Source organism: Copadichromis virginalis, linkage group LG2, assembly GCF_057382275.1.
Source record: "Copadichromis virginalis isolate Kocher_CV1m ecotype Utaka linkage group LG2, C_Virginalis_male_GT1.1, whole genome shotgun sequence".
NCBI lineage: Eukaryota > Metazoa > Chordata > Actinopteri > Cichliformes > Cichlidae > Copadichromis > Copadichromis virginalis.
This window is the reverse complement of record NC_140619.1, coordinates 9,066,477-9,210,655: the sequence shown is the minus strand read 5'-3', so window position 1 is coordinate 9,210,655 and position 144,179 is coordinate 9,066,477. Positions and strand designations below refer to the sequence as shown.

General features: G+C 40.5%; 1 protein-coding gene and 2 long non-coding RNA genes across 4 annotated transcripts; all 3 read left to right on the top strand.

The window, feature by feature from the left end:
• Positions 1-50,894: 50,894 nt before the first annotated feature.
• On the top strand, positions 50,895-121,569 carry cplx1 (complexin 1). Of its 2 annotated transcripts, none has more exons than XM_085470063.1 (4): positions 50,895-51,293; positions 52,044-52,162; positions 111,927-112,102; positions 117,872-121,569. In XM_085470063.1, the coding sequence occupies exons 2-4, from the start codon at positions 52,132-52,134 to the stop codon at positions 118,064-118,066; spliced, it is 402 nt and encodes a 133-aa protein (XP_085326189.1). In that variant the 5' UTR covers positions 50,895-51,293; positions 52,044-52,131; the 3' UTR covers positions 118,067-121,569. The 2 variants fall into 2 exon arrangements, with proteins under 2 accessions (XP_085326189.1, XP_085326198.1); XM_085470072.1 differs by lacking the exon at positions 50,895-51,293 and adding an exon at positions 51,638-51,834.
• On the top strand, positions 65,156-66,707 carry LOC146716940 (uncharacterized). Its single transcript, XR_014915801.1, has 2 exons — positions 65,156-65,439; positions 65,810-66,707. It is a non-coding gene; the product is annotated as an uncharacterized LOC146716940 (long non-coding RNA).
• A 15,429-nt stretch (positions 121,570-136,998) lies between the features above and the next one.
• LOC146716938 (uncharacterized) lies at positions 136,999-139,108 on the top strand. Its single transcript, XR_014915800.1, has 3 exons — positions 136,999-137,288; positions 138,512-138,582; positions 139,029-139,108. It is a non-coding gene; the product is annotated as an uncharacterized LOC146716938 (long non-coding RNA).
• Positions 139,109-144,179: the final 5,071 nt, after the last annotated feature.

Below are 144,179 nucleotides of genomic sequence, written 5' to 3'. Positions count from 1 at the left end.
GCCAACTAAATCGGTCTAGCTCCCTGTTCATGGTCTGGGAACAGTTTTAAAAAAAACTCACACCCACTGGGCCAGCCCCCTCCTAGTGGAGGTTGAGGTAACATACACACAATAAAATAAGGCAGTGTTCCTAATGAAAACCGCCACACTAATGAGAGCATACATGTCCTTCATCCTTCTTCCTTTCCAGAGTTAGATGGTACTTTAGCTGTCAAGATCTTCTGTGTGGAAAGTGGTTGCGTTCGCAGACCCCACAGAAGTACGCAGGACATCAAGGTTAATGTAGGGTGAGGATTTAATAAAGAAGCGACAAGAGGGAAACAGTCTAAAAAGAAAACCAGGAATCATGAAGAATAACTACAACACTGGGGAGAACACGGAAAGCACAGCAATGTGAGGTGACTTGACAAAGGGCAAGTGACTGAGATAATAATAACAAGAGGTATCAATATGTCTGTGAAGGTTCTCAGTCATCCAGGTCATCGTAGTCAAAGAAGCTTGCAAAGAAAAGCGTCTGGACTTCTTTAAGTTGCTTGAAGACGTTTCACCTCTCATAAGATAAGATAAGATAACCTTTATTAGTCCCACACGTGGGAAATTTGTTTTGTCTTTTATCTTATCTTATCTTATATTAAAGTTACCACAGCCTATACCCCGGGAAGAAGTGAAGCACTTCTGAAGCACCCTGAATTACCAAGATAAAATTAAATCCTGCTTCATATTACAGGCCTGTGGTCACATATGCATACAAGCACACATGCACCGATTAAAAAGCAAAAGTTTAAACAACAGAGAGTCAGTCTTTAAAATAATAACCAAAAGACATGCACAGAAACTAGAATACTCACAGTCTGATTCAGAAAGATAAAGGGAGGGACCAAGAGGGGAACATTGAGGGAACTACAACTATTGCTATTAAAACAAGAGAAAAGACATGAACAAAGCACAGCAAAAGCAGAACCAAAGTGAAAACAGTTTACAAAGACTTAATATCGCCAAAAATAAAACTCACAATTATTTACTAAAGTAATAAATTAAAACAGGAATCCAGGAATTCAGAAACAAAAATAAGGACCAAACTCAAAGATTAGATTATTTATTGAAACCAGCAATGTCGGACTTCAGTGTCTGCTCAGCTACAAACAGTGCAAAATAAATGATGACTTCAAATCTTCATGAGATTTAAAACTCATGGTTGCCCAAACATTCAGATCAGAGGAGACACTGGTGAGTGTGCAACAGAAGATGGCAGACACTAAAAAGCTTCTAGTTTAAGACACATCAATACTGTATTGACTCTTTCCAGCATTTTTCTTTCCAGCAAAATTGAATTTGACATCTTTCGAGCTGGTTACAGTGAATCATTTGATATTACACCAATACCAAACACCAATGTTTCAGAAATTCCTAACAGATTGGAGCACATAAAAAAGCACGACTTTGCTGTACGATAGAAGGGTAATGACACTTTTTATTGTTGAGATTTATTGCGCTGGGGTAATATTCCTCAAAATGATTTGTTGTGATATAAACCAGCCCAGCACTCCAGAAAAGGAAGTGGTCCAATCGCCAAAGAAATGCCCGTCAATAAATATGTCCACAGCTTCTCATGTTTCATCTCATATGCAAACTATCTCATACGCAAAGAAAGCAACTTCATGAGGAAGAGAGATGGGTGTTACTCATTCCTCTGTCTTTGCAGTATCTCCAATGTCATAATGTGAACCTTTTAAAATGGATTTTCTTATCTCTTTAGGTGAGGTAATATGATATGTAATCATCCGAGTGTGGCTGGTGCCACATGGGGCACAGGGCTGATGGAGTTGTTGCTCATGTGCAAACATGATTCAACCTGCAGTTATCACAATGCTCCAGTCCTTCCTGTTCCTTGTTTCATTCAGAGCACATTCAGTCAACCAAAAATATATTCTGACTCTGTGTTATGTCTTTGCAGAGGCTATTTTCTATTCTTAGTTGCATAAATACAGTATCACTTTGCATAAATACACACGAATCTGAGTATTTCAGTCCAAGGATTCCAAAATATTAAAGGTGTATCTGTATTTTAACCTCCTAGGACCTGGCATCCACATACACTCAACAAAAATATAAACGCAACACCTTTGTTACTGCTCCCATTCCCCATGGGATGGACGTAGAGACCTAAAATTCATTCCAGATACACAATATAACCATCCCTCCCAAACAGTGGTCACAAATCAGTCCAAATGTGTGGTAGTGGGCACATCTGCTATATTGAGATAATCCATCCCACCTCACAGGTGTGCCACATCAGGATGCTGATCTGACATCATGAGTAGTGCACAGGTGTACCTCAGACTGCCCACAACAAAAGGCCACCCTGGAATGTGCAGTTTTTTGCGCTATTGGGGGTCTGGGGACCCAGAACCCGTCAGTATCTGGTGTGACCACCATTTGCCTCATGCAGTGCAACACATCGTCGCATGGAGTCTATCAGATTGTCAATTGTGGCCTGTGGAATGTTGGTCCACTCCACTTCAATGGCTGTGCGAGGTTGTTGGATATTCGTGGGAACTGGTACACGGTGTCGTATACGCCGGTCAAGCACATCCCGAACATGCTCAATGGGTGACATGTCCGGTGAGTATGCTGGCCATGCAAGAACTGGGACATTCTCAACTGCCATCTGCCCTGAACAATGTGAACCATGATTCATCCGTGAAGCGCACACCTCTCCAATGTGCCAGATGCCATCGAATGTGAGCATTTGCCCACACAAGTCTGTTACGGCGACGAGCTGGAGTCAGGTCAAGACCCCGATGAGGACGACGGGCATGCAGTTGAGCGTCCCTGAGACGGTTTCTGACAGTTTGTGCAGAAATTGTTTGGTTGTGCAAACCAATTGTTCCAGCAGCTGTCTGGGTGGCACCTGTGCACTACTCATGATGTCAGATCAGCATCCTGATGTGGCACACCTGTGAGGTGGGATGGATTATCTCAATATAGCAGATGTGCCCACTACCACACATTTGGACTGATTTGTGACCACTGTTTGGGATGGATGGTTATATTGTGTATCTGGAATGAATTTTAGGTCTCTACGTCCATCCCATGGGGAATGGGAGCAGTAACAAAGGTGTTGCGTTTATATTTTTGTTGAGTGTATGTGGACATCACATTTTGGGTTATTTAGACCAAAATACTGAATTTTGCCCTACAAGGGCCTGCTATCCACTTACGAGGACATTACACTGCTACTGTTCTATCGAAATTTTAAATGAATATCCTCATATGTGGCTCTCATTTTTCTTAGAAACAAAAATAAGGGGAAAAAAATCTGGTAATTCTTTGTTTTTACATTCATCAGGTCCCAATCAGCTCAAATATCAAAGAGAAATTAAAAATGCATGATGTGGAAGAGTTCAGGTCTTAGGACGTTAATGTTCTTTGAAAAAGGGGTAAATGGAATGGCACTCATATTCCACTGTTTGGTGTTATCTGTCACATCTGCCATAGCAGACTTGTGGACTGGAGAGACCCGAATGAAGACACAGACGATGATGGACTTAAAGCAAAAGTGATCCTTTATTTCGGCAGAGCAAAATGCAAAATGCATCGCGACCGTCTTCATGCATGCACCATCACCAAATCCCAAAAGATTGATTCTGAAAATGCTACGTCCAAATTAACAGAATCAACTTTTTGGTGCCAAAGGCGACCATCACTAAAGTAGCAAAACCTAAACTGGGAAAAACCTAAAAATAAACAAAAGACCTGAGAACCCGAGATGTGGAACATGGGAAATGCAGTGGGTGATACACAGATGACCAGCAGCAAACAGAGGAGGACAAAGGGCTTAAATACACAGAGGGATAACGAGGGAATGACACACATTCCCTCATAATCACACACAACGAGACCAGGAGGAAGCAAAACTGCCAACACTAACCTAGACTGTCAAAGTAAAACAGGAAAGAAGAGACATTCACAAAGACACAGACACTGAGACCTGCAGACATGACATGAAATGTGGAACACAGGAAACTATAATAACAGAAACCTAAAGAATCCTAACATACTGAGAACAATAAGAAGAACCAAACCTATGAATAACACTAATAATCAACAAACACACCAAACCCAAAACACTGGGTCACGGACCCAGTACCGTGACATTATTGATCACTCAGACAGTCGTTTTCAATAATGATGACATCACAGTGGTTTAAAATGACAATGCACAAATCTGTGATACATAAATTTTTTCACACCTGAATTTGTTCATACTTTATGTACTGCTGCTATTACTAAAACTAGGTAATATGACTACTACTGCTCATCATACCATTATTGCAATTTTTAATATTATTTCCTTTAGTTGAGTATTTAAAGTATACAAAGACAAATGCTGAGTTAAAAGAAATAACAAAGAACTGCATGAACATTTGTAAGCTTTAATCTTCTGTTTTAAATATTTTCACATCACATCACGTCATCACTAACTGTCTAATTTCCTGGTTTTCTATTAGATGTGGGAGAATCTTGATGTTTTTTATCGCAGTGAGTGAACTGAACTTGGGCTTGAGACCGAGATGAGCACAGAAGCTCTCTGTGCTTCTTTTAAAGTTTGTAGTCTATTTAAAATGATTTTCCAAACCTCTGTTAATTCAGTCTCCCGTGGAAACAGTTTGGAAAGGTTCCACTTTTTTGAATCCCTCCTCTTACCCTGTTGTTCGAGTTTCTTTCTTTCTCACAACATTGCCTCGAGGTAAAAAGCGTTTCCATATTTTATAGATTTGGAATGATTCTGACTCACTAACATATGGTCAGGTGCTCCCGTTTCATAAACCCAATGGTAAGTTTGCATTTCTATCCACATAATGAACCTTAGTGAGGTGAGCACTTTATTGACATTAATTCTATCCAAGAGAAACACTATAAGATGTGGTAAAACAGGAGACTGACTAATCTGCAGAAATCATGAGATGCAATCATATTGCCAGGGTTCAGAATTGCAAATGAATGTTTTCATTATCTCAATGAATCCAAACACCATTTTCAGCTAATTGGAGAGCAAAGGCTGAACATTCAAAGTTTTATATGGTGCTCCTAATAAAGCGCCTACCAAGTTTATAACATTTAATGAAGTTAAACACCATCCAAATATCATTACATTAGCATGAAATTAAAACTGACCACTATTAACTTCTCTTATTTCATCACTTGGCTGCTGGCTTGTACTAATTTCCCATCTCTGCCTGTATTACTGCGGCTGACCTGAGTGGATCTAATCTCTTTGACGGCTGCATTCTGCGACTTCAGTGTCGATTTTTTGGGGAGGAGAAAGAAGCTTGGGGGCCAGAGGAGATAAGGGGAATACATTCTGATTCATTTCTTCTGATGGAAGCATAATTGAGTCCATTCGAGGCTTTTAGGGGCTCAGATATAACCACAAAGCCTGCAGATGTCTATGTAATATTACATTAGCCCGAAAGAGGCACCACTGCTGCTCTTTTCTCAGACAGGGAAAGTGAATTAGCATTTGCATAATAACAATATTCACTTTTTTGACTTGCTCTGACAACTAAATGTTTCAGGTTTACCACATTAGCAAAAGCACTTTTGTTGTGCAAATTTTGAGTTGTGTTCCCAAGTGTGTTTCCAGTGGTAGGGAAAAAACTACTGTGGAAAACATTTTAATCCAACGAAAGCTGGATATTTGTCTTTGGTTTATTTTGCAGGAACATAATCAGGGATATAAATATGCAAACATAAATATTATATTTAAAATCTACCCACTCCAAAAATGTTTAAATCTTTGTGTAATCATCCACACAGTCACATAGTACCTGCAGATACCCTGCATAAAGAAAATAAATGCTCTTACCTAGATGATTTAAAACCTAACGATTGTCATTTACCAATCAAAAAACAGAATAAATAACTTTCCAGAGAGGTTTAGTTAAAAGGAAAAGAGTATAACAGGAGCATGTTAACACAAACTGAGAAGGGTGAACTCTAAAGCAGAGAATTTCAGGTCAAAGCCAGCTGGCAGATTTCTACCCGGTCACTGGCTGTCTGCCCAAAACATGTAAACCCTTTCTATGGGGATATGCTGAGGTCTAGGAACAAGCTAAGGTCAAAAAATAGACAGCCAGGTTGTTAAGCATGCGGAGGGGAAAAAAAAGGCTGGGTCACTTGAGACAAGGCAACAAACACAAACTGACATGAGACTGGAGTAACCAGGTGGTAAACCTGCAGAGCTGGATAATGAGGGACTGGTCTGCATGGAAGAGAAGGGTCTACTGACTGGAAAAAAGTGTGAGGATGTTGAAGGACAAGGGGTGTGTGGGTGGGTGTTAAGATGGCTGTTTAACAAGCCTGTACTGCTCTGATAACACAGAAGTAACTTATATTCAAATTATATTCTGTTAAAGTCCAGGTATGATGCATGCATAGTCCATAGGTGCTACGCAGATTTGCATTTCATATTATATATCGTCTGCTGTCACCTGAGGTCAGTGTCAAAAATATGTCAAGCGTTTGATAATGTGGGCTACTCTTATTCTTTTGGCATGTATCCTCCACACAAGAGAAGACAAGAAACGCATAAAAAGAGCTTTTCAGTGCATGCACATCTTGAAAAACAGTGTTTCCATATAAGCAAAGGGGATTTTGCAGTAGAAGCTGAATGTGTGTGCACCCAGTCTTTTTGTTTACACTTCTGAAATTTCTTTTCACTGAAGAAAAATCTGCTTTTGATGTGGAAATGAAAGAAGTGGTGAAATCCGAATTGGTAGCACAGCTGAATTTCCATCTTGTTAGGATGCCTATCTCATTTATAACTCTACCGCTCTCAGAGAGATCGCTGAGTAGTGTCTGCACAACCATAATTTAACATTTTCAGTCTGAGAAATATTACGTTTATTCTCTCTATAGAAAATAACCAATTCATCACTCAGAGGTTTACAAGATGATACCCACCCAAATGGTAACTCAGAATAACAAGTTTGCAAATCAGTGTCGAGGATCCAACAGGCTAAAAGATGGCAGGAACAGAAGGATGCATGTTATCATGTGTGCAAGTGTATATATACCTACAAACATTGCACAAAATATACTGGCATCAAAACTTTGTAAAGTAAAGCTGCATCTCAGTCTGGATGTTGAATGTCGCTCCCACAGGATGTGCAAGGTTTTAAGCAGGCATACAAAGCTTTTTATTACATTTTCTGAGGTTATATCAGGTATGTGGTTGTTATGTGTTGGGAAAGCAGGGAAAATGATTCCTGACAAACCAGGTAGTCAAGAAGATATTTAGATGGGTTAATAACAAATGCAAAAACAGCCTTACAGGCTTGATAAAGTGGAAATTTATTATTATAAAGAAAAACTTGGGAACTTACTGAAACCTGAACAACTTAAATAAACACAGTGTTGAACAAAATAGCTCAGACAGATAAAATAGAGAAGTAAACTAAGGAATGGACTTAAAGAAAAAAATATAAAAAGTGAGCGAGGTCATTCCATAAATCAAAACTTAAAAATAATAAAATAATACAAAGGTGAATGCTTGTATTCTGGTATGGATTGGTAAATGTTTTTGTTTTTTTAATATCTGAGCTTTCTTTAGTGAATCGGATACAGATGTTTGAGAAAGTGTTTAGCTGGTAGAAAGTAAGTAAGCAACACAGAGGTTAGTCAGGATTCATTAATTATTCATAGCCATTCGCCACAGCCACCGATGACTCCGATGACCTCTGATGGAGGAAGCCAAACTGAATGTTGGATTCAAACAGCAACAGCAATGATGAATTCCCCGAGGAAGTAACATGGATGCATTCCAGCATCCAGTGGCTCAATATTCAGGCTACAAAAACTCGTTCAGTCCATCTCTACCATTGCCCAACACCTCACATTCCGCATGATGATTGCTGGAACAGCACAAAGCTCTGAAAACAAGTTGTTACCTCCTCAGATCCTCTGGGATTACAGGCTTCTGCCCAGGCAGCAGAGCTGACAGTGTAATGAGCTGGTGAAGAGTGTAATGCAAAGAAAAACCACTAACAAACTTATTAAACTTGACTTTAAGAGATGAGACTTTAGAAACAAAAAGTAACCATTACAACTTCACTCATCTTCCAATCAGAATGAGCAACAAAAATAAACTTGATCATCAGGTTATTATTAAACCACAAGTTAAACTCAACACTGAATCAGGAAAGAAAGATACATGAAAAAAAGGGCTGCACTGTGACAGTCAGAAGGAAGTGTAAAAACATGACCTCCTTATCTCTTCCTTCTAAATCATAAAATTAAAGATATGCACTTTTGTTTAGCTGCATCTGTTTCTTGAACCGTTTTAAGCCTAAACCCTGGAATAATATCCAGAAAATGTTTGGTTTTTTTGGGAATTTTTTGTTTGTTTAATTTACCCTTTAAATACAGTTTCTGACTAATTTAAAAAATAAGTGTAAATTTGCATATGAGTTTAAATTTGTATCATACCATATTTGCTACACGTGACATTTTTTTGGAATGTAACGCTTAAAATATATTGTGCAATTTATTTATTATTTAGTACAATTAGAATTAATTAATTAAGGAGTTCTGTAGTGCAGAGGAATCAAATCCAATCCTTAGGAGGACCAAGTTGGTTTTCATTCGATTCATTGACAATGAATGGACTTACCAGCATTTTTTTTTACCTTGTTTATGACTTTAAGGTATCAAAAAACATAACATGAGCAGGATCACGGGATCACTTCTTTTTTTTTAAACAATGCAATTTGGATATATTTGGTTAGATGAGAAGGTGAAGTTAAAAAGCAACTGCGTGAAAGCTAAGCTCATTATAATTCAGCAGGTTAACTAATTAATCCCCTGTATCAAATGACACATCCAATGCACAGTGTCTTAAAAAGCTTCAGTATTTGCAGCCTTTTTATGTGGCTTTGTGTGCTTTCGGGTTTGTTGTTTTATTTCATCTGGTCTCCTGCTTTTCATTTCACTGCTAATGGCATACATTAGTCGGTCTGACAAAGCAAGCTTTTCAGTTCTTTCATACTGTAAAGAACATTAAAATGCACCACAGAATGCCCTGTCACCACTCAGCACAGGTACGATTACCTTTTATCTGCTAAAAAATAATATATGAAAAACACTTCAACCAATACACTGTAAAATGAAAGAGCCTGGACAGCTCCTAACACCGATTCTGTATTAATCATGGTGAAGCAAAAGCAGATTTTCGTATCTGTCCTTGAAAGTGGTGTGACAATTAATCACTTTTCCTCAACCCGCATCTCTCTCACTTATTTCAGTGTACGCTCTGGTAATGACAGCGACCTTCGCAATGAGCCGGGAGTCACAGTGAGTGAGCTTTGCCCTCATTAGCAGCCTGTACTCGCTGTCAGTTGGCTGACTCACTGGGAAAAAACGAGCAGAGGAAGGAGGTGGCTCGGGTGAGAGTGTCCCTGTACACTTTCGCTGTCCCCAACCTTGTCCTTACTTCTGAAGCCTGAGCAGGGACAAGAATGTCACCAAAACAAGGTGCCAGACTGGCCCTCAACATCGTCATGTGTTGTGGTGCTGTTGGTGCTATTCTCTGCTCATTAGGAGATATAACAAGATTTCACCCTTCTGCCCAAATCACCTAAAGCCTGCGTGATGATGGCCTCTGTGACCTTTAGACTCCTAATAAATTTAATGAGGAAGAATATTTGCCTCCGCCCATTGCAGTGCGTGCGTCAGACACTATTTGTATTGTCTCAGAATAGAGAAACATTGAAAAATACTGTGTAGTTGGGATCTTAAAGTACCAATGATTCAGACTACAAGCTCATGAAAGACAACTGCAAATCATGCAAAACAGTGAGCTGGGACACAGTTAAAGTTTTTTACTGCTTGCTAAATGTAGGTTCACAGTCAGCTGGAGTGTATCTAACATCATAGTACAGAAGGGTGCAGGCTAACACACAGGAAAAGACCATCACACACTCGCACGTCTATACTTCAAGCCAGTTCAAATCAGCAGCCAAACTAACAATTTGGACTGTGGTAGAAAACTCGAGTAAAGGCCAACCAAGGTATCTTTCCATGTTTTTATTACCGTCTAGCTTCCATGATTGTATTCTTTGTGTTTTATTTTCATTTTTTATTTTCCTAGTTTGCATGTCTTCCTTGTGAACTGTTTTCTAACCTTTTGCCTGCTCCTCACCTGATAAGTGTGCTTACTCCACCTGACAATTTAAGATTAGGATTTTGAATTTTACTCTGGCTCCAGGCATCTTCTTAGGTCATCTTTTTAGCATTTTCGAACAGAGACATCAATACAGCTGTTTAACTAACTCTTGTTCCATTTCATTGTCTTCACCGGGTAGTCTTTGGCTTTATCTAATGTTTGGAATGTTTGAAAGTTGATAACAACCATCGTGACTCTTTTTATCTCTGACTTGGGCTTTAGGTTTCGTCAAACCAGCTAAACAAAGAAAGCCTGGTTATGTTGAACCTCCTCCATATTATACTCCTCAGAAAGCTGCCACCTAAAAATGATAATTTGCTCATTTAGCTTTTGGCTTTTTTCATTGTAATTAATTATTTGGTTATAGAAAAATGAATAAATTATAATTAATCTGTGAAGTGGAAGTGGTAACCGGTGTTAAGGGCTTAAAGAACATTTTTCTTTCATATAGATGGATTTGCTTTCACTCATGTCTGAGTTAAGCTGTTTAATTTAATCACATTTTAATTTATTTGACAGTCAAATAACTGATAGTGAATATCAAATGTAACATTACATTTTGTCAAGTATACAAAACCACCTTAAAAAATACCCCAATAATGAAGGATGTGAAATTTGTCTTGGTGAAAGCCATTTCTAAGAAAGTATTTCTAAGGAAATGCTCTTTGCTGATCCTTGTCCAGTATTTTTCATATCCCCGCTTACTTTCAGCCTTGACATAAAATGATGTGCCCATTTACTGTCTGCACATTGTGTTTCTGTAACAGTCTTCCATTTTGTCCACCTGGATGTTTTGCTCGGTGAGGTGGATCTGACAAGTGCAACAAAGAAGAATTGAAAGTCAAAGTGTACGAAATTATCACCATCCGCAAGGTGTCAAGCTTACAGGTGTTAATGCATTTGAACACCTTTGGAACATGATGCAGTGTTCGCTTCTAGTCAGTAATAATTGCATATTTCATATTTTGGGCCCGAAAAAATGATGTTGTGCATTTTGGCCTCAGATTCTTCTGACTTCAGTTTGATCGAATTAAGATTCTCATCTAACTGTTTTGGACATTTTCCTTTTAATCAAGTGGTAAATTGGACTGTGTCCTAAAACAGCAGCTTAAGGCTGTGGTTTAAATAGAACAAACAACATTTTCAACAGCATTTGATGATCTTTGAGAACTTTTCCCTCCTTCGTGATGTATTAAAATAATAAATACAGCACTTATAACTTTCCCTTGCACACCTGTGCCTCACACAAGTTCCCTGAAAACCCACACAGACCTTCATTAAATATTGATCATTTCTATTAATACCAAATGAGAGCATAGCGGGGAAAGGCAAACCTGCCATGTGTTCCACATTGATCACTTTTATTTTTGCTTGGGGGGAAAAAGTCATCATGGTGTAACTCTGTGGTAAACAGTCTTGGCTACTCTCTGTGTTGATCTTAAGCTTTTATCACAAGGCTTTTACTCCTTTATACCACACACTGGTAACTAAAATTATATATTCAAAATTAAATAATAAATAAGTTATACATTTTTACATTTTAAGTCCTCTGAAAATATGTTAAATGCTTAAAATTCTGCCATGTTATTTTCTCATTTACCCTTTTTCTTGTGCACCAGGTCTAGTTCTGTTGTCTTCTGGGAATCAGCCAGAATGAGTCAGCTCTGGTCAAACATTTTATTTTTACCACCATTGGTATGGCGTTATTTTTGTGCCACTATTCTGAGCGCACGTAAAAAAGGTTTGCAGGTGCAAGTGTTGCATTTTGAGGAGAAATTTATTTTGAGCGAAGAAAAGCTGAATTTGAGTGAACAAAATTCATTGCTGCATGCAAAAAATGTATATCCGTGTTTGCTATTATCCATATACACACGCACAATAGCAGCCCCTCTCGCTCAGTTTTTGCACTTGCGCTCGCTCGCAACGTGTCGCTCACGCTCTCAACATTTCTGCCCGTGCACGCTCAACTCTTTCTGTACACCGTTATATTTGTGCCACAAAACCAGCCAATCACAGACTTGGATGCAAAAAAAATCTGATTGGCTGTTTTTGTCTCCAATCAGCTCGAAAGGACGAAATGCAATATCCCAGAATCCATTTCGTCCAAAGCTCAAACGAGGCAGTGGCGGAGGAACACAGAGTGGCGGAGTTTGAAATATTACTCTTTCTGGGACACAAAATAAACTTTTAAGATATTTTCATGTTAGAATGTAGCTGTGTGAACTTCAAATATCTGCTCGATTTATCAAGACATCACATATTTGCATAAGTGCTCCAACGTTTTCGGAGATGCCTGTTACCCACCAGCTGACCGGGTGGGAACTCGGGTTAAACATAATATATAAGGCTGAACTGACAAAAAAATCACCGACTACACCACCAGGTATTATTGGAAAAACCATAAAGCCTTTGAACGAAAACAAACGCTGTTGTGACAGTGATGTACACTGTTTTGTTGGTATATATGTATGATTTGTATCACCTTCATGTTTCCAGCTTTACAGCTGTGGCTCCAGCAAACATCAGCTGATACTAGAAATTAATTTTAAATAAATTCTAACAACAGCTGATCAATTTTGAACGTGCTGCTGTTGTTGTTTAGCGCAACATCCGCTGGTTTCCTGTTTCTGGTGCAAAGTGGGAGATAAACAAACAAGAGAGACGATCAGCTGATCATTGATCAGTTTCATGATTGAAGTAGCAACAGGAGAGGGAGGGAGAATGAGGAGAGAAGAGGCAGCTAAGACACAGAATAACTCCAGCTTTGTGTCTTTTTTATTCTCGCTGAAGTCTTTTCCCCTCAATACGGATGTATTGTAATTGGTCCAGCCCAGAGTTGATTATTACCAGCTGGCTAATCCACCACCTTTCATTGTTTATACCATTACAAAAACAAACAAACTAACATAAAAATGAAAAATCACCATTGGCCCACCGGGCAAATGCCGGGTAAATGCCCAATGGCCAGTCCAGGTATTCGGTCAGCTGGTGGGTAACAGGCATCTCCAAAAACGTTAGAGCACTTATGCAAATATGTGATGTCTTGATAAATCTAGCAGATATTAGAAGTTTACACAGCACCATTCTCGCATGAAAATATCTTAAAAGTTTATTTTGTGACCCACAAAGAGTAATATTTCAAACTCTGCCACTCTGTGTTCCTCCGCCACTGCCTCGTTTGAGTTTTGGACGAAATGGATTCTGGGATATTGCATTTCGTCATTTCGAGCTGGTTGGAGACGAAAACAGCCAATCAGATTTTTTTTGCATCCAAGTCTGTGATTGGCTGGTTTTGTGGCACAAATATAACGGTGTACAGAACGAGTTGAGCGCGCACGGGCTGAAATGTTGAGAGCGCGAGCGACACGTTGCGAGCGAGCGCAAGTGCAAAAACTGAGCGAGAGGGGCTGCTATTGTGTGTGTGGATAATAGCAAACACTGAAATACATTTTTTGCACGCAGCAATGAATTTTGTTCACTCAAATTCAGCTTTTCTTCGCTCAAAATAAATTTCTCCTCAAAATGCAACACTTGCACCTGCAAATTTTTTTTACGTGCGCTCAGAATAGTGGCACAAAAATAACGCCATACATTGGCCCCCTATCCCACTGAGACTGACTGCAGTGCAGCAACAGCCTCTTTGCTTTCACACTGGCATGCAAGGGGAGTCGTGGAAGGTTTCCTATAATCAAGAAGTTTAAAAAAAGAAAGAAAGAGAAACTGTAGCCTCCTCGGAGCTCTGATCCAGGGTCTGGATTACATTTGAGCACTTTTATTCAGCTGATAAAATCTACAGTCTGCTATTAGGACTCAGTTGGTAACTCATTTTCTTCTTCAGCTTCTCAGACATGTACAAACCAACACAGGATCTGTGGAAGATAATGTGGATTCATGATTGCACAGTATTGCATCTGAAACTGTGATGCCATCCTTTCGTTATATCCAGTCTGTGCTGTAAGTATTGTTTATTAGTTTGAGATCGTCTGGGAGTAAAAAAGTTAAAGATGTATGTATAGATGTATAGAGTGTGCTCATGCACATACGTTTAAATTTGGAAATCTTCCCTACAAGGTCATCTTCTTGTGCACCTCTGGACTGCTTTCATCACAGGTGCCTGTGATTCCTGTTATTCCAGCACATTAATTATTCTAACTCGTGCAATAGTAAGCACTAACAGTGCTGTCAGTTGCCTAGCAATTGGTTCAACAGATATAGTAAGACAGAAAAAAGTCAAATAGTAAGTTAAGTTAAGGTAAGTTAAATGTTAGAAGGTAAATTTTAAACTCAAGCTGCTGTGAAGTGAAAGGATCCATCAAGAGCTACATTTTTATTTTCATCTGTGATGAAACATTTGTATAGTAATGGTACCATAACTCTTCCACAGACAAATCACAGTGAATGGATGATGGAAATAAAACACTGAAGTAAGGTAGGTCGTAACAAGATATTATGTTCCCTTTAGCACACACGCAAAAACAGCTGTGGCAACCAGGGATACACAGTTCTTATTATATTATTTTCTAGTGTAGAGTTTGCTTATGCTACAGTCAGCAGGGAAAACAGTGGTTTGAAGAAGACTACGTGCAATGAACTTATAATGTAAGTCCTTTGAAATGATTGCTTCAACGATGTGTACCAGTTCTGTGACCGCTCATAGTGAGATGCTATCTTCAAAGTGACTTTGACACATTACAACAGCAAGAAGAGAGAGTCAGTCTCAGTATGTGATTGAATCGGCTCAAGTTGGTAATTACCTGCATACTCTTTGTATTTATACAATGAACACTAACGCTAGCGATTGATTGACATAAATCTTTGAAATCACAAATCTGTTGCCATTTACACACATAGAACTGAGTCTGACCAGAACCTCAACGAAATTAAGAAATTCCTCTACAAATAGTTTCGTGATTGCTGCTGGATGGCAATTGAAATTGAAAATTATATAGGTGCTCAGCAATCTTGCCTTTAATAATGAACATAACCAATACACTAGTCAACGACCTGCTGACTAAAGTCCCCTATTGCAAAGAGAGTTGTTCTCATTGGTGCAGACTGACTGCAGTGTTTTGACAATTTGTTTGCAATTATAAATTAGACAGCGATTATTTGCCAGCCTTCAACAATCAGTCTGAGAGTGACTGCAGTCAGTCTCAGTCAGACTGAGATTATTTGGTGGTTGATGGCCTCCTACCAGCCAACCTGTGCAACTGCCTTAGAATCAAAAGTGGTCATAAGTATGTTGCCGTCTCATTTTTACTCTGGTGACTGAATCATTAGCGTGCCCGTATAGTAACAAACTGCAGTACACAAAGCTTCAGAAAGCAGAACAGTTCCCATTACGGAGCACTCTCACCACAATTATCAAGACATCTTTTTAAAAACTTGATGTCCACACTGAAGACACAGTAAAGGTGCTCTAGCAGCCAGCGATAGCAACCCTGAATACAACACTTCATGTTGATTCCTCCCTTTATTGTATTATACTTATGGAGGAAGCTACATATAACGGTTATTGCCATGAATAAGTTTCTTCTTCAAAAAATCTTAGAATGAAACAAATGTTTGCAGAACCTTTAATAAAACTTGGTAAAGCAAACATTTCATTTCAAGCTAGTCTGAGAAATCAGACTCTTTATTTTCTTCTCTTCTGTCTGAGTGTCACTGTCACTGTAGTTCGTGCCCAGCAGAAGACGAGGTATCTGATCTATCATGATGCAGCAGCAGTGTCTTTGTGAACTTAGTCTGAACCTGTAGCTGGAAATCTTCAGCTTCATCTCAAATATGAAAAGGAGCTGGAAAGAAAGTTGAAAAATGTTCTTTTGTCTGCAATAGCAGAGACATAATCAAGTTAAAATCTGAAAAACAAGCAGATTTCAGAGGTCAGAGACAGGCCAAAGTAAACTGTGGGTCATTAAAGTTATATAACTGCTTTAGTAAAGATTTATATTACAATCAACCAGTAATAATGAGTGCAAATGCCAAAGCTGAAGTGCCAGTTTATTGGCCTTTTCATGCAATGGCAATGGAAAATTCTCCTTCCTTCTGGTAGGCAGACAAAAGATTTTAACCCAAAAACATTTGCAAAAATGTAAAAAATAACATGAAGAATCTTGATCTCTTTGGATATGAGACACTTAAATACTGATGCTCACGTCAGCTTAATCTAGACTTTGATCAAAGCTTATTTTAGGGAATAAATAATAACAGATTTTGATCATAAGCCATCACACATTATTTTTAATGAAACACTTCCTTCTAAATCTTCAACTGCAGTTACAACAAATGTAATGCTACACAAATCATGCCACATCCCTTTTAGTTTTAGTATGGCTTGATGCCCTCTTTGGTAAATGTAAGATGTATGAAACAGGTTAAATGCTGTTAAAATATGTTTTTAATGTACATTTATTGATTTTCAACCTTTCATTTCTAGAAAAAATCCCAGTGATTGCAGTGTAGTGATTAAACGAGTTCCCGGTGTCTTTATAGTTATCAGCCATTCAGGTCTTCAAAAAACTTACAGAAGTTCAGTTGCTTTCTTTCCAAGCTCCTTGGAGTTCAAGATGAAAGCTAGAAGAGATGTTTATCTTCTTCTTTAGCTCCTCTTTAGAGGTCACCACAGTGGGTTTACCTGCTCCCACCTCACCCTATTCCTAACATCATCTTCTGTCACACCAACCCTCTGCATGTCCTTCTTCACTACATGCATGAATCTTCTCTGAGGTCTTCCTCTTTTCCTCCTGCCTGATAGTTACATCTTCAATATCCCTTGTCCAATATATCCACTATGCCTCCTCTGCACATGTCCAAACCAAACCATTGCGGCTCTCCTTCTGTCACAAATCACCGCTGACCTTTGTCTCTACCCTGCCTGCACTCTTTTCTTCACCTCTTTTTGTGCACTGTCCATTGCTTTGGATGGTTAACCTCAGGTATTTAAACTCATCTCAAACTTCACCTTCTCTACTTCTTGCATGTTCACCTTCCTGCCTGTTTTTCTCTCATTCACACACATTATTCTGTCTTGCTTCTACTGACCTTAATTCCTCTTCTCTTCAATGGATTTCTGCACCTTTCCAGGCTCTCGTCCATCTGCTTTTCCACTCTTGACTGATTCATTAACTTTCCTCCATCTTTCCTCTTCTCTCTATCTCATTTTCTGCATTCAAAGTCAACTGGGAAAAATAAAATAAAATAAAAATCGAGAGGAAATATAATTAGTTTTAGTGTTGGTTAGTCTGGTAAATAATTTTATCAAAACATGCCTTGTGAACCTTTGACACATGAATTAATTGAAACATTGGATGTCTACAAGACAACTGCTGAGTCAACTGCTTTTTAAACGCTCTGTTTTTTTGTTGTAATACCTGTACTGATTTTTTCTAAATCTTGCCTCTGATATATGCCGCCCATACAATAATAATTATTAAAGACCAAAACTAACAAAAAATAAATGAAAAAAACATTTTCAAAAAACTAAAAACTGAAATGAACAGTTTAGTTTTAGTAACTGAATTAAAACTAAAAAGTCAAAATAAAATAAAATTAAAAACCAATTAGAAATACAAAAGTGCAATAGCTCCGATCCTTAAGTTTCTTTCACTATTTCACTATTTAGCTAACTGTTAGCTAGTCCTTCTTTTTTGTTCAGCCTGTCAACTCACTATAAGCCTTTTCCTTTGCTTCCTCTCTCCTTCTGTATGCTGTTAGTCACCCAGTATTCCTGTACACATTCATCATTTTTCATCACCATCTTGAATACTTTCCTGTACTTCCTCATTCTACCACTAAGACTCCTTGTCTTCTTACCTCTGTCGAGCAGTTGTCATTTCTGAATGACTGGATCCTACCACCCAGAGCCTGTTTCAGCCTCCTTGCTGAACTCTGTGTGACATTCTTCTTTCTTTCACTTCAACAATTTAATCTTTGGCTTGGTCATTAATTTCTGTTCTTGATTTCCAAAGTCATCCTACAGAATATCATCTGATGCTTGCTAGCTACTATCTCCCCTGACACCACCTTGCAGTGTTCTGTCTCCTTTAGATTGGACCTTCTGCTTAAGATGTAGTCCACCTGTGTGCACTTTCCTCCACTTTTCTGTGTCACTCTTTGCTCCACCCTCTTCTTGAAGTACACCACAGCCATTTCAATGCTCTTTGCAGAGCCCACTGCGACCCATCCTTTTCCATTTCTTTGCCTACACAACACCTCATCGTCATCTCTGGAATGGACCGGTACTTATATAGTGCCTTTCATAATTAGTTAATTTAAGCTCTCAAAGCACTTTCTACTAAGTTACACACATTCAGACAGTGCTTTTATGTATGCTTAAGTGCTTTTTTAGCTAACACACACACAGACACAGACACACACACACACAAACCCATGCATAGATGCTTCAGGGACAACACTGGAGTTCAGTATCTGGCCCAAAGATATTCTGACACATGGACTGGAGGAGCCAGGGATCGACCAGCCTTCTGATTGGTAGACAACCTGCTCTAACACCTGAGCCACATCCTCTCCATAGAGCCACTGAAGTCTGCTCCAATCACTACTCTCTCCCCTCTGGGAACGCTCTCCATTATTTCAGCCAGCTCACTGCAGAGCTGGTCTTTCTCTTCTGACATCCAACCTGTGGGGTATGCAGACTGACAACATTCAACATCACATTTCATGATCCTGTCTGTCACTCTGTACACATCCACAACACTGTTCACATCCTCTTCCTTCAAGATTACCCCAACACACCTCCACAGTCTTGCCTTTGTTCTCTCCCCATTTATTTGGGGAGGGTTGGACCGGCATTAGGACACGCTGGCTTGTATTCATAGTGCTGGTTTTCTCCATTCTTTTGCTCCTGTTGAATTTCCTGAGGGGAAAAAAAAGTAAGAAAGTAACATTTAACCACAAATCATGTTGGAGAAATTAACTTTGATTTGGTATTTTGTTCATTACTGCCTTTCAAACCTTGCTTGCATGCTTAGTCTATATACTCTAATAGTCTATAATACTTTGGTATGGTATTTAAATAAAACCCATGGCCTTTTTAATTTTATATATAGCTTTGCCTTCTAGTATACATGTGTGAAAATGAGAAATTAACTTAATGCTTCTTTGCTCTATAAAGTCTAACAGTTCCAAAGGAGCAGACTTTGGGCCCAGGCCCCTTTTGGCAAACTAACAGAATGAGATTTATTTTCTATTTTAATCAGCTTGTGCCATTTTCTGTCATAATACAAACAAAGCTCCTATATATATATATATATATATTGCAGCTGGATAGCGTAGTGGTTAGACTACACGCCTTTGCAGTGTTTTGACAATTTGTTTGCAATTATAAATTAGACAGCGATTATTTGCCAGCCTTCAACAATCAGTCTGAGAGTGACTGCAGTCAGTCTCAGTCAGACTGAGATTATTTGGTGGTTGATGGCCTCCTACCAGCCAACCTGTGCAACTGCCTTAGAATCAAAAGTGGTCATAAGTATGTTGCCGTCTCATTTTTACTCTGGTGACTGAATCATTAGCGTGCCCATATAGTAACAAACTGCAGTACACAAAGCTTCAGAAAGCAGAACAGTTCCCATTACGGAGCACTCTCACCACAATTATCAAGACATCTTTTTAAAAACTTGATGTCCACACTGAAGACACAGTAAAGGTGCTCTAGCAGCCAGCGATAGCAACCCTGAATACAACACTTCATGTTGATTCCTCCCTTTATTGTATTATACTTATGGAGGAAGCTACATATAACGGTTATTGCCATGAATAAGTTTCTTCTTCAAAAAATCTTAGAATGAAACAAATGTTTGCAGAACCTTTAATAAAACTTGGTAAAGCAAACATTTCATTTCAAGCTAGTCTGAGAAATCAGACTCTTTATTTTCTTCTCTTCTGTCTGAGTGTCACTGTCACTGTAGTTCGTGCCCAGCAGAAGACGAGGTATCTGATCTATCATGATGCAGCAGCAGTGTCTTTGTGAACTTAGTCTGAACCTGTAGCTGGAAATCTTCAGCTTCATCTCAAATATGAAAAGGAGCTGGAAAGAAAGTTGAAAAATGTTCTTTTGTCTGCAATAGCAGAGACATAATCAAGTTAAAATCTGAAAAGCAAGCAGATTTCAGAGGTCAGAGACAGGCCAAAGTAAACTGTGGGTCATTAAAGTTATATAACTGCTTTAGTAAAGATTTATATTACAATCAACCAGTAATAATGAGTGCAAATGCCAAAGCTGAAGTGCCAGTTTATTGGCCTTTTCATGCAATGGCAATGGAAAATTCTCCTTCCTTCTGGTAGGCAGACAAAAGATTTTAACCCAAAAACATTTGCAAAAATGTAAAAAATAACATGAAGAATCTTGATCTCTTTGGATATGAGACACTTAAATACTAATGCTCACGTCAGCTTAATCTAGACTTTGATCAAAGCTTATTTTAGGGAATAAATAATAACAGATTTTGATCATAAGCCATCACACATTATTTTTAATGAAACACTTCCTTCTAAATCTTCAACTGCAGTTACAACAAATGTAATGCTACACAAATCATGCCACATCCCTTTTAGTTTTAGTATGGCTTGATGCCCTCTTTGGTAAATGTAAGATGTATGAAACAGGTTAAATGCTGTTAAAATATGTTTTTAATGTACATTTATTGATTTTCAACCTTTCATTTCTAGAAAAAATCCCAGTGATTGCAGTGTAGTGATTAAACGAGTTCCCGGTGTCTTTATAGTTATCAGCCATTCAGGTCTTCAAAAAACTTACAGAAGTTCAGTTGCTTTCTTTCCAAGCTCCTTGGAGTTCAAGATGAAAGCTAGAAGAGATGTTTATCTTCTTCTTTAGCTCCTCTTTAGAGGTCACCACAGTGGGTTTACCTGCTCCCACCTCACCCTATTCCTAACATCATCTTCTGTCACACCAACCCTCTGCATGTCCTTCTTCACTACATGCATGAATCTTCTCTGAGGTCTTCCTCTTTTCCTCCTGCCTGATAGTTACATCTTCAATATCCCTTGTCCAGTATATCCACTATGCCTCCTCTGCACATGTCCAAACCAAACCATTGCGGCTCTCCTTCTGTCACAAATCACCGCTGACCTTTGTCTCTACCCTGCCTGCACTCTTTTCTTCACCTCTTTTTGTGCACTGTCCATTGCTTTGGATGGTTAACCTCAGGTATTTAAACTCATCTCAAACTTCACCTTCTCTACTTCTTGCATGTTCACCTTCCTGCCTGTTTTTCTCTCATTCACACACATTATTCTGTCTTGCTTCTACTGACCTTAATTCCTCTTCTCTTCAATGGATTTCTGCACCTTTCCAGGCTCTCGTCCATCTGCTTTTCCACTCTTGACTGATTCATTAACTTTCCTCCATCTTTCCTCTTCTCTCTATCTCATTTTCTGCATTCAAAGTCAACTGGGAAAAATAAAATAAAATAAAAATCGAGAGGAAATATAATTAGTTTTAGTGTTGGTTAGTCTGGTAAATAATTTTATCAAAACATGCCTTGTGAACCTTTGACACATGAATTAATTGAAACATTGGATGTCTACAAGACAACTGCTGAGTCAACTGCTTTTTAAACGCTCTGTTTTTTTGTTGTAATACCTGTACTGATTTTTTCTAAATCTTGCCTCTGATATATGCCGCCCATACAATAATAATTACTAAAGACCAAAACTAACAAAAAATAAATGAAAAAAACATTTTCAAAAAACTAAAAACTGAAATGAACAGTTTAGTTTTAGTAACTGAATTAAAACTAAAAAGTCAAAATAAAATAAAATTAAAAACCAATTAGAAATACAAAAGTGCAATAGCTCCGATCCTTAAGTTTCTTTCACTATTTCACTATTTAGCTAACTGTTAGCTAGTCCTTCTTTTTTGTTCAGCCTGTCAACTCACTATAAGCCTTTTCCTTTGCTTCCTCTCTCCTTCTGTATGCTGTTAGTCACCCAGTATTCCTGTACACATTCATCATTTTTCATCACCATCTTGAATACTTTCCTGTACTTCCTCATTCTACCACTAAGACTCCTTGTCTTCTTACCTCTGTCGAGCAGTTGTCATTTCTGAATGACTGGATCCTACCACCCAGAGCCTGTTTCAGCCTCCTTGCTGAACTCTGTGTGACATTCTTCTTTCTTTCACTTCAACAATTTAATCTTTGGCTTGGTCATTAATTTCTGTTCTTGATTTCCAAAGTCATCCTACAGAATATCATCTGATGCTTGCTAGCTACTATCTCCCCTGACACCACCTTGCAGTGTTCTGTCTCCTTTAGATTGGACCTTCTGCTTAAGATGTAGTCCACCTGTGTGCACTTTCCTCCACTTTTCTGTGTCACTCTTTGCTCCACCCTCTTCTTGAAGTACACCACAGCCATTTCAATGCTCTTTGCAGAGCCCACTGCGACCCATCCTTTTCCATTTCTTTGCCTACACAACACCTCATCGTCATCTCTGGAATGGACCGGTACTTATATAGTGCCTTTCATAATTAGTTAATTTAAGCTCTCAAAGCACTTTCTACTAAGTTACACACATTCAGACAGTGCTTTTATGTATGCTTAAGTGCTTTTTTAGCTAACACACACACAGACACAGACACACACACACACACAAACCCATGCATAGATGCTTCAGGGACAACACTAGAGTTCAGTATCTGGCCCAAAGATATTCTGACACATGGACTGGAGGAGCCAGGGATCGACCAGCCTTCTGATTGGTAGACAACCTGCTCTAACACCTGAGCCACATCCTCTCCATAGAGCCACTGAAGTCTGCTCCAATCACTACTCTCTCCCCTCTGGGAACGCTCTCCATTATTTCAGCCAGCTCACTGCAGAGCTGGTCTTTCTCTTCTGACATCCAACCTGTGGGGTATGCAGACTGACAACATTCAACATCACATTTCATGATCCTGTCTGTCACTCTGTACACATCCACAACACTGTTCACATCCTCTTCCTTCAAGATTACCCCAACACACCTCCACAGTCTTGCCTTTGTTCTCTCCCCATTTATTTGGGGAGGGTTGGACCGGCATTAGGACACGCTGGCTTGTATTCATAGTGCTGGTTTTCTCCATTCTTTTGCTCCTGTTGAATTTCCCGAGGGGAAAAAAAAGTAAGAAAGTAACATTTAACCACAAATCATGTTGGAGAAATTAACTTTGATTTGGTATTTTGTTCATTACTGCCTTTCAAACCTTGCTTGCATGCTTAGTCTATATACTCTAATAGTCTATAATACTTTGGTATGGTATTTAAATAAAACCCATGGCCTTTTTAATTTTATATATAGCTTTGCCTTCTAGTATACATGTGTGAAAATGAGAAATTAACTTAATGCTTCTTTGCTCTATAAAGTCTAACAGTTCCAAAGGAGCAGACTTTGGGCCCAGGCCCCTTTTGGCAAACTAACAGAATGAGATTTATTTTCTATTTTAATCAGCTTGTGCCATTTTCTGTCATAATACAAACAAAGCTCCTATATATATATATATATATATATTGCAGCTGGATAGCGTAGTGGTTAGACTACACGCCTTTGGAACAGAGGATCGCAAGTTCGATTCCTGCCTGGGGCGTCTGTATCCAGTAAGGGTCCTAAGGCTAGACCCCCTATGCTAAGCAAGCCTACCGCAGACATGAGCGAGACAGATAAATATGAAGGCATGCCGGCTCGGACGTCGCCCGGATCAACAAGGTCCGCGTCAGGTGTTGAGGAACCAGGGCACCCTGACGAAAAGTGGGCTACTGGAACAAGAAGGCATCGGTGGGCAAGGGACGAAAACAGGGCGTTGTTGGAATGCTACTACGCAAGTAACCCCGGCGGAAGGGGCTACATGAATAGGATGAGGGACCTATGGATTCTTCGATACCCAACATCCACAATGACGGCGAAACAACTAGTAGCTCAGTGTTCCAACATTCGAAAGAAGGGACTGCTCTCACAGCTAGAGATTGACGAGGTACAACACAAATGCTACGGCAAGGAGGAGTCAGGACGCCAGGTCAGGGGGGAGATATCATCACCCCCACCCGAGATTGGGTACATAGCCCCAAGTGTGATAGGAGAAGGATCGTTGAGTGCGAGAGGAACTGACCTGAAAAATAGGATCATGGCCAAGCTTGAAACCTGGATCCCCCGTAGCCGGTTACCAAGATTACGTGAAGTACCCTCAGAAGGTCTGCTAGATGATGTTAATGCAGCACTACGGGCAATACCTACAACCACGATTACCGACACTAACAAGCTGATCTACAATACGGCAGCAGTGATCAGTGAGATGCTTGGCTACAAGTTGAACAGCCACAAGGGGCAGTACCCTCCATGGAGAAGGAGGCTAGAGGGCAAGATCAAAGTAGCACGGAGAGAGGTTAGCCAACTAACGGAGTTGCAGAAAGGTGCGACGAATAAGGTGCCTAAGAAATACAGAAATAATACTGTCCATACCTGAGGCCTTGGAAACTGCCAAGCAAAGACTCACAGCCTTGGCCAGCCGCTTGAGGAGGTACACCAGAGAGATAGAAGGCAGGAGAATAAACCAGCTGTTCTCCACAGAACCAGCAAAGGTGTACTCTCAGTGGCAAGGGAACAATAAGAGAACAGCACCACCAAGGCTGGAGACGGAGCAATACTGGAAGAGCATATGGGAGAAGGATGCAACCCATAACGGCAATGCTCAGTGGCTAGAGGATCTGAGGGCAGACCACAGCGACCTCCCTGAACAGGGTCCAGTAACCATCACAGTGGCAGATATCCAAGAAAGGGTCTCCAGTATGAAGAGTTGGACAGCACCATGGCCCGACATGGGTCACGCCTACTGGCTGAAGAAGCTGACTGCACTCCACGAGCGTCTGGCAGCACAAATGAACCAGCTGCTAGTTAACGAGAGACACCCGGAATGGCTAACTGAAGGCCGGACGGTCCTGATCCCCAAGGACCCCAAGAAGGGACCGGTCCCCTCCAACTACCGACCAATAACCTGCCTCAGTACTACATGGAAGCTCCTGTCAGGCATCATATCGGCTAAGATGAACAGGCACATGGGTCAATACATGAGCGGGACACAGAAAGGGATTGGCAAGAATACCAGAGGCGCAAAACACCAGCTACTGGTAGACAGAACAGTCAGCCGAGACTGCAAGACCAGACTGACCAACCTGTGCACGGCCTGGATTGATTACAAGAAGGCCTATGACTCAATGCCCCACAGCTGGATACTGGAATGCCTAGAATTGTACAAGATCATTGGGACCCTAAGAGCCTTCATCAGGAACTCAATGGGGATGTGGCGTACAACACTAGAGGCCAACTCCAAGCCCATAGCACAAGTCACCATCAAGTGCGGGATCTACCAAGGAGATGCTCTGTCCCCACTGCTGTTCTGCATAGGCCTGAACCCCCTCAGTGAGATCATTAACAAGACTGGCTACGGATACCGACTACGGAACGAAGCAGTTGTCAGCCACCTCCTGTACATGGATGACATCAAGCTGTATGCCAAGAGTGAACGAGACATCGATTCACTGATCCACACTACCAGGCTATACAGCAATGACATTGGAATGTCGTTCGGACTGGAGAAGTGTAGTCGGATGGTATCAAAGAGAGGGAAGGTAGTCAGAACTGAGGGGATTGAACTACCAGAAGGCAACATTGCAGACATAGAGGACAGTTACAAGTACCTGGGGATCCCGCAGGCGAATGGGAACCATGAAGAGGCCGCTAGAAAAGCTGCAACCACCAAGTACCTGCAGAGGGTCAGGCAAGTCCTGAGGAGTCAGCTGAATGGTAAGAACAAGATCCGGGCCATCAACACGTACGCCCTGCCCGTGATCAGGTACCCTGCTGGGATAATAGGCTGGCCAAAGGAGGAGATAGAAGCCACTGACATAAAGACAAGAAAGCTCCTTACCATGCATGGAGGGTTTCACCCCAAGTCCAGCACCCTGAGGCTGTACGCTAAGCGGAAGGAAGGGGGCCGGGGACTGGTGAGTGTCAGCACCACAGTCCAGGATGAGACAACGAACATCCAAGAATACATTGGGAAGATGGCCCCAACTGACCGAGTGCTCAGTGAATACCTCAGGCAGCAGAAACCCAAGAAAGAGGAGGGAGACGAGGAACCATCATGCAAGGACAGGCCCCTGCACGGTATGTACCACCGGCAGATAGAGGAGGTGGCTGATATCCAGAAATCCTACCAGTGGCTGGACAAAGCTGGACTGAAAGACAGCACAGAGGCACTAATCATGGCAGCACAAGAACAAGCTCTGAGCACAAGATCCATAGAGGCTGGGGTCTATCACACCAGGCAAGCCCCAGGTGCAGGCTGTGTAAACATGCCCCAGAGACAATCCAGCACATAACAGCAGGGTGCAAGATGCTAGCAGGCAAGGCATACATGGAACGCCATAACCAAGTGGCCGGCATAGTGTACAGGAACATCTGTGCCGAGTATAATCTGGAAGTCCCGAGGTCAAAATGGGAGATGCCCCCAAAGGTGGTGGAGAATGACCGAGCTAAGATCCTGTGGGACTTCCAGATACAGACGGACAAAATGGTGGTGGCTAACCAACCGGACATAGTGGTGGTAGACAAACAGAAGAAGACGGCCGTAGTGATCGATGTAGCGGTTCCGAATGACAGCAATATCAGGAAGAAGGAACACGAGAAGCTGGAGAAATACCAAGGGCTCAGAGAAGAGCTCGAGAGGATATGGAGGGTGAAGGTAACGGTGGTCCCCGTGGTAATCGGAGCACTAGGTGCGGTGACTCCCAAGCTAGGCGAGTGGCTCCAGCAGATCCCGGGAATAACATCGGAGATCTCTGTCCAGAAGAGCGCAGTCCTGGGAACAGCTAAGATACTGCGCAGGACCCTCAAGCTCCCAGGCCTCTGGTAGAGGACCCGAGCTTGAAGGATAAACCGCCCGCAGGGGCGTGCTGGGTGTTTTTTTTTTTATATGTATATGTAAGATTATTTGCCCTGAAGACCTCTGAGCCCTTACCTGGGACCAGTCTACCTCGAGAGAAAGATTGCAGACTGAAAATACAAAAGAGGCAATGCACATCTCGTTAGGCCTGGTAATGACTCTGGATCCACTTCAGAATGTGCAGGGCATGGTTAAGCTGAATAATATTTGCACTTTCTGGCTAAACCTTCTTCCATCATGACTCAGACCTGCATGGTGGGGTGCATTATTAACACTGAGAATTGATACTAAAGAGACTCAGTTTACCCCTCCTCTTCAGCCTTTAAGCAAACAGGGTGTGGAAACTCCCTGCAGAAATGAATCTTTTGCGGCCTACGATGACTAGTCATTGTTCTAACAAAAGAACCTATTCACAGACTCCCACAAGAGAATTAGATTTTAACCAAACTGTTGCACTTCAAGACAAAAAGCCAATTATGCATGCTTCATACACTTTGAAAAAACATTCCCCTTTTGCCACACTTCAAGGTAAAATAAATGGCTATCACATTGCTCTCATATCTGTGGATGTTTGAAGGTAAAAGGATATAGAGGGAAATGAGGAAGAAGAGGGGAGTAAGTGTATTTTTCCCAGTGGTCCAGAGAAAGATCAATATAATCATGCAACTATGATTGTGTTACCACACTTTTCTTCTTGCAGACCTGGTATCAAAATCATTTGTGAAATATGCTCAACAGAAATGAAAAAAATACTTGTTTACTTCTAATAAAGAAGTTGGAGAAGAAGAACCAGAGAGTAGTTTGAAAAACCAGAGCTGTAGAAAACATATTTCTCTCTAAAAGCTGAGGAACATGATCACAGTGGTGTGCACAGAGTTTTGGTGGGGGTGGACTACCCATGATGCTTCTCCCACTGGGTCTCCAAGTGCCCTTTTCTAACCTCTGAAACCACACAAACAGACCAGTGGAGTTTCCATCACTCCAAAGGCATGCTGTGCAGCCAAAATTGTTTAAAATCAGCAGAAGCCCAAAACTTTTCAAAAGAAAGTAGAAAATAGTTTTTCACTGGAACTTGGAAAAAATAGTATATTGAGTCTAGACATTTAATAGTCTCATGTTAAATATACTGTTACAGCTGTGGAAGAAGATTATTTCTCTTTCTTTAACAAAGGAGGAAAAAATGCTAACTAACTATTCTGTCAAGTTTTAACTGAAGTCCATTGAAAAAAATTTGAACTGACCCCTAATGTGACCACATGACTAATCGACATAAACCAAACTTCACATTCCTTTTTAAAAGTTTCATAGGTCCATTGTGTGTCCATTAAATCATACAATGGCTCAAGAGCAGGACCAAAAAAATCCCCCAAATACAGGTTTTCAGTCTTTATTCTGAACAGGGAAGTGGCAGCAGTGGGAGCATGGATCGGAACACAGTTGTTATTTTCCAGGTCTGAGGAGTTTCACTGGAAGAGAGAGGAGACAGAGGTTAATCCACATGGTCCAGATTTTTCCACAAAGGTATTTATGAGATAAATTGAGAGAAGGGAATGAGCGCACTGGTTTGTTCTTGGGGGGATGGCTGTCGCTGGAGGGTGAGCAGTCAGGTGAGAGGAGAGTATCCACAGGTGGCCTTGAGAAAACAGTCAGTTTACAGGAAAGAGTAGGTAATGGAGATGAGGCCTGGGTTCTTCAGCAAATGAGGGCTACCCATTTAGGAGGCAGACAATCTGGCGGAGACTGGATGCAAAAGATGGCCCTTACATACTGTGGCGGATGAGGATGATGATGAACAGATAGTCTGGCTGTCGAGTGGGAAACTTCAGAACTCCACTCCAAAGGGAGTTCAGGCTTAGAGGACAGAAATTCAAAACAAACCAGTGCTGACTGTGACACTTGTAGCTCTTTGCGTGGAACAGGAAGGTGTTCCCAAGGCAGCCAAGAGATATAATCTCTCAAGCATATTCTGAGTATCACCCAGCGTCTCTTCTTAGTTAGGACATGTCCAGAACACCTCACTTAGGAGGGGAGGCTGATTCCCAAACCACCTCAACTTGCTCTCTTCAGTGTGGAGGAGTAACACACACCTGGTAGCCAGCCCTCTGCCCATCCAGGCTCAGGTTGTAGATGTAGTGCTGTGGAGAACCTGGCTGACTGACCCCCAGTTGCCAAATCTGGTTACAGACACTGAGAATACACTGAGAACTAAATGAATAATCAGGTGCAACCAAAATCTGAAAGGTCAGCAAACATATAAATATAGGGAGTGCAGAATTATTAGGCAAGTTGTATTTTTGAGGAATAATTTTATTATTGAACAACAACCATGTTCTCAATGAACCCAAAAAACTCATTAATATCAAAGCTGAATGTTTTTGGAAGTAGTTTTTAGTTTTAGCTATTTTAGGGGGATATCTGTGTGTGCAGGTGACTATTACTGTGCATAATTATTAGGCAACTTAACAAAAAACAAATATATACCCATTTCAATTATTTATTTTTACCAGTGACACCAATATAACATCTCCCCATTCACAAATATACATTTCTGACATTCAAAAACAAAACAAATCAGCCACCAATATAGCCACCTTTCTTTGCAAGGACACTCAAAAGCCTGCCATCCATGGATTCTGTCAGTGTTTTGATCTGTTCACCATCAACATTGCGTGCAGCAGCAATCACAGCCTCCCAGACACTGTTCAGAGAGGTGTACTCTTTTCCTCCTTGTAAATCTCACATTTGATGATGGACCACAGGTTCTCAATGGGGTTCAGATCAGGTGAACAAGGTGGCCATGTCATTAGTTTTTCTTCTTTTATACCCTTTCTTGCCAGCCACGCTGTGGAGTACTTGGACGCGTGTGATGGAGCATTGTCCTGCATGAAAATCATGTTTTTCTTGAAGGATGCAGACTTCTTCCTGTACCACTGCTTGAAGAAGGTGTCTTCCAGAAACTGGCAGTAGGACTGGGAGTTGAGCTTGACTCCATCCTCAACCCGAAAAGGCCCCACAAGCTCATCTTTGATGATACCAGCCCAAACCAGTACTCCACCTCCACCTTGCTGGCGTCTGAGTCGGACTGGAGTTCTCTGCCCTTTACCAATCCAGCCACGGGCCCATCCATCTGGCCCATCAAGACTCACTCTCATTTCATCAGTCCATAAAACCTTAGAAAAATCAGTCTTGAGATATTTCTTGGCCCAGTCTTGACATTTCAGCTTGTGTGTCTTGTTCAGTGGTGGTCGTCTTTCAGCCTTTCTTACTTTGGCCATGTCTCTGAGTATTGCACACCTTGTGCTTTTGGGCACTCCAGTGATGTTGCAGCTCTGAAATATGGCCAAACTGGTGGCAAGTGGCATCTTGGCAGCTGCACGCTTGACTTTTCTCAGTTCATGGGCAGTTATTTTGCGCCTTGGTTTTTCCACACGCTTCTTGCGACCCTGTTGACTATTTTGAATGAAACGCTTGATTGTTCGATGATCACGCTTCAGAAGCTTTGCAATTTTGAGACTGCTGCATCCCTCTGCAAGATATCTCACTATTTTTGACTTTTCTGAGCCTGTCAAGTCCTTCTTTTGACCCATTTTGCCAAAGGAAAGGACGTTGCCTAATAATTATGCACACCTGATATAGGGTGTTGATGTCATTAGACCACACCCCTTCTCATTACAGAGATGCACATCACCTAATATGCTTAATTGGTAGTAGGCTTTTGAGCCTATACAGCTTGGAGTAAGACAACATGCATGAAGAGGATGATGTGGACAAAATACTCATTTGCCTAATAATTCTGCACTCCCTGTAGGTAAGTAGCTAGTGAGGAAAAGAAGTAAAAAGAAAGAGAGAGAGAGAGAGGTAGGAAAGAATAGATGACAGGGGAAAGGACAGCACTTAGAAACACAGGGGATAAACAAAAGGAAAACTATGGGAACAGCCTGTACCAAGACAGTATTAGAGTGCTTAATTAACTTCATTGCTACATCCTCTTACCAAAACGATGCTTAATTAGAGTTTGGGAAGTACTGCTAAATCTCTGAAACAGTTATTTATTATGGCCATAAGTGATTTATAAGTGGGAAAATACTCAATCTTCCATAGTCACTGCTCAAAATGGAGCAAATTGTACTAGCAGAACCCTGAAAGCCTGGACTCGTACATAAGTGCATTCTGAGGCTGTACCCTCTGATTTTAGCTGTCAGTTTTCCTCTCTTTAGAAATACATCACATCTGCTGTCCTTTCACATGTGAATTATAGACACCATCCAGTCGCTGAACCAATTTAGGAGCATAACCACAATTCATTTCAGCAGCTCATTTTCTTTCACAGAACATTGTTACCCGTGATCCATTTCCTAATCATCAAGAGCTGAAATGCTGGGACCAAACAGGAAAAAAGATAATGATAGGAAAAAATGAGTAAATACATAAGTAGGCACACATCTGTCTGCAAATGATTGTCTGATACTTTAATATCCCCCGTAAAATCTGAATCAGTCTAAAAATATAATATAGATATATAATAAAAAAATATATATATATGCAAGCGTAAAGAATTTGATTGATGTAAAAATAATAAAGTAGACATGAGGAGAGATGGATGTGGGTGAAAAAAGAATGTAGCAGATGATGTTGAGTAATAGGAAATTTCAGTATCACTCTGCTCCTTTGCTCAAGATGATGACCTCCTCTAACAAGGTTCAGAGGAAGATAAATTTGTTAATAAAGTATAAAAATATGCCAATTTGCACCCAAAGACTAAAGCAAAACCCTGGAAAACACTGCAGGAATATATTCCAAGATATATAATAGTCTGGGGGTTGCTGCGGTTCTGACTGAAGCATGAGTGACACACAATCCAGCCCTCTGGGTGTTTTCAATTATGTCCTTATCAGTGCATGTGGCATCTCCATAGGAATAAATGCTGAGGATTTCCTGCTTGACACCAGAGCTGAGAGGAGAGAGAGAGAGAGATTTACTGATTAATCATCTGCACTCTGTGGTAGCTGTTAAAATATTCAGCTTTTCACTTTTTGTCAGAAAGTGAGTCTGTAGCTGGTACATGGACTTTGAAATCTAATGAAATTTCAAACATAGCTTCTTTTACCAAAACAGAGTTTGGCGTTTGAAGCATATCAAATTGTATACTTGTATGCTACTTTATTACATGTCTTCAACTGCTTCTTAATTCAAAAGTGTAATTAGCCAATCCCATGTTAGCGGTTCAATGCATGTAGGCATTTAGACCTAGTGAAGACAGCCTTCTCAAGCTCAAGCAGAGCAGCAGAATGGTGACGGATGGTTGTTGGTGATGGGCTGGTCTTACAAGTTCAGAACCAGCTGGGATTTTCCAACACAACCAACTCTAGGCTTTACAAAGAATATTCAGAGAAAGAGAAAATATCCAGTAAGGAGCAGTTGAAAATGCTCTGTTTATGCTGGACATCAAAGGAGAATGGCCCAGCTGCTCTGAGTTAATTGGAAATCAAAGGTAACTCAAATAATCACTTGTTACAACAAAGGTAACAATTGCCAAAGAATTCAATTCAATTCAATTTTACTGACATGGCAAAACAACACATCAAAACAACAGTTGCCTCAAGTCACTTTATATTGTAAGGCAAAGACCCTACAATAGCTAATTATGATTATGCCTTCCAACACTGAACCTTGAAGCAGCACACCAGGTGCCACTACTGTCAACTAACAACAGGCTACAATCTGCAAAATTGGACAACAGAAGACTGGAAAAATGTTTTCCGGTCTGACAAGCCTTTGGGCATAAACAGCATGAAAGCATGTATCCATCCTGGCTTGTATCAATGATTCAGGCTGCTGTTGGTGGTGTAATGGTGGTAGCTATTTATTTTGATACACTTTCAGTTCTTTAACACCAACCAACCATCATTTCCATGCCACAGCCTACCTGAGCATCGTTGCTAACCATGCCCATTCCTTTATAACCACAGTGTACCCATCGTCTGGGGGTGGATTGCCCTGTTTGTTGAACATGACAGTCAGTTTACTGCACTCAGATGGCCTCCACAGTAATGAGATCCCAAACCCTTTGGGATTTGGAGAGCTGAGGCAACTGTGTGACTCTACCATGTCAATATGGACCAAAATCCACGAGGAATGTTTCCAGCAACTTGCTGAATCCATGTTACAAAAACCAAAGACAATTATGAAGGCAAAAAAAATAATAATAACGTAAATATGAGTGTATAGTTTAGTTAAAAACTGAAAACACTTGTTGGTGGATAGCATACGTACCTATATGAATGTGGTACATTTTTTTTACAGCTTTTACAGACACTCAACTACAAAAGAAAGAAGAAGAAAAATTACATGTGACTGCAGAAACTCTTCCTTCTTCAGAGAGCTTCCTTCATCAACGGGCTGAAGCAGAAAAATCAGGAATTTAACAGCCCATGACAAAATGCCAAGAAATCTTGATTGAAACCACTGGAAAGACAACCCTTTTATGTGCAATTGCCGCTCTGCACGATTATCCAAAATCTATGTTTCTTCTTGCACAACAACATTTTGACTAATGTTCTGTATGATATATGGATGCAATACATGCTCAGTATTGCAGGCATCTGCTATAAAGCTTTTCAGTTAACTGGATCTAATAAAACCTCAGGAAGTCATACCTCAGTCCAGGGGCTCAAGGAGGATTTGGACAGTGGAGGAACCCAAAGATCTGATGTAGCAGTGCAATGGGGACCAGAAATTACCCTCAAAACACACATTAAGGAGTTCCTTTGATATTGAGACATATAGTTCACACAGCAAGTCGAACATTTGCATTTGCATTTGCAACATTTGAAGATAAGCACTTTATTTTGATTGACATCCGCAAGCATGAATGTGTTACAGGAATGAAAATGTGTTGAATATAGGAAGCAGGATCATTACGTAACTTTAGTTTCTGATTCTTTTAAGCGAACATTTGAGTGCTTTAACCTGTATGAGACCTCGGAAAGCACCACACAAAATATGAATCACTATGCATGAAACTGGAAGTCATATTTATTTATATTTGCAATTTTCAGTTTTTAAGATCTCATGATGGAGTTTCCACTCTGTTGCCACAATTGTTCTCAAAACAATCCCACAAAAAAGTCATTTGATCCCAGTGAAATGACTGGGTGTGTATCAACTCAATGCAAAAGAGCTGTGAGTGTATTTGTCTCTGTGTCTGTGTACCTCCCTCTGGCTGTAGTGAGCTGTCAGAGGAAAGGTGATGGAGTACAAACTTCTACAGCGTAGATTCTAACTCAGATTTCAGTTGCTGTGCTTGCTGCAGTTGACTTATACACTCCCGTGTCAGGCTGGTTTACTGCTGCAGTCCTCTTGTGCATGAGCAACAAAAACGTACTCGGTGGTAAAGAAAACCAAATAATGCTGTCAGAGCAACAATAGTTTTGAAGTTTTCCATCCCCGTCTCTTTCATTTACATTCGATCAGGATATCAAAGGACCACTCGGTCGCCTAGACTGTAAATCCATTTTTTGACACTTTTTGATTTACAAGGTTTAAACCTTCATCTGCTTTTTCCTCCCCAGTCAATATCAGACTTTCATGCTACTCAAGTAAAGAGCAGAATTAATAACATCGTCCTGGATTAGTCCACTAGAATAAGGCCTTTGGGTGGTATTCAGAGGCACAGCTCAAGCATTTATTTTAGTATGAGTAAAGTGCAAAACTCCACAGTAGTACTTAATTGTGAGCAATTTAATCATGCAAGTGCAGCCACTGTGAATGCATATTAATAAAACATTAATTTCTCCAGGTCTATCAACAATAAAAAGAAACAACACCAAAGGGGAAAGACAGAGCAGGGAGTCTGCAAACTGAATATTGGCTTCGCTGACAGATTCCAACTTGCAGATATATGTAATTGAAAAGTTTTGACTTTTTGATATTTAGAAGTAGAGAAATTGAAAGAAAATTTAAAAACGGAAAATTATTCAAACTATTTGACTGAAATCTCTTCCCACACTTGCATTGTGGGGAAGCCTTGAGGGAAATTAGTGTTCTTTATTAATTTCAGGGCTAATGGATCTTTGATGCACTGCCCTGATGATTCATCCATCCATCCATCCATGTCAAACCAGAAAAGACTATAAAATAACCACCTTAATGTAACTACAGTCCTACAGTCCTACAGTCCCTGTAGAAGATATAATTTCTGCATAACCACTCTACTGTGAGTAAGACTGGATGCCATTGTGGGATTATGTACAATAACAAATAGACTGTTCTCACTGTGAATTTTTTTTTATTGTATTTATACAAATACTTTTATTTTTAATGTCACAAGTTGTAAAACACTAACAGTAAATACTGGCTGGATTTCTGCCATGATAACTGGAAAAACAACTAATTTTAAATCATTGCTGAAAATTAAGAAATCATAACTTTGTGTAACACCCACTCAAAAGTAAGCTGGTAATTCATAAACTAGCTAATTATACTGTACAACACTGATTTGTTAATTCTGACAGAGTGATAATGTGATCCCTTACTCATCACTCCAACTGATACCTGAAACAACTCACAAATAATCAAGTGTGTGCAATTTACCATAAAACACACTGATCAGCTGTATTTGGGAATTTTTTTAAAATGTGATTGTTCGAGCATGCGCAGTCACACTGTGCAGCTCGTGCTACAATAATATATAACTGCTTCATCACTCCTTTAAAGATGTAAAGATTCTTCCTTTAGTGTCAGTTATGATCTCAGCGTCAAAGGTTCCTCTAACCTTAGCAAAGTAAACATTTTAAGCCAAATCTGACGTTTCGCTAATGAGCTATCAGGCGCCATCTTATCTTATAGTACAGAATGACCCTATTAGAGCTCTTTGCTCTCAGAGTGCAGGCTTACTCGTTGCTCCTAGTGTATTTAAAAGTAGAATGGGAGGGAGAGCCTTCAGCTTTCAGGCCCCTCTTCTGTGGAACCAGCTTCCAGTTTGGATTCAGGAGACAGACACTATCTCTACTTTTATTAAAACTTCTTTTTGATAAAGCATATAGTTAGGGTTGGATCAGGTGAGCCTGAATCCTCCCTTAGCTTTGTTGCAAATGGTCTAGGCTGCTGGGGGATTCCCATAATGTACTGAGTATTTCTGAGGGTTTATACACCTCTTTGAGTTTGATCATAGTTATTATTCATCTCTGTCTCTCTTCCACAGCATGTTTGTTGTCCTTCTTTCTCCTCTCAACCCCAACCGATGGCTGAGCCCTTCTTCTGAGGGTTCTTCCTGCTAAAAGGGAGGATTTTTTGCCACTGTCACCAAAAGCTTGCTCAGAGGGAGTCGTCTGATTGTTTGGGTTTTCTTTGTATTATTGTAGGATTTTTACCTTACAGCATAAAATGTCTTGAGGCACCTGTTGTTGTGATTTAGTGCCATGTAAATAAAATCAAACAGAATCGAATTGAACTGAACTAACCTAATTAAATAACTTATAAAGCAGGTTTATTTTTCAACAGTAATTTGAAAACAGATAAATAATGTTGTTTTCCAATAAACTGTATTATTTACAGAGTATTTTGTTGTTTGATATGATATGATATAGACATAGAAAGTTTGTGTAATATATATTTTTGGTGCCAATCACTGTATTTGATGAGGCTTCTCTGTTCTGGGGAGACTTGAAAGGTCACGCCCAGTGGAGTCTGTTGGATAATGGTGACCAGTGTTTCATTTGCCTCTCAGCAGAGACATACTTATGTTGAAAGTAGCTGTAGAAGGGAGTAAATGAAACTCTGTGTGAGATTAGCACTTGGAACATGTTCATCTCTCTTGTCCTTGATATGAAGCACCTTCCATTATAAAAATGATAAAAGTTTATATTACTCACCGGCATCTCCCGAACAAGGCAAACCTGGTTTCATCATAATTTCCATAACAAGCCATGATGAATAGAACGACATGTCGACCTAAGATGATTTACACATTATAAAGCCGTTTTCAAATCAAACATGGTCTACTGTATGTTATCTTTATGAAGGATAATACTATATATGCAAGATTACATAAAACAACTAATAATCCTCATTTCAAAGCAGATTGCCTGATTTCTCTGCTTGTGAGTACATTTAATGAGGACAAACAAGAAGCAAGCCGACATTACAAGTAACAAGCGTTTGCCCTCATACTCCAGTCTACAGGTCACACAACTCGTCCTCTGGGGAAATTTGTGAGCTGAGCACATATCAGCAGCCACACAGGGGAAATAATACAACGCGTCAGTGGTGTCTTGCTGGCTTCCCATGTTGATCTGCAGGCCACCTTCTTGCTTAAATGCATAAAGTTTGGCAGGTCAGTGGGTATCCTCTGATTTCAGCCACACTTTCTGTGTGTGTGCATGTACGTGTGAGTGTGTCACTAGTAGATATACAGTGAGAGGGGAAAAGAAAGGAGGATCTAGTGTCTAAGAGTGGGCCTGAGCTGCATTAACAAGACGTCAGGGGAGTACAGCATGTGTGCAAGAGAGGAGAGTGTACATGTGAGTGTGTGTTGTGCCTTTTTGTACTCCTTGTGCACCGAGGAAAAGTGAACTTATCATGTTGTTGCTCCTTTGACAGAGTTCCCAAGGTTATTACATCAGGTTAGGTTTAAAGCACAGAGTAGAACTCGGGTCTGGAATAACAGCTAGATTTGGACTATCCGTCACTTTAATCTAATCAAACGCTCTGCAGATTTGGAAGGTATCAATGGTAAAACTCTTCTTCTCCATGGATGAAGACAGAATATTTAGTATATACTGCACAATACCTCTGACATTGAAGGGATGTCCACACAGGAAGTTGCTCATAACTGGTGATGGCTGGCTGCTAGTGGACATTCAAGGCTCTGGTTGTCTAGGTAACCTTTTAATGCATTTTCCACCCTGTCACATGTCAGTCAAAGCAATCCCTTGTTTCAGTTTCTCACTTTGAAGTTGAGAAAGGTTTAATCTCAGGACCTGCTCTTTTTAAGATAAGATAACATAAGATAACTCTTTATTGTCATTGCACGTCATACATAGTACAATAGTACAATGAAATTGGAAAACTGTCCTACGTCGGCACTACATATAACACAACACGACCCGATACGACACATCACAACGCAACGCAAACAACACAACACAGTATATTAACTTAGTAATAAAAAAGAAGAATAAGTGTATTTGTATTGCACACTGTTATTATTGCACATTAATTGTTATTGCACCTTGTTATAAATATAAATATTATTATTGTTACTGCTTTTACCCCAAAAAGTCCAGGGAGGTATCCAGTCAGGTCAGCTATTTACATTGATCAGGGCTATTGCCCTGTTGTAAAAGCTGTCCTTGAGTCTATTTGTTCGGGACCTCAGCAGCCTGAACCTCCTGCCAGATGGCAGCAGCTTAAACACCCGGTGTCCTGGGTGAGTACAGTCCCGTAGGATGCTGCGTGCCCTCTTGAGACAGCGAGTGCTGTACAGGTCCTTCAGGGAGGGAAGAGGATGTCCAATGATTTTTTGGGCCATATTGATGACCCTCTGGAGTGCCTTTCTGTGTACTGTGGTGCAGCTGGAGAACCACACACCGATGCAATATGTCAGCACACTTTCAATGGAGCAGCAGTAGAAGACGGTCAGCAGCTCCTTCTTCAGGTCCATTTTTCTGAGGATTCTCAGAAAGTGGAGACGCTGTTGGGCCTTCTTTAAAACTCCAGAGGTGTTAGAGCTCCATTGGAGGTCTGTGTCTGTGTGCACATGTTACAGGCCTTCGATGGGGTCTGTTTTTAAACTGTTTTTTTAACAGAAAAGCAGAGACAGGAGACATCAGTTGCGTTCGGTCTGCAGGCTCTTCCTCGTCTGATTTATTAACAGAGTTTAACAACGTCCTTTTCTTTTCATTTAGACACACACATTTCGCTTTTAACAACACAAACATTCAATTAGGTCCATTGCTCAAACCCTTTTGGTTACCTTGCACTCTCACAAGAATAAACTTACAAAATAATCATTGTATATGAACATCCTTATTTACAATAAATCTGTAACCAATTTTACTGCATTTCAGCATCAAAACATTTCTGTGCAGCACCACTAACACTGCAATTAACCCGCTTATGTCACCTTTATACTTTTCTTATACTTTAACAGATTCAAACAATATATTACATTTGTAACCAATAAACAAAAATATTCTTCCCTTGCTCACAAACAGTTCACAATCATCCACAAACAGTATACATCAGACTATTTACATTTGACACATAAGAACTGGGTAGGTCCTAATCAACTGTAACTTCCAATAATGCCAGGATAAAAGAAGTGTCTAAGAGCTCCATTTGTCACAAAATAAAACAGGTAATAAGACCAGCTGCCTATTTAGACTACGAGTGAAATGGCGGCTGCCATTACAAATGGCGGTATAGTTAGCTTTCTCTCAATCAGTGAAAACACACTCTCTCACAACATTTGCGGTCTTTAAACTAAGACAGAAAAAGGTTTCTTGCCTTTATATGTACATTGTGGTGAGCAAACTTGAACTACTGACCTGTTTTTTTAACAGAAAAGCAGAGACAGGAGACATCAGTTGCGTTCGGTCTGCAGGCTCTTCCTCGTCTGAGGCAGAGACGCGTTGCAACGGCCTATCGCACTCACCACTATCTCCCCCTTGTGGCAATGCCACGCAATTACATTGTCCATAACGCTAAATGAAAAGTGCAATACCACCATAAAATCAGGTCTTTTACATCAAAAACAATTCACAACAAAATTACAATTGTGACCATACACTTGTGGGCGTCACACACACCCAGAAACTTGAAACTGGAGACCCTTTCCACGCACTCCCCGTTGATGCTGACAGGCTGCAGCTCAGACTTCCTCCTTCTGAAGTCAACTACCAGTTCTTTTGTCTTGGTGGTATTGAGGTCCAGCTCTGTACGCCGTCTCATCTCCCCCTGAGATAAGCCCCACCACGGTGGTATCATCTGCAAACTTGATGACTGTGTTGTCTGGGTGGGTACTAACACAGTCATGTGTGTACAGAGTGTACAGTACACAGCCTTGTGGAGAGCCGGTGTTAAGGCTGAGGGCTGGGGAAAGATGAGGCCCCACTCTAACTCTCTGTACACGGTCTGAGAGGAAGTCTCTGATCCAGTGGCAGGTGGTAGAAGGAAGTCCGATTTCCAGCAGTTTAACTATTAGTCTGTCCGGGAGTATCGTATTGAAAGCAGAGCTAAAGTCAACAAAGAGCAGCCTGGCGTAACGGCCCTGCACTTCCAGGTGAGAGATGGCGGTGTGGAGCGTTGTAGCAATGGCATCTTCAGGTGATCTGTTAGCTCTGTATGCGAACTGGAGCGGGTCGAGTGTGGGTGGCAGGCAGGACATGATATGACGTTGGACCAGTTTCTCGAAGCACTTCATTATAACTAGAGATGGCACGATACCACTTTTTTATGTCCGATACCGATACCGATATCATAAATTTGGATATCTGCCGATACCGATATGAATCCGATATAGTGTTTTTTAATCAACAAAACTGCTTTTTAAATATCTTGCTGCATTTTGTATAAGTTCATACTCAAGTTTAAAACAACAACTACACTAAAGCTATTCTGTTATACCTGTATGCAAAAAAAATTATTTCATAGTTCAGCAATACTGATCAATCTAATAAACTTAAACCTACACCATCCTCCCTATTCTGGTATTTTAAAGAGTACTTAGCATAAATATTAAGCAACCTAACTAATAGGGTTCCAACTCCCAGCAACAACAAAAATAAATAAATAAAAAATAGGGAACCACCCCTCACGCTCCACCTCATGATGCTTAATCGACGTAATCAACCTTAATTTGATGCAGTGTGAAAAAAAATGCACAAAAATCAATTATTTTTCAAGAAATATTAAATAGATTCAACATCTTTCTTCAACAAAATTGCAGACTGCACAGATGGTACCTTCCCAAAGGAAAAAGTACTATAGCTTACTAGGGTATATATATTAGACTTAATAGTTACTATATACAGTAATTGACTTCTATTCATTTTACATCAAATTAAAACTTTGGGTGTCAGATAATTATTTATTGAAAGCTAGACATTTTAAATGAGAATAAGAAAGAAAAGTATGTCTTTGTGCCCCCTTTTCCCTGTTCATGCCCTATCGGCCCCCCTGGCTAAACTTTGCTAGATCCGCCCCTGCACAGTTACCAGCGTCAGCTACGTAGAAAAAGATCCTCGAGTAGAAAGTAATATTAAATACATTCTAACAACAGCTGATCAAGCTTAAACGTGCTGCTGTTGTTCAGCCGCTGGTTTCCTCTTTCTGGTGCAAAGTGGGCCAAAAGCAAACTAGAGACACGGACTCGCGACAGAAAAGCCGATCAGCTGATCATTAAGCAGTTTCATGATTGAAGTAGCAGCAGGAGAGGCAGTCGTTTGTTAAGCTTCAGGCAGGAATGCTTTACAAACATTCAGAGATGGACTTACACACTTGCTTTACTTCTCTCGGGATAACTTTGTCGGAGATGAAATGCCAGGTTGCTAGCGAAGCTCCAAATGCTATCCAGACCACCGACAGGTCCCGCATGCCACAGCCGCTCTATCACGTGATGCATACTGCTCCGACGTGCTAACGTTCTGAGGCGAGTTACGGCGTGTTGCAAGTTTTGTGAGGTGCTTTCGTGATATTTAATGGATCGGATTACATTTTTTATGTTTTTCTCCGATATCCAATCCAGTAATTTAGGTCAGTATCGGACCGATACCAATACGTAATATCGGATCGGTCCATCTCTAATTATAACAGGTGTTAGAGCAACTGGTCGGTAGTCGTTGAGGCTGCTAATGTTAGTACGCTTTGGCAGTGGGACAATTGTGGCTGACTTTAGGCACGGCGGGATGCAGGACTGGGACAGTGAAGTGTTGAAGATCTTAGTCAAGACCCCAGCCAGCTGGTCTGCACACTCTTTTAGGACCCTTGCGGTTACCCCATCTGGTCTGGCGGCCTTCCTGGGGTTCACTGCCCTCAGTGTGCGCCTCACCTCATATTCCTGCACTATGAGGCTTGGGCTGCTGCTGCTGTCCGATGTTTTTGCTGCTGCTGCCTCTGGTCCCTTCACCTCAAAGCGTGCGAAGAAGTGGTTCAGCTCCTCCGCAAGCACCGTGTTACCCTCAGTCAATGTGGTATTTTGTGTCATCATGTCCTTGAGTTTCTACAGTTTCTAACTGTTCTGTGTGGACAGATGTGAACAGTCTATTTAACTCTGCAATTTTTAAAGGTACTCATTACTTATCTTCGTTTTCCTCCCGTCCATCATCTTTTTTTTTTTTGGCTGATCCTTTTAAGGATTGCCACACTGCATCATCCGCCTCCAGCACACCCTATCCCTAACATCCCCCTCTATCACACAAACCCTCTGCATGTCCTCCTTCACTACATCCATGAATCTTCTCACTGAGCTGTACCCGGCAGCTCATATTCCACATCTTTTGTGAAATATATCCACTATCCCTCCTTTGTCCAAATCCCCTCAGCCTTGCCTCTCTTTGTCTCCAAACTGCTCAGCCTGAGCTGTCCCTCTGAGGTACTTGTTTCTTATTCTGTCCATTCTGGTCACTCCCAATGAAAATCTTAAAATCCTCAGCTCGCCCTCCTGTCTTTTTGGCAGCACCAGTGGCTCCAAATATAAGAACACTGGTATCATCAAATGAAAAGGGTTTTAGTCAGGGTGTAAAACTTCCAAATACTTGGACTTTGAAAAATAATAAACCAAAAGGTACATACGCCCTAATAATCTGATTAATTACTTCAAGTAAAAAAAAAAAAGTTAAAATACATATGCTGCAAAAAACAGCATTCTAGCAGTGACCATTTCAACGATTTATTAAAGTAGCTGTTTTCTAAAACACACATTATGCTTTTTCAGTTATCTTACTGTAAACAGGATAATAATTATTTGCAAAATGGACATAATGTCATAATGGCCTGTAAATGGTAAATGGCCTGTATTTATATTAGGGCTGCCACGATTTGTCGACTAGTCACGATTACGTCGACTATCAAAATCGTCGACGACTGATTTAATAGTCGACGTGTCGTTTGAAGCTTTGTAAGATCGCAAAAGACGCAGGAATAATAGCAGGATTTAAGAGTGTAATAACGGACTGAAACAGAAGATGGCAGCACAGCATGTACAAGGATGCCAGCTGCCGTTAAACCCCGAAGAAGAAGAAGCAGCTGTGTCCCAGAATTCATAGCGCGGCCCAGCTTAGTTTCCAACAATGGCGGTAGCTAGTTAGTTTTAATATTACTCTTATTATTCTTTCTGGGTCACAAAATAAACGTTTAACATATTTTCAGGCGAGAATGTAGCTGTGTAAACCTCAAATATCTGCTCAGTTTATCAGGACACCACATATTTTCAAAAGCGCTCCGACGTTTTCGGAGACGTCTGTTACCCACTAGCTCGATAGCTAGCCGGGGGCTAGGTCACTAGCGCCGTGAGAACACCGGACTCCCGGCAAATTGTTTTCAAACCCACCGCCGTCTTTCGCGACTCAGGTTAAATATATATGAGTCACTTAGATAAATTAAAAATGTTATTGTTTGGCTTTTTTTTAGTATTTTATTTGTTCCTGAGTAAATCGGTTTGGCTGAGATTAAAGTTATAGTTTTTACACAGCTGAATAAACGTCAAGCAGACAGCTGATTATCAGAAGTGTGAGATGCTGGAGAATATACTCCGGTGTCCTGTTATATTTTAGATAGCAAGGAGTTTATTAAACTTTACCGAAACAATCTGCAAATTTCATTAAAATTGAATAAACTATCATCTTGTCTTTATTTTTAGTTAGCACCTTAAAAGCTTAAAGCTGTAAGCTAATGATAGTTATATAAGAGCAGATGCTGCTGGTGCAATAAGCTGTAGTTTTACGTCCAGTGGATGATGATCTGATTAGTCGACTAATCGCATAAATAATCGGTGACTAGTCGACTATCAAAATAATCGTTTGTGGCAGCCCTAATTTATATAGCGCTTTACTAGTCCCTAAGGACCCCAAAGCGCTTTACATGTCCAGTCATCCACCCATTCACACACACATTCACACACTGGTGATGGCAAGCTACATTGTAGCCACAGCCACCCTGGGGCGCACTGACAGAAGCGAGGCTGCCGGACACTGGCGCCACCACGCCCTCTGACCACCACCAGTAGGCAACAGGTGAAGTGTCTTGCCCAAGTACACAACGACCGAGACTGTCCAAGCTGGGGCTCAAACCGGCAACCTTCCAATTACAAGGCGAACTCCCAACTCTTGAGCCACGATAATAAATAATGTTTTAATAAAAAGGACTTAAAAATTGTGACTCAACCCCAAAACAGCATTCACTGGGGTCATAAATCCAATCAGCTATGAGGGCATTGTTTTTGTGCACTTATATATAATCTGACTTCTTTTTGCAACGAGAGGAGTCGCCCCCTGCTGATCTATAGAAAGAATGCAGGATTTTGGCCCGACGGCTACATCCATTTATCCATCTGTTATAGCCAACCAAAACACATTATCTACTCTCACTGGATACATTACTACTAGGTTAGAGCCACAGAAGTGAAAACAAATGTCGGAATACCTTTAAAAATGTAAAAATATTAAATATTAAGTTTCACATTAAAAATATAAAACTTCACATGCCTTTTGATTTGACCTTAATTTTTGTTTAATAGATTGCTCAAGGATTCGGGGTCGTGTTTAGTGCCCAGATACAACAAGTGCTATGAATATCTACAGCTCTATAATTGATCAGTACAGTTGATCGAGTGGCTGAATAATGATCAAACAAATCCCCATCAGCTCTCTGTTAACAAATCCCGTCACGTGAATTATGACTGCACTGGATGGAAGGCACAGATGGAGGTTTATAGGTGGACTCATGCTTTGACCCGAAGGCATCCTAGAGGGCAGCCTGTGTCAAGTGCAGAACTCGAATTTGATAGTTACTGTATATTTTTGGTGTCTGGGTGTATTTATTTTATTTGTATCTCTTATTCACTTTATTTGTGCAACATATTTACTCTTCCAAAGATCTGTATGCCATTTTATGCCTTACAAATTCATTTTTACATCTCTTTCACTATAAATATAAATCCAAGCTTTAGTATTGCTGTGCTATGGTGGAAAGACATGTTCCCTAAAAACATATACAGAGAAACTGGATAAAAAAGAAAAAAAAACAGTAAATAGAAAATAGAGAGTCTGCATGAAAATAGCACTCATTGCAAAATGAAAAGGAGAGTTCACTTTGAAGTTTAAGGACTTCCAGAAATCCTGTAAGGTGACGTTAGCAATACATGCAGAATCTAGCCTTGCTATTCTCCCAGTGGCTCTTTGATGGCGTATGTCAAGAAGGAGCCAAAGGGATTAGGAAAGGTTCAGCAGTGGTGAATTATGCTCTTCCTGCAAGGAATCATTTTTTAGAAACTCTACACCTCACATTTAAGTTTAAGTTCACCTCCTGACCAAATGAGTTCAAAACTACAAAAATGTATTCATAATTTCTCTGTATATACAACACCTGTTATAAAACTAAAAGACAAGGTTTACATACTCTCTCCTTTATGCTGAAGCCTCTCCAAGGACAGCCAAATGCATCCTATGTGATGCTTTAACCCAAGGAAAAGCTTTGGACACAATATTCCTTCCAGTTTGCTGTTATATCTTTTCACTGGCAGTGACTTCTGTGAAAATCAAGCTTCATGTATATGCAGTTAAACACATAACCTAGAAAATTGGTAGAATTTTCACCCATCTGAGTACAGTATTCGTGAAAACTGAGAAAGCCTAATTACCTGAGTTTGGCAGACTGCTCAACCTTTTGTTACTGAGAATCCTCAAATAGGTGAGCAAGTAAGATAAAACGAAAACAGGGATTAAAATTCTCTACATGAAGCCTAATTCCAGGAAACATGTCAAGTCCCTGCAATACAGCTGAATGGTGAAGGGCCTCATATTGGCATGATTTTACATACAAATCATGCAAACCAAAGAGCAAGTTTGAATGCTGAATGGGATGCTAAATGAGGAACATCTGAAAGCATGTAAGACGTGGAAGTTTTAGTGTCAGAGCTTTGCATAAATTTGCAGAGCACATCATCTATCAAGATAAAATTTAATACTGTATTATGTTGGGAGATACGCCTAGCAGGTTAAACCTCCCTGAAAGCAAGATCCTGATAAGAAAAAATGTTATGAACTGGGAACAAAAAGGGCTCAAGTGGCATTATGGACTGAAGCAGGCTCAATATAAATCATATAACGTCTGCCAGGCTTCAAGCTCGCTCGGTAGACAGAGGTAGGGTTACATCTAACGTGTACTGAACACAATGTTAAAATTTCATATACAAATGTTCTAAATGTATAAAATGATACATGTGACTTCTTATTACAAGTTGGGGAAACAGGTGGATACAGATGGGCGACGAATTAAAGCGAATTGCACACATGCCGAAGACCTTCATTGAGAGAATCTGTTGGGTTTTTGTATTGATATGGGGGTATGTTGCCAGCACAGTTTTGGTACAGTCACTGCCATTACATTTCTCTAAGAGAGAAATCGTGGTCACAAATAAAATACAAGAACATAATCAGGACATAATAAAGAATAATGTGCATCTCAGGATGTCTTAAAATTATTTAAACAAAACCTCAGATGAACTACAAAATACATCATATGCGCCATGTAATTATGTTTTTGTAAAAAAATACGACAAAATGCAGAAACATTGTTTGAAAAAATCAAATACATCCTTACTGCTTCAAAACGAAAAGCATAAATAGTAGCCAGGTGCTGTTAATCAAATACACTTGATTAACTGATCATCAGTGAGTGTGAGCACCGCTATGAAAGCAGACGTTTTGCAGTTTTCTTATCTGGAGCATTCAGGTGTGTGTTAACATGATGACAGGGAGGAAAGACATCTGCAACGGGCTTAAAGAAACAATTGCTGCCGCTTGTCAGTATGAGAAGTGTTGTAAGGCCATTTCCAAATAATCTGCAGTTCATTCTTCAGCATGAAGGATCACTGACAAGTGAGAAACATTCAAGACGGCTGCCAGTCTTCTAAGGAATAGATGTCCCTGCGAATCTATCCTAAGGTCAGACTGTGCAATGCTCAGAGAAACTGCAAAAAAACAAGAGCTACATCTCAGTTCTACAGGCCTCGGTCAGCATGTCAAATGCTAAAGACACAGCAATCAATAAAAAAAATAGCTGAAGGTAGATTTCTCTCTTTAAACAGAGCTTAAACTAATTTTATGGGTGAAATTTAGGGTCTGACATGAGTTAAGAGAAGAAAAGGGAAAAAAAATTAATTGATTTGAAGAGAAAGAAAATATATGCTTGTGTCATCAGTGACTGACATTCATATTGTGAACAAAATGATGTGCAAATCAGTGGAGGCTCATTATTTTCCCATCAAACAGAGCAATAAGAAAAGCTGAATATAATTCAGTAGAATGAAGCTGAATGAAAGAGTCCCATTCACTACACAGGTGGATATATAGTTATAAAATCAAAACAACAAAAACAATACAACAATGATCATTTAATCATCTTTATTCGCAAGACAAATACACCAGGCTTTATTAACTGGTGTATGTTTGCCTTCACACTAGAGTAGACCTTAAATCCGGTGAAGATCTGATTTTAGTTGCATCTATTTTTAAAAAAGCTTTGAGAGGTCAGAGCGGTGTGGTTGTGACTTTCTTCACATTAACACGATCCTTTTTTGAACCCCTGGTTTTATGTTGCAGGGTTCTTTCCAAAATCTTCCTGAAATGCACAACGAAACAGGCTGTAAAATACCAAAATTACTAATCAACTGATGGATGCTGAAAAACAGCTAAAGGAGAAAACAAGATAAGTCCAAGTAAAGTTCAAGCAAGGCACCCAAAATATTAGAAAACAAGGAGGTTTCAAATGAAAGAGCGGGTAAAATGCTGACCTGAAAACACACAAGAGAAACACAAACATTCAAGACACACAAAATAAAGTTTCTGGATATAAATCAGGCAAAAAATATGCAGAGCACTTCATGCAAATTAACACAGGGAAAAAGTAAACGCTAATGAACACAAGACAGGTGATTTAAAAAAATAAAAAGAGAAATACCCAGCATTTTGAGTTTGTTTTGTATTTTTGATTCTTTCTTTGTATTATAATGATTATTTAAGCTCTATACAGCTTAGTCTTCAGTTTAGTTCTTTAGTTCAGTTCTTCTACTGTCCCTGAGTTTGGGGGTTTTTTTTGGGTCATATTGGGTTCCTTTTGTATCTTTGTCTCGTCCCTGTGTCTCCAGTGAGAATCTGTCATGTCCTCTGTTTTTATGTGTCTTTCCCCAGTCATGTCTCTGTTTGCCCACTCTCTCTCTCGCTGTTTATATCGCTCACCTTTCCTGTGTCTAAGTCATGCCTTTGTGTTTCGTCTCCTGACCTGTTTCCTAGTGTTTCCTCCTTGTCTCCTCAGCCTGTCATGTCTTCCACTGTTTGCTGTCCCCATCCTAGTGTCAGCTCACATATACGTGTCACTTCCTGTTTTATTTTGACAGTACCTCATCTCATATGTGTTATATTCAGTTTTGCTCTCCCTATTTGTGTCTAATTTGTTCCAGCTTCGTTTCCCTGCTGTCTCCACTCTCCTAAACACCTGCATTGTTTGTCCCAGTCTCCCCTTGCTTTTTGTCAGATCGTCAGTTCTCCCTCCATGTTTCCCTGCCACGATCCAAGTTCTTAGTGTTAGTTTACTGTTAGTAAGGGTCTTATTCTTGCCTTCGTTTTGTATTTTTGTGCAGCCTTAATAAACGGCTAGCTTCTGCTAACTTGAGTCCAAGCATCTGCATTTGGGTCCCCGCTTCAAATACATGATCTGCATCTGCAGATCGTGACATAAAAGCTATGAAAATACCTAAAATCAGTGCACCTATCCAATAAAGCAGCACTCTCAGGGTAGAAAATAAAAATGGTCCGATTCCTTTCCTGGGTGCTCCTGGAATTTAAACCATTGGTAAATAGCAAGAGATGACTTTACAAAAAAATGTCGAAATCAAGGCTCCTGAGGCCAAGAGAGCTTGTCTATCATTTCTATGTGTAAAATTCTAATAGAACTTGGATTATTTTTCAGAAGATGAATTGCTCTCAAGCTAGAATAGGCTCCACACCCCTGTGACCTGGATAAGAAGAAGAGAATGGATGGATGGAACTGCTATCAAAGTCCTTAAATTCCTTACAGCATTATAAAATCTGTAAACTATGCCTCCACATATTCTCAAAGGTCCCCCAGACCTGCAGGAGACATGCATTTACTTTTCACTTGCTGTGAAAAGTAAACATCATCAAATCAGCATAGTCTTCTTCTTCCTTCTCCTCCTCCTCCGTGTAGTGGTCTCCACAACAGATGATCAGTCTCAAGGTCGCCCTGGTCATGCCATCCTCCTCTGCTGCACCAACCCTTCATCACTACATCCATAAATCTTTAAACTAATCCTATATGATTAAAGTTTCAATCAGCATTTGATTTCCAATAAAGATGAAATACAAACTTTTGTTTCCATGCAGATGAAAAAAAAAGCAAAAAAGCATCAATCTTTCTATTTAGTAGACCAGATGTTGGTGAAAGTCTTTCCTGAATGACAAATTCAATATAAAACAAACTCTACAACACTGTCATGGTCTTTGTAATTATCCCTGGTAATTTTTGCTTACCTCATTCTTTGCTGAGTGTTTTCCTTTTTCGTGTTGCGTCCCCCGTGTCTGTGTGTCTCTGCTCTTTTCATGACTTGGTCTTTCTTTCATTTTACTTCCCGCTTTACTTCAAAGCCTAATTCTTTGTGAGGCACTCCCTTTCTTTCCCGCCTGCACACTTATGCCTCATGTTGTTTATGTTCATTTAGTTTGTGTGTCCTCTCTGAGTCTCTTTCACGTCAGTTTTTACTCTTTTTGTTATCAATTTTATTGACGCTGTGCAACCAACACCTTCCTTTTTCATGCATGTCTGCGATTTATTTTCCTGCCAAGTACATCCCACACTTACACAAGCAAGTCAAATTAAAGGTAAGAGAAGAAAATCTCTTTGTGTGCAGGGTAGTATTACAGTGACACACACCACTCTCTTGGACATAAAGGACCTGTTTCTGTTTTGTCTTTTGTTTTTTTTTTTGCATATCCTTAAATACTGGAGCACCCCCCCCCCCACCCGCCGCGATCCACAACATGAATGAATGTAAAACAGCAGAGGTGCCTTCTTCCCCCTTAGGTCCGTGTCCCTTACAGAGTCTGTGCACGACACTGACGCTGTTTAAAGAGAGAAGTGGATATAATTTAAAAGGAAGGAACGAACAGTTGGATACAGAGAATTCCAGAAATCTGGAACATGATGTGACCCCCCCCCCCCCCCCCACACACACACACACACACACACATGGGGACACCTGAATGCAAACCAAATGTGGGTCACCTAAAAGAAAACGACACCTCCAAGCCAAGAAGCGAGAAATGTTGTGTCTCCTAACACCCCCAGCCTATAGCTGATATTCTGCACCACCGTTTTAAGCACACACCGAGTCCCCCTTCTCGTTTCAGAGATGGGAGGGCGGGCTGTAGGACCGAGCAGCCAGCCAGCGTCAGGGCTGAATAATTGATCTCTCTCTATCGGTCAGGGGGACGTTAGTGGGACGTTTCTCTCTCCATCCCTCCATGTGATTCATTCGCTGCTTCCCATCACAGTGTTAACGGCAGCTGCTTCACCCTCCGCAAACCGCCACCCCCTCCACTCCTCCTCCTTGTCTCTACGTGTGAGTGTGAGTGAGTGAGTGAGTGAGTGAGTGCAGGAAGACGAAGCGGCAAGCAGGAGGAAGCACCAAGGACGTCCTTTTTCCAGCCCCGGGAGACGGAGATGCAAGGAACGAGCAGTTAGATTAGCCCGTGCTGCTGTTGCCTGCTGCAGGATAAGTTCGTTCCGGAGGGTACTGCAGCTGAAGCTCTGCTCCTCGATCCGTGCTCGGTGTGTGAGTGTGCCAGGAGAATTTCATTCAGGCGCCGGACGGAGGTAAATCGACGCTTGATGCAGCTGCTTCAACACAAGCCAACGGTTTAGGGAGCTATCCACTCGCCGTGGTGCTGAAACCAGGCTCGCAGCTACTAGGAAGTGCATGTGTGCCTCTCCTTTCACACAATCCCAGCACATGCATGCATAAAAGGGGGGTCATTTTGAACATATGTTCCAACTGCAATTTCAGCTGTAGACATGCGTGCATAGCTCGATATTTCTGCTTCATTAACGTGCGAGTAGCTTTTTCTTTTTTCTAATGTTGAAGCGGGATGGCTGAGTCCACGTCCCTCCAATGGAGGATGGAAAGTTTTACCACATGATCAGGAAAAATACACAGGAGTGGTTTAGTCCGGGATTCACATGCGTGACAGCAGACCGTCCTGCCAGACTGAGGGTCTTTCACGGTGCACTTTCTCAGAAGTGCTCTGACTGCAGGCAAAGCTTAGCCGTACACGGTTTGAACGATCGTCAGCTGTCCTGGAAAATATTTTAAAGCAAAACGTTCGCAGATAAACCGCGAGCAGTAGTTTCTGAGCTGGTCAGTAGTTGTGACATGTTTGGCGCTTTTGTGTTCGAACCATTGACCTCGGTGCCCTTCAGTTGGCGCATCGAAGAAATGTGTTTTACACGCAAAAGCACCTCTTGCAAACATTTCAGAAATCACCGTTTCATATTTCAGCTTAACAAATGTAGTATAAAGAGCGTCGACTGTAGCGTGCTTAACGTGCTTGTCGTTTTAATTTGCAGATCTGGCAACAAAGGACTTCTCATCTTCCGCAACTATTGAATGTAACATCGCTCGGATAAGGAAGGCAGGGAATTAAAAGCCATCATCATGAATTTCGTTATGAAACAAGCGCTGGGAGGTAAGTTCTTCCCTTTTTATCCGCTGTAACGACGGATGTGATGAGTGTGAGTCCGCCGATGTTTCTGCTTCTTGTAGAGGTTTAATTACTCTCCAAAGTGATTACTTTTGTATCCAACACCCTCCTTTTCCACACAAACATTATTGGATTGTCACATCTCAAGAATTTCTCTCTTTTTCTTTCATGTTTTGCGCTTTGGTGCTTTTTTGCGCATTTCTTCCACATCTGCTGCTTGGTCTTTGCGCGCGTGGCGCAGTTGGCCTCTGTGGCGCATACTTCAGTGAGCTCATGATTTCTAACGCGATTAAACCAGTGCAGTCAAAGGGGCATTTTATGTTCGAAGAAGTTCAAATTTTTCACCAAGACGAGTTAAAAACGTTTTTATCGTTTTTCAGTCTTACCCATCAAAAACACAGAGATGCCTTTTGACCGGGACTCTGCAGCGACTCCTTATCACGAGATGCTGAACGCACATTTTCCACCTGAGGAAGAAAAGATAATCAAGGCACAATCTAATCTTAAATAATTTCATTCCCGCGTGCAGGCACGGGGGTGATTTTCTAATGGCTTGTGCTGCAGTGAATCCCTGAACATGTGAATACCAAAACAGAGTAATGAATTTTGAAGGGGTATGAACTTGTTATGAATATGCAGACAGTGCAGTGGAAGGTGAAATGACGGAGATGGTTTTCACAAAGCAGCGGATGGTTCGTGATGATTCGTGGGACAGTTCAAAGAATGAAAGTGGTTTACCTTCCCCCTGAACAGCAAAGGTAACAAAAGGCTGTTTGACTTTTCAAGCACATGTAAGCTGCGTTTGCGGAGGTCGCTTTGTGATCAGAGCAGTTAATCTCTCCAACTGCGTGTCTGTTTTCGACGTTACGCAAAATAAATTAAAAAAAAAAAAATTGTAAAACTCGATGACGATGTGAATTATTTTATCGAGGGAGGATCCAACATATTTTAATATGAATCACAGTAAAAATTTTTGAAACGTAATGTAGTACATAATGTATGGCGGGGAATGTTCTTCTGATTGTCTTTATTCATGAATATATAACAGAATGGCAACATTTTCGCTGAATGCTGGATTTAAAATGATGCTTCTGGTATCTGGTGTCATTTTGTGAACTTGTCATTTTGCCAGTTGGACATTTTTTTTAATTTAATTTAATTTTTTGTCAGTGGCTTATTAATATGATGACTATGCTACAATGGCTTCTTCTTCTTCCATGCACTCTTTAGCCTTTACATTCCTATAGGAGACAAAAACCTGCCTACTCCACTTTTCTACAAGGAGGTCTCTTCAAATATGTGCATTCATTATATAGAACATTAAAAACATTTGGATGGAAACTGCTAATTAATCATTTACAGAGTAATCAAGTGAAACGCACAAATCAAGCTTTAGTTATTTATTTTAAACATCACAATTCTTTGATGAGCAGGTATTTGTTATTAAAATGTTAAATTTGGGGATTGAATTTCATTTCTTGCAAAATGTCTTTTTAAGGCCATACAGTTTTACAGCTGGATACCCCCACATGTTTGAATTGTGATTCATTTTTACACCACTGTAAGACTCAGAAATCCCACCCTGGCAACCCTCCACTGCCCACCATATGGACAGCTACACATGCATGTTTTTAACAAGTTAAAAGATTTGGAGAGCTAGTCGCTGGTCAAATGCAGTGAAACTGTGAAATGCAATGCTAGTGTATTACAGTAAGACAAAGCAAGCATGCTAATATTACTTTTCCCACAGCAAGAAGATCAGCTCATTGTCTGTCTCACAGACTTTTGTTTCATGAAGCTCTAAAAAAACAAACTAAAAGCCAGTTTGAAATTACTGTTACTGGATGTCCTGCTTGCCACCTTTTCCCCGATTCTTCTTCCGCCATGATCTCCAGATCCTTAGCTAACATCTTCTTAGAGGTAGCTGAAGATCACAGTTGGGTTGCAGTTTGACGTAGTGCCCTAAAGGCTGTTGTAACCAATCATCCCAAGTTACATCATGCAAAAACAGGAGCAGCATAATGCTCCCTGTTACTAGTCAGGGTAGCATCAAAGCAATCTGGAGGCATTTACTGAATAATCAAGTGAAATGCAAGGTGAAATGGGTGCGTAATCTTCTTTTAAACCTTGAGTGCACAGCTTTTGTCTCCCACTTCTGGCAATGATCATCATCAGAGGCACAATGACAAGTGCAGATGACAAGGACTTTTTAAAAAATATACCTTCATCGCTCCTCTGAACAGCAAATTTCTTTTAATCTCAAATACCTGAAACTTTTTTGGGGATCTTCCTACTTGCTGTTGCTTCTCTCTTCAGTGATGTAAAAGCAACCATCACTGATGTAAAACACACAGCTACCTGTGTTCCAGTCTATACGATCCTAGACAAATTCGTTAAGAAATTGTTATGATTCAGGCAAAGAAAAACCCATAGAATACTTATAATTCAATGGCACTGATGATTAATATTGCATCGAAAAGTCTACACATGTAAAATATTTATTATATGTACTTACGAAGCTTCCTGTTTTGTGTTTTTGACAGGTTCCGTAGCAATGTGTTCATCTTTAATCTTTGTACCACTGCCAGGCTGGTACAAAGCTCCCCGTCAATAAAAACGAGTCAAATCTGCTGAACCGCACATAAAAGAAACTGCACACATGAGGAAAATCAGGCAGGCTGTGCCAAGGTCTTCACCTTGAGCAGAGTATTTCTTTCCATCTCGGGGAGCAAGTTTTTTGTTTCCTTCTTAAGAAGTAATGAGTTTTTAGTGTGCAGTGGATTAGCTGTGAGCTATTATCTCACTTCTCGTTCTCTCTGCGCGCTCTTAGGAGAAACTCACACTCCATCTGCTCCCATCTAGGCACCGATCTGTGCTCTGTCTGTTTCATACGCTGAAGAGAAAGGTCGCCTTGCAAGGTGTACTCATCTGCCATCCGCGAACCTTTCGTCCTTTGAAATGCAAGTCATAGATCAGGAGGTCTCAAAAATGTTTTCATGTCAAGGATCCATGCAGAGAAGACTTTGAAAAAGATGTTAGAACAAATACGCTGGTTTGTGTTTGTGTGTTTACTCTGTCAATCAAAGTTTGTGAGTACTGATAGAGTAATGATGCTAACCAGTGGTAACTACATACTCCATCCTCAACCCCTCATCCTCCATTTTGGTGTATTTTGACATATAACTCTGTACAACACTGAGCTGTGAGGCAGGAGACACCCAGAGAGGCAAAAACAGAAGTTGTCACAAAACATCCTCACTGTTGCACCTATATCCACTTCTACCCAAGTCCCCTGCTATCATAGAGAGTATAAAAGATGTGATGTCACTCACTGGCAGTGTTGGTCAAGTTACTTGAAAAAAGTAATCAGTAACTAATTACTGATTACTTCCCCAAAAAAGTAATCCCGTTACTTTACTGATTACTTATTTTCAAAAGTACTTAATTACTTACTTAGTTACTTAGTTACTTTTTAAAAACACGATTTACAACCTGAATAGGTGATAAAGCGATAGATCTTTCAGCCCAATTCTACTTTTTCTGCATCATCCATCATACAAAATGTAATCAAATGGAAAAGTCTCTTTTTTAAACTTGTTTTATCAGTTTTAATCTTTTAACTTTATGCATCAAGCAAAAATTTAATTATATGCACCATTCTCTGACTTGAAGAAATTAGTTTAACATGTAAACCTATTTTCTGCACATCCCAGCACATAAAATAAAATATTTTTTGTGTTTACACTCACTCTTTCAAATAGATGCAAGTAAAACACAGCAGAAAATAAATAAAGTCAAAGACTCAGCGGTCCTGTTGCTCTATTTTCACCTGTAAAGCAGGAGTGGGGCAGGCGGAGGTTTACCCTGGTGCAGGTGTGCCGCGGTCAGCAGAAGAATCCGCGAGTTTCTCTGTGAGTTTCCCATTACGTCGTTTCGCACTCGGTGCTTGCTCGGAAGTTTAGGGGGGTTTTTTGCTGTAAAAAGAAGTTTTCTTCCCACGCACAACGGACACTAATGTTTTTGTCACTTTTTATGAAATCAAACTCAAAATAAGGTCAGTACTTCCACGCTTTAAACGCTGCATGCTCATACTCTCTCCTGCACTCGATATATGATCCATTGTTGATCTGCACACAGCTGTTGTCACGAACGGCGCACTCGCTTACATCACTGTCATGAGACATTCTCGCAAAAAATCACAGTTTTAGTAACGCAGTAACGCAGCGTTACTACGGGAAAGTAACGGTAATCTAATTACTGTTTTTGCAATAGTAATCCCTTACTTTACTCGTTACTTGAAAGAAGTAATGAGATTACAGTAACGCGTTACTTGTAACACGTCACTGTAACACGTTACTGCCCATCTCTGCTCACTGGCGAGTAAAGTCCTGTTATGAAGCCTTAAGCTGTGTTTTTTCACCTTCACCATCTTGGTTGCTTGAAACTGGACACGGCAAGGGAGTGGTGGATCTGTGTCACGCACTATTGTCGGGCACAGTGCCGGTGTGTTTGTTAAAGCGGACCCAAAAGCAGACACTGGAGGCAAGGAGCTGGTTTGCAAACAGAAGGCGAGCCTTTATTTCGGCTGAAAACGTGAAACTATGAAACACCAAGCATAACTATGAAAAACTATGACAAACCTATGACTGACCATGATAACAAAAGGTTATCATGATCAGACGCCCTGACAATGAACAGTAAGAGACAAAGGACTTAAATACACACATGAGGTGATCAGGGGAAGTGGAGACACATGAGGAAACAGTTGACTAGGATGAACATAATGATGCACAGGAAATGTAAACTAAAACACAACGACATGAAAACTGGACTTTCAAAATAAACAGGAAAACATGACTAGACACAGGCATGACAGCATTAACCAGGCAGACCAGAAACATGACACATAAGACACAATAAACAACAATGGGAAATTTAATACATGGGAAGACGACCCAAAGGAGATCTACTAAACAATGAATAATAACTACAACTAAGGAACCTAGGACCTAATGCCAAAAGGACTAACTATAAACAATGAATATCAAAATACGACCCAGGACTGTAACAATCTGACTGTGAATTTAAGAACACTGCACCCTGATTGGTTAAAGACTTGTGATTCAGAAGTTGCCGACTACCCTGGATGATCCTCCATTCTGACTGTTATACTGACTAAAACTTACAAAATGAACTTCACACTTTAATCAAAATAACCTGAAACTAACATCAGAGTCCTTAAAATCATCCGGAAAATATTTACTGAGGTCAGAGAGTGAGGGAGGTGCTCCACAACACCCTAAACCAGCGGTCCCCAAACTCCGGGCCTCGGACCGGTACCGGTCCGTGAGTCATTTGGTACCGGGCCACGAGAGTGAGACTCGGGTGTGAAATGTATGGTTTTCAGGGTTTTTATCGTTTTTTAGCGTTATTTTGTTATAGTTTTTTTTTCGTTAACTCTGTTTTCCTGGGTCTTTTCACGTGTGTTATGAATAAATCTTATTTTTTTCGGTTCCGTTACTAGTTTTATTTTGTTGTATTTATCCGCGACACCTTAAAGGCCGGTCCGTGAAAATATTGTCGGGCACAAACCGGTCCGTGGCACAAAAAAGGTTGGGGACCGCTGCCCTAAACTATTCAACTCAGTTTCCCAAATGTGAATTTAATCATTTATTATTCATTTATTTCTTGATTATTAACTGGATGGTGAAACTTAGTATGTCAGCTAGCTCGGAGAACATGACTAAATAATCCTGCCATGCCCAGTGGCTGGGTGTTAGCTTTCTGTGGTAGCGTAACAGTTCATTCCTCTGACTAGTCAATATGCCACCTAAGTGCACCATAGTGCTGCAGTGGCTCTTTCTGGTGTGGTCTATATTGAACAGATCAAGGTAGCATAATTAACTGCCTTCTGCTGTTTCTAGTCACTTTTCACAAAAATATAATTTTAAACTCACCTAAGACAGCTAATCCAGCTATGAAATGATTAATAGTCATTCATGTGCTTTCTTTCATTTGGCCTCCTTAGGCTAGTTTCAAGATTATGCATATCAGTTTTTAAGTGTCAAAAATAATTGCTTTTGTTAATTTTGCAGGATTTGTTTTAAGTGTTGTTTTAAGTGTTTATATGAGGGATTTTACGCTTGTTAAAATATTTTAAACTAATGCTGAGAGTAACCACAATCAGATGTGTATAGCAGAACAAACAGTGTTTGCAATAACCAAAATAAATCTGCTAAAAGAGATTCTTAATTTGTGCTTCACAGACAATCTGGCAACTCACGTGATTTGTGACAAACACACTAAACATATGGATTTGTATTTTCACAGTGAAGGTCCAGTGTCATGCTAATTACAGAGAAACAGTAAAAAGGGTGAGGGCACAATGAGTGTGACGAAGAGTTTGACTGTGTGAGTGTGTACAGTCTGTGTTTGATTGACATCACATCACCCTATCATTAGCCGTCATGTACCAGTGTGGGTGAAGCAAATTCATCATTATTATTATTAAAACATGTAATCCTGAACAAAGCTGAACCCAGATTCAAACTTTTATCGAGCCAGAATAAAAATGGCGTGAGGAAGAAGTGAAAAAGAGAAAGAAGGTTATGAAAGTGAGACCTTCTTCCTAAGCATGCAATCCTTCTGTGTGTTTGGCTTTGTTTACATCAGGTTTAGCTCTCTAACCTTCACTTCTCCAAGGACATATTTCAAAACGGTTCCTGCTTCAAACAGTTATGTGTGGTGGAAATATGACACAAAATAAAAGGTTTCTTATGCACATATTACAATGTACAACTTGTATGCAGACTAAACATTTTATTGGGATAAATCCCACCCTGAACTTCCTGGATCTGTGTTTTAGAACTGCTTGATACAGCTCATTAGTGTCACATAGGGAGAAAAAAAATCAGGACAAATGAGGAATTGATTTGATGTCCATTGCTGTTAAAGCAATGTGTGCATGTTTGTGTGTGCATGTTTGTGTGTGCATGAAGAGCTCTTATTTCAAAAACGGGAATCCATGCCAGGGGGCAGAGGGAAGGATTTATTCCAAATGACATCATCAAAAGTGCTCGTAAAGAGAAGTCAGCTCTCTCACTCTCACCTCTTTCTCGCAATAAGGCTGCAGTTCCATCTCCTTCCTCCTCCCCCCTTCTCTTCTGGCCTCCTCCTGCCCTCAGCCTTGGAAGTAAATGAGGTGTAGGAGGAGATGAAAAGTGACAAATTGATCTTTAAAACTTGGTGTTTTATCATCAGCCGCTGACGGCAGATGTTGTAAAGTCACGCTGCACTGTGGACCGGCAGAAGCTGTAATCTCTCTTTAATTGGAGTTGTTTTCTGTCCTCAGCAGCCTCTGAGTCTCTCTCTCGCCTTCCAGCCTGACCTCAACACAGAAATGACAATAGCAGCTGATTTCTTTTTTTTTGAAGGAAGTTAAAATGACTGGTGCACATGCATGTGTACATAAGTGCATGAAAAATGTCTGACCTTTGTAGAAAGGCGACAGAAGTGGTGGAGAAACTCATTGCAGGAGAAAGTTTGGACCAGTCAGCCTCATATGAGAAACTATAAGCCACTGAGTTTGCAGCTATGGATGCTGTTCAAATGTGATGAGATGGATGGTTCCCCCAATCCTTTTTTATTTAAGGTGACTTTTTTCAGTTTTTCATTCACTAGCGGCTTGCTAGCTTTCAAAGCTCATCATTCTCCGATTTCTGTTTTTTTTTCCTCCTTTGCCATCGCATCATCTGATTAGCTGAAGTTGTGGTAAAAGGTCATAGAAAAATGATTTATACAATTTTATGATTTCTAAAATTTGTATTTATTGGAAGTTTCAAATCATACTTAAAGGTACATTTCGTAATTACCCTTTCACCACCAGGGGGCAGCGCTTTACCTCTGAGTGTGTTGATGTTGTTTGATGTGTGCTGCTGTTTCACTTTTGATATTTTTTGTTTTTGCCCGGCTGCCACTGAAAGTTATTCATGTGCCTGGTTAAATTAAAGTTACACCAACTCAGTGTACCATCTTGTGGTGCAGGGTGGTATTACGCCATCACTGACACAAACTGGAACAGAACGTTCACCTCCAAAGTAAAGGTTGTGGCTTATTTCTCCAACCAACATGCTTCAAAATGTGCAACTTTTACTTTGAAGGTAAACAGTCTCTGTTTTCTGTACTCTGTACTCAATTTCACCACTGCTAGCAACCAACCAAGGTTTTGGTTGCATCACTGTATCCCTCTTTGAGACCAAACCTTTACTCCACCTCGTGTCACTACCTCTCTCACTTCCACATCACCCCCTCCACCCACCCTCCCAGATCAGCTCCCTAAGCCTCTCTTATTTTACTGGATCACTAATTTTATCCCTTCTTTGCTCTCCCATCCTTCAATTTAACTTTCCATCTATTTCTTTCCTGCCGTCCTCCTTCACCGATTACAGTAAATCTGAAGGGCGAGGCAAAGAAACCTCAATCAGGCAGCCACAGGGGAAAGAAGGATATGTTTGTCTGAATATGTGTGTAGGTGTGTGTGCATGTGTGTGTTTCTTAGTGTGTTTTTTGTGCGTAGTGACAGCGGGATAGAGAGGGAGTGAGCTAGAGGGAGAGAGTGACAAAGTCTGTGACAAACAGAGAGACTAGGGTGGACCTTAGTAGTTGGCTTTAGCTGGCATTAGATGATAAGGTAGGTGTGTGTGTGTGTGTGTGTGTGTGTGTGTGTGTGTGTGTGTGTGTGTGTTTCTGGGTTTTTCTTTTGGCTTTCCAAGTAAGACTGCAACAGAAATGACAAACACACAAACAAGCACAAACAACATGAAACAGGCAAACAATAGATGCATGAACACGGACACACACAACCAAGAGAAAAACATCACATTCAAAGTTAGTGACATGATAAACAAACCGAGGATCATACAGACACACACACACACACACACACACACACACACACACACACACACACACACACACACACACACACGCACTCTGGGGCCATAATCAGTGGGATGCGACGGGCCTCGTGCCCCCAGCTGTAAACCACAGGAGGGCAAACTGCACCACAACAATGCAGATACAGCAGCCTGCAGCTTCACATATCAAATCAAATCAAATCAAATCACTTTTTATTGTCACATCACATGTGCAGGCACACTGGCACAGCACATGCGAGTGAAATTCTTGTGTGCGAGCCCCACAAGCAACAGAGATGTGCAAACACAACAACACAAACGAGCAAAATACAAGAATGGCCAACCTGAAACTAATAAATATATGTACAATATATAATAGTGTATGCATTTCTGGATGTGTATACTAAATATTTTCCTACGTGTGTGTGTGTGTGTGTGTGTGTGTGTGTGTGTGTGTGTGTGTGTGTGTGTGTGTGTACACATTTTTACAAATTAAATAGTAAAAAAATAAAATAAAATAATAATAATAATAATAATAATAATAAAATATATAAAATATACAGAGTTGAATATGTGCAAAACAAGTGGCATTTATATACAGTATGGAGTGCATAATGTTAAAGTTCCAGTAGTGGAGGTGAGGTGTCTATGACGTGTTCAGCAGTCTGATGGCCTGATGGAAAAAGCTGTCTCTCAGTCTGCTGGTACGGGACCGGATGCTGCAGAACCTCCTTCCTGATGGAAGCAGTCTGAACAGTTTATGGCTGGGGTGACTGGAGTCCTTGATGATCCTCCCCGCTTTCCTCAGGCACCGCTTCCTGTAGATGTCTTGGAGGGAGGGAAGCTCACCTCCAATTATCCGTTCAGAGCACCGCACTACTCGCTGGAGAGCTTTGCAGTTGTAGGCGGTGCTGTTGCCATACCAGGTGGTGATGCATCCAGTGAGGATGCTCTCAATGGCACAGTGATAGAAGGTCCTGAGGATGCGGGGGCTCATGCCGAATCTTTTCAGTCTCCTGAGAAAGAAGAGGCGCTGCTGCGCCTTCTTCACTGTTTTGTTTGTGTGTACTGACCACGTAAGATCCTCAGCCAGGTGTACGCCAAGGAACCGGAAGCTGCTCACTCTCTCCACAGCAGCGCCGTTGATGGTGATGGGGGTGTGTACTTCTCTGCACCTCCGGAAGTCCACTATCAACTCCTTTGTCTTATCCACTTGGCAAACATGTAAACATTCTCTAGACAAACTTCTGTGTCAACAGATAATAACACTAGGGAATGCCAATACCAATATACACATTCGAGGGACGTAAAAGAACGCCCACAATACTGTCAGTTTTCAGCTCCAGCTCTTCTTTGTGACACGTTTCTTATCTCATAGGTTACTTGTGATTTACCAGCAGTATGTGATTTAAAAGAGAAAATTAATTTTACGTGTACATTTTGTGTACAATTGCTGTCAAACATAGCGACTACCTCTGAAGTGCGTATGGACTGAAGGTAGTCCTCAAGAGTAGTTCAGCTTTTTGTTAACAAAGGTCAGAGACGTGAACCAAGAGCGCACAGTATCAGGTACGGACAGGAAGAATATTCTAACATTCAGGCATCCAGTGATTTCCAAATGGGTTTCCATAAAAACTGGAAGACAAACAGCCCTATCCTAATTTTTTATCTGCTGTTAAGATCTGAGTCTCAGTGTTTATCAGAATTTCCAACTGATCATAGTTATGTCATATCTCATTGCATCCCTCTGATTCTCAGCGGTTTACCTAAAAATAATGTTTGGTACTCATAAACACATCTGTATATTTGTACTGATTACTTCACTAGGCCTACTGAGAAAAAGAGAAAAATGTGCAAATTATTCTATGGCCAAGCTAAACTTTTATGACTATGTGCAATATTACAGTCAGTATAAGCACTAAACATCTGACGAGTGGAGGGACACATAAGCCAATCTGACGGTTCCGTCATAAGCTCATCTGTAGTCGTCACACATAAAAAGCTTTGAACCACTGCTGAAAATAACAGCATCGCTACATTTAGCCGCACAAATACTCACATAAAGTGCGTATGTTAAGCTAACGTGGGTGCCATGTTTGTGTGAAAATACAGTCCACATAGAGTTGTGCAAAAAAAAAAAATGCATTAATTTGAAGTGTCATGACTAATAGTGACAGTGTTACTGTGGCTGTGCAATTACATAGGTGATAAAACATAATTATCCTAAAGGATTAATTAGGATTAGCTGGAGAACCCTGGAGCATATATGTCTGTATGAAGATATATAACTCCCACATGACCTTACTCACCCGCTGATGTTGTTTGCTAGTTCAGACAGCGCCATGAGTTTCTGTATTGCACATAATTACTTTTGTGCTTTCAAATCACACTTTTCTTAGCACTAATGTGGATTTCCTTTCCCTCAAAGAATCCTCAAACAAACCTACATTTGTAAATTAATGGCTTTTCCGTGCCCTCTAATCCATGCTTTTACTCTTTGCTTGTCCTCATAGAGTTCTGCCTTTCGTCTTCCACCCCACTCATCCTCACGCTCTGTCCACTCTCACTAATGAGCCTTAGAGCTACAGGCATGACCGCCATCCTCTTACTGTCCTTAAACAGAGGAGCCTTTGCACTGATAATAGAGAGTCAGTTTTAAAACTGTAAAGGCACAATTTTCTTTTTTTTAGTTATTCTTTCATTTAAACTATTGAAAAACAGGAAACTGAAGTGCGATCGTAAAGCAGCTGAAGTCCTGCCGGCATGCTTGTGTTATTGCAACAAGCTATTTTGGTCCCTCAGGCCTGTAATGAAAAAAAAAATCATCCGTTTTAAAACATAACTTATTTTATTTAGAAGAGTTGACTATTAAACCACAAGCTTAGATAACACAACATGTAATTTCAACATGACACACTTCCTGCTGGATTTCATGTAAAACCTCCGTGCCCGAGTGTGCAATCTCTGTGAACAATTCAGATGAGTTTCTTCACACTTAAATGGCTTTCAGCTGACTTGGCATATAAAGAATAATGTTTTATGGTGGATATTAACCAATTTTAAGTGAATTCAAAGAAATGAGGCAAGAAGGAAGGCAATGTAATGCTGATAAATTGAGCTGCGGTAATGATATCTGCCATTTTTAGACACCTCCGCTGCAGCAGTTTTTATCATGCGTGGTGCAGAGACGTTTTTTTTAAGAGTGCACATTTCTGAATACACAATTCAGCTCCTTTGAACCACAATGTGACCAACTGCTGTATTCTGGCAGGCTTTATAAATGCATGTTTCAATTATTTATTGTTGTACATATCCCCTTGAAGATGAATTGAATAACTGGAAGAAAATGCATGGATCAGTGGATCAATCTTTACATGAGAAAAATAAATCCCAAATTGCTCACTGTGTCTGGAAACATTTTAAACTGAGTAATTCTGATATATCTTAATCAGATTCCATCAAAATTCGCTAACTTAAAAACATCAACAGTAACGTGGTTCTGAACTACATTATTGTGTAATGGGATTTAAATGTAATATACTAGAAGGCGAAAAGGATACATTACCACCTTCAAATGAAATGTAATATATTTCTATCAGGAGCTGACAGATGTTAGACAAAGGCTAGATGCTAACTGCTTATTTGTGTACTCGGCTCTAAAGTTATACTTAAGAAACACTTTCAAAATCACCATGAAAAAGGAAGAATTTCCACACAAAAGATGATTTTTTTTTCCCCTCCACCTGGCTGAACTGAAAGGGCCAATTTAAAAAAATGCCTGCCTGAAGATGATTGATGTATGGATGGTCCAGCAAGTCACCCTGAAGGCCTTCATGTCAGACTGTGTTTTTGTCTGGGCGATGATCACAGAGCAAGTGACAGGGACTAACCTGGGGGAATTTTCTGAAACTCAAGTTACAGCCCAGTGGTTTCAAAATGGTGTGCAGAGCGACACTGGTGTTCCGTGATACAAGTCCAGGTGTGGCATGGGATTTAATGACATCAGATACACAAAAAGTGAATTTGTGTCAGCTTTGTGTGCACTTATGTCCCCTTCTGTCCAATGGCGTGTCCAGCGGGGTGGCCTGGGGGGGCACAGGCCACCCCCCAAACCAGACTGGCCACCCCAGGTGCCACCCCAAAGGCAAAACAATAAAATTCAATCAAATATCAAATGTCCGATTATGTTTTCACGGTGACGCTCAGATATCCGAGTGTAAGTGAATGCAGCATCGCTTCTGCGCTATGCGCATCACGTTAGCAAAGGTAGGAGAGCCAAGCGCGAAAGATGGCACTGCAGGAAACAATTTTTCGGTGAAAGAAAATGAGGACAGAATAAATGTCCCGGTAAGTAATATCAAGTTTGTTGAGTTTAGTAAACTTCGGTGAAATTAGAATACCAAGGAAAAAAATAACACTTAAAGAATTATTGCAGCTGTGGAATATTTCAGACAGTATGCTACTGAGGGCAGCTAACATAAGAGTTATGAGTTATAAGATATAATCTAAGTCGTAACATTGCTGTATGGAGCTGCAGATTTGGTTGCAGGTTAACATAGCTGGACTGGCCATCGGGCATACCGGGCATATCCCCAGTGACTTATTTTTTATTTTTTTTGTAATGGCATGAACAATGAGGTGGTGGATTGGCCAGATGCAGGTCGATGTGTAGAAATAACTCCGTTGTTTGGTGGTGGCTATGATGGGGCTTCCACAGAGGCAACAGGTGGATGAGGGAAGGGGAGGCAGGAGGAGAGACCCGAAGCAGCCGCCAGTCCGAGTGTCAGGTGAACTGAACTTCAGGTAAGAAGTTATGACCTGCAGTCTATCTGGGTCAGATATAAACCAAGTTTAGGTGGAGTTTATTTTCATGTTGCTGACTTTTTACTGTCAGTTGCAATAACTCATACTGCGTTCTAGCCAGTTTGACGGAGTTTTTATACAGCTGGGTGGGTGCTATGATGTTACTGATAGTGAACTTTATTTTATTCATAAGGTTAGTAGAGTTGCCAACGGCTCCTTAAAAAAATGGGATGGTCCCTCATTCAGAGAAAATATTACGCGTTTCGTATTGAGCTGAGAAGAGACGCAGTTTGTCCCGGACTTTAGCTAGAATGGAAAAAAGACACAAAGCTGGATTTATTCTGTCTTTATGCTGCACAGCTGCCTCTTCTTCTCTCATTCTCTCCCCCTCCCTCTCCTGTTGCTACTTCAATCATGAAACTGATCAATGATCAGCTGATCGGCTTTTCTCTCTTGTTTGTTTATCACTCACTTTGCGCCAGAAAGAGGAAACCAGCGGATATTGCGCTAAACAACAGCAGCACGTTTAAGCTTGATCAGCTGTTGTTAGAATGTATTTAATATTAATTTCTAGTATCAGCTGATGTTTGCTGGAGCCACAGCTGTAAAGCTGCTGGTCATGATGTCTGTTTAGATATGTGGTGAGAGGGAAACATGAAGATGAAACCAGGAGATGTCCTTACTGAACCATCAGAGCTGAACAGGTGATGGAGAAACAGGTTTACCTTTTAGGTGACATGAATGAGTTGAAGTTATCAACTGTTTCTGAGAGATAAATAACACCAGGATCCTTTTTTATGTAGCTGACAGCTGGTAACTGTGCAGGGGCGGGTCTAGCAAAGTTTTGCCAGGGGGGCCAGGTAGGGCATTAACAGGGAAAGGTGGGCACAAAGAAATACTTTTCTTTCTTATTCTCATTTAAAATACCTAGTTTTTATTAAATAATTATCTAAATCTTACAACGTCTTATCTGACGTAAAATGTATAGAAATCATACATATACCAACAAGACTGTACATCACTGTCACAACAGCATTTGTTTTCATTCAAAGGCTTTATGGCTTTAATACCTGGTGGGTCGGTCTGTAGTAAAAATGCCCAATTTTTTTGTCCCAGTCCAGCCCTGCAGGTTAATACTGGCAGTGTCACCATGCCAGCTGACTGTATTTCATCATCAGCCAGTGTTGTTCTTTATCAATATTACCAAAGTTTACCATAAGGCAGCATAGAAAGTATTTACTTGCTTTCAGGTTTTATTCAAATGTTAGTCTTTTCAGTTGTTTCCCCACTTTTTTCCTGTTTCAAAATCAAACACCAGTTTGTGAGAAGATTATCTTCTTTTTTTAACAGGCAGATAAAGTTTTGCATTGGCATTGGCTAATTTGTCAATTGTTTGTTACAAATGTTCGTATTTTAATTTTCAAAAATGTTTTTGCCCAAAACATATGTGCACTATATGTCAGTAAAAATACTATGCAAATATTGATGTCCTTGAATGCTGAGTAAGCACTGACAAAGCACTGATTGTATCTCTTGTACTTTATCAACGCAGTATCTAAAAACTTTGCACCGTAGTGGTTAAAATCTCATTCTAATAAGAGTTAAAAGTGCATTTGGTTATTAGGTTTATAGGATTATTGAATTATGGTTAAGGGTTGGTAGAATTTTTTTTTTTAAACATTATCTGCCAATTAAATCTGCCACCCTTCTCCAAATCTGTGCCCCTACCTGGCCCCCCCAACAAAAATTTTCTAGACACGCCACTGCTTCTGTCGGTTGTGATGAGTCACTATCTCACAAGTTATGTGAGTGAAGAAGAACAATAATCGCATTCTTCTGTAGGCAAAACCACAACTAACTAACAATTCAGATGACCACTTAAAAAACATCACAAAGGCTACCAGCCAGTGTTACAGCTGCAGCTGGACCAGAAATGTAAGCAGCCCTTTCCTGTCATCTGTCAGGGGAAGTTGGCCAAAGCACTTACTCATATGGTATGATTGTTGGCGTTTTCTCTGTTTTCTTTTTATTATTGTAGGGTCTACCTTACAATATAAAGTCCTTGAATTGAATTGAACTGAATTAAATTCTGATTTGGGCACTGGCCATTCTTTTTAACAAATCATCCATCATAGGTTTTGAAGCAAATTGAGGTGTATACACACAAGGATACTGTTATCATTTAAAAAGGAAAATTATCTTCCCTTAACCTTGAATAATTCTGAGTCTAACTGGGGCACACAAATAGTCGCGAATCAGAGAAAATGCCATATTCTCACACTGTATTACTATCTTTAAGTGAACAAAAAACAAACATCTGAGCCAAAGCAGCTTATCGTGATACATAATAAAATCTCCACTTATTGGCAAAAAGTGTTAAAAGAGAAAAGTAGCAGTTGACTTGGTGTTTAAGTCAATACAAGTTTGTGAAAATCTGACATCAGAGGCTTTCAGTGATGCAAAGACAAAAACAAGGTTTTAGTGTGAATCAAAGCACAAGTTTCTCAGGTTACGGGAGCTACAACCTACCAGATGCTCTTTGCAAAGTGTTATATAGTTATATTCCTTATATAGTAACAACAATAGACTGACATTCAGAAGTCTGTGGGGGTTTTCTGCCCTGCAACAACTTGCCGTGAGTGGGCAGCCCATCAACTGCAAAGGGAGTCCCCATGTGACCAACACATCTGTCAATCTAAACTTTTCACTTTCAGCAGGGAAATTCCCTCAGGCTTCTATTGTGAGTGAAGTCATGAAAGAAATAAGCAGAATACAGGCATAAACGCACACCTATTCTGGACACCAAAACAAACATTCTTGTTTAAATGTGGTTAAATGAGGTGAAAATGATCTACAGATCAGGAATATCAATCACATAAGAAAAGTGTTTTTGTGCTGGTTTTCTTTAGATTTTTAGACTCATTTCCCCCACATTAATACTGTAGCAGTGTATAAGCAACTTACTGTGTGTATCTGCATGTAGATCAGTGATGTTATCACACACGTAATTAGTGAAAATCTTTCTGCTCTCTTTCTAACATGTCTCATCAGCCTCAGAAACAAAGTTCACTGATAGATGAATCATTTAGTCTTTGTGCTCAGCTGAATATACATTTATCCTTGGTTTGATTATTGCCCTTCACCTTCTTGTTTGAAGAGGTGAGCAAATCCATGTCTCTCGCTAATTAACTGAGTGAATCCATATTTACTAAATAATGCAAATGGCATTACTAGGACTGCCATCGGCATGACAAATAAGCAAAAACACGCGCAGTTTCACCACGTGGCAGTTCCGCTCAGTGAGCCGTGCAGACAAATGAGCCTTTCTGAACCTAAACATACAAACACCACAGTTCTCTTGCTTCTCGGTGCTAATTACAACTCCAAATGGATATTTTTTTGTGCGTGTGTGTGTGATCTTGGCGAGGAGTTCAGGGAATCAAAACACTCCTACCTGCCTCGCCAGAGAGCTGAGAGACACTGTTCTGTGTGAGAGCCACTGATGCTTATTACTGATTCACGCTTTGACCTAGAAAGCAGTTAATAGTGTACGCCGAGCCGGCATGGCACTTAACTATACGCTAGTGAGAGGGATGATTGGATAGCACGCATTAATGTTATGGAGCTCCTACGTGATTGAGTTTGTGCGTGCAGTGTTATACAGTATATCAGCATTATCTGGTAGGAATGGTGCCAACATCTGCAGTTGACTCACCTCTTATTTTTTATGGACAGGTTTGTGGCTCTCGAGTGCTTTCAAATGTAATGTAAAATATAACTGTATAGAAATATTAATGTTGTACTTTTGACAGCTTCTGTACATGTACACAACGACTTCACTGCTTAATGTAGAATATGATATCGTTGTTGTTGGCTGATCGCTGACATTTCATACACGTTTGATATTGTTGTCAAATATTTAGTGTAACACCAGCATGGCAGGCTGGATTTGACAGAGAAGTAGTCCTGTACTTGAAAACATTTTCATAATTTTGGATATAAAATTCCATCTGTTCCAAAAACTGCTTCTGTTGTTCTTATATCTCAGAAATTAAAATGGTGAACAAAGATTAGTGTAGCTGAAATGTCAGTTATAAGATCAGTTGGTATGGTTACACCAAACTTCTTTAATTTTAACACGTGGTTTTGTGGCAAAAGTTCGAAAACTACAGTAAACATGCTCGGTAACTGCAAAACATAAATAAGACAGAAAACTTTTTACCCCATCTTCAAAATCCTTTTTTCCTATTGCTCGAGGTTCATCATCCTTTATCTAAACCATCTCAGCCTTCCTTTTTCCGATGCACTCATTTTTAATTCATCCCTCCTGGTAACTCCCATCAAAAATCTTCAATTTTTCCACCTTCAGCTTTGCCCCCTATCTTTTTGTTCCTTCAAATTTATTCAATAAATCTTAAGAAATATATTCTAAGTCAATTATAATTTCTTTAACATAATCTGCTCATTGATTTTATGCATCACCAGTCAGCGTTCCTGACATTTAATCAGACGAAAACTAATCGTGTATGATTTCCTGGCAGTAGGATGACTTTTCCCACCACAGTGGTACAGTGCACGAATGTAAAAGTGAAGCTAAAGGGCTTCCTGCTGGGGCTGCTGCTCTCACCCCAGACACACATAATGGAAGGCATCTTATATAATGCTTTGTCCATGCAGCTATAGAAGGCTGTAAAAGGCTTGCTGTATATCAAGGATAGACTTAAATGTAATGTTATGATGGCAAGCACCAAAAGAAATGAATTATGTCGCAGTTCCAATTTAGTTAATTCTAATCTATAGAGAGTATTGTAGGATAAAGACCATAAAATATCCAGTGTTACATACTGGCTGGCTGTAAAAATGAAAGTAAAAGTGCAATGTAAGGAAATGTGTTTATTAATACATTTTTAGAGATTCAAGTTATCCAAAGCCTTAAAATTTGCCATTTTAAGTCTGGTAGGTTAGTTGGGTTAATTTAGATTCTTTCTTTAGCGCTTTACTTGGTCCCTATGGACCCCAAAGCACTACACTACATTCAGTCATCAACCCATTCACACACTGGTGATGGCAAGCTACATTGTAGCCACAGCTGCCCTGGGGCGCACTGTCAGAGGCGAGGCTGCTGGACACTGGCGTCACCAGGCCCTCTGACCACCAGTAGTGGGCAGCAGGTGAGGTGTCTTGGCCAAGGACACAACGGCCAAGACTGTTGGAGCCTGGGCTTGAACCGGCAACCTTCCGATTACAAGACAAACTGCCAACTCTTGAGCCACGATCATCACCTTCAACCACGATCGCCACGTATTGTCAGTAATGGTCCTGCATTTGGTATTGGATCAATACCAAATTCTGCAGTATCGCACAGCAGGAAGAGGCCTCGGAGACCACGGTTAATGGGAGCTTTGTTTTTTCACTTTGCCCTCACTCACTTTTTAATTTTCCTTTGCATTTTACATTTACTCAGTTTTAACAACCAAAATGTAATTAATTAGGTTATAATGTGCAGAATTACAACATTAAGCTTGACTGTCCAAAAATAGCAGAACTACTGTCTTTAAATAAGACACCAGAGTTCCTTTACAGCTAAATGATGGACCTGTATCATTGTTGCCATAACCTAGTGCTCAACATGGCTCAGACACTTTGTTCACCAAGTGTGAGACACCAGGGGTTTTGACAAAATCAAAGTGCAATACTTGAAGCCCTGGAAATCGGAAAAGGCTGCTCTTAAATTAGCATGTAGTTTGCATTTCAGGCTTTGCACAGTGCACAGAGAGAAGAATTGGCCAGGACATCCTGTCAGAAGCCCAGCAGCATCCAGAACTTTCTGCAGGGGTCGGCAGCTGTACATTTGGCAAACACACACACACACTGGCAGTGGCAGGGCTGTCTGAACCAAGGGCAGAAGGAATCAGTGATGTGTTGTGGCCCGCTGTGCCACCCGTAGGATCCTGATGCAAAGAGACACCGCCTGCCACTGTGACACATGCACTCACCAAGGGGTGAGAAGTTATCAATGGCTGCTGCAGGAGTGTTAGATATTGCAGTTTGTTTTCCTTTGCACAAGTTGGGTTGTGAAGTGAATTTTCATGCACGTGGCCAAGAAGTGGCTGAGTCATTCTGTAACCTTATAAAAACCCCTGCAGATGTAGTGAAGCCAGTTCAATCCATCAAGTGGCAACGGCATTAAAACATACACTCATAAACATATGAATGTCTACCAAGAGTAACATATACACAAAAAAAATAAATATGCTCATGAATAAATTTGCCTATAAATGGGAGTCATGTTACTTCCACACACACAGTACAAATATACAACACTTACAAACACAAACATGCCAAACTGGGACCGATTCATGTGTGCATATTGGCATGCATGAAGGCACTAGATGAAGAAATAAACACGCTAACACTCGCATGTAACAGTGTGCAGAAACATACATCATAGCACGTTAGCCGCTCATATGCACACCACAGATGGGCTCACTCGCTACCTCGGCAGTGGTTGAATTGTGAGGACACGAGTCATCTGTTTGTCACCTACATTATGCATGGAACACTGTGCCGGCCTCCACCGTCCACTTAATGGCGGTTTAACATCAAGCAACACTGCTTTAGTTTGAGTCAGGGGACTCGGGGAGATTAAGAAGCACCTCTGCAATAACTTTGGGGAAAATTTTGAATATAAAGAGAGGAAAAAAATGTACACAGTGTAGTTAATCAGTTCTGCCGCTAAAAGGCTCTTATTCATAGCAGGAAACTCTCAGTGAATAGGCCCCATTCACAGCAGCCATTCTGACCTGTCTTAGCAGGGTAAACACAGGTGTAATTTATAACATTAATTATAGTTCCATTCTGTTTACTGTGTGTTCCAGTAAGTCAGTAGATACCCTGGCCCTGGAAGCGTATCTGTTTATCTGTCCATTTATTTTATACTGTTTATCCAGTAGACATGAGCAGGCTTTCCTGTCCCGTATCTTTATCTGAAAGATACCACGAGTTCCCAAACCAGCAGCTCTACGCTCAACTAAATGTAATGGTCATATTTATTAATTACCTGCACCTGTGTTAATCCTTGCAACAACATGTCAAAATGGCTGCTTCGTGTTGTGTGATGTTGGTCAAATGGCTTTAAACACAATACCGGCGCCGTGGAGAGGAAGACCATCAGATGTTTGAATAAAGGACACCTTGTTATTGTAAAGTACAGCACAAAGACAGCCGAGTCATCCAGAACTAGTCTGAAGTATAAAATTAAAGTGTACTATTATTAACTATTTACCCAAGCTAATAGCTACTACATCTGTAACAAAGGAGATACTTTTTAAGGCTGTTGCTTAAGGATTTTGTGGCATCCAAACGCTTAGAAGTGCACAAACTGCCAGCTTTACTTCTGGAAAAACTTCTGTTTTTGATTGAGGATCAAGTTTTGTAAGATAAGAATAAGATTAAGATACTTTGTCATTCTGGAAAGATAACATTTCCTTCAGTGACTCTTTATCAACTAATTGTAAATGGCAAAAATAATAACAATAAAAAAAATAGGAATAAAAAGAGCTATACACAAAACAGGGATATATAAAAATTATTGTGTTTTTATGGTAATATATGATAATTATGTATAAATATTGTTTTCTGTTTTAATGAGAATCTTCAAAGTGTTGATAGCTACAGGCTGCTTAAAGCTGCAGACTACGAAGGCAAGAACACAGTATCTTTTTTAAAAATTTTGTTTTAATGGATTACAGTGTTTAAAAAAAGCTTGTGATAAGAAGACTCTTTGAATTTAATGCAAAATCTGTGGCTGATTATGTAAAGGAAACACTGTTGCCTAAAATATCTATTGTGACGTTTCCCTACTTAGATAATCACTAATTTTCCACTTGGCTGTCTGCTGCAGCACACTGTGCAGCTCTTTCCAATGGGAACAATGTGTAATTCTCTGGCGAAGGCAAAAAGCAACAGCTGACCTTCTCTACACCTTCCTGACCAGCATCCAAAATGGCCGCCCCCTTCAATATGTCATCTTGGCATGGCATTGCTCTCCGCTCCATTGCTGAGGAACATGGGATTTGGGGTGTTTCCCCTTTACGTTGCACGGTGTATCCACAAACATATGGATACACACACATTTCTCATGGAAAACAAACAGGACCGTCAGTTGTATCTACCGCAGGCTGAGCTGCTGTGGGTCCATTAAATTGTTCAGCTGCATTTGTTCTGCTATATCATTAATCACAACACTGCTAACGCCTGCTGCAAACATTGCAGGTGTGCGTTTCTTAACCCTGCACACAGGCATTCATCCAGACATGTTTAGTGCTGTTGTTGTGAGCCCGAAGGATTCACACTGGTGATTTTGTCTGAGATGCAATGAAAGGTGGAGCTGAAAGCCAGCAGATCAAAGAGACACAGCAGAACGCCCACTGAGACTTCCGTGAAGGTTACAAGGCGATTTTCAGCCAGGAAGCAGAACAATTATGATTCTGCTCATCTCAATTCTACCGGTGGAACAAATAGTCAATACCTAGAGGACAGCCATTATCTAAAATATGTGTTCTTTCTTTTAAAGTCAGTGAACAGCAGTTACACCATCTTTAGCTTCCATCACTTGGGTTTTATTCTCTGAATCAAATGAAATAAGGCAGGGTGTACTTAAAGGAGGGAAGTAATTTAATCCTTTAGATCACTGAAGAGAGCTTTGTAAGGTATAGTGCACCTTTGGCCTCCTCCAGCATCTCCCTCATCCATACAGTATTATATCCATACAGAGCCAAGCATACAGAGAGACATGCTTCCATATATGATATGGATATATTCACATGAAGACCATGAGAGGATACGTGTGGTTTGATATGATGGATAGGGCAAGTTAGTCAACTCTAATCAAATTTAACTGCATCTGTACATCACTGAGTTCAACATGAATCATGAGGAATCTTTTACTTTTTTTGGATAAACAGATTTTTTGGGCAAATATTTATTTTATAAATACTAAAACTGGACACAGATATGCACATGCTTCAGACATTTTTGGTAAAGGTAGACCAACATAAGTCTGTAAGACTAGTGTCAGATTTGAGCACACCACAAGTCTAGCATGTCACGAAAATGTAAAAAAACATTGAACTTCACAGAATACAAACAAGTGGAGAAAAATTCTGTCTGTATTGATACTTTGTTTTTGGTCATGACAATTGTTCAGATGTTTTTACGTGATTTTAAATGGCATGTTAGATTCTTGCTATCCAAAATAAACTAAAAACAAACAAACTCATTAGTTTATCTTAATACATCTAACTCTGAATAGGCCCAACTGGCATATAAAGCAGCCATGATCATATGCACTAGTTTAGGTCTAAATACCTTAACATTGCTTTTCCTCTGTTTAATCATGGGCAGTTCTTTCCTCTGTATTTTACAGATATGACTACTGCTGGTTTTTCTTCTTAGTTAATTGGTGTTAACAGAATTCACATGGCTTCCCAGGTGTAGATTAGTCCCTGATTAGCTGGCAGGAATAAAAGCCAACAGGACTTTGGATCCAAAGGACTGCGAGCAGGAACTTTTGTTTTCATTGACAACGCTGTGAAGTCCAGTTCAAACAGAACTGAATCAGGAAGTCATGCATTAATAAAAATTCAAATTCTGCTATTTATGTCACTCTTCCAGCTTATCCCATTCATCTAGATGTTTTCTAGAAGCGTAACTATGAACCTTATCTTTTTGCAGTCTGTACAGGACAAGCTTTATAGCCTGCTGGTTGTTGTATGCCGAGTGTCCTCAACAGTCCTTGGTCTCAAGCACTGCCAAGGTTTCTGTGGTTCGAATCCTGCTGGGACAAGCCAAGCGGAAAATGTATGCACTCACGATATTGTATGGTGCTGGAGATTAATAGCTTGTGGTATTTGGCCTGGTAGCAGTGAACTTGCTGGAGAACGGGACATGAAGATGAGAACAGGATGATGGCGAGCGCCCAATGCTGCCCTGACTATGCTGCCAAGCTCAGGACCACGTTAGCCTCCGTATATTTCGGGGAAGTTTGTACAGACAGAAATGAAGCACAGGGAGGTAGAAGCACGTTACAGTAGAATTATATTTTTTCTACTTGCTCTACTGTTGTTTAAAAAAGTAGATATGATGTTTAACTAATTTTTGTTTGTCCTGTTCTGATTTTAAGGTAAGTTCATCCAGAAAGTCAGGCAAGTGTTCATTCCCGAATGTCCTTTTATTTATTTTTATATTGATTTAAAGAAGGAAATGCTGTAAAAATAGCACAGCTGATTGAGTATCATGGTTTGTCTCTTTCTGACCTGAAATCCTTCAGAGGGTGGAATCCCTTTTTTATTTATTCCTACTTGAGCACTGAGTCATAACATGATTCATGTATCCTCCAGCAAACTCCTGACCTCAGCTGATGATTGTGGGCAATAAACTCACTAGTCCTGAAGCTGATTAAGGATTTTCCGGTTTTCATACAGCTCTGCTTTGTGGACACCCCCACACACCTAGAGTTTGCCTTCAGCATTTACCTCCTGCAGAGTTTACAACATTTACTATGTGAACTTTTGTCAGTTTTCCCTATACAAGTCTTCAAATAGCAACTACTGCTTTGTAGCAGCAAGGAAGCAATTTGCTTCCTTGATTTACTTTTTGAACAGTTTCTTCATTAAAACAAAAAATCTGTGAAATGACACAAATCTAAGCTATTCTGCCAAATTAAAAGATAACATGATTTATTTTTCAATTTTGCTAAAGTTCAATATTTTACAGATATTGGTTAAAAATACTCGTCTGAGTAGATTTGTATGAGATCCCTTCATAAAAGAAACCAGTAAATCTGGATACTGCACTGTTTCAGTGCTGAATTTGTCTTCATGAAGCAGTTGAATTGTTTAAAGGGAGACCTGTGTGACAACAGAAACACTGCACAACAACAGATTTCAGAAAGAAACTTCATAATAGATTTTTAGCCATTTTGACCTTGTTTTTCATCAGTTCTTCCCCCTACAGTACTAAAGGCAAAGTGCTAAAGATTTTGCTTGGGATACCTTCATATTGTGAACATTTGTGAAGCTACATGCAATATGAGTGTGGAGAAAAAGCAGTTGGGTTACTGTGAGTGGGGGCGTTAACTTCTACTGACTGCTAAAAGGTTTTATGAAGCTACCTGGATTATTCCACCTAAAGAGCAGTAGGTGGGATTCAAGAAACTGGATCAAACCATCATTGTTGGCAGAAGGGACCTGAGATTAGCTGTTTTTAACTAGTAATGGAAAATTGTGTTTAGCAGCAAGATTGAGACCATAAGTTACTTGACACTGGTCTTTGCATAATGTGAATGTGAATATAAACAATAGTTTTTTGTTTTTTTTTTACAGTAATTACATAAACAAACACAATTGTGTCTGAGAGTCAAATTGAGTCACTTAAAATCCAGTGAACTGTTTGTCAGAAAACTGCTTACTGACTTTATTTAAGGGATAATTTTAAGGCAATATAAAGGCTTATTTTGTAAACTGACAGAAATCACTTTAATAAAGAACAGTCATGACCAAGAGGGTGAGAGTTCCCTTCATCAACTAGGTCCCTCCTTCAGCTCTGGGCTGTCTCATTGAACTAGTTCGCTGCAGGCATAACTGTTGGCTCTCGGTGTCGGCATATATGTTCAGGACCTTTAAGCTTCCAGCCAGTGCACTTGAAGCACACTATGTATGCCTCACTGACTCTCACTGACCATTGCCCACAAGGGAAGCAGCTTTTGAGTCACGTGTCTGTGCCATGGGGATGAATAAAAAGAACAAATCTCTGCAGGAACCGGAGTAAAACTTATAGGAACTACACTCTGTATTCAACTGACTATCACTCTAGTGTTTCAGGTGGCTTTTCTCCTTTACTATTTCTATCCAAAAAAAGCCCTATTTTGATATATTTGCTTTTTTATCTGCATAATCTGACATATTTGGTCTTTGCGATAGTAGCATTTTCTCAGCTAAACGGTGTCCACGTTCTGTGCAGTGTTTAACTGAAGGCTAGTTTAAAGAACTGAGCAAATACATCCTCTGTAAGATGCCAAGCCACCGAGAAGAGAGAAACTCCAGGGGAAAAAAACAGGAATAAAAAAGAAGCCAACTGCCACAATGCAGCGCTAATTAGGTTGCAGATGTGAATTGAATGGCAAGTGCCTCAATTTTGGGGACAGTTAAATGTGTCACTGGCAGGAAAAGAGAGAGGCATCAAATTAGTGTGCCTCGCTTATATCCCTCCCAGCTGAATAATGAATCACTGAGGACATCGGGAACGTATTAAGGTGCAATTTGAACATAAGCGTCACATTAACAAATACCTCCCAACAAAACTAGGACCTCAAGCCACAACAACAGATGCACTAAACTATCAGATTCTGGGTATGTGTGGTGAACATTTAAGAGATATAATGATTTGTTTAGATGGGGGAAATAATAAGCAAGTTGAAAGGCAGTTTGTTGTTTACATGATTTATTTGTGCATACCTTGATGCAAATAGTCTTAGGTGAGCCTGCCTCTCAGATTTAAGGGTCAGAAATGAGGTGAATGAAAAAGTAGCTCCTGTCAGACATTTATGAGCACGCTGCCCAAGGATGCAGACATGAATAGATTTCATAAGTCTCTAAAAGAGAAGTAGAGATGCACCTTTGCTGTGAAGGTCACTCTCTCTATAGGCATTCAGACTATCACTGACTCAAAGCTACATATATTTTTAGTGTAATCGTGTCACCTTCCTGACTACTGACTGAAAAAACAAGTAATCAACAACAGCCCGAGGGCCATGCTGCTCTTTCTATTGCCACAGTGATCGTGACAGAGAATTGACAGCTTTGTTAGTGCACAGTTTGCACGCCAATGCTGGTTTTTGTCCTCCAAGACAATAGAGAAGATATCTTCTAAATCCATATCTATAGAGCTACAAAGAGACTTGTCCCACATGCCAAACGAGCAGCATAAAAACCTTGACCTGTCAGAGCAGATAAGAAACAGGACAGCAGCTGTTCAGGAGGAAAAAAGAGTTTATGCACTTGTATGCTTCAGAGGTAACAATTTCAGGCAATAAAGTGTGTCTTCTTTAAAGTAGTGCACAAGGATAGGGCTGTTATTTTAAGAAAATATTTACAACTGCTGAGATTAAAGTCATTAAAGTCAAAATGGGTGCATAAAAAAGTATAAAAGTATTAAAAAAAAAGTATAAAGTCATACATTTGCCAGAAAAATAGTTATAAATATATAAGAAAAGCTCAGAAATTCTCCTGAACTGAAGCTACACATTCATCAGAAACGCATTAACTGGCTTTACGTGGCACATTTATCACACCACAGACGTGAAATGCCACACAGTCACTTCAGTGTGGAGGTGCATCTGTGTGGGTTATGTAACTAGCAGCATCTTTGCATCTGCCCATTGCCTTGTAGGTGTTGTTAAACAGAACCCATCAGAGCATCCAAACAAGTTTGTTCTTTTGTCCTGCGAAAGATCCAGTACACACAAATGTCTGCTCAGGGGAATTTCTGCCTTCCTGGCTTCTGAGTAGTAGGCTTTCATTTGATTCTGTCGTCTACTGCAGGCATAGCAGTAAGCTTGGTGTCTGCGCTGTGATGAGGTTGATTCAACCTTTTAAACTGAAATCTTATAGTTACTTGACAAGAAACTACATGTTTATCTCTCAAATCTATCACCAACATTCTCAGTGAACACATACTGCTTGTTATTTTGCATCCAAAATGTATGTACTCATGAAAACTTAAATACTGCATGTTGATTACCAGCTATTTGTAAAAAAAAATAATAATAATTTGTGTGAAATGCCGGTGGTGGAAAGTGATTTTTGTGTTTTTAAAATGTACTTTTTTAGCTGGTCTTTAAAATTAAACAAGAAGAAATGCTTTAAAATGTTTTAACAATAATGAATTTATGTCACAACCTCAAATCTATATTGCATCAGTTACGTTGTTTCCGATTCACATATATCTTCGCTGTCTCACAGCTATGTCACTAATGAATGACGATCTTTGATATTTGTACCTCTTAACAGTTCGCTGAGCAGCCTGTAAATGCAGCAAACTGCCATTTTACCTCCAGAGTTACAGAAGGAAAAACAGGTTTGAGATTTCAGACCTTTGAGTTTATTTCCACGTTAAAATTTAAGATACACCGGCAGGAAACAAAGAACTGGGGAGTACAATAAAGGTTTCATTAGAGCTATTCATTTACCAGCTAATGCATACATGCCAGCAACCACAGTCCATTAGGCTGAAAAATGTATGTGCGCTCACTCCCCATATAGGCTCACTCTGCATCAATCACATTAGTTTATATCTTTACTAAACTTTTACTTCATTTATCTTCAATGCAGATATCGTTAACATTTCCAGGGACATCAAAGACTCACAATAGGATTTCTTCTGTTTCCTTTTTGTAAATGTTGCCTAACAGGAGGTTACACTTGAAGGCTGTTGTGTGTTCTTGTGCTTGTCAAGCTCAGCTCAAAGCTGAGAAAAACACAATGAGAGTCAGAAGACGTGATGAAGAGCATGCAAATGAGAGAGGGAGAGAGTGATTTGCAAAGCAGCACTGATGGCATGCTAATGTAAAGCTGCTAATTAATGAGGGTTCTAGCTGGTGTGAAAAATGAGATGATACTGAGTCACGTGACATAAGAAGTTTTGATTAATTAGTTTTCTTTTGTTTTCGCTGTCAGGGGGCAACACTTGAATAACGAGAGAAACGCCAAAGTGGCAATACGTCAAAGAGGCCTTATGTTTGAGTCGGCAGATTAAAATCATCAGAATCAGAATACTTTATTGATCCCTGGGGGAAATTATTTTTTGTTACAGTGCTCCATTTTAAACCAACATTAAGACAAGACAGACAATACGCTAACTAAGAATAGTACAATATATACATATATATACATACATACATACATACATAAGTCACTTATAAATAAATATTTGGAAAAGAAACATGTGTAGTTGTAGCAGCAAACAGTGTGTTAAGTGGATGCGTTGTACAGGGAGATGGCCACAGGCAGGAATGATTTCCTGTGTCGTTCAGTGGTGCTTTTCGGTAATCTCAGTCTCTCACTGAACGAGCTCCTGTGACTGACCAACATGTCATGGAGTGGGTGGGAGGTGTTATCCAACATTGTCTTTATCTTGGACAGCATCCGCCTCTCCGACACCACCTTGAGGGAGTCCAGCTCCATCCCCACAACATTGCTGGCCTTACGGATCAGTTTATTAAGTCTGTTGGCATCTGCGACCCTCAGCCTGCTCCCCCAGCATGCAACAGCATAGAGGATCGCACTGGCCACCACAGACTCATAGAAAATCCTCAGCATTTTCTGGCAGATGTTGAAGGACCTCAGTCGCCTCAAAAAATAGAGACGACTCTGGCCCTTCCTGTAAAGTGCTGTGGTGTTTTTAGCCCAGTCCAGTTTATTGTCAATGTGTACTCCAAGGTATTTATAGTCCTCCACAATGTCAACACTGACCCCCTGGATTGAAACAGGGGTCAAGTGTTTCCTGGTCTTCCTGAAGGCCACGATCAGTTCCTTGGTCTTTGCCACGTTGAGCTGCAGATGATTCTGCTCACACCACGTGACAAAGGAGTCGACCACAGCCCGGTACTCTGTCTCATCATCCCTGCTGATGCATCCAACCACCGCAGAGTCATCAGAAAACTTCTGAAGATGGCAGGTCTCTGTGCAGTGGCTGAAGTCTGTGGTGTAGAGGGTGAAGAGGAAGGGGGAGAGGACAGTCCCCTGTGGTGAAAACAATACTGCCAGCATCAAGTTAACTAAAAAGCCACACCAAAGGGGCAAATCTCTGCTGTTGCAAAACACCAAGGGTCTGTTTTCCCTTCGCTATTTTGTAGTGTTGATAATATGAGTCATCTTGTTGATTTTGATTGGATTATAAGAGAAGAAATAATCCTTCTCTCACAAGATTCTTAACAAAAGCACTTTGATTGGAGCAGTGCTAGAAAAAGAAAGCTGTACTTTGAAGGTCCTTTTGCACTCAGGTTACTATAAGCTATATGCACTTACTCACAAAAGTGAGTGCACCCCTTACATTTATGGAAATATTCTATCATATATTTTCATGGGACAACATTGAAGATATGACACTTTGATGCAATGTAAAGTAGTCAGTGTACAGCTTGTATAACAGTGTAAATTTGATGTCACCTCAAAATAACTCAACATGCAGCCATCATTTGTCTAAACCACTGGCAACAAAAGTGAGTACACCCCTAAGTGAAAATGTCTGAATTGCGCCTAAAATTTCAATATTTTGTGTGGCAACCATTATTTTCCAACACTGCCTTAACTCTGTTGGGCATGGCGTTCACTAGAGGTTCACAGGTTGAATCATCTTCCACTCCTCCATGATGACATCATGGAGCAGGTGGATGTTAGACACCTTGCCTTCCTCAACCTTCCATTTGAGGATGCCCCACAGATGCTCAACAGGCTTTAAGCCTGGAGACATGATTGGCCTGTCAAGTATCTTTACCCTCAGTTTATTAAGCAAGGCACTGGTTTTTTTGGAGGTGTGTTTAGGGTCATTATCATATTGGAATACTGCCCCATGGCCCATTATCTGAAGGGAGGGGATCATGCTCTGCTTCAGTATATCACAGTACATGTTGGCATTCATGGTTCCCTCAAGTAACTGTAGTTCCGCAGTGCCAGCAGCACGCATGCAGCCCCAAACCGTGACACTCTCATCACCATGCTTGACTGTAGGCAAGACACACTTGTCTTTGTACTCCTCACCTGGTTGCCGCCAAACATTCTTGACACTATCTGAACCAAATAAGTTCATCTTGATCTCATCAGACCACAGGTAATCCATGTCCTGAGTCTGCTTGTCTTCAGTAAACTGTTTGCAGGCTTTCTTGTGCATTATCTTTAGAGGAGGATTCTGGGAAGACAGCCATTTGATGCAGTGTGCAGGTATGGTCTGAACACTGACAATCAATCAATCAATCAAGGCTTTATTCGCCACGTGCAGGTTGCCCTGCAGTGAAATAGGACCCCCCCCCCGACCTTACACACACAACACAGACATCACATGGGGATACAGGTCGGAGATCGGTAGCGTTACAGAAAACAAAGACTGAAATATACACTACAATGAGAAAGTACAAGAGGAAAAAAAGAGACCTCTACTCATGCTGGGCTCCTGGGAGGACAGCATGAGAACAAGAAACAAAAAAACTCCTCTGCACAAAAAAACACAAAAGTCCACAGCACAACAGTATGGAACACGTGACAAGCCACAGGGTCGGGTGGGGGTTGAGGAGTAATCCGAAGCAAACACAGCAGCCATCCTGCCCTGCGCTATTATTCCAGCGCGGGCTCAGACCTGCCGTCTTCCCAGGAGGGAACAACCATCGAAGGCGTTTGGAAAGGGAGGGGGGATGAGTGAGTGTGTATCAGTGTATGTGTATGTGTGTGCGTGTCCAGAGTTCAGCTGAGACAGTGTCCTTCGCCCTGCTAGGCTAAGTAAACAGTCTTCAAGCCAATCCAGGTGGCCTTGCATGGGAAGGAACAGACTAAACACAGTCGTTATCAGGGTGTTTTTGTTCGGCTCCAGCCTTGCGACCACAGCTGGCGCCGAAAGGGTCTCCGCATGAAGGGATGGTGCTTTTTACTTTAGTGCGAACAGCTCATACGAATTTCAAAGCTGTTCTGACAGTCCGACACTGGTCTCTCAATCTCCTGTTGGAGAGCGGTAAGCTTCTCCATGATGTTATCAACCTTGCTTCTGTGATGTTGTCATTCTTGTGCTCAAAGAGCCGATTCTGAGAACTCACGACCGCAGTGAGCCTCCCCAAGATGTGATCCAATTTGTGCTCAGAGGTCTTGTTCTGAGTATTCACGGCAGCCGTAGCCTCTCTACGATCTTATCCGTGATGACTCAATGAGCCCATTTTGAGAAACTCACGCCTCTTCCCATCATTTCAATCCCAGCGGGCAGCCTTGTGGGGGTTTGAACAGCCGGTTCCGCTTTCTTAATTCTTCGATAAGTCAGGGCCAAGCCAGCTCCGATCAGCAAGAACCCTGTGACCATGGTTCCGAATAGGTTGATATCTTCAGCACTCAGGCTAACCCAAGCCCAAACCTCCCGTTAAAGGGGTGTCAATTGCATTTAGGGACCAGTTGATCAAATCCACAATTCCTCTTTTAGGTTTTAGAGAACAGACTATGAGAGAGTGTTCCAGGGAAAAGTAATACAAAAGACACGAGACTAGACAAGGACATAAGAGGCTAAGCAGGGAAGCTAAGGGAGAGGAGGAGAGGAGAAAAGTGCGACCGCCTTCATCAAGAGCAAGAGTAGAAAAAAAAAAAAAGGGTGACCCTCCATGCCTTCAAACTCTGCAGCAGTGTTGGCAGCACTCATACGTCTATTTTCAAAAGACAACCTCTGATTATGATGCTAAGCATGTGCACTCAATTTCTTTTGTCGACTGTGGCGAGGTTTTGTTTTTCTGAGTGGAAACCTGTCCTGTTAAACTGTGGTCTTGGCCATGCTGCAGCTCAGTTTCAGGGTATTGGCAATATTCTTATAGCCCAGGCCATCTTTATGTAGAGTAAAAATTATTTTTTACAGATCCTCAGAGAATTCTTTGCTATGATGAGCCATGTTAAACTTCCAGTGACCAGTATGAGAGAGTGTGAGAGCAATAGCACCAAATTCAACACACTTTTGCCTCGTTTGCACCTGAGACCTAACGAATCACACGACACCAGGAAGGGAAAATGTCTAATTGGGGACAATTTGGACATTTTCTTTTAGGGTGTACTCACTTTTGGTACCAGTCGTTTAGACAAATGATAGCTGTATGTTGAGTTATTTTGAGGTGATATCAAATTTACACTGTTATACAAGCTGTACACTGACTACTTTACATTGTATCAAAGTGTCCATGTTGTCCTGATGGGTTCTGTTTAACATTTACAAAAATGTGAGGGTCGTACTCACTTTTGTGAGATACTGTACATATATTATAAATAGAGAGATTTCAGTCTCCAATTTGATGATGTAAGTACTCACGCTCTTATTTTGACAGTGTGGTGTTCCTGCCAAGCTTCAGGCAGCTGAGTGATCTAAGTTGGTCTGACATCAGTTTACTCCACATCTGACATCTTCCAGGTCCATTTAGCCTCCTAAAACCTGATAAACACAAGCTTCTCTTCCTGGGTTGAACATGGCCAGCCACCGCCATTCAACCCTGAGGAAAAAAGGTTAATTTTCCGACTGAGCTGCTCCTGTCACTTGCATTAACATGCTAATTCAGAAACTGTGTAGTGGCTCTGTGTTGGTATGTATACAACTCCAGGCAGAGAGTGTATCTCGTCCTGACTCGTGACCTTGTGTGACTCATTGTGACTCTTGGACATCGAGACTGTCAGAAGGTTTCAGTGAGCTCTGGCATGACTGGTACTGCTGTCCAGCTCAGACACAGGAAGAACAAAAAAAGCTGAATATGAGTGGTGAGTGGTTTCATATTGTGTGTGTGTGTGTGTGTGTGTGTGTGTGTGTGTGTGACACTTTGGATCAGTCCCACAAGACAGATTTCTGCTATATCTGGATAAAATTACTCACTGAAACCCGGTACTCATCATAACTGATGCTTAATACCTTCAATACCTGGAAACATCAAATCTGCTATTTAGCAACTTACACATTTTAACATTTTCTAGTAACTTAATATATTCAATACTTTGTCTATGAGTATCTACAATATATTTACCTCCCCTAAGGAGTTTGTTTTTTTGGTAGCTGTGACAGGTGAGAGGCACGACAGGACCACGGTTCTCTTGGTTTCAGCATGTTTTATTTACACACGCACACAACAACCCTCAATACAGGACCCGGTACAGCTTTTAAGCTGGTGAGGCATGATTGTAGATGCCACGCTGGTGCGTCCATCTCACCTGCAGTGGAGTCACAAACCACTTTCTGCCACAGTAGCGTTTGCATCGTGTTTGTTATTCTATCTGTAAATATGGAAGCTTGAAAAGTTTTAAATAATTTCTGATAAAAACCTTTTAGGAGTGCAGAGCGCGGTCATGTTAACAATTCATTAAAATCTTGCTTACATCCACCGAGGTCTCCAAGGGTGTAAACAAGTGTCAGGGATGATTTGTGACAGAAGGATAGCAGCGGGACTTAAAGGGGAGGTTTACAAGATGATAAACCTGCTATGAGAGGGTGGTGCTGACAAAAAGACAGCAGGTTGAGCGGAAGAGTTTTCGTTGGGAGATACCAGGATGCACAGAATTAGAAATGACTTTGTCAGAGGACAGCTGAAATTTATTGGTTTGGAAACAAAGAGAGGAAAGGCTGAGAGGGTTTGGACATGAGGATTGGATGAATTTATTGGACTAGTGATGTTGAATACGGGGCTGCCAGGCAGGAGGAAAAGAGGAAAACCTCAGAGGAGATTCATGGACGTAATGAAGGACATGCAGAGAGTTGATGTGACAGAGGAGGATGCTGGAAGTAGGATGAGGTGAAGGCAGATGAGCCACTGTATATCTATACACAACATATTATATTGTCTTATAATCATATATATGGTTAGAAACATCAAGCAGCGATCAAGCAGCTGCTCCTGTATTCTTTCTCCTTTCAGCTCTTTTTGGCTCTCCAACATCTCCTAAAGCCTCTTTAGCAGCTAAATGTTGCACTTGCTCATGTCTGTTTCCTAAATTTGCTTGCCATTTACTGGTGGGTAGTGGTGGTATTATCACTGAAAGCAGCTTGTTTGCTGGGATAGGAAGCAAGAGTTAGTCTAAGAGCTGAGGCTGAACCAAAATTAGTCAAGTTGTGGGCTGCAACACAAAAACGGTGATTTAAAAGATGCCTAAATGTTTCTTTGCTGTAGGAGGCGGAAGAATTGTGTTATACTTGTCCTTCTGTTTCAAAATCTGATTTCAGATTACACCTAGGATTACCAATACAAGGATACTAAAATTCAGTTTTACTTTGTGGTTAAAAAAAAAACAAATGACCACCTCAAAAATTGCTGTGCTTTGTGGTTATGCAAGTGAATGTTATACTTTTTTCAGATTTATATAAAAGGGTAAAGGGCACGGCTTAATGTTCAGTTCATAAGATTATATACAAATGTAGTGAAAGAAAGTAACGGGGACTACTGATGCTAAAAGATGATTCCCTGCAAACAAAGATTCATGAATATTTCCTTCAGCTTCCTGTTTGCCAAATAATCTGTTGCTGCTTGAAGAATTTTGTGGCACTTTGGGTGATCTGTTTTATTGTACGTGTTTAATTCATGTTCCATGTTCTGCCGTTTAAAGCAAAGCAACACCCTGCTACAGTGATAATCCTCTGCGCCACTCGAAGGATCAGCACACATGAAAACAGAGTACTGTAAGAGTTCTTGGAAATGCTTTCGCTTCTGCTTTGAGTACTTGATATAATGCACACCTGAGGGAAGTTGTGACAGCCTGAACACAGATAAAAGAAAGATGTGCATCAGTGATGTTGCTTTAAAATATATTTTTATTCATGCTTTCTCTTTGGATTGTATGTTAAATACATTTATATATATAATAATGTGAGAACAAAAAACATGCACAAAATATATTGCTGCTGTGAGCTGCTGATAATCTAGTTTTGCTCTCTTTGATGGATCCATGAGGAAATACTAAATTTTGTCTTCCTGTTTGGAAGATTTGTGGTGACCACGCCATAGATCAACTGTTAAACACTTACGCTAAAATGATTAATATTATAATTAAAATATCATAGCGCTCTGTAATATAAGGGAAAAAAATCAAATGAAAACTCATTTGTTGATTTATTTTGTCGTCATGAACATGCAAGTCCTCCATCATTCACCAGGGGGTGATGCAGCACCCTCAGCACCCCTAATTCCTCCAACTTTGGGAGAATACTGTCTTTTTATGGTTTGTGTGCGTTCCTGTGTTGTGTGGTATCCCATGCTTATTCAAAGACTGTAATTATCCAAAGACAGTCAAATGCATGCCCTCCATATGCACTCTCCCACTGGGACTAGACGGGCTCACTAAAGAACATAATTACCTTTTCATGTGGGAAATCCTTTTATGTAATTTTATCAATGTTTGTAATAAAGACACCATAAACTAGCACTAATGATTTTCCCTCAGAGTTCCAGTATAGAACATCCATCTCTGTTCTGCCTGTCCTCGCTGACCTTACCTCCACAGCATCCCATGATACATCAGCACACCGGCAGATCATTTATAGTCAAGCGGCTTTGAAATGTGTTTTGATACAGCTCTGTTCTTAGAGGTCAGAAAATTCTCAATAGACTCCCTGACTTCATCAGATTTAATTGAATTTGTTTGACATGATGAATCCAAAGCAATAGAAGTAAGAAGCAAAAATATATTTATTATTAAATGCTGGTTTTTCTGCCCTTCCTCCGTTCTGAGGTCACACATCAGAGAAACAGCAGCAGGTCTGCAGCTGGAGGTGATTGTGTATCTCACAGAGGAGCACTTTTATCAGGAGTGACACTCACCAACACCACTCCCTTCACACATATAATGTACCTGAAGTGTGGTCTTTTAAAGGGCTGAGTCCACCCACTGCTCAAATAATTGAACTAAATATATGATTGGTTGAAACCAAGCTATGAGACATGAAAAAGCCTGTTTTTCACTAAAATTCCCTTATGTTTAACTTGCTGTTTATTTAGCTAGCAAACAAGATTTTAGCATGTCAAAGCAGGAGTATACTGCATTTGTTTAGTAGAGGGGACAACCGTCTCTGTACTACAGTCAGGGGTTAAAGTGTGTAGCGCTGTAGCAAGGCGAGAAGAAACACTTTGAAATAAAGTTGCCTAATAAAATGTTACAGGCTGGGATCAGCTGACCTGCACTGCTGCCCTTTGTTTAGCTAATTAAATTCAACAAGATAGATGCAAATGTATCACAATCTTTTTTTTTTTTTTTTTTTACCTTCTTGACATGATAAATAGTATAAAAGGATTCAGTGAGTGGATCTAATCAACATCATCAGCTGGAATATAAACTAATATCTGCTACCCTTGATGTAATACTTGATGTACATACATACTCAAGCTAACCGAGTCTGTCCGCACTAAATGGCGTAGTACAGTACTTTCATGCAACCTTTGAATAACAGCCAATGTGTCTGCTAGCTAAATGTTCATATTTGTTTTATTTGTTGAGATGTTCAAGAACTTGCTTTAAGTTACCACTAACAAAAAAGGTCACTCCATTTAGCACCATGACAAAAAAAAAACCCCAAACAAAACATTTGCACCATGAACACATCACAGCAATAAGAAGGAAAGCAGGCAGTGAGATGATTTTCTTATTTTTCTTGTTACTGAGCAAGTGTCTCTATGCTGTAAGTGGATTCCCAGTTGTACCACCCAATAAATTAACTTATTAGTACAGTTAGTTCATCAACAGACCACCTAAAATAAAGCCAACTGTGGTTATGTTTGAATGTAACCAAAAACATTGTTAGAAAACTCCTCAATTGTCAGATTTGTCAGGTTTTAACATGTAAAGTATGATCCATTTCCTTCTACTCTATATCCAAGGGGAAAACATTGATATTCTGTGCTGCTCCTCTTCCTCTGCCAGCCAAGGTCACCGATATGGATGAGTCAGCATCGCAAGCCCTGTTGTCACACTCTACTTCCTTTTTCTCCCCAGGAGAAAAAGGATGTTTCTCGACCTCTTTCTTTTTCTCTTGATTTTTTTTTGGTTCCCTGGTTTCCTTTTGTCTGCTGCTCCAATCTCTCTTTGATTCTCTCCTTCTTTCACCTTCACCCTCTCCTATTACTCCATTTTCTATGACGTAGGTATTAAATTTCTTGAAAGGCAAACAGAAAAATTGAGGGTATATCAGGCCTCCGAAAGTGTGCTGACCCGAATTCTGAGTTTGATTCTTACAATTTTCTTGTCCTCTTTTTTCCTGAGAAGAACTTCAAAGAGCTGTGGGTTAGGCAGGGGACCAGTCACCCGGTGAACATCAGAGGACCTCTAGAAATACTCAAGCACCAAGAAAGCCTGAAAGCGTGCCAGAGCATGCGGCACGATTAAGATTCAGTCAAGACGAAAGGCATGATGGGATTTTTATGCTGCAGACAGTTCCACTTTTCACACCTAACTTAGTGGACGTGTCACAGCAGAGGTTGTCAAACTGAAGGTCAAGCCAGGCTTTAAGAGGGAAAAAACGTCATTTAATGGAAGTTCTTTTCCTTTATGAAAAGCCATTTGCAGCCACATGACTTTCTTAGGATTAATAGTGAAAGTGAAATAAAGTAAATGTGTGCTGTGCAGAGATAACCTTTCGGCTTGTTTTTAGTTGGATCGCTGTCAGCTACACCTACTTACCGTACCGCTCTCACAGTGGGTGACAAGTAGGAGTCGTCTATTTGGAGAAAGGTGCGAGCCAAAAACATTGTTTACATATGTGTGAGCTTTTTAAGTTATCGTTGTCCTCTGTAGCATACAAATAATAAAACTTTTCATTTTCACATTATCACCTCATCTTTTTTTTTTTTGAAAGGTGTTTTTTTTTAAGATCCATGGGAGAAAAATCTAAATAGAGGACACATGAGGATGAATAACAACAAAAAATGCTCGACCAACTACACAAAACCCACAGATAAACAAACTAGAAATCAAAGAAACTCAAAATACAGAAAGGAGCATGAAGAAGGGAGAAGGTGATGCAAACAGGACCGACTGACGGGGAGAGGGCTGATTGAGGAACAAGACACAGCCAGTGCAGAACATCGAGAACAAAGACAGTAACACTCGTGGGGGAAAATAACCTTCAAAGAGTGCATATCTGGGAAACATGAAGCCATAAATAGGAAAACACAGAAACTAGAAAACCATTAAGTATATGTGGACCATAATAAATTTTAAGACTTGACCTAGCCTTCCCGTTGTGTTCGGGTCAAATCTTTACAACCTTAAACACTCATAAATATTGTGTTTTACATCTGAAGGCCTTGTGATATCCTCCACACTATGCACTTGAACATATAAAAGTGACGATCACCTCTTTCACTGAATTTTGAGTGTTTTAATCAACCTTGTTACACCTATTGTCATGACTGCGTGCAGGCAGGCAGGAAAATGACCCAATATGCAGACTCACGGAGGTGGAAAGTGAACTGAAAAACAGCTTTATCGCTGTACACAAACTGAACTTAACTGAGATTACAAACTAAGTATGCAGGCAGGCAGATAGACAGACAGAACACACAGCTGGTTGAGGGTGCGACGTGACAGCGAGTAGACACTAAATACAAAAGGGAAACAGGGCAAAGAGTAAACACCTTGGACACGCAGCTGACATGAACTACAATGACAAGACGGAGGACAGAAAAACAGAACCTGACGCACACAGACTGAACACTACCAAAGTAAAACAGGAAGTACACAGACTCGAGGACATGGGCTTCACACACACATGACTGACTTGAACACAGATGGAACAAAAGAACGAAAGATCTAGAAATACAAAACCAAAACACAGACAGTAATAACCCCGCAAATAAACAATAAACAAATCAAAACACTGTGTGACACCTATGGTGTTCCCGGTCAAAAGTGACAGCCATAGGAAATTATTAGGAATCCACTCACTTACTTACTGAATGGCCCACTGAACGACCCCCACCGAACTGAATTCGGTGGCGAAAAATGTTTGTTGTGCTAATTTAAGAGCTGTTAAAACATACCAGTCAACTTCCACTGGGAACACGGGGCGGGAGGTGAACGCGACAGGAGGGCTAGTGTTATAGGTTAAGCACAAACGCTAAAAACAGCTCTATTGGGAGATGAGTGCCTGCCTACCAGCACATGTAAAGCTCACTAAATAAGAAGTTCTGTTGTTATTTGTTCATGAATTAGTATACTTAAAGACAGTAATGTATGCACACTGTCTAATCAAGTATAATGACAAGAGTATTTTGCAGGTAAGATAGAAATGCAAAGCGAGAAATCAAAATGGCGAGCAGCTACAGAGCAAAAGCCGAACTGAGGCTCATAATAAAGCTACTAATGCATTTCATGAAGTGTAAAGCAATGGTATAAATCCAAATGCATCTTCTGCAAATTCACGAGTCTGATAATTAATAAGGCCACCCTTTATGATGGAATACAGGAAACATTTTATTGCATAATATCACATTACATATCATTTCAGTGGAAGATTCTATGGAGCTGAAGACAAAGAGAGGGGCCATAATTATTCAACAGGCTCTGATTCACAGTATGAATCAGCTCGGCTGTATCCCATTACCAACTGTCGCTTTACTTCCAGACAGGATGATAAGTCAGAAAAATTCAGGAGTGGAAAGTCAGAGTTTCTATTACTCTCGGTGCAAAGAGTTAAAATATATTTTAGCATTTGTATTAATCTCTTTCTCTGCCAGTCAGACTTGTTCATTGAGGCCAGGTTGACTTCGAAGTGTCACATTTTTTTTTACATTGTTTTGCGCTCACCCAGTTCCCAAGTCTGAATATATAAAATATGAAGAGCACCTGGTCTCTCTGTAGAAGTGTAATCATAGGAAATAAATTCAAGGGAACGATATCACCCCGTTGGGATTTTAAAATTTAGAATTCACTCTTTGAACCTTCACTAATGAGAGACAGAGAGACTTTTTAATCTTCGAAACAGAAGCAGTAATTTGTGTATAAGGATGCAGATTGTTCAGGAATCTTGATGGTAATGTTACTGCAAATATTTACTGAGGTGTAATCGCTCCATCGTGTCCGGGTTCTGCCCCAAGACCTCCTTCCACACCTCACCCTAAGAGGTGCCCCAGAGGCATCCTGGTCAGATGCCTGAACCTCTTCAACCCAAGGTCATTTCCACTCGCTCTACCCATGTTCTTATTCTTTCCATCACTGCTCACAGCTCATGACCATAGGTGAGAGTAGGAATATGTAAATTGACAGCACATGTAATCCCTGAGATAGCTTTATATAAGACAAAGAAGTGCAGTTCCAGCAGTCCCAAATTTTCACGATATAGAAATGCTGCTGTAATAAATAAAATACATTTTTGAATATGGTTCTTTCAGCTTAAGTTTTAAGAAATAAATGTGTAAAATTACAGAAACAAATCTGGCATCACACTGACCACCAGAAAAAGATGTAATAAGTATTTAAAAAAACATTTAAAAGTCCAAAAATTTATGCTTTCCTTCACATTCACAAGGGATCCGGATTGAGTCCCTGGTCTTATTTTCAACACCCAGGTTTTAGGTGGTTTACGTGGACCTATTTTTTTTTTTTTTTTTTTTTTTTTTGTGGTTGTATCAACCTAAAAAACATGTTTATAAAATTTCTCTGTTATCTAAGATTTAATAATTGTCAGATATATTTTAGTATTTAGTGGTAAGTCAGAAAGCTGGTTCTCAAGTCAAAATACTTAATGAGGAGAACTATTGTTAATCAGGTTAAAGCTTCCCCATATGGAAAAGATATATATAAATCTTATAAAGTTTGTATCTGTCTTGTGTGAAACTTGTATGAAAAGCATATAAGTGTGAAAACAGATATAAGATCCCTTGAAAAATTATATAATGAAACTTGTATGTTTTGGATACTTACTAAAACAATGTATGAAAGTAATGCGAAAGTGGCCACTTTCATGAGTAATCACATATAAGTTTTTACTATTTCTTTTCCGTATGGGTCTATGTGATGGAAAATGTGCTATAATGAGACTGATCAATGCTGGCTCCCAGTCTAAATTAGTGGCTATTGACATACTGGTGTTAGGGACAACAGGGAAATCGTGTGCACTCCAAGCCTCAGGGGGTCATGGCTGTTATGGTGGCACATAAAGGAGCAGCAGCAAAATTGTTCTGTCAGCAAAGTACAGTGTGCCTTCCTCCATTAATTAGTCTATAATAGAAATATTTAAACTACAACTACCTCAAAATGACATGAGTTGAACATTGGACTGCAGACAAGCATATAGGTCAGCAGATTAAATAAAGTAAAGTGGCAGTTGTTGTTTTTCACACTTGTAGCTGCAGATTTATAAATTGCAACCTCATCTGAGTCATGCAGAGCTCCACAGTCCAGCTCTATATGCATGCACGGTCTTCGCCCCTGCATGACCACTCATGCTGTGCGAGGGATTGGTATGAATTGCATTTTCATATTTCACACACTCAAAATGCTCCAAAGCTGCACAAATCCAAACCACGGGTGACGGCGTAGAGGTCGGCGCGATCTCATGTTTGAGTAATGGTGTTAGGTTATCATTGAAATCAGATTTCCCTCACGTGATCGATGAGTATACTCAGGGAGTGGCAGGGGAAGATGAGACTGGAGTGATAACGCATATCAGGATACCATGAATCCATCTAGCTAATTCCCAAACCGAAGCTCTCCAAAGCTGTCAGGAGGCACAGAGGATTGAATCACAGCCCCTGATATTAGAGGCAGGAGGCAAAACTGGAGCTATAAATCTAAAAGCATATTAGGGGAGGGTGAAAGGCAAGCAAAGCCTAGGGTCTTAGGGATCAATATGCATGTGCATAATACTGACAACACATACCCGAGGAGGATCTCAGTGAGCTCGGGTCCATTGGCTTTTTCATAATTCCTGTTTCAGGAGGCGACAGCAGCTTCACGGTGCTCTCTAAGGAGCTGCAGGGTTTGAAAAGATGACTTTCCAAAAAGGTCATTCCACAATTTGGGATTTAGACTCTGTTTACCTTGGCTTATGTAGATTGAATTTTTGAATATCAATTTATAAAGTCAGCTTTTCATTAATGTCAATGCAGCAGAGAACTGACTCTTTGTGATGCCCCAATTCCTTATTAATAAAGTAAACAAGCTGGCTTATAAAAAAAGTTTGACCCACTTGAAGAAGTCTGTTAAACTGTAAACATCTAGCTTTTGCTCTCTTTAATCATCTTGCTGGGATTTGAATGCTGCAGGCTTAGATTCTTAATCTCACTGGTTGGTTTAAAACGTCTAGTTGTATTTATTCCTGTATTTTAAATGATCACAAGGATCTTTTACTTTAATGTTAGCCTTTAGATGTGATGGGCTGTTCAGGCAGATCGGGATGTGATTATGGCAGTGATTGGATGATTGTTTTTTAGATGACAGATGCAGAAATTGGTTAAAGTGAAAGTCATGTTGGAAAAGGCTGTTGTCCATAACATCAAAGAGTCTGTCTGCTGAATAGCTGATGGGGAATTTTATCGCAGAGCTGACGAGGGAGTTGCATTAGCATCTTTAACCATGTGGGAAATATTAATTCTAAACGTAAATGTAGGAATGCTGGATTCTCCTAAACATAGCCCCTGGCTGCCTGGTTATCGTTGATGAATATTATAAAGCACGAGAGTTTGTTCATCTGAGCTGTAATAAGAGAAAATGAAGGAATTTGTTAATCAACCTGTTAATTAGCTCTGGTATGAATTCTGATGTGTTAGAAGTCACATCTCACATATGTGGAAAAAAAATGTATAAATAGGAGACGAAAATAAAGCGAATGTATTCAGGAATATGTGAGGAAGGAATAATTTACATCTACAGGTTTGTACAGCTTGTTTTTAAAACACTTTTTATGATTCAGCCCTGAAAGTGACTTATTGGTAGTTTACACTTTTACAGTTTAAGACATGAGGACATTTTAAATGTAGCAACTGCTGTAAAACCATGTTTTTAACATTAAAGTGGCTGAAATATGTAAAAATCAAATCGTAGACTCTATAGGATATTAACATTGTGCAACGCTGATTTTAGTTTATATGGACATACAGCCACAGGTCATCATGTTAATAAAATATTTGTCTACAAAAAACAAATTTCTCCGTTTACTATCTCAAAGCAAATCTCTTGCATGGCTCCCTGGGTTAACTTGTCTTTCTTTGCTGTGTTGGAGCACATCCTTGATAATATTCTTGTCAATAAGTGTCATGATCCTGGGTCCTTTTGACCCAGCATTTTGTGTTTTCTCTTCGATTTTGGTTCTGTTCTTCCTTTGTTTAGTGTTTACTCTGTTCTGCCCGTGTGTTCCTGTTTTATTGTGAAGGTCTGCGTCTTATGTGAGTGTTTTCAGTTTGCCTCCCTAGTCTCGTTATGTTAATCACTCCCAGCTGTGTTTCCCACCTGTGTGTAATCTCCCTGTGTTCTCTGAGTGTATTTAAGTTGTATTTTCTGTCTTAGTAATTGCTGGTTTGTCTGTGTTGTTTCCCCTTGGTCTCCCTGCGTCTTCCCATATGTATTTCTCCGGACCTCCCTGCATCCTCGTTCTGGTTTGTCTTATTAGTTTACCCAGTTTAGGTTTCCAGTTTCATGTTTTGTCGCCACCGCTGTTTGTACTTACCCACCCCTGTTAATAAACACTCACCTGCACCAGAGCTGCTGCCTTTTGGGTCCTTCCTACATTCCACACGGCTTGCCCCGGCAATCCGTGACAGTACGAACCAGCCACCATGGACCCAGCAGCAGTAAATCCGTCCGAGGAGCTCCAGGACGACGTTACATATAACGTGGAGATTCTCCTCGGGCTGTGGCTTGAAAACCCTCCAGAGGAGCTTCGCCGCACCGTCGAAAGCCGGCTACAACGGCTCTTTTCCGGCCTGCCATGGCTTCTGAAATCGCTTCCTCCGACCATGCAGGCTTTTCTCCAGCACACACCTCACCTTCTCTCAGCCACTCCTGCCTCGCTGCCCGACTCGCCGGATGTGATCTTCCCCGGCCCGTCGGAGCCGTCTGCGGGGAGGAAACGCCGATCGCGCCGCCGACGCGCCACCCCACAGCCGGACGTTCGGACTTCTAATTTACCGGCTGTGGTGAGTGAGGACTCTGTGTCTTTTCCAGACAACGTGACTGTTCATTCAGGGGCTGTGTTTTGTGTGGCGGATGTCAACGCGAGCTGCGTATCGCCTGTGCAGCTACTCCCAGCTCAGTTAGCTCCCCTGCAGCTACCCTCAGTTCAGTTAGCTCCCTCGCAGCCACCCTCAGCTCAGTTAGCTCCCTCGCAGCCACCCTCAGCTCAGTTTCCAGTGTCCCCCTCAGCTCAGTCTCCCGTGTCCCCCTCAGCTCAGTCTCCCGTGTCCCCCTCAGCTCAGTCTCCCGTGTCCCTTTCAGCTCAGTCTCCCGTGTCCCTTTCAGCTCAGTCTCCCGTGTCCCTTTCAGCTCAGTCTCCCGTGTCCCTTTCAGCTCAGTCTCCAGAGCCTCCCGTGTCCCTTCCAGTGCCGCCTGTAGCGCAGGCCCCAGTAGCTCCAGTGCCCCTTCCAGTGCCGCCTGTAGCGCAGGCCCCAGTAGCTCCAGTGCCCCTTCCAGTGCCGCCTGTAGCGCAGGCCCCAGTAGCTCCAGTGCCGCCTGTAGCGCAGGCCCCAGTAGCTCCAGTGCCGCCTGTAGCGCAGGCCCCAGTAGCTCCGGCTCCAGTATCCCCGGTTTCACTCATTCACTCCATGCAGGGAGAAAGTCTAATATCACCTCAAGGGGCTTTTCGTGGTTCAGCCGCCATTGGCACAGTTTGCCGCTCCAGGGCTTCCCCAGAGGCTAGGTCTCAGTCCCCAGCTGATTCTGGACCCCTGAAGTCTATGCAGCCACCTGAGAACTGCACCATGTCAGCGTTGCCTGGGCAGAGCCAGTGCTCAGTGCATTGCCAGTTGCCTTCGTGTTTGCCAGAAGACTCCATGACTACTGGCTTAGTGTTGACTTCCGCTGGAGGGTCCGAGGGACCGCTCCGGCCTTCGTCTCCTGTCTCCGCTGGAGGGTCCGAGGGACCGCTCCGGCCTTCGTCTCCTGTCTCCGCTGGAGGGTCCGAGGAGCCCGTCCAGCCTCCTGCTCCAGCTTCATCATCCTCGTCTGGTCCAGCTTCATCATCCTCGTCTGGTCCAGCTTCATCATCCTCGTCTGGTCCAGCTTCATCCGAGTCTTCACCCTCGTCTGGTCCAGCTTCATCCGAGTCTTCACCCTCGTCTGGTCCAGCTTCCGAGTCTTCACCCTCGTCTGGTCCAGCTTCCGAGTCTTCACCCTGTGCTTCGCCTGGCCCAGCCTCCGTGTCTTCAGCCTGTGCTTCGCCTGGCCCAGCCTCCGTGTCTTCAGCCTGTGCTTCGCCTGGCCCAGCCTCCGTGTCTTCAGCCTGTGCTTCGCCTGGCCCAGCCTCCGTGTCTTCTGCCTGTGCTTCGCCTGGCCCAGCTACTGCCTGTGCTTCGCCTGGTCCAGATCGCCTGAGTCGCCGCCGCTGCCTTCCGCGCGGCCGGCCCCCGGACCGCCATCGCCTGAGTGGCCGCCGTTGCCTTCCGCGCGGCCGGCCCCCGGACCCTCTTCGCCTGAGTGGTCGCCGTTGCCTTCCGCGCGGCCGGCCCCCGGACCCTCTTCGCCTGAGTGGCCGCCGTTGCCTTCCGCGCGGCCGGCCCCCGGACCGCCATCGCCTGAGTGGCCGCCGTTGCCTTCCGCGCGGCCGGCCCCCTGGACTGTTTGGGTTCCTGTGCTGTCGGCCCCCTGGCCGGCCCCCTGAACTCTTCTGTTTTGGACTCCTGTGCTGTCGGCCCCCTGGCCGGCCCCCTGGTCTTTTCTGTTTTGGACTCGGTTTTCCTGTGCTTTGGTGTGCTTTTCTTTTGGTTTTGGACTTGTGTTTTGTTTTTCTTTTTGTCTTCTGGCCTTCTGGTGCTCCTGTTTTGTTTTGCCTCGAGCCCTCCGTCCTAGACCCCCTCCGCCCGCCCTGGTCGGGTTGTTTTCTGTTTTTTTTTTTTTGTTTGTTTTGGGGCTGTCAGGAGCCAGCCCTTGAGGGTTCTGTCATGATCCTGGGTCCTTTTGACCCAGCATTTTGTGTTTTCTCTTCGATTTTGGTTCTGTTCTTCCTTTGTTTAGTGTTTACTCTGTTCTGCCCGTGTGTTCCTGTTTTATTGTGAAGGTCTGCGTCTTATGTGAGTGTTTTCAGTTTGCCTCCCTAGTCTCGTTATGTTAATCACTCCCAGCTGTGTTTCCCACCTGTGTGTAATCTCCCTGTGTTCTCTGAGTGTATTTAAGTTGTATTTTCTGTCTTAGTAATTGCTGGTTCGTCTGTGTTGTTTCCCCTTGGTCTCCCTGCGTCTTCCCATATGTATTTCTCCGGACCTCCCTGCATCCTCGTTCTGGTTTGTCTTATTAGTTTACCCAGTTTAGGTTTCCAGTTTCATGTTTTGTCGCCACCGCTGTTTGTACTTACCCACCCCTGTTAATAAACACTCACCTGCACCAGAGCTGCTGCCTTTTGGGTCCTTCCTACATTCCACACGGCTTGCCCCGGCAATCCGTGACAATAAGAGAGCTACAGAGCTGACAGTGAATCAAATTTTTGGTTCAGATACAATTTGGACAATCACCTGATCCATCTAAAAACATTTTAATACACTTGTATTTACATTACATTTGTAATTTGTGAGCTAACTGGTTGTTAGCTTCAGCGAAATGCCCTTAAAATGTGCTGAACTACCCCAGCATACTGGAAAAAAAACTATGCTTAGTACACTCCCATTGTTCATTCATAGAAAAGCAATAAAAGATTTAATCAATGAACATTTCATTTAAATGTGATTGTAGAGCTGATTACCTGCTCACTTTTCCCCCGTCACATAACAGCGTCTTCACAGAGCTAATTAGCTTGCCAGTCAACATTTGTGGAACAGTGGAAAGCTGAAGTGAAATATGAATGGAGTGAATGTGTGGATAAGTAGTAGAGCAGTAACTAATGCTAAAATAACTTTTTTAGGCTTAAAGCTGCAGTGCTTTCTTTAATAATTCCTTAAAATGAAGACAGTAAACCAGAGGAATGTCTGAATTTTTCAGAACACGTCCTCCAGGTGAGCTCTCACACGTCACTGTGGCTTTATGTAACTAAAACTCCACCTCAGATAGTCCTATAGCAGAGTGCAGAGTACATGTTATCTTGACGGCAAGGATCAAAAATGGATGTAAAGCCTTGCTTCATTCTCTTCCAGGTGGTCTACAGCTAGCAGCTGCTGTTTGTTTTGTGTGTGGTGCAGATGAAACAGGTGCTTTTTAATTTTCATCAGTAAATGACTGAACATGTACAATGAACAATCCAAGACTTGAAAAGCACCAAGGATAAGAAACACTCAGTAACACTCTACACATTTTAACACACAAAAATGTATAGATACATGCAGTCAAATGTTTCTGAGCATAAGTGCAACAAAATGAAACAGATTTGTAGAGGATACTTCTCCACAGTGTTTCTTCAGACTAATGCAAAAGGAGTTACTTCTGGGGTTATTCACCTACTGGCTTGATGCAGCCAATAGAACTGTTTAGACAGTTCAATGGGCTGAGAAGATTTGAACTGGAAGGGGAAATGACAGGTCAGTAGAGGTAGCTCCCACTTTTCATCTACTTTTTGTAACTAAAACTTAAAATCTGACCTGAAGATGACTGTAAATTTGGCCTTCAGTGTACAAAGGCTCTTTATTTTATTTAGAAAGCCAACTTTTATACTTCAACTCTCGCTGCTTTAATGAGCTGTCTTGCTGGCTGTGCTTGGATATTTTCTTTAATGTGAGCATATGCAACGTTCAGAAACTCAGACATAGCAATAAAAGAGCCGTGGTGTAAGATTATGCCTTCAAAGCACTGTCTGATACCTTATTGATCTCTCATCCCCTGTCGACAGGTCAGAGTCTGCCATAACAGATCTGTGGTTTTTAGAGCAGGGCCCTTGAAGCAGTCAAATATGCAGTAATTTGCTGAAGAACTCTTCAGCGGTGCTATGATAGAGGTTGAAACCTTGAATTGATGACTTAACCTCCACAAAGTCATGCAGTTTTATAAATTGTGGAGACTGCCCTCCCCCAGTAAATGATCCGATAGGTCATTTGTGTAAGCTGCTATTATAACCTGCACTGTAGCTATATTTTAAACAGACGCTTAAACACCTGCTTGTTTGATCACATTTTTAGATTGTTTTTCAGATGGCGTTGGAAACCTACACAGTGGGGGGTTCCAATAATAGTAAGGGCAGATACCAAACACAAGTGAACAGGAAGTGAAATCAAAACCTAAAAATTGGTCCCAGCTGAAAGTTAAATTGTCTCCCAATTGAAGCAGATGTGTTTGTAAAAGGGACACTTTTGTATTGGTTGACTGTGCAAGTTTGGGGACAGTTAATGAATAACTTTTAGAAGAAGCCAAATTTTTAATGCTTAAACAACAGATGGCATAGGAGACAATGAGGTTTTTATGATACCACACTTTTTGGATAATTTACTATGACGGAATGTTGAAATCTTTATTACCAAGGCCACCCACAGTCACCAAAAGCTTAGTGTCAAATAATGAATTCATTTCATATATTCAGTTCAATTCAATTTTATTTATATAGCACCAAATCACAACAACAGTTGCCTCAAGGTGCTTTATATTGTAAGTTAGACCCAACAATAATACATACAGAGAAAAACCCAACAATCATATAACCCCCTATGAGCACCACTTTGGTGACAGTGGTAAGGAAAAACTCCCTTTTAACAGGAAGAAGCCTCCAGCAGAACCAGGTTCAGGGAGGGGCGGGGCCATCTGCTGCGACCGGTTGAGGTGAGAGAAGGAAGTTGTTGATTTAGGATGAGAAATTTCTATACATGAAATCTACATCACATGTTCATCAGCTATTCATTCTGTAAAACTAGACTTGCTGTTGTCAGTTAACTGAAGTACTCGAATACTATCATTAAATCTTATAGTAAAGGTTGCTAAATAAAAAAAGAGTCCCGCAGTAAAGTTATTTTTTAAACCGGTAAACTGCCTTTTGGTCTCTTCTTTGTCCCCTTGGACAGCAAAACAACAGCTGAAACAATGTAGAAACCAAATATCTGATCAATGAAAACTAGAATCTATTTTCTATCGAGGATATTCTGATGCCAAAATGTTTGCTGTCCATCATCCTAAAGTACTCTTACATTGTTTTCAAGTTCAGTTATGTGACTTTTGAGTAAAGGTTACTGTGCAGGGCATGGCTGAGAACACCAGCACAGTGTGTGTGTGTGTGTGTGTGTGTGTGTGTGTGTTTCTTTCAACTTAATCTGTTTTTTGGGAAATTTCCCATTTAAAACTTTGATATTTGATCTTTATTTTCTCGCTGTTTTCTTGCTCCTCTTCTTCCAATGGGGGCAGCGTCTTTGGTGCTGCTGGTGGAGTTTCAGCCTGCTGCAGTGTCCCCTCCTATGACTCATTACTGCAGTGACTCCATAGTAATTGCTTATGAAGTTCTGCTATTGCTCTCAGTGATCTGTGGCACGCGACCAAACGTGACACCCTGAGCTGTGGGGGGTTGGGTGAACACGCTCTAACGCTGATAGTCCTTATTGGAAGAGGCAGAAAAGGAAATCAGACCTAGATTCCATATACAAAGCCAGTTATCATAATGAGGCCTGGATGTCATGATGAAAGTGGTATTACCCTGGAGATAACTGTGGCAGAAATGATTACATTTAGGGTTATTTGGGCTTTTTTTATGTAATCTTAGAAGGAAATGATCCCTGACTTGAGATTGTTGTTCAAGGCTTACTTGGATTTGCCTTTTTCCCCCCCAGATAGATAAAGTTCTTATAAAATGTTTGTCTTGCATAATATGATGCGATAATACAGCTGTTTTGATTTTCAATTGAACACTTTGATTTGTTTTTGTTTGTGTAACTGTGTAGGTATGTGTTCCCTATATTAGTAATGTTTGGTTTGGGTAGAGATTGAGTTAGAGTCTTTAGGAAACTGATTTAAGTTAATGTCTCCTCAAGTTTCTGATACACAACTCTGCGTGTGATGTGTGTTTAAGAGGATGGATGGATTGCCTCGTGCTTGGTGCCATCCTCAGAGGTGATGAATGTGCTCTGTCGCTGCTTGCACATCTCCAAGGCCAACCTCTGCGAGGCTGCCTTCCAATGATACTGGTTGCAAATGGGTGATAAAGCACAGGAATGATGTAGCTCAAGCCTCCTTTTCCCTTGTGCCCCAGAGATTTACTGAGGTATTCAGTGAATCTGGAAAAATGAGGCCACTTTACCCCCATCGTGCATCATCAGTTTTTACTTGCTGGAACACTGGGATGTCCACGTCATTCAATAAATATTTTTCTAATCTAGTTCTTCAAATTGGTTTTAAATAACATTCATTCCTAAAGTAAAATTAAAGAAAAATACTCAACCAAAATCCTCTAGATTGATTGTCATCATAAATCAAATGTTGTAAACAAATAGGGCAGTAAACATCGTTTTTCCTCTGAATTTGCAGATGGTGACAATATGGCCTCATTCACACTTCTTTATTTCATGTATCTTTTTCTGTATTGCATCTCTTCAGTAAATCTGAATTCATCCATCTGGGATTTCCTGAGATGGATACAAATCAGGGCCAGTTGCACTCCACTTTAGAGGGCTGTCATACTCCTGATCTTCTCAAGCAATCACTAAAAATACCACAGGAAGTTAAAAACAACACTCTCTAGTGTCACTTTAACATCACTGGAACTGCTTGGCTGTGTGTGGCTGACAGGGAAGGAGAGCAGTCTAATGTTTCCTGTTCAGATCAAAAAGTAATCCAAATTTTACTTTAGCATCCGTGTGTGTGAGTTTGCATGTTCTCCCTGTGGCTGTGCAGGTGTCCTGACTATAAATTGGTCACAGGTGTGAATGTCTTTCTGTCTGTCAGTACTGGCCCTGCAAAAGACTGCTGAGCTTACCTTTGTCATACTGCCTTTTAACCTATAACAGCAAGGACAGACTCAATTCCCAACACGTCATCGCATTGTTTCACTCTTCCAAAAATTATTTAACACAATGGGGCGGGGTTGGCTTCATGTTACTTTGGTTTTGACTTTAACTTTTCTGTCACTTTGGTTACATTTATAGAGAATAATGGCTTTAAACGCATGCTTAATGATAAACACATTGCATAGCTTTTCCTTGGTTACCACAATTAGGCATTAGGTTGGTATTACACCAGTCTTTTCGCTCAGTGTCATAGCATCTGTATTGGACTACTGTGTACACTCAAAAAATCTGGAGCTTTATGGTTTCATAGATGTGATAACTCGGAAGTCAGAATGCTCGGTGTTTCTTTTATGCCTCATTTACATAGTATTTTTATTTCTGCTAGCCATGTCCCCCATGAAGGCTACATGGTGTCTTTTATGTTATTCTTTGAAATAAAACTGATCCTTATTGGCATGTTGTAATGATATGCTATAATGCAAAGTGTTAATGAAGAAACAATGGGATCCCCATACAAACTTGTACAGTGAATCTGTTTTCTATCCACCAATATGCCATCCGTTTTTCCTTATTATTGTCGTAGCGTAATGCTTTAATTTTAGTGAGTTAATGCTTTCAATTACCTTGGTAGAAGAAAAGTGTTATACATAAGGCCACTTAAAGGACACTCTCTTATGCATAAGAATGTACAAGGAATGAAAAGGAGATGGTTCTGTCTCTCGCTCAAGGACAGAGAAGATTTAACTTGGCGCAGTTGCACTATAAAATAATCTTTCCCTGGTCAGCCTGTCACTCATAGCAATAGAGAAGTAATCTTCTGTACTGAACGGGGCTTTCTCCTTTTCTCCAACACTAAGTGTGGCTAGAGCTCTCCAAGGACAGCTGTGTTCCAAAAACCATACCAGTCTCCGAGAACGAGTCAATAGTTAGGACGGGAACAGACAGCTCAGTGTGAAAAGTGACTCAGTGCTGCTTCAACAAAAGATCTTTTCAAGGTCTGACACTGATAAAACTTTGTGTAGGAGTTGAAACACAGCCACAGATCTAAAGCATCACGATGCAACCACAACTTCTATGGCACCTCTAAAAAGTTGGCAAGAAATTTTGACACTTTATAAACACCTACGCTGACGCCCCATTGGTTCCTTGACATCAGCATGACTGTTTTAATCCAGTCAAGGAAAAATGCATGTGAGGTAATTATTGAATCCAATTAAAAAAATGGTCACCAATTTTGTCACATAGTTATTTTAGATTATTTAAATCTAAAATTGTATTTAGACTATTTTAATCTAAAATCTGGAAAAACTGGAGCATCCTTTTTAATCTATCAGTAAATGTAAAAGCTTTGTGCTTACTTTACTTTGGTTTTTGATGAGTCATGGTACATAATACCTCCTCTGATGTTCGTCATGCCCATTCATTGATCTAAATAACTCAATTTAGATTTCCAAGACATGCTTGTTAACTTAACTGGCGTGGATGTGATTGTTTCTCTCTGTGCTCGCCCTGTGATGGGCTGCTGACCTTTCCCGGATGTGCCCCACCTTTTTTTGCCCATCGTAAATTAAAACCACATTTCACCTCTTATCAGCAATATTGTGAATTTCCTCCTCTGTAACATTACACCATTCTGAGGTTTTAAAAATATATTTTATATATTATTTTATCTTGCAATTTGAGGGAACGAGTCATAGCTTCTAAAAGATGTGGGATCCCACTTGTGGAAGGCACTGAAAGAGAATGCAGCCATGCATGGTGTCTTTAGTAGTTTTCCCACTGGGATTATGGACCATCCAGGTTGGGGTGGGAGGCTGATGAAGATGGTCCGACCCACTGGAGTCAAGATGGGGGGACCTGACAGTAGGCAGCTATGGGACTGCTGAGTAGTAGTGACAGATGGGAGAGCAGGAACACAGAGTCCTTGAGCTGGTCCTGCTGTTTTCCTCTCTTATGCTATCACTTTTTTTCTGCAGCAGCAATCTCATTCTCACAGTGCATTAAATCATTTTTGAGAAATCTTTTGTCATTTAGGAATATGTTCATTATTCTTTTGTTCTCCCACCTAACTTCATTTATCATTCAGTCATCATTCTCTGTGCTTTTCCTTTGTTACCAGTCACTGCCCTGTCTTTCTGCTTATGTCTTTTCTCCTAACTGAATACACAAGTTTCTTTTCTTCTCTTGATTTCTTTTTAATTGTTGTTGTTTTGTTTTTTTTGTTTGGTTGTTGTTGTTTTTTAGCTCTTTAACTTATCTCTGATATACTGTTTTCTTCTAAATCTTCTGCACTGCCAGTTTTTATTTCAACCTCTCTAATTTTCTTGCTCACACTTTACATGTTACCTTGTTTATTTGTTTTTTTTTTCTTTCCCTTTTCCCTTCTTTTGACTTTGCTCCCATTTCCCTTTCTGTCCTTCAGATGCGTTGTGCTCCACAGGGGACACATCTCGTGATCTCACCGAGTCTATCAGGATGAAACACGCTACTGTAGCTCACGCACTTACTCAGAGGAAATGCTCTTGGAGCTCAAATGCACCTGGAGGACATGCACTCAATCTTACTTTAATAGCACAATGGAGACCTGTACATTTTGTTTTCATTTTCCAGTGTTTCATCCATGCACACATGCAGAGTACCACTGATGCTTCCACATTTTTCCAAATCCAATGCCAGCTTTTATGTAACTCTACACAGTTACTCTCACACTCCGTCCCTAGACCAACCATCCACAACTTTCCAACTTCTTCCTTATCCCCTTTTAAATTTTCACCCTTATTCTCACCAAGTCTTTTCTTCCTTTATAATCAGCCCCTATGTCTCAGCTGAACTAAAAAAAAATGCCCCTAAAAGCCGTAATGAGACGACACGCATAAATACAGCTTACTCTATTTATAGAAGTGATGTGATTATTAGCATTGATGCTGTGCTTCTGGTGTATTGCAGTGACTGAAAAAAAATGGTTTTAGACACTCAAGCGTTATAATTCATGAAATGGCAACACCTGTCTGTCAGGTATCGAATGAGTTCAGCCAGTCAGTCAATTGCACTGAAATTTGGTTCTGCCTTTCATGGTACCCTGAAAGAGATTTTTGCTCACCAACCCTAAAGTTGACATTTTTTATAATTAGATGTCTCAACAAGTATTGAATGGATTGCCATGAACTTTGCTACAGAACTCAGTGGTTCTGTTGTTATATTTTCCTCCAGCAATATCAGCATTTTTATCTTTGTGGCTCAGATTGAAATGTTCAGATTGGTGGCTCAATTGCAATGTCAGATTTAGGGTTTTTTTTCACCGTGTTCAAATCTCAAGTGTTTAATCAGTCCAAAAAATTTCATTATATACTGAAGTATATATGGTTTTCTTCAGTATACGTTTTGTATGTGTTAGCATGCAGACAGACATAATTGTCTTGTTTCATGTCATGTTTCAAGCTTAGATTTAATGAGGTGTATTCGTTTTTAAAGTATTAATGGAATCATTCTGAATGAATGAAAATACATTCTGAGTTTAAGATAAAGAGGTCAACTTTTTTTAATATGTGTGGAATGATTCACAGTCTGAGGTAAAATATTGATATTTTTGTTTTTAAATAGTACAACAAATAGTCTTGAGACTTTGGAGGCTTTTTCTATCCCATGATTAAGATTATTATTGTTATTGTTTATTGTTTCCTGGCTGATTGCTGACCATGTTGTAGTTTGGATCTGGTATCCTCATACAGTCTGAGATTGCTTTGATATATATTTGATATTAGTTATTTCAACAGCGTTTTCTTACTTAACAGACATTATAAGATACCATGAAGAACCGCTCTCTTTCTCTTTGCATTAAAAAGGAGCCATGGGTATGATGAAAGGTTTATAATATAATGTTTTTTGGATACATTAACTTTCAACTTTCATCTTTGATCTTGAACATTACAGATCATATCTCCTTGTGCATGAGCTTGATTGGCTTGGTTAAATAATCTCTAAGGGCAGGTAATGTAGCAACCCACTAAAAACCTTTCATGGTCTTAACATAAAAAAAAACAACAACAACAAGTGATCTTATAAATCTGTAAAAGACTGATTTTGTGGTGCATTGTGTCTTCTAATGGAGTACTCTAAACCATCTTATGACGTTTTTCTAACCATAACTGAGGCTCTTAGCTCTTCCTCAAGGGCTTTCTCACTGTACTACTTCAAGACTTCATAGCTGGCATCTTTTGATGATACCAAGGCTTTGGGGAACAATAAATGTCTCATAGTTTTACACAACAACTTTGTCACAATCAGATGAGCTAATTAGGCTTGAGCATTGAGATTAGTCATGCAGAGGTTTGGGAGAAGCGAGCGTAGAATAACAGCAACATGGGAACTGACAAAAAATCAGGAAGAAAAAGTTATATCAGCCACAGACGATATATCAGTCTGATGTTACAGCTTCTTTCTATTGAAAAATGCCTAAATATAACACAGCTTATTCATCTGGACAATTAGAAATATGTCAGTTAACTGGAAAAGAAGAATATGATTCACTTTGAAAACCTATTTATATGAGACAATACTGATGAGTACAATTTAATCAAACAAAAATCAAACACCCTTCAAAACCTTTAATTTGGGGTAGAAATATATTTTCTGCATAGTGTGATCCAATTTTGCTAGCATAAATTTACATTTCAGTATCAGTGGAAGTGCAAATGAGATGGTGAGAATAGCTCATGATGACAGGAATGTAGGAATATATATCTAATAAAGTATAAACCCAGACAAGGTAACAGTATCTGTCGTGCTGCATTTTAATTTGTGTCTGCAGACTCTAACGTATAATAACTACTTTGAGTTTTAAAAGTTTCTCTGTTCAGCTTGGCCAAAGAAGACTGTATTAGCCCTAAGTGATTAAGGGTATCTTCTTTGTAGAGTCTACTCAGCTTCTGTGACAATTGCTGCTCATACAAGATTTGGAAAATCTCCTCAAGCAACCAACAAAGTCACAGGAAAGCAAAGTTTAATTCAGCACTTCAACCTGAGGCAAGGCACAGACAAAAAGAAATAATCTCTAGGCTACACATATTCTGTGTTATACCAAACAAGTAACCTAAAACAAATCTGAATTCTTTAGAAATGCATAGAGAATGTTTTTAATTATTAAACCCCAGAGTTCCTTGGTGCCTGCAAGGAAAACATGTGATTGCACAGAAAGCAAGAGGATCATAACAGCAGATGAAAACAGCATCGTAATCCTGATAGCATGCGTCTTTTAAAAAACACGCTTTTGCAGCTTTTTTCCTACAACATTATTTGTTAATTTTTACCTCACGTTGAGTGTGGAGATGAGATTAATCACAGGCCAACTTTGGACTGAAGTCAAAAATTCATTTGAAATTCTCTCCTTATTGTAGGCACTGTAAAGTCAATTAACTAATATTAAGAATTGGAAATAAACTATGGCATCTATAGCAAATATGAACAGATAACAGCCTCACAGAGAGACTAAACTATAATGACAGCTAGCAGCTATTTCTTTCTACCCGCAGAGACAATAAAAACTGACAACAAATACAATCTTTATTGTAAAACTTGCAGTTGTAAGTAACCAGCCATCCTCCTCCACCTCGTCCCATCTTTAGTTTTCCTACCTGCAGGTTAGGAAGGCCACTGTTGTCATGGCATCTCCAGAGATTCTCTTCTTTCTATGAATTCATGATTTCAGTTAGCAGCAGCAGAACTTTTGTTGCAAGTTGTAGGGATACTCCCACCAGAAACTGCACTTGTAGAAAGGCTACTATGCCAAGCTCCCCAAGGCTGGAGAGCACAAGAACAAGTTGCCCAAGATGGCATAGAGAGTCTGTCTGCGGTCACTGAGAGACGAGGAGGCTTACTGAAGAGGCAGCTGAATGACGCTGAGGACTATCAAAAGCAACGTGCCACCTGGTTAGCAGAGATAAAACTATCAAAATAAGACTTTACATAGACTGCCTTTAAAGGGCTCACGTTTGCTCACTGTGCAAGCAGATGTTTGACATGTATATCATAAAATCTCACAGATATCAATGATGATGCACTACCTTCTCAATATGACAGCATGCCATGTGTGAGAGACATTAAAGAGTTACCGTGAAGAAACATTAATTAGCAATCACCCTGCGCTTTATGAGTAACGACTGGGGCTTGTACTGGTATGTCAATATGGCAAGCTCAAACTACAGCCAAGAACCTTAAGGTCATCGCTGTCTCATCAATTTCACCGCCTAAACAGATGGCTCAGTCTTTGAGCGTTTCCTCCAGAGAACCAGTGAAGCTCAGCTTTACAGTCAAGCCCAGAGCGGTGGAGGAAGCAAAAGCCCTAACAGTGAAAGCAAGTACGCTGGGCCAAGGGCAGAGGGAGAACCGAGTGTATTTCAAATGTACCCATGTCCAAAGGTCCAGTTCTCATTAAAATCAATTCCCTTCTTTCAAGTTGGAAGTGAGCAGAGAGTCATGGGTTCAAGATTCGTCAGACCACTGTTAGAGTGCTGGCTTGCTTCCAGCCAGCGAGCCGGAAAGAAGAGCTAATGCCTCTGGAGTCCGCACATACAGGCTGGGCTCCGTGTTAAGCCAGTGTGCAAAAGCACCTCGGGAGCAGCTCAACATGCAGACTGACAGTCAGGATTAGCCTGGGTAACTTCCTGATTTGATCTTTGGCTTTTCAAGTGATTGTCACTTTAAGGATGATAGCGGAGGGTTTTTAAACCAACATTCTTGTTGCTCTGAGTGTGAATAAGACTGTGGGACACTCATCCTGAAGGACACTAAAAGGGTCGTGAACTGGTTAGCTGAATTGCTTAACATTGAAATGACCCCGGGCACCATTTCAAGCATAAAGCATCAATACCAGTGAGTGTTATGTTTTCCTGGATGGATTTGTATCTTAGGCCAGTAATCATACCTTTTAAAACACAATCAAATGGAAAACAAACAAAATATTTCCTCTCAGGGGCAAAGATCTGTGTGGAAGATATTTTTATTTGATCAATTTCCAGCGCAGTATTTGGCTTACTTTGAGCTCTGACAGCTTTGACAGTGTGGAGCTGGCATGTTTAATGCATTTTTTTTCCAAAGCCAATGTTTTAATATTCTTTCTTCCTATAAAAAGTTCACGGTTGCCGTGTGTGATTAATGTTCAGACACTTACATCCCGTGTATTTCTACAAAGGCAGGCGTGTTCCTTGGCTGAAGCTTGATGTAAATTACAGAATGATTCCAAGAGGCGCTGGGGTGGAAATAAACACACTGGCCATATAGTGACGTATGAGGAATGTCAATTGACGCCTGCAGCACACACACCAGATAATCCACTAACACACACACACACACACACACACACACACACACATACACAAAAGAAGTGGTCCAGATAGAGCAGTATGTCAGTGCCTGCTGCAGCTTTGCTAGCACCAGCAGGACTTTCGATAATCCAGCCTTCATCAAGAGAGCACCTCGTTAAAAAGACTTTCTGGCATCTCTCTCTCTCTATTCTTTTTTACACTTCCCGAAATTCAGAATCAGGTGTTTCATTAATGCCACGTAAACATCGCTGACAAACATTCACATTTAAGATACAGATCAGTGATAGAATGTTTAATTTCCAAGATAAGCAGCATTTAAATTGAACAGATAAGATACACATTGGTTAAACCTTCAGCAGCCAGCTGTGAAGCACAGAAGATCTTTTTACCACATTCTCCATCCTCAGTTTTTACATATTTAATAAGTTCAGACGTCAGTAGCAGAATGAGCCCCTGTGTCTGATTGTTATTGTCCCTTCAACTGCTCCCCATGCCCTTTGTTCTCTGGTCTTAACCCATGGTCCAAGTGGGCGCTTGTATCTAAATTCCTCTTGGAGATAGTAAAGGGCCAAAATGAGCAGCACAAAGGCAATCAAGAGAATTGCTAATAATTTATTACAGTCTTTTATCTCAGCTCTCTTCGTGCTGCTCACCTCTTGTTCTCTCTATTGTCAGACACTTTTGTCTTTGGTTCAGTCAAGTGCTGCTCTTTCACTGGCCTGAGAGAGGATTTAAATACAAAGCAGTATCTATTGAATTATCCAGATTTCAGATGTAATGCTGGGCACATCAGATGTTGAAAACCAACCCGGTGCAATCACTATGAACTGCCAGTGTCACTCCATAAAAGAAATGACTGAATTTCTTTTATTTCACAATTTCTTTCTGTCTATTACCAACAACAGGGGCCACCAAAGACATGGGCAAGATGCTTGGTGGAGAGGAGGAGAAGGATCCTGATGCTCAGAAAAAAGAAGAGGAAAGACAAGAAGCGCTGAGGCAACAGGAAGAGGAGAGGAAGGCCAAATATGCAAGAATGGAGGCAGAGAGAGAAAACATCCGACAGGGCATCAGGGATAAGGTAAACTTCAATACTAATAGAGCCTCACGAGTTAATCATGCTCAAAGAGCTCTCATTGTTCTTAAACTGTTATCCAGTCCACAGACTAAACAAACTGCTGTTCAGCTGTTATACATGCTTACAAACAGGTCTGTTTAGTAGAAATATGCAATGTAAACTTGGGCAGCATGGTTACAGCCTCACAGCAAGAAGGTCGTGAGGTCGTGAGTTCAGCTCCGCCACCTGTCCGGGGCCTTTCTGTGTGGAGATTGTGTCATTTCTCCGGGTACTCCCCAGCTTTCTCTCCCAGTCCAAACACATGCAAGTAGTAGGGTTAGGTTAACTGGTGATTCTAAATTGACGTTAGCTGTGAATGTGAGTATGAACACTTGCCCGTTTGTCTGTATTAGCCCTGTGACAGACTGGCCTGTCTAGGGCATACCCCGCCTCTTGCCCTAGACAGAATAGGCTCTAGCCTCCGACTGACCCTAAATTGGACAAGGAGAGAATAGAAACAGTGTAAAAAAAACAAATATAACTTCTGTAAAACAAAGTGGGATTGGCTTTAGTCGTAGAGAGATGCTGCTTTTGCTTCTCGTATAGTTCTGCTAACATGTCTATAAACCAAGCATCAAACTCAACATCCCAAAACCTGCATTTCCTCAGGCTTCCTTAAAAACGTGCACTTTTTGCATGTGTTTGATGACAGTTGGAGTCACTGATCTGGACCTTTCTGCTCATTTTATGCTGCTTGAGCTTTTGTAATGAAATTATTTGAGAAATATTTGTTTTTGTGATGAGGTACAGACTGTCCAGAAGTTTGTGCTTCAGTTTTGGTTTTACTATTTTGTTAACTAAAGTCGTCAGTGATATATGTGTCTGTGTTCAGCCCACACAGGGCCATGAATCCAGGCTGCAAACCAGTCTAGGTGATATTGGCTAATAACTCAACAGTTACCCTTTCTGATCCAAAAACTGCAACATCTGACTCAAAAAACAAAACAAAGAAAAAAACATAGTGATAAACATACTGAGGCTTCAAACTGCAGGGTCAGAACCAGAGGATGAAGTCATGGTGGTTACATCCATCTTTTATACACTGGCTGCAATAAATTCAATCGGCTCTAAAAAAACATCTCTTGCATTTTGGTGACTGTTGTTCGAGACCGATTAGCTTCAGGCCCGTCATAAACAGCTCAGCTTCACTCATGGTCACAAAACAGTGCAGCGAGACCATTGCACAAATATAATCAACAGCATCAGCCTCTCTGGCATGGCTCTATTAGGATTCAACAAGTACTATAAATCAAGCTTTATACTGCAAATTGCACTTTCAAATGAATTAGCTAATGGAGAATGGAGGTTTAAAAAACTGGACTATATATTAGTCCTTCTGTTTTGATTTAAAACTCTGCATTCTTAATTTTTTTTTTTTAAATTACTGGATATAGATCCTTAAACATATTCCCTTCTGGAGTTCATTTTCAAAGTTCAATGCAAATTCTTGACTTAGTGGCCCTTTTTATGTCACCAAGATAATTCTGGCTTTGATAATGTCTAAATTAATATTTGATTAAGCTGTAATAAGATATGATGATCAAAGTGTCTGCAGCTTGCCGGGAAGGGTTACCCTTGACACTGCTAATAATGCATTAGATATTTGACTTGAATGCCCTGAGAGAGACTGAAACTTTTCTATGTGTAGCTCTTATAAAACTATGTTTGGAGTTCCTTCTCGCTCTCTCAAAAAAGAGCAATATGACAGCATATCTTTGGGAAGCGTTTGATTATAGCAAGGTGAGAGGGGCTGACTAAGCATGGCTGTTCATTTCAACTGATGCAAGTCTTTGTTACTGTGGAACAAGTCTAAAAAAGAAAGAGAGACCGAGTGGAAACAGAGGGAGTTATAGAAGAGAGCTACATCAACCAATTACACCAATGTTTGTTTTATTTCTGTCGGAAATTCAGAAGAAATATTTCTTAGGTACTGAAGTAAGATACACCCCTCCAGCCAGTCAAAAAATATTTAGCTTCTCGATCTTGCTGAAGTTAAACTTTTCTTCATAGTCACATCTTTAAAATAATCATTGTTGAAGATATGTATATGAGGATTCCCACATTTTCCAACTGCAGCAGCTGGAGTGTTAATATACTTTTGGTATTGAAAGATTTGTGACAGTTTATGAATTATTACTGGTATATAAAATGTTGTCAGTAAAGCAGTCGACATGATATCTATGCTCATATGTACTACTGAGGACACAGGAAAGCATCAGTGCTGAGAGATTACATCATTTTTTAAAATGGCAACAACATCCACCAACCACTCAACCTCTGACAGTCCGTTTGCAGCCTGGAGGGGCTGAGTGAGTCAAACGTTTGCTAGGGACTGCAGTTTGTGTCCTATATGGAAGTTTCATGTTTTTGTTTTGCTTAATTTTCACTTGGGTTTTCTTTTTTTCTTTTTGTTTTTAAGACACCTCTTAGTTTAAGACACCTAAAGCATTTGGTTAGGTTTTGGAAAAGCTGTTAACTTAACATTAACATTGCATATTACCCAGTGTATGTATGCAAGGGATTGTTTACAAGCAAATACACCCGATGAGCTGTGAGTTTGACCCACCTAAAGATACACAAACATTGTCCTTTAGCATTGATGTCGTTCCTCACCATTTGATGGTTAAGGCTGAGATGTGACAAAACATCAGTATTTGATGCTGTTTCTGAAAATCGGTGGATTTAACTGAACCGAGGAAATGAAAACCTACAATTCAACAGTTCTGAAGGATTCTTCTGTTGGCCTGATCTGAGCCAGTCTAGCCTAAAATAATATATTGTAATCAAACACAATTTAGTATGCGGTATAATTGAAAAATAATGTCTAAAATCATTGTTGGCTAATCCAAATCAGCCATAAATGTGACTTATAGTCTGTCGCTGTGCTAGTGCTGTGATAGACTGTTGGCCTGTCCAGGGTCGACTCCCACTCTTTCCTTATGATACCTGATTTAGGCCTGTCTTTTCATTTTTTAAACTGTAATTAAGTCTTTGAGCCTCAAACCTCAAAGAGAAAAAACATAAGATCTTGACAAAAGAGTGGTTTAGTCTTGAAGGCAAAAAACAAAAAATATTTAAAGCAACAGTTTTTTTTCAGCTGTTGTTCCCTCAAACAGTCGTACAGCTTCACTCCACAGACATACCCACTTATGCCCTGTGTTCCTCTCTGCAGTGGAAATGGACACTGCGACTCCTCCTCTAAGATATTTATTGCCACAGAATCACATTAGTGTGTGCCTGGCAAAGCAGTCAAGAGGTCATGGAGCAGTGCAGCTCATTTTCCCCTTCCCTGCCTCAAGATCAACTATCACTCGGCCCGCTGACCTCCCCGTGCACTGCAACCTTTTCCTTGCAGTCCTCCTGTATTGATTTTTCTCAATCTATGACCACAAATGCACAAAATACACAAAACTGGACACAGATCCTCAGGTTTAATGCAGAAATTGAGGTCAGGATCCTAGTTTCCGTATGGCAACAAATTCAATCTATCCATCTATTCTGAATTCATAAAAGCTTCAGGTTCAATTGTGGTGCTTGAACTAACGTGTTGAAATAACGATGAATTATTTCAGCCTGTCTGGACTTGTTTGTTTCATGTTTCATGTCATATTGTCACAGTGTTTGGTTAGTTATGGGCATATCACTCATAAAATACAAAATCATTTCCATACTATCTTCAATGCAGTTGTTCACAGACATTACAGTATGGCTGTGTCAGTGGACTTACTAGTGGAATGCATTTCCCAGCTGATGTCTTTAACGTTTTAACAAGCTTGTTGTTCTCCAAACATACTCTTGATTTAGTAGTAGTCTTAAAAATGGGCTTTTTAAAAGCAAACCTTGTCCAGGACACCTGCCAAGTGCCTCTGCCTCTGTAATTGCTATATAAAATATCCAGGAAGGTTAAATTAGAGCTAGCAGCAGTTCAAGCCTCCATATACACCCACAAAAACATAACCAAAAATAAAACAAGAACCTGAACTTCTTTCTGCATCTAATTGCAGAAATCAGTTGCAACAGGACCTAAAGGTTGCTGTATACATTGTGTTTAGCCTAATTTGCGTGTAGCCTCAAGCTAAACCATGCAAATTAAGAAATCTGTTACTTTATAAGAATACTTATTGCTTTAACCAGTCACCACCTCCTGGAATTGCTTGAAATATTCATGTCTTTATGTTCCTATATTTAAAAGAAACTGATATTTTAAAGTGAATCCTAGTTTTCTCTGCAAGCCTTTAAAGCAAAAAACAAAACAAACAAAAAAACAATTAACTAGCTTAAGGCCCTGTGTCTACAAATATAATAAATACGTTTTTGGACAGACACTAATTGACAGAAGGAATAGACTTTATAAAGGGTTGAGTTTAAAAAGAGGCAAATATACTGCTTAATGAAATGTAACAATGAAATTTATTACTCATTCATATTTCTATCCCTAAGTTCTTGACAAAATTAGTTGATCATAATTGGTGAAGAATTTTGGCCTTAACTATGCAGGTTGGTTGGTAAATATTTAATACAAATTTAATAAAACTGCATATTCTAATCCCTTGTCATCAGATACAGCTTTGCTGTCAGATCTTGCTGTCATAGGTGTCTTTTGAACCCTCCATACTAATATCAGATGCTGAGTGATTTTAGAGCTCCTTCATCTGGTAACAAAGAACAGAACAAATTAGGTAAATAGGAGTTTGAGGGGGTTGTGGTAGGGAAAGGCTTAAGTTTGTCAGTCAGGACACTGTTCTGTTTAGAAATTTTGGTCATTGCTTTGTTATGTTTAGGCAACACAACTCAACAACAAAGGACACTTTGTGTATCTTGTGAGACTCAAGCGGGTTTGACACATAGTGGAAGTATGTGAATGAGAATGGGGTGTTGTTTCATGCATGAAGCATAGCCCAGGTGCAGGCTGTGTAAAGATGCCCCTGAGACAATCCAGCACATAACAGCAGGGTGCAAGATGCTAGCTGGCAGGGCATACATGGAACGCTGTAACCAAGTGGCCGGTATAGCATACAGAAACATCTGTGCCAAGTATGGCCTGGAAGGCCCGAGGTCAAAATGGGAGACACCCCTAATGGTGGTGGAGAATGACCGAGCAAGGAATCTGTAGGACTTCCAAATACAGACAGACAAAATGGTGGTGGCTAACCAACCGGGCTTGATGGTGGTAGACAAACAGAAAAAGACGGCCGTAGCGATAGATGTAACGGTTCCGAATGACAGCAACATCAGGAAGAAGGAACACGAGAAACTGGAGAAAATCCAAGGGCTCAGAGAACAGCTGGAGAAGATGTGGAGGGTGAAGGTAACAGTGGACCCAGTGGTAATCAGAGCACTAGGTGCAGTGGCTCCCAAGTTAGGCGAGTGGCTCCAGCACATCCCGGGAACAATATCGGGAGATCTCTGTCCAGAAGAGCGCAGTCCTGGGAACAGCTAAGATACTGCGCAAGACTCTCAAGCTCCCAGGCCTCTGGTAGAGGATCCAAGCTTGAAGGATAGACTTTATTCAACTGAAAGAACCATTTTCATCATTGTAACAAAACTGACTACATGAACTTAAAGGAATTATGCTAAAATTCAATTTTTTGTCAACTCATCCATCTAGCCTACCTGTACAGATTTGGTGGTTTTATGGTAACATCCTTTGCTTCTGTCTTGATTGCAACCTCTACAGGGTGTTCATTTTCTAACTATTTTTTGTTTTTACCTGTTTTCCCTTTTACCGTGCAGTATGGCATCAAGAAGAAGGAGGAGAAGGAAGCCGAGGCAGCAGCTGCTATGGAGCAGGCCTCCGAGGGCAGCCTCACCCGCCCGAAAAAAGCAGTTCCTGCTGGCTGCGGCGATGAGGAGGAAGAAGAGAGCATCGTGGATACGGTCATGAAATTCATCCCTGCACCACTCATGGATATGTTCAATAAAAAGTAACAGCGTTCTGGCAGGAAAATGGTTAACTTCTTACAATGTCCATCTAATCAATGCTGTACCACCCTGCCCCACCTCCAGCTGCAGCCACACCTTTCTTCACCTCCCTCCCACCCAGTCAACTCAACTTCTAAGTGTCCTGGAATTACACAACATGCTGTGATTTTGCCCTTAAGTTAAACTTTCTGATCTCACAGTGATTCATACTTTTTAATATCTCTGACAGAGATCTTTCTTGATAACCTGTGATTATTATCGTGTTTTAAAAAGTATGCAACACCTACACAGATCGAATGTCTTTACTTAAGGCAAACTGATGCCATGTTTTCAAAATGCCCAGCACTTAGAATACGACCAGATATCACCCATCATCCACCCTTTTTGTTTGTAAATAGCCTCGGTTATATAAAAAGAGTACTATATATCAGTGAAATATGACGTATAACAAGATAACTAAGAGTATAAGCCATATTTTTAACTTGTAAGAAATGATCCAAATCATATCAAATTTAATTGAATCATCCTGTTATGTTCTTGCTAATATTTGATACATACAGTGTATATATACTTGCATTTTTATTGGTTCTCCTTGGTTAGGATCATTCCCACAAACTGTCCCATATGTTCTCACTGTTTTAATGTAAATGTGTAGTACGAACACTGGCAAAGCCAATACATCTGTAAACTCAAAAGTGAAGGAATTCAGTTGAAATGAAACTTTTTTGTTTTGCTTTGTTTTGTTTACTTTTTTAAGCATGCAGTAAAGTTGTGAAGTACATATATGGATACCATTTCCTTTGTTATGATGAAGCAAAATACACTGAAAATTTGAGGCAATAACTGGTTTTCCATTTTTATTCAGTTAACGTCTCATCCACCACCGTGTACAGTAAGCGATAATTGACTTTGTGTCTAAAACGTTCTTCCATGGTGGAAATTATAAATGTTCTCCATAAAGTTTGTCTTAAAAAGAGTAAGATGAAATCCTTAAATTCTATAAAGTCACTGGCTATACATGTTTGAGGCTTAAAAAAACAAAGTTCTTTTCCTTCTGTGGTGTTGCACACTCAGCTTTTTGTAATAGGAAATGTAAACGTTTGGCCAGGCTTGTTAATTTTGAATCGTGCTAACACTTTCATCATTTTACTTTTTAAAAAGACACTTCCCAAACACAACTATGTTGTGAATACACTATATGTGAACAGACAGTGACAATAGTGCAATATATTGTTCAAAATGAAGTTGTCTCGTGTCCGTTGGTTTAACTGATGGGAGTCGAGTCCCAAATCAGCAATAACAGACAATCTTCATTGTTGTGTGTTTGAAGTTAATCCCTAATGTTAGTCGATGTTAAAGACGCGAGGGTAGCTACTTACTGTAGCGAGACTTAAGAGTTCATTGGTCAGAGGTATTTACTTAAAACAAGGAAGAGAGAAAGTGGGATGATTCGTTTAATGTTGTGAGAAGTGTTCATCCACGTGACATACGGCATCCAGGGTTTGTGTTCAGAGTTACAAACTACAGGTTTTTACAAGCAGACATTAACAAATCAAAGTCATCCTTGGCATCTTGAAAAAATAACATTGACCTGCTGTTTATAGTTTACAGTTTACTCTGCCTTGCAGGTAACTGTAATAGCACAAATTTAAAAACAAATGAGGACGGAATAAATATATCCTCCTCATGCCTTTTCTTTAAATTTCTCCATCATTCCCAGTGTCTTGTTAAACATTCCAGATATTTCAGACATTCCACCAGACTCGAGCTGGTAACACGCAAACTTAGATTTACACTACACCTCAGTAAATGCCTTTTCAGCCTACAAGTACATCACAATGAATAACTTAAATTTGATGCTGTAACCGCAAAATTTATCTAGACTGAATCTGATTAATGGCACTAAAATGTTGCTGCGGAGAGGTTATATTAGCTGCCATTTAGGAAAAGTCCCGCATGAAGTCTAGGGGAAATCATAAATGTGCTTTTTGCAGTGATCGGTTAAATTTTGTTGGAAAATACTTGTGCACAGTAGCCATAGGTAGGTGTTAAATTAGGGTTTTCAAAACCAGCTGTTTCGCCACATTATGACTGTTTTTATTAAGCTAGCTAACCATGAAATGACACTAATTCTGATCTTGTGTATTTCTGTGGCGTAGAGAAAGGGAAATTTAGCTTCTCTCTGTGTTTTGTGAGCTCTGTAATCATGGTGAATATATACATATATACCCTGAATATGTTAAAACAAAATCAAATGGCACAGTGTGGTAAGATCATCTGTAGAGCACATTTATTGAACTTCCTGTGATTTTATTGTACCTGTAAACTGCCTTTGCCAGCCTCTGTTCCTACAGTGTGTTAGCAGCTAGCTAGAAGCCAGTAGATGTTTCATGCACTCAAATCCATCATCACAGCAGTTATTCAGTCAAACCAAAGAATAGTGCTGGTAGTATTAGACCTAGTCAAGGGGTGTCATTCCCATTTAGTTCCTGCATATCTGATTTATTTTAAAATTCTCAGGTATTCTAGTAATGTTTTTCATAGACGTTAAACATATTTAGCCTTCACTTAGAGTCTCATTGGGTTCTCGGCTAAAGAATTTTATATTTTCATTGCTAGCGGATTAGCAAGCCTATAGCTACGGTCTTTCTTTATGAGTGAAATATCTCTTTTTTTGGCCCAGAAAATAATCTAGAAAGCTACAATTACTGCCCCTGCAAAGGACGACAACACCTTAGCAAACGTCGTTAGCGCGTGCATTCCTTCAGGCTATGAGTGAGTGTGCTCTGAAATCAGATCAAGCTTTGCTTCTCATCCACTGACATAATCATGGACTCATTCATCATCATCATCATCATCTTGTAAATGTCGGTTGATTGCGCTCCAAATGGCTTTTTGATCACTGCCTAAACAAACTGCCCAAGTCATGCGTAATCAATATCCTGTTGTCCAGTAGACTGTGTCAGACACCCAGTCAGTCATTTGTGCCACTCATACAGCCATTGATAGAATTTAAAAAGCTGCCTGAAAAACATGGCACAAAAAAGAAAAAAAAAATCTTTTGATGTGACTTGAATGTAACTGTCTGACGTTTCTCTCTTCTTGCATCTGTCTCTCTCTTTTCTGTACTTGTTGAGAAGATATTTAGTCTGGTGCAGTATGTTTTTCTTTCTTGTCTGTAGCCGGTCCTGTCCTCTGGTGGTTGATATTTTGAGAGAAAAAAAAAACATGTTCATTTAGTGTATTCTTTTGTACTGCAAAATCTTCTCACCCCCCTCCTCTCTCTCTCTCTCTTTCTCTGTAGCTCCCTATTTGTTGACCAACATGTATGCATGCTTATGGTGTGCGATGTAGGCAAGGTTGTTGATATAATCGTTCCGTGTCCTCTCTGTGTTTCAAAGCGCCACCTGTTAGCCTCACTGCATGCCATTTTAGACTAATATTTCGGTCTGTAACTTTCCTGCAAAAATGGAATCACCGCACACTGAGAATAAAGTGATTTCATATGATTTTTCATCGTCTTGTGTTTCTGCATTCAAACAGTACAGCAGCAAGTCTTTAGCTACCTGTGTGTACAAGAGAAAAAAAGAAAACAATATATGGAAGGAGTGGTAGAGTCATGTAGTGTGTTTCTGGGAGGCGGGATCATCCCCGCTTTGTGACTCTGAGACGTGGCCTGCCGTCATGGATCATATCCCATTGCATGGCATTCGTTGAGGAAGTATGTGCAAAAACCTTTAATGTATTTCACATGTTACTGTTTGTGTCAGTCAAACCTGTTTTTCATCTCAACATGACTGTTGTGCATTTTTTACTTTTTTTTTTCTCAGAAGGAATTTCAACATCTATTCAATAAAAGCGAAAAGGGCTGTAAACAGAATGCAGTTTGTCGTTCAAATCGTGATTGGAGGCAGACCTGACTTGTGATCGTGTCACAGTGAGTACATAGACATCAAAGAGATGCAAATGGCATATCTCTCATAGCAAACTGGTTGCCATAAGTGCGTCTGTGATAATGGGTTTACGGGTAACAGCAGACCTTTAACATCAAACAAATCCACTGAAAAGATAATAAAGGAATGCCGAGGAGGGATGGCGCCCGACTTTTGCGCTGGTTTTAATTTGGGAACAGAAAGCAGGCAGAAAGTAAAACCAAATTATTCAATTAATGTGTTTTGACATTTCTGAGTTTATTCCTTATCTCACTATTTTGGATTTCTAATGTTGCTTGCCCACAAGGTTACAAGCATCACATTTTAGCATTTACTGTTCAAGGCTTGTCATTTATGTACCTCCCACTCATGCATCAGCAAGTTCCACTTGGTAAAGGTATGCTGACATTCTTCATTCTTCTCTGCAGCGCTGCCGTGCGTTTTCAGAAATACACAGCTTTTTTACAAGAATAACAAACACGTTAATTTATCCATAAATAATAGTATTTTCACTTGATAAAGCAGGCAATTTGGATGCATTCTGTTGAACTTCAGAAACCACATGTGGTTTCCAGTGCACATGGGGAAAAATCTTTCTTACTGTCTGTTCCAACAGATGCTGAGCAATTTATGCTCTGCCGGCTCTTCACGCATAGATACCCCCATCCCTTGACAGGTTGTTATTATTAGTATTTAAAATGGCATTAACAGCAATATATTAAGATTAACAACTAAATACAACCTTCAAATTTTTGAATAAAAAATGGACTAAATGTCTTTTCTAAAGTTACCTGGAGTCATTCACAACACCAAATGAAGCAAAGATGTATTCAAAGCATTTCCTCAAGCTTAACTCAGAGAAAGCCCATATATTCTTCTATTTTCACCAGAGTCGAGGCTGCGAAATTACTAGTACGCTAACTGAGATCACTGTTAAAGAAAAGACAAGAAAAGAAAGATTTTCTCTTTCACTTTACATACGTTTTAAAAAGTTTTAAAAATAAATTAAAACACACCCAAAACCACCAACATCTGTCTCTGTGTGTGCCACTATATTCTCACAGTCATTTCCCCAGTGGATTTTCATAACAGCTCTGGACTCTGTTTAAATCATGATTGTAGTTGCCTCCTACGATTTCAACCTCGTCACACTTTTGAGCACACAGAAGGGTCTTGGTTCCCCCTCTGCAATAAAAGTCCACAAGTCTCCCTTGTGGAGGAAATGGAGGTATAAATCAATTCCATTAGCATTCATGCACTGAGGCAGCTTTTTCAAACCCAGCAGCCTTTGTGCTCTCTGAGCAGCACTTAGGCAGCAGGAGAGCCACGGCTCTGTTGGTGTCCTATAGACATGCAACAGTCGATGTCAATTAACTGCTCTCTACTGGGCACTGACTCCTGGCTTTACAACATTCACACTGAAACTGGAATCAGTGTTTTTTTCTCTTTTATAAAAAACTTAATGGGAACATGGACAGAACTGCTGTCGCACTGTTGTGATATAATATATAACTCTATTAACAATAAATCTAAATGACAATAATAGACAGATAACCTGAGTGATAACCTGAGGCTATCCAAACCTACTTGTCTATATATGAAAAAGTAAATGTCCAACTAAAGCTAGCATGACTTGATGCTTTTTGTGGTTAACCACAGTTAATTCATGATCTAACAATCCAGGTTTGATAGCTTTTTTCGTAATCCCACAATACTGAATGAAGCAAATGAAAAATACTCGGCCATACTGCATTTAGTTCTTTGCGTAATATTTATTTACCGTATAGATGCTAAACCAAATTCTCCCTCCCCTCACCACCAGCTGGTCACAGCTGATGGCCGCCCCTCCCTGAATCTGATTCTGTCGGACGTTTCTTCTGATAAAAGGGAGTTTTTCCTTCACACTGTCGCCGAGTGCATGCTGACAGGCGGTGCCCGGTTTCTGGGGTTTTCTCAGTATTATTGTAAGGTCTTTACAAGTATTTTAAGGCACCTGCTGTGGTAATTTGGCGCTTAAAAATAAAATTGAATAAAGTTGAACTGAATTCAGTTTTATTCAGCTGAAATAATTTCATGGAGTGTGACTCTCCAATCTCTGTGGACATAAATCAGAGCTCCAACATTAAAGTGGATTTGTTGTTATTTTACATTTATCAGACCATTAAAAAGTCATCAACAGTTGTTACAGCTCTTGCCGATCACACATGTGAGAATAATAACTCTTCAAGATGGATCCTCAGGTCTTCACTGAATGGAAGGAGCGTTATACATGCAGTATGTGCATGTTTGCTGAAAAACTCTGTTGGCTATTGTGAATGGACAGGTCATTTTCCTGGACTGTTTATCAAGAGACTTACCAAGAGTGTTTTCAGACTTTAGTTCGTGAGGTTTTGCTTTAAGTTATTGTTTGTTTAGGTTACAGCAACAGAACTACTTCAGGTTTCTTCTGAAAAGATCTAAGTTTGGTTATATTTACCAGAGAAGAAGCTTTTTAATAACAAGGTGAGGCAACATGTGACACTAACAATATCAGTGCATATTTTATGTGCTCTTACTGACCTGCTATTCTGCGTGACGGGGGATGCAGGAGGGAATCGTTTTCTGAATCAGATGCCAAAACATATCTGACAGATGAAATGAATAGGTTTTTATTGCATAATTACACAATCTGTACAGGTACAGTCAGTTGTAATAAGCATATTGGAACAAATCATGCTGGGAATACATGAAGAGCTATCCTAAATTGCAACTTACAGGCTTAAAGGATCAGCAGCTGAAGTCCTTGTATGATATCCCAAAGGCCATCAGCTCAGAGATCCTGTAGTCGATGCTTTTGGCAGCAACCAAACTACCAGCAGAATGTTCACCGTTCTTAATTCTCTGGCTCATTGCATAATTTCAAGCCCACAATCATTTGATCAACAGCAAGTTGGTGAACCCGTTCCACACACTGACACCTTACTTTTAAAGAAGCTCTATCTCCTGTAAGTTTAAGTTTATTCTTATAGGTCTGCGAACAACAACAGTACATATGTGTGTGGTTGTGTAGTTTTACAGTGAAACATACAGTAAGACCAACAGTGTGCGTTCAGTGTGGTCATATTTCTACAGAGCAAAACCAAAACACAGAAACAGGCAATCACTCTGAAAAAGGTTTGTGTGTTTTCTCATTCAACTAAATCCAAAATGGACACACTGCTCCAAACAGATAAGCCTGCTGACTCCTCTGATTAGCATATGGTGATTATGTATATGCAAATTAACTCTTGGGAAGTAAATGTGATTCAAGTCTGTGAAAACACCTCACTCTCCATTTTCAGCCCTGTATCCACTGGACTCAGATAGGTATCAGCAGCATCCTGGGGACCCTGTGATTGACAAGTCCACTGACATAAGATTGCAGCAGCCGCCAAAGCTCAGGTGAAGCTATAATAGGTCCATTTAATGAAAAAGTAGCTCAGAGACCTTCCCCACACATATCAGCAACAGACAAGGGAGCTGCGTTTTTTTATCCACCTTGGTGACAAGAGGTCGGACGTATTATAAGGCGTTTAATTTAAGCAGAGGACTCTCAGGGAACAATCTTCCATTTCACTGTGTTAAAAGGAGCAGACAAATGGGCAGAAAAGGATTTAAAAAGTTCAGTTAAAGAGCACTGCTGACCTCAATTAACGAGCATTTCTCCTCCGAGTATGAAGTGCTACATAGCTGACATGCGATGATGATGTGCAGTCTTTGTCACTGTTCCTCGAAACCTTATGCGAGTTGACCTGCATTATATATAAAACTTCCTCCATCTAAAAACAGAAGATGGAGACTGGGAATATGAATACTGCATGAACCCCCCCAATCAGGATTTGAAGGAGGTAAACAGGATGTTTTCCTCCTTCTATAAATACCACAGCGCTTCAGTAACGTCTCCTTCTGGGAATCTGTCAGTCGGAAGTGCTGCTTCTTCTGTCTCCCAAAAGAAAAATAAAATAAATCAACCAGCATTCACACTGGGATGGCAGCTGTGCTATAGATTCAGCTGATGTGGCTCAGGATTCTCAAACCTTTCTTTTTAGAGCTAAATAAATGTGGTACTACCTGACATAGTTTTTTATTAGTGTCACTGCCCTTCATGTATTCAGGTAAGATTATTCTCTTCTTTCTTAACCTGTAATTCTTTCCGTCAGTTGTCTAGAGTGTGTAACTGTTTCGCCCTGCCCTTTTTTCTAATTTTGGATCTATAAGTGAACGTGTGTATATACTCAGTAACATCCAAATTGATTCCTAGACTTTTCTCACGAAACCCAGAGTGCAGACTTCCTCAATGATCTGTACAAAAGCACGCAGCAAGTTATTTATTTTTTAAATTATTAATTCTTCATTTGTCCAGGTAAAAATCTCATTTCCAAGAGAGACCTGGCATCATGGCAGCAAAAGCCAAACGGCTTTTGAAATTTTTTTTTTTTTTTTTTTACCTTGACGATCGTGGCTCAAGAATTGGCAGTTCATCTTGTAATTGGAAGGTTGCCAGTTTGAGCCCCGGCTTGGACAGTCTCGGTCGTTGTGTCCTTGGGCAAGACACTTTACCCGTTGCCTACTGGTGGTGGTCAGAGGGCCCGGTGGCGCCAGTGTCCGGCAGCCTCGCCTCTGTCAGTGCGCCCCAGGGTGGCTGTGGCTACAATGTAGCTTGCCATCACCAGTTTGTGAATGTGTGAATGACTGAATGTGTAAAGCGCTTTGGGGTCCTTAGGGACTAAATAAAGTGCTACACAAATACAGGCCATTTACCATTCGATTATTTTTCCACCCCAATAAAAAAATGTAAGCAGCTGAGTTGTCAAGTTTTTCCAACCTGTTCTTATTTTTCTAAGGTTAAGATGTCCTTAGACACTAATACATGTAACCGATTTTGTCACATGTGTCTCACGTCCTTCACATTTTACTCCGTTATTACAGCTAAAAGTCGGAACTGAAAGAGTTGGGTTTATGTGATCTGAAGATGGTTTCTGATGAGCAGACTGGGAGGACTGCTGTTTCTAATTAAAACTGGAACTATGTTACACTGATTGAGCATGGAAATTATGGCCCATTGCCTCAGAGACATCAACAGTCTTTAGAGACTGACTGACGCCGCTTTTTAAAACACATTAGGAAAAATCATCTGTGCGGATTTCATTCATTGATTGCATTAACTTCATTTTAGGCATCTTCACTTGCCTTCTCCGTTTACATTTTTATGCTATTTCTAGTGGACAAGGGAGATCATAAATGTTCCCTTTTAAACTTAAAAAGATTCCATGCATTGTTCTCTTGGTGTCTGTTAAAAAATATGTGACACTTTTTTTTCTTTTATTTCTTAGTTATTGATCCCACACAGTACATTACATGTTATGGTCATCAAAAAGGCCTCCTTGTATCTCACAACATCAGAGTCTTGGTCTACCTTCCTCAGTGTACTCTTACTTACTTTCAAACGTGATGCATGAACTATAACAGTACATTTAGCCGAGCTCAATCTGAAGCCTTACTTCCCAGAAAGTGCTCTTTTGGAATAAGCTCTGCTGAGCTGCAAAATTGAACTGCCAGTCGTCTATGGAAATTTGATAACAGAGGGTAATGCTCTGAGCCTGATGTCTGAATTCTCACTCTGAAGTAGCTGTGGCAGAGAGCGCTGTAAGGTAAATCACTATCTATATGGCTATCAGTGGGTTGGGAATGTAGTAAAGGTGGAAAAAATAAAAAGAGGAAATCAGACTAGGAGGTAAAGGTCCCCAGTCAAAAACTGTAAATAATAAAATAAAATAATAAAATACTAATAAAATATTATTAGTATTTTATTTGTTGAACCATCTGGAACCATCAGTCCAAGTTCCCCCTTGTTGCATCTTTGAATCCACCCACATTGCCTCTTATCCAAGCCTTAGCTGGCACTGTGATCCATCCAGAAAACCAATTACATATAGCAGACAGCCTAATTGACTCAAATTTAATTTAAGTCGTTCATTTGTTCCACTGTCAAGAGATGGGCTGCGATTTATGCAGAAGAGATGCTGTGTTGCTTTGAACAAATGGGCAGCTTTGAAATTGAAATGCTGGCTTTTGTATAAGAGGAACCAGTGGGCAGCTTATGATCTTCAATCAGAAGCCAGTGACTTAAAGAGCAGGTCGTTTAATTTGAGATCCCTGTCAGTGCAGTGTGTTTTAGGAGATTTATGTGCTTAAAATGCAGATTCCCAATTACGTTAGGGAGCAGAACCCTGCTTTATACTGTTAATCCAAAATTTAACACTGAAATACAACATTTCATTTTAATGCTCTGTGACTGGAAGTTACCTTTGTTTAAAGAAACGCTGCCTCAGTGAAGACAATGTTTCACCTTGCTGATGGCTAGTTTAGGCCTGTTGGATCCAGGTGCAGATGGCGTCAGCTACTGCCTTCAAATACTGATTGTGGCGCCATGCATCTCTTTACTTTACCAAGGCTTGCGGTAGCAGCTCAAAACATGCTCAAGGAAACAAACTGCCTGGCACACTGGGTGTGCTAGGTGCAAGAACCCAACAATGCAAGTTAGAAGGGTTTGGCAGAACATCATACATCGACTGGATCAGAAATCTGAGTGTTGTTGGTTCCCAGGTCCAGTTCCCTGTCTAGGTAATCTTCCATGCCGATGCCTGTAAGATTTCTGACCTGATTTTTCTCATGGGCTCCTCTTTTGAAGTCTTTAAAATCAGATGTCGGATTATAAACTAGAACGGTCATCTTGCAATCACTTAAAATTTCCCATTTAGAGATGAAAATATATCACCCATATTTTTGTTTTTTATTGTGGCACATTCCTTATCTCTGTATCCATATGGATGTTCAGCTTCAGCAAGAATAAACTGAAAATGTAGTAAAGATGGTTGTGTTGATATTAGGGATAGGTGGATTTTCTGACCTAGAAATCATAGAGCTGATAAAATGGTGACAATGTGAGTCTAAAATAGTCTGTTAACAAATCTACAACACACAGCATCTAAAGGCATACTAATGTTAATGATTGTTGGGAACAAATAAATCCAAACAAAATGATTTTCTTCAATCAAAATAAGTTAGAAAAGCGACATGCCTTTTCATTAAACACATTCGACTTGCATCCAGTAATATTAGAAGCTCCAGATAAGACTGCTCATTAAGCCAGGCACAGCATGCGATTGCTTGAGTGCACCTAAAACACATGCAATTTTCTCTGTGGAGAATTCAACAGTAGAGATTTAATTGGAACTAAAAATAGAAAATGACCTTGAAGGACACCAGGTGAGCACAGTACCAAATTATTTAGTGAACCGCCATGTCTATAGTATGACGTAGGACTACTGAGAACAAACATGATCTACTTGCATGTCATTATAATTGGAAAAAAGAAGAGCATGGGTCACTCGAACACTTCGGTCCCCACAATCATTTGGGAGCAATAGTGTTTTTAACCATTCCCTATCCAGTAATGTGAATGGGTAGTTCTTTTAATACCTACAATATTTCAACAAGAAATGTTCAGCTTTTTAGAGCACCAAAGCGTCAAATTGGGAATTTCATCTACTTCTACAATCACTTTGAATAAGTTTTGCCTTTCTTCACAAGTTTTAGGAGCTTCCCTCATTTCAAGTTTTATGTTTTCTTGCATTATTTAGAATTTCCTTGCATCACTTCTCTCTGATCTGTAGAAAATGGCAGCACATGTAGGTGTACCATCAACTGTAGGTGCTCAGGAGCGATCAGCTAGATGGGTAACCGCAGGAGCTAATTCACTCAGCTTTCTTATTCGTTGCTGCTGCGGTGGATTAAGACAGGATTTAGGATTCATCTGTGATTATGACCTCATGTTCTTTTTATTTAAGGTAAATCAGATACCAGCACCACAGGCCTGTGTTTCTGAGCAAGGCTTTCTCTGCTAATGTTAACATTTGGAGCAGAAGAAGTAGTTGTTTGTTGTGCTGTTTGTGCAATATGTTGTTTTGCTAGCGATCATGTAGGACATCATTATATACCAGCTAGCCCAACTTCAGTAACCCTACAAAAGTCACTGCTGTTTAGTTTCCCATCTTCATTTATGTTGGAAGTGATAGCAGAGCTGTACGTTTAAATTTTTTCAGAAATCTCTCAGTCAGAACATGCTATATCATGTTTAGGTGGAAACTAGCGAGCTGACTTCTAACTCCGTTGAATTTAATAAATTCTTTTTTCATGGATGTCTGGATGTTAAACTCAATAGTTACACCTGGTAAAGCAGCAACGCTGATCATTTTATTAAAGATGAAAGAATTTAGACAGTTTTTAACTCCCAGTGATGCCACAGTGTTCGTCTTTGGGACCTCAAGCTGACGGAGTTTGGACCCAGATTACTCTGCAAGGCTCCTGATTACGGTAGCCGTAATGCTCCGACAATCCATCAAGCGGTGCGGCTTCATAGCTTACCAAAGTCGCACTAAAACATTTATTGACAGATTTCTGCGCACCATGTACCACATAAAATCGGTTCGAGGACAGCAACCACAACCAGAATTCATACATAAAGCACACTGTCAAATTTTGAGAAAATTAAAGGATTTTTATCGCAATATATATCGTTACCACACATGCTTCAACTTATACTGTGATATGGATTTTAGGCCATATCGCCCAGCCCTAATTTATAATAAAGATCAAATAACATGTACAGTCAATAGAGTTTTTGAGACATAGCTCTCACACTGCTTGTATTTATTAGTGACCAGGGAGATACTTAGTTGAATCCTTTTTTAAGAAACATTAGTAGAAAGGTACACATTTTACGATCACATTAATATCTATACAGATCACAGATCACCGACTAGGCCGTTTTAGACTGTGTGTTTCAATGGGCATGATGGATGCTGAATAATTTGTGGCTGGCTGGAGCATAGCGTGGTTTCAAGGTTTAATTTCCTCTTTTCACAACATGAGCCAGTAAAAGCAGGAATGTTCTTGGTGCAAAGTTTCTCCTGTTGTTTACTTTAATTGTGGCTACTACTGCGGTCTTAACGTTTCCCTTCTGTCACCTCAAAGAAAGATGGCAAAGTGACCCCAGGAAAACAATCAGAGCAGAGAAACAAAGAGTCTTCATATCAGACAGACTCCACATTTCCCCTGAACAATAGGAAATGCTGACTTTTATAATAGCCACAGCAACCAGGCTTTATTTCCCCAGGTGTCATGGTGATTTGTTTCTCTTGTACAGAAGCTATGTAAAATAAAAGATGCCCAGTAATGTATGACTCTTTAGTTTTGGCCTTTTAATTGGATTTCTTTGAGAGATCAGATTAACCTCAAGGGGCCTCTGCCTCTGATTGTAGCCTGACACCCAGTTTCCCCCTGCCTCGCTGTGAGGCTGTTTAATTCACTTTGTGTTGGTAAGGGCTGCCATTTATCATGTCAGGACTTGCTTTTGATTGATTCTCAGTGTTTTTGTAAACAAGATCTGCTGAGGGGTCCCAGGGGATTTGTCCTAGGATAATTTATCTCTTCCTGCAATAGATATTCATGCAAAAATTACAATTTATGATTCAAAACACTGCTGTAAAGCATGAATGAAGATATGCAGTTGTGTTTTACAAAGAGTCACATCACTGAATAAAATCTGGTGATTATTTGCAAAGAATTTTCCAGGTCCAGCAGACTTTGCAGCTTCAATTAGAAATAAAGACAAGTGTGGCACTTTTCAAAGAATCATGTGCCCTCTTAGATATTTAATTAGACCAGTCATTTAAATTTCATTTGGTACTTGCTTAACACCATTATCTTCACATGACCTATTCTTAGGCCTTATAAATATTCAGTTCATTCATAATGATCTTGATTATAACCAAGTGTTTAACAATTATGTGTAAATAAATGCAGGAAGGGTTGCAAAATCCTCTCTCTTATTCATAATGTAGTTACTGTATCCTATCAGACTCAAGAAGGGAGAGTTACAATGTAAAATGTACAGAAAATTGTTCTGATAAAAATATTCCTGTAGCTGTTAATGACAATGGGAGCTACTGATCTTCGCAATGGAGGATTTATATTTCCATTTTCAAGACAATCTTAAGGACTTTTTATTCATGTTGTTCTAAATATTGTGGTGAAATTTGATTGTTGATACTAGAAATGGTGGTAGGCAAAAAATAATAATATTTCACAATCTCTAAAAAAAATTAATCTGTTGATGAGTTGAATTAACAGGTGATAGTTTGTATTTTTTAATTAGTTTTTTAATAAGGCTCATGAGGATCTGTTTAATAAAAGTCTTACTCTAGCTGTTGAACTGCGAGAGGTCGTGTTTTATTAAATAAATGTTTCTGTGTGTAAACAGTTCAGCAGAAAACATAGTCCCTGCTTCACCCCTGCTTTGGATCCATACACTGTGTTTGTTGGTGGCCTACAGCAAAAAGAGCAGTGCTCTCGTTTCTGTGGGGACCAGTGGAGTGAACAGACCCTGAAACATTGATGTGGAGGGCACACATGTACTCGTCCCCTGGCACTACACAGAGTCCCAGTCACCTCCAGGAAACACTTACATAGTAGAATCTTCTAAATAACTCAAACCACTTTCTTCACTGTCCTGTTATAGTAAAAAGGGAAGACATATGTTAGGGAATAAAATTAGAGCAGCAGCTCATTTAGCAAAGCAGTTTTGCTTGATATTTCAGAAACTAATGACAAACTGTCATCCTGTGGTGTGCTATAGTTAGCCATTAATTCAGGAATAACAAGATTTATCACCAAGGATCCCCAGTGAGGGCACTGAACCACTCCAAGTCCAGCTGTGACAACACTGCGTTGGTATACTGGGAAAATCTTATTAATTTTCTCTCACAGAACCCTGACGATGTGTGACATCTGACAAATATTTTCGCTTTTAACTTGCAGATGAAGAGTGGAGAATTTTTATTCTGTAAGAGGGAGAAAACTCACATGTTGATCCAAGTGACGACAAGTCTGTGTTACATGTCAGGTTAAGTTTCATTTTTACTGATATAAAAGCTACTTGTGGACGCTCCTTTGTCACAAGAAGTCATGACAGCAGGTAGCTCTGCATGTTTGGCAGAGTTTGGCAGTTTTTAATTTTCACACCAGATCCCCTTCACGATGCAGCCACACAATGGCATTAGTTCTTAGATATGAATCTTGCATAACAAAGTCTGCCCTCACCATTAGGGATGGGTATCTCAACAAGAACCGGTTCCCACTGTTTCAATTCCTTGGAATTGTTTGCCATTTTTGCAAACGATTCCCTTATCGATTCCAGTTGCCTCGAATGACGTCAGGTAAATGACGTCACCACATCATTTACCTGGCAGGAAACATGGCGGCTCAGACGCTCAAAATTTTGGTTATACTTTACGAGAACGGATGACAACAGGGCAACTTGCAATACTTGCAAAGTAGATATTTCATTTAAGGGAGGAAACACTACAAATATGCAAAAGCATTTGCACAAAACACGCGATGACCTTAAATGAATGTTGTGTTTTTAATTCCGCTCCAGACTCGTGAATCTCAACCCAGCAGCAGCGGTAACGTTTGCACGTCCTCTCCCGTTAATGCGGCAGGTAAATAATCAACTAACAGTGCATATTATGTTAGCGCGATCGGCCTTATTACAAAACCTGCCATTACTGTGCATTTAGGTGACCATGATGAGACAGACAGAGTCTGGCTCAGATGCTGCCAGTTCTCACTGCAGTCTACCGGTAGCGTCTCCTTTCAGGCTAGGATAGACGAATGTCACCGAGCAGTGACTAAGTTTGTGGTAAAAGGCTTGCACCCATTTGCCACAGCAGATGCCCCGATTTTCGGTAAGTGAATGTGTTTAATTGTAGGCAGGGACTGGATATTCTTGTGTTATTGCTACAGAAGAATATTTATTTTATTATTTTACATTTACAATTTTTTTTTTCCCGAGGACCCTGTTACACCCCATTGAAGAGCCGTAGGGGGTTTGTAAGGCCATGTTACTCCTAAATTTCTATCTTGTTCAAAGAGAAGATATAAAACAAAGTTCTAAGCTAATCGACCTTAGTGTTCTCCTTTTTTAAAAAGAATCGATGAGAGAATCGATAAAGACTCGAATTGTTAAACAGAATTGAAAATGAAATCGGAATCGTGAAAATCTTATCAATACCTATCCCTACTCACCATTGTTGAACTTTGGAAGTAAGTAAGGTTTATTTAATAGACAGGCAGTCACAAAGCGCTATACACAAATGTTAAAATATGGAAAATGTTAAGTAAAATAAAATAGATATAAACAATGCAAATTCAAAACAATTCAAAAACGTTGATTAAAAGAAGGCCTGTTTAAACAAAAAAGTTATTTAACTGCTTTTTAAAGGATTCCACAGAGTCAACCAAACGTAGTTGTGGTGGTAGACTGTTCCACAGCCGTGGTGCCAAAGACTGAAAGGCTCTCTCCCCTTTCGTCTTCGCCATTTAGTGCTCTATATGTTGAAACAAGAATTTGAAAACGGATTCTAAAATCTATTGGGAGCCAATGTAAAGAATATAAAATGGGAGCAATGTGAGCACGTTTACTAGAACGTGTTAGTAGCCTGGCCGCTGCATTTTGTATCGTTTGGAGGCGAGAAAGAGATGATTTGCTCAAGCTGGTAAACAGGGCATTACAATAATCTAAACGTGATGACACAAATGCATGAACATTTTTTTCTAATTCAGCTGAGGAAACCATATGTTGGAGTTTAGAGAGGTTCCTTAAATGAAAGAAACAAGGACGAAACAAAGACTTTACATGTGAGTCAAGGCCCAGAGAAGTATATATAACTCCATGATTTTGAATATTTGAGTTGTGGTTATTTTTGTGTTACCTGCAGCAAAGGGCTCTAAACTTCCTAAACCTAATAACTGGTTGGGCCACCCTTAGCAGCAACAATTGCAATCAGATATTTGTGATAACTGGCAAAGAGTCTTTTACCGCACTGTGGAGAAATTTTGGCCCACTCAACTTTGCAGACTTGTTGTAGTTCACTCTCAAGTATTCATTTTGTTTTTCTTAAGCCATTCAGAGGTGGACTTGCTGGTGTGTTTTGGATCATTGCCCTGCTGCAGACCCAAGTATGCTTCAGCTTGAGGTCATGAACAGATGGCCGGACGTTCTCCTTCAGGATGTTTTGGTAGACAGCAGAATCCTTGGTTCCATTTGCCACAGCAGGTCTTCCGGGTCCAGTTTTTCACTCAGGGCCATGTAGCTTTGGGTTTTACTTCCCCTTATTAAATAACACTTTCATTTAGAAATTGCATGTTGCGTTTACTTGTGTTATCTATATCCAATATTGACATTCGTTTGATGATCTGAAACATTGAAAGGTGAAAAACATATAAAACATTTGGAAATCAGGAAGGGGGCAAATGTTTTTTCATACCACTGTGTGCAGTAGTGATGTGTATGAGTGAAAGGGGATATTTTTAATATCCAGATATGTGATTTGAGTTTTCTTGTGCCTTTGTTGCCTAAGCCACAGGCTGGACTCTCTGACTTGAAATCAGATCTCAAGTAGGAGAGTGTCACGGCCAGGCGGATCAGCTGCACGCTGATCAGCTCTCTCTCTCTCTCTATCGCCGGGGCTGAACTCACTGTGGGTTCATGCCCTCGGCCCACGCCCTCGACAGATGAGACACCTGGGTCTCATTAAGACGATCAGCATTTAAACCAGGAGGCGACTGCTGTTCATCGCTGGATCGTTGTCTACCACGCGTTAGTGAAGTCTCAACTGTTTCCTTCCTGGGCCACATCATCGATCATGGTAACCTCAAAACGGATCCCGCAAAAGTTCAAGCCGTTTTTGACTGGCCGACCCCTTCTAACCGTAAACAGCTCCAAAGCTTTCTGGGGTTCGCAAACTTTTATCGTCACTTTATTCGCGACGACAGTAAACTTGCCCTTCCTCTGACCCCTCTTACTTCTCCCAAGGTTCCCTTCTGCTGGGATGAGCTGGCTCTACAAGCATTTGTCCATCTGAAGGACCGCTTTACCTCGGTGCCCATTCTCGTCCAACCCGACCTCAACCTGTAGTTCATTGTGGAGGTGGACGCCTCGGATGCTGGAGTGGGGGCGGTGCTTTCCCAGCAGCAAGGTGGTAAGCTTCATCCCTGTGCCTACTTTTCACGCCGTCTCACCTCCGCAGAGAACAACTATGATGTGGGAGATCGAGAGCTACTAGCCATCAAGCTAGCGCTGGAGGAGTGGCGCCATTGGCTGGAGGGCGCTGCTCAACCATTTGTGGTATGGACCGACCACTAGAACCTGGAGTACATTCGATCGGCAAAACGCCTCAACACCAGGCAAGCCAGGTGGGCCCTGTTTTTTACTAGATTCCAGTTTACTATCACTTACAGACCCGGTTCCCGTAACGTCAAGCCAGACGCCCTCTCACGCCAATTCACCGCCTCCGAAGACGCAACTCGGGACTCTCCCATTCTATCGCCCACCTGTGTAATTGGGGTCCTGACCTGGGAGATCGAGTCAGCCATTAGAGAGGCCCAACAGACTGAACCAGACCCTGGAACGGGACCTCCAGGATTGCTCTACGTGCCCTCTTCAGTAAGGTCACAAGTATTACATTGGGCTCATATAGCCAGATTCACCTGCCACCCAGGGGTCCACCGCACTATTTCCCTCCTTCAACGTTTCACCTGGTGGCCATCCCTCGCCAAAGATGTCCGCGAATATATCTCTGCATGCCCGACCTGCGCTCGAAACAAGAGCGGCCATCAACCACCCTCGGGCCTCCTCCGACCTCTGCCGACTCCGAGCCGTCCCTGGTCACACTTCGCTATTGACTTCATCACCGGCCTGCCTGTCTCGTCAGGTAACTCTGTCATTCTCAACATTGTGGACTGTTTCTCCAAAGCTGCTCATTTTATCGCTCTCCCTAAGTTTCCCACTGCCCTAGAGACCGCCCAACTACTAACTAACCATGTTTTTCGCCTCCATGGAATCCCTTCGGATATTGTGTCAGACCGAGGACTGCAGTTTACATCACGTGTCTGGAAGGAGTTCTGCAGTGCCCTCGGAGCTCAGGTCAGTCTTTCCTCCGGTTTCCACCCACAGACCAATGGCCAAATGGAGCGTACCAACCAGGAGCTCGAGGCGGCTCTCCGGTGCCTGGTATCCACTAACCAGTCAACCTGGAGCGAGCAACTGTCGTGGATTGAATATGCTCATAACAGCCTTACCTCTTCTGCCACCGGTGTGTCCCATTTCGAGGCGTCTCTGGGCTACCAACCGCCACTCTTCCCAGCCGTCGAAGGTGAGCAGTTTGTCCCCTCTGTTCAACAGCATCTCCGGAGGTGTCGGCGCGCCTGGAGAGAGAGAGTTAATTATAACAACTGCCCACCCATCAACAGTTCATAACCCCTTGCATTTCATTCATTTAAAAACCTTTTAAAAAGACGTCCTAATATCATAGCTGACACTGATAGTACACCATATTAATTTTGTATTTTTTTAACTTTACATTACAAATTGATTTGTGACATTATAAATCCGCCATTCTCTTAGTGTTTTGAATGATATTATAAGGGAAGAACTGCCATAAGGATGTTAGCGGCTGTGGAACAGGTTAGGATATTAGGATAATTAGGATAACCCTGTATTATTATTTTTAAATATTAAAAAAAAAAAAACCACACATTATGCGAGAAAAGTAAAAACAAACCACAATAATCATCTTCTTTTTCTAAATTACAAGAGCAAGGAAATTATAATTAAAGCATATTTCTGTCTTACGCTACAACAGTCACAGACTGGGGGGAGTTTCCTTGGAGATGACTACCTTCCAGTTTGTGATCATTGCTGGTTTTTACTTGATCTGGATTTTTTCTCCCCTGATCTGCCATCTGAACTGAAAATTACTGCCAGACCAGATTTTTGCTGGCTTTTGTGATCTGAGATCAAAACACAGACTGGACTTGGCATCAAAGCCACAATTGTAGAGCTGAAAGGAAGCTGGTTAATATCCAGTGCTATCAAACTGCACAGAATTACCGTGGGGAAGCAGAAGAGGGGTTTCACAACATGTTGACCTACATACACTTAAGCTACCACACAAGAAATGGCAAATAAATTATTCACTGAAGTGGTTGAAAGGACATATATGTTGTTGTCTGTCAACAAAAAAATCTATACACTGTATTATGAAATCCAAGTACCTCATGACCCTGTATTATCCACTATGTCAATATGCAGTAGGTGTGGAAAAGGTTAGAAAATTCTAAATGATGGATTGGTGCAGTGCAGCTTGTGAGTCCCTCACTGACCAACGCCCACTGGTCCTCTCTTATCGATCGGCCCCTTTCAATAGCCTGTATAGCCTATGATAGCTTTTAACGCTGTTCACTGTGCTTTTACCACCTTAAGTGTGCGACATTGTTTTTGCATTACAGTGTAAATGAGATTGTTTTAAATTAGTCACATTTGTGAAGATTTTGCTCATACAAAAGGCTGCATGGTCACAAGTATGTTTTCCTCAAGGTCACTGATAAGAGTACTGCAAGATGAAATCAAGATGTACAGGTGGCTTTGTGTGTCAGCAGCACTGAGAGGTAGGGGATAATACAAATGAAAACAACAGTTCATAAAGGTTATGAAAGAACGTAGCATTGTCTTGCCAGATATATTGCACTTTAACTGCTTTAAACTGTGTTGTATCCCTGTTTTATTTTTCTTCCTGTAGGCATGTACCATGTTCCAGTTCTGCTTTTCCTTCACACTGTGCCTTATTGAGTTGCCACCCCAGCCACGTGGTCCAATCAGGGTGCCCCAGCTCACTATCTCACCTACCTAAAGAAGCAGCTAAGCTGTTAGCTATGGTGGTTGTGATTTTATTTTAGCACCTTGTTGCTGCTCTCTATTTTTAATTAGAGGTCTGTACCTTGTTTTACATTTGCTGCAGTGGTATTCTTTTTTTGTGAGTCATTAATGTAGCAAACTTGTAGGTGTGGGCTGAAATCCTTGACTCCCACCTTTTATGTGCTGGTTTGCTTTACAGACTGAAAGGTTCTTTCTTGCACCTGTGAAGAGCCTCTCTGGCCAAGCCTCAAGCCTAGATTACACCTTCCACCATACCATGGATCCTGAAGGTTTGTCTAATTAGACACATTTTGGTTGTAGGAGTGCTGCCTTAAGTGCTTTTGGTTTGTCACTGTAGTTTAGGTATGTTACCTTGTTTGTTGGTTGTTATTAAATCACAGATAAAGCAGACGGAACCTGCAAAGAACTCAAAGTCAGTAAAAAAATTTTTTATTTATTTATTTAATTATTTTTTGTAAAATTTTGTTTGCATATAATACTTGTGAATAATTTGTGTGTTGGGAAGGAATTTTCTAGGGTTTTCTTAAAAGTCTTATTTCATTGTATTTACTACTAGGTAGTACTTGGCCTGCACCACTACACTAGCTCGAGTGTCTGTCCCCCTTCCTTCTTGCACATCATGGTATGTTCCTAGTCTGTCTTTGCATATCACTGGCTACATGGTGTGCTTATGAAAATGAAGTCCCGCCCTGGCTTACGTGGTTTTCCAGCAGGGCAGAAAATAGCTGTTTGCTAAAACGAATTGGCACTTAGAGCTAGCTTGTTCACAAACAACACATCACTAATTTGGTCTGGAGTTTGGACTCATTTGTTGACTGATGTTTTGGTTCCTGTCTCAGTTTCCTCATTCCAAGTATACTGTGAGTCTGTCTTGAGTTTTACTGTCACCCTGCGATGTTATTGATTGTTTACACCTGTGTCTCATTTCCCAGATGTTTTCACTTCCCTGATCAGCCATGTGTTTATAAATTGTCCTGTCTTCCCCTCATCCTTTGTCACAGAGCCTGTTATGGTTGTCTTTTGTTGGTTTCCCCATTTGTGGTCATCTGTAATAGGCAATCTTTCTTTAGGCTCATGAATGAAATTCATCTTTTTCACATTTTGTAGTTTTGTTGTGGACTGTTCTTCCAGTCTAACAAATGCCAAGTCTGCCTCCAGGCTTCTGCATTTGGGTCCAAACTTTGCACTTGTACGGTATGTTATGGCAGTTTCTTTTGATCAAAATTCACTTGGATCACCATCCTTGTATAATTTTGAACAGCAGTGGCAATTTATAAGAATTAGTAATGATGCAGATAAGAGGGAAAGTTCAGATCTAAGTCTCATTCTTTTCTGCTTGCTTCACCCATGACAGCCCATAATACCTAAAAATGAAGAGCTGACTCCTCACTTAGAGACATCTTTTGATTACACTGACGATATTGAATTTTCTGTTATTTATTTGAATTATAACAGCATAATGAAGAGGAGGAAAATTAATGATAAGGACCACCTTTAGCTCAGAGTATCAATTTTCTTGCATGCATAATTAAATCAATTCCCTATAGAGCACGCTCACTCTATACAGAGGCACGAAGATATGATTGAAGGGAAAATGGGAAATGAATGTAGCAAGACTCTGAAAATGCATGTTGTCACCTCAGAAGGTTCCCCAGTGGCGCTGTGTAATATTTTGTCGTCTTTAATGAAAGTCACCGCTTGCCGATGAAATGGCAGAAATGGGACAAAGTCATTGACTTTGTGAGTGATGAGTCATATATGCTAAGACTGGAGAGAATTTATTTAATTGAAGGAAATATTCAGTGAGGTCACAGTTCACAGCTGGGTTTTTTGTTTTGTTAGTTGCAGATGTGTATTTGACTGTGTCAAACAGGATTTTGCTATAGGATAACTGGACAAACTTCAGTCAGATATTTTCATATTTAAATTTTTCCTTCAAATTAAGACATTTTGTGTGTCTGCAGCCACCTAGAAATCTTCTAATGTCTGGCCAATTTCATTTTCCAATTTTTTGTTTTTATTTTACAAAACCAGCCTAGATGCTGGTTAAAAATTAAATAAAAAATACTTTTGTCATCATTATATAGTTATACACAAAAATTCCTTGATTCTCTGAAAATGATTATTTGGAATAACATACTGCGTCAAAGGTTTCTCATACTGACTGCAGTATCAAATGTTCTGTTCTAAATGTTGAGGAATAATAATTATGCCAGCTACCCCAATAACAAGCAACTACTACTGCTACTACCACTTCTAGCGGGTTCTCTCAATATAAAATAAAAACATATTTAGATACTGAGGACTTTTGATGATGTCCTACCTAAAGGGAGAAGATGTTGGAGATTTATTTTGAGACTGTCTTTGTCATAAAATCACTGTTTCTTTAGATACTTTTAGTCTAGTTTCATTAATGTCACATGATAAAGGGAACTACATTTCAAAAAGAATATGTACACAAGATCTGATTTAAATGGAGACATACGATGAGACAGAGTGAAGAGGTGGAGGAGCCAGGAAAGTAACAGAAAGAAAACATGCCAGCTGACTGCATCAGTTAAGCTCATGTGGTCAGACATGAGCATGTAAGATGGTTCATAGCATAACGTGTAACATCTTGACTTCAATAATGAAGCAGTCTGTCTTTTCATAAATTAAATGTCCTTTCATCATCTTGTTTTTGTATTTATTTATTTTTTAATTGAGATTTTTCTTTGGACACAGTAGACTACATAACTTTTTTTTTTCCATGTGAGATCCATTCAACCAGTGCTTAATCCCCCATTCCTTTCATGCATAGCGAGAAAGATCATTTGAAAAATAGCATTCAATTAACAATTAAATTCTTTGTCGAAGGGCATCCTGATGGTAGCTATTCACTGAAAATTTCTCTTTTAATTTCGACATGTCACTAGAATTTTGTTACAAGAGCCTAAAATCTCAAGGCTGTTGCTCAAAAAGAAAAGAAAAGAGAAACTATATCAAAAAACACTGTATGGAAAAGCATGTGTGTGCCCTAAATCAGTCAGTTACCAGAACATTAATGCAGTGAACATTAATGCAGTCATCAGAGGGACAAAGAAACTCAATAGTGAATATTTAAAAGCTGTGTGCAGGTGCTCTGTGGTCCAGCTTGGGGTTTGATTGGCGGGATTATTACTCAGGTGTGTGAGTCAGTGATACATGAAGGACAGCAAAGCCTCAGTCTTACCCTCCTTTGATGTGCACAGCAAAAGGCTCATTAACTTCAGTCACATACCGCCAAAGCTGTGATGATTAGCATCATACTATTATCCACACCTGAGGCCCAGATGGCTAAAAAGTGTCAAACTTTCTCGCTTCCAACTCTTGACCTCCTCATCAGCATTCTCAAAGCTTGCCGGTGTTCTCTCTTCCCCCGCCACTTCCTAACAGACAACCCTGGAAGGTCACCCAAGAAGTTCATGTTCATCATCTGTTGATGTGATAAAGGTTAATAAAAAAATAAAAATGTGCTACTACGAAGGCATTCAGGTCGAGCTGGCTCTCTTGGGGCTTCTGTTTTGTATTCCATTAAGGCACTTTAATTTTCTTTGGAATGACATTCAACTTTTGTGTTTTCACTTTCAAACTACCAATTAGTTGAGCCATGTTTGATGTAGGGAGCACGGAGGTATCTCGAAGACTAATTTATGTACGACAGATTTGCTCTATCAGCTGACATTACTGGTCATGGATGACAACTCGAGTTAATTGAATATTTGGATGTGACAGTCAGGAAAAGAGCATGCGCGGTAAAAATGACACTGCATTTCAGACCGGACCAGAGTCTGTGTATCCTTCTTTCGCTCACTGGCAACTTCATTGGGTATACCTGTTTAACTGTTTGTTAACATATAATGAACCAATCACATTGCAGCAACCCATTTTGGCATGTAGACATGGTCACGAACTAACAGAGCATCAAAATTGGGAAGAAAGGCATGGTTGTTTGTACCAGACAGGCAGGTGTGAGTGTTTCAGAAACTGGTGACCTACTGTGATTTTCTGCACAAAATACACATTGAGCTTAATTCTTTTTGTGGAAATGCATTGTTGATGTCAGAGGTTAGAGAAGAATTCCCAGACTGCTGCGTGCTGACAAAAAGGGCAGCAGTACCGCAAAGACTATGACTTTGAATCTTGATTGTCAAGTCATCCATTTCCATCCCTTAAAGAGATGGGTCACATAGGGATGAGTCATGCACAGAAAAATGAGTTCAGTGTAGTCTAATGGCCTTCATAGTCACCAGATCTCAATCCAATGGATTCTCATGGATGTGCAACCAAAAAATCTGCAGCAACTGTTTGATGCTATTGTTTCAATGTGAACCAAAATCTCTCAGGAGCATTTTTGTTGTTTCACCTTTTTGAATTGATTCTATGAAGATGCATTTCACATGGGTTCTTCCAACCCAGGACTATCAACCTGTAATTGATGAATTGGCCAGTGAAGCTATATCAAAAAAGACTTGCATCTGCCTAAGCTGTTGTGAAAATAGACTCTACAAATAAAGTGCATCTGGAAAGTATTCACTGCTTCACTTGTTCAAAGACAAATTTAATGCCCAAATGAGCACAGTGGCCTAAATTTTGGAACCAACAGGACTGTTCCAAGATCTGGGAGCCCAGACAATCTCAGCAATTGCATTAGAGTGGGCCTTAGTCAGGGTGGTGACCAAAAACTCGATCGTCAAAGGAGCTTGCAAAGAAAAGCGTCTGGACTTCTTTAAGTTGTTTGAAGACGTTTCACCTCTCATCCGAGAAGCTTCTTCAGTTCTAAGGTCAAATGGTGGAGAGTCCCAGATATAAACCTAGTGGGAGTAACCCCCCCACAGAGGGACAAAAGGACCCCCTGATGATCCTCTAATCGCCTGAGCCAAGGTGTGAAACTGGGTGTGGGTCCCAATCAGCCAGAGTTTCGGGTGTGTTCATTGTGAAACCTGGCCCCACCTTATCATGCGAATTCCTGAGGTCAGATGGCCCAGGATGTGAGTGGGCGTTAAGGCGTCTGGGAAGGGATCTCAAAACTGGATTATAGATGGCAGAGAGTTGGTGTCGTAAACCCCCGCCTCTGTTCAAAGATGGTCGCTCACAGTGGACATAGATGGCTTCTTTCACTCCTCTTTCAAACCATCTGTCCTCTCTGTCCAAAATGTGAACATTGGCATCCTCGAAAGAGTGTCCTTTATCCTTAAGATGCAGATGGACTGCTGAGTCTTGTCCTGTGGAGGTGGCTCTTCTGTGTTGTGCCATGCACTTGTGAAGTGGCTGTTTGGTCTCTCCAATGTAGAGGTCTGAGCATTCCTCG

Coding starts and splice junctions, on each gene's coding strand:
- cplx1 (XM_085470063.1), top strand. CDS start 52,132: ATGAATTTCGTTATGAAACAAGCGCTGGGAG. Junction 52,163..111,926: donor TATGAAACAAGCGCTGGGAG/GTAAGTTCTTCC, acceptor TACCAACAACAG/GGGCCACCAAAGACATGGGC. Junction 112,103..117,871: donor GACAGGGCATCAGGGATAAG/GTAAACTTCAAT, acceptor TTTACCGTGCAG/TATGGCATCAAGAAGAAGGA.